Source organism: Scyliorhinus canicula, chromosome 3, assembly GCF_902713615.1.
Source record: "Scyliorhinus canicula chromosome 3, sScyCan1.1, whole genome shotgun sequence".
In the NCBI taxonomy this organism is placed as follows: Eukaryota; Metazoa; Chordata; class Chondrichthyes; order Carcharhiniformes; family Scyliorhinidae; genus Scyliorhinus; species Scyliorhinus canicula.
In genome coordinates, this window is record NC_052148.1 from 195,695,383 (window position 1) to 195,827,854 (window position 132,472).

At 48.4% G+C, this 132,472-nt stretch overlaps 1 protein-coding gene across 2 annotated transcripts; it reads left to right on the forward strand.

Moving 5' to 3' along the window:
• Positions 1–36,249: 36,249 nt before the first annotated feature.
• Positions 36,250–107,276, forward strand: ednraa (endothelin receptor type Aa). 2 transcript variants are annotated; one of them, XM_038791956.1, is made up of 7 exons: positions 36,252–37,145; positions 38,415–38,527; positions 60,328–60,526; positions 81,804–81,956; positions 96,988–97,127; positions 103,763–103,871; positions 106,123–107,276. In XM_038791956.1, exons 1-7 carry the CDS (start codon positions 36,639–36,641, stop codon positions 106,267–106,269), a joined length of 1,368 nt encoding a protein of 455 aa, XP_038647884.1. In that variant the 5' UTR covers positions 36,252–36,638; the 3' UTR covers positions 106,270–107,276. The 2 variants fall into 2 exon arrangements, with proteins under 2 accessions (XP_038647885.1, XP_038647884.1); XM_038791957.1 differs by lacking the exon at positions 81,804–81,956 and having other exon boundaries at positions 36,250–37,145.
• Positions 107,277–132,472: the final 25,196 nt, after the last annotated feature.

Here is a 132,472-nt window from a genome sequence, read left to right on the forward strand (position 1 = left end):
GTTTATGAGCACCAATCAGTGCATCTTCACTCATTGTTGTGCAAGGAAGTGGCCTCAGCCTGTTGGGTCTCGATTGGCTGCACTAGCTGCAGTTGGGGTGGCAGCATATCCTCCAAGTGCAGTCTGATGGTTTTTGCACGGTACTAAGCAAATTCCCGGAGGTTTTCCACCTTGGTTTAAGTACCATTACAGGGCTTTGCATCACGTATTCACCAAAGAGAAGCCTTTCAATCAGTATTGACCAAAAAGAAGGAATTGGTGGATGTTGAGTCTGGAGAAGGGTGTGTAGATAGCCTGGGTCACATTGAGATCCAAAAAGACGAGGTGTTGGGCGTCTTGAAAAATATTTAGGTAGATACGTCCCCAGGGCCTGATGGGATCTACCCCAGAATACTGAAGGAGGCCAGAGAGGAAATTGCGGAGGCCTTGACAGAAATCTTTGGATCCTCACTGTCTTCAGATGATGTCCCGGAGGACTGGAGAATAGCCAATGTTGTTCCTTTGTTTAAGAAGGGTAGAAAGGATAATCCAGGAAACTACCGGCCGGTGAGCCTTATGTCAGTGGTAGGGAAATTACTGGAGAGAATTCTTCGAGACAGAATCTACTCCCATTTGGAAGCAAATGGATGTATTAGCAAGAGGCAGCACGGTTTTGTGAAGGGGCGGTCGTGTCTCACTAACTTGATAGAGTTTTTTGAGGAGTCACAAAGATGATTGATGCAGGTAGAGCAGTGGATGTTGTCTATATGGACTTCAGTAAGGCCTTTGACAAGGCCCCTCATGGCAGATTGGTACAAAAAGTGAAATCACACGGGATCAGGGGGATGAGCTGGCAAGATGGATACAGCATTGGCTAGGTCATAGAAGGCAGAGAGTAGAAATGGAAGGGTGCTTTTCTGATTGGAGGGCTGTGACGAGTGGTGTTCCACAAGGATCAGTGCTGGGACCTTTGCTGTTCGTAGTGTATATAAATGATTTGGAGGAAAATGCAACTGGTCTGATTAGTAAGTTTGCAGACGACACAAAGATTGGTGGAATTGCGGATAGCGATGAGGACTGTCAGAGGATACAGCAGGATTTAGATCGTCTGGAGACTTGGGCGGAGAGATGGCAGATGGAGTTTAATCCGGACAAATGTGAGGTAATGCAGTTTGGAAGGTCTAATGCAGGTCGGGAATATACAGTGAATGGTAGAACCTTCAAGAGTATTGACAGTCAGGGAGATCTAGGTGTACAGGTCCATAGGTTACTGAAAGGGGCAACACAGGTGGAGAAGGTAGTCAAGAAGGCATACGGCATGCTTGCCTTCATTGGGCGAGGAATTGAGTATAAAAATTGGCAAGTCATGTTGCAGCTGTATAGAACCTTAGTTAGGCCACACTTGGAGTATAGTGTTCAATTCTGGTCGCCACACTACCAGAAGGATGTGGAGGCTTTAGAGAGGGTGCAGAAGAGATTTACCAGGATGTTACCTGGTATGGAGGGCATTAGCTATGAGGAGCTGTTGAATAAACTCAGTTTATTCTCACGGGAACGAAGGAGGTTGAGGGGCGACCTGATAGAGATCTACAAAATTAAGAGGGGCATAGACAGAGTGGATAGTCAGAGGCTTTTTCCCAGGGTAGGGGGGTCAATTACTAGGGGGCATAGGTTTGAGGTGCGAAGGGCAAGGTTTAGAGGAGATGTACGAGGCAAGTTTTTTACACAGAGGGTAGTGGATGCCTGGAAGTCGCTGCCGGAGGAGGTGGTGGAACCAGGGACGATAGTGACATTTCAGGGGCATCTTGACAAATACATGAATAGGATGGGAATAGAAGGATACGGACCCAGGAAGTGTAGAAGATTTTAGTTTAGTCGGGCAGCATGGTCGGCACGGGCTTGGAGGGCCAAAGGGCCTGTTCCTGTGCTGCACTTTTCTTTGTTCTTTGTTCTTTGGCTGTGGCTAAAGTCCAGGTGGTCCCAGAGGCCCAGCCCCAGATATTTACATGCCCGCCCCACTCTCTATGCTATACTGGAGAAAGTTGAGACCAAACAGCGGCGTTTGGACAATTTGGGCATCATTTGACCTGTGCACTTGCTGATTGGGTGACGCCAGTGGTCCCCGTAATGAAGCCGGATAAGACAGTCCATCTCTGCTGAGACTATAAGTTGACAGTGAACACAGCTTTGAGGTTGGACTGTCACCCTTAACCTCACATCAAGGATTTAAATGCAACAGTGGCCGTTGGCTGCAAATTCACAAAATTAGGCTGAGCAACGTATAGCTACAACTGGCGCTCAATAAATCCTCATGACAGTACGTCACAATTAACACGGACAAGGGACTCTATGAGTGCATCCAGCTCCTGTTTGGAGTATGCTCAGCGCGCGCAGTCTTCCAGTGTGTCATGGAGAACATCCCCTGTGGATTGCTGCATGTTGTGTTTTACTGAGACAAGGTGTTAGTCACAGAGGCCTCAGAACAGGAACATTTGTAGAACCTTGAGACAGTGTTGAAATGGTTTTCAGAGTATGGGGTCCGCCTGCGCCGCGCAAAGTGCTTGTTTCACGCAAAGGAGGTGATATATTGGGGTATCGGGTGGACCGGGATGGCCTACACCCAGTCGACAAGAAGGTACGGGCAAACAAAATGACCCTCACTCCGCGGGACGCCACGGACCTTTACTCTTTCCTGGATTAGTGAATTATTATGGGTGCTTCATTCTAAATTTGGCTACTATCCTTGTCCCCCTCCAGTTGCTTTTGAAAAAGTGCCAGCCATGGGCTAGGGCACGGCCCAGGGTACGGTGTTTGACAAGGTGAAGCGGCGGTTGTCCTCTTCATAGGTGCTGACGCATTTTGACTCCTCCAAACCATTGTCATGTGCGATTCTTCGCCGTATGGCATTGCGGCAGTTTTGTCCCAGCAGATGGGCGATGGCTGTGACCGTCCGATTGCTTTTGCCTCCCGGACGCTGGCTGCAGCCAGGAGAAAATATGCCCAGATCGAAGATGAAGGTCTGGCGGTCATATGTGGTGTAAAGCGATTCTATCAATACGTCTACGTCACCATTTTTTCATCGTCACCGATCACACACACGTCTTCCACGGTCGAGGTCCCCATGAACCACGGACAAATTGCACTTCTCCCCGCACACTATTTTTGTATGCAAATGTGGGGATTAGAAGCCCTAAAAATGCACCTCTTTGGAGAGCACTGGGGAAGCCTGCTGAGGAATGAGTAACATTCAGAAAGGTAAGCATAAAGTATTTTGACATCTTCAAATGTCACTATTAAATGCTGTATTGTAATGTAGTGATTCGTCATAGGGATCTGCACCACAAAGGTAAGTTGACTACTACATTGACCAGTATTGTAATTATACATTACAGAATTACGTGCTTACAGGACTATTCCAATTGTCAAAGGTGCCCTAATTAATTATAAATGTGAACAAAGTGTCCAGTCGGTCTCTTCTGCCATACTTTGTACTGTGATTTAAAATGGCTGACAGCTCTGACTTTTGAGTAAGCGCTCCACGTGCTCCCTTCCATTAATTGACAGGCATTCTGCTTTGAAATTGATATGGGACACCATTTTGGTTTGGCAGTGTAACCGGAAGCTTTTGTTATGACAGTTCAGGCAATTATGAATGGTTGGCTGGGTTTCAAAAGCTAACAATGGTTTCAGCTCAGCAGGTGATCCAACAATGACTGAAACTTCTCAGAGCTTGTAATAGCAGAATGGGAGGTCTTGTGGCACAATGAGTAGTGTTGCGGCCTCTGAATCATAAGTGCTTGGTTCAAGTCACAGTCGGGGCCCTGATTGCCATGGGAGGTGCATTGATAACCCAGCCAAACAGGTTGATTATCAACCTGAAAATCCTTCCAATGTGTTTATGATAGCTGGCAAGAGCAGGAGAGTCTGCTGGTCAGCCCTGCTTGATTTGGAGTGGTGCCCCTCAAGCTATAGCTCTGGTGACAGATTAATGATCTGTTCCAGAAAAATCTAGCCGTGGAAATAGATGTGAGCTATGTTTTTTTTCACTTGGGTAACTTTTTTTACTTCAGCATCAATGACAGTGTGTTCAATTTCAAGATTTTATTTGGTTGTAATGGTATTTTTTTCCAGTAATACTAAAATATATCCCATTGCTATTGCATGACTCCTGAGGGCTGAAGATAATGCATACTGGGTAAGGGGCTATGTTGAATACATGGGGAGCATGGAGGTGAAGTGGGTGATCAGAGGTGGCATAGAAGTGGGTGGGGGATTAGAGGGCATGTAGTAGGCATGGATGAACTGAGGGGTCATGGGGTGGCATGGGAGAGGTGGGGGGTGAGCAGTGAGGTTTAGGGGGCCTTTAAATGATGTTGAGAGCGTGGCTGCTATGTTGCAGAACCGAAGCAGGCCTTCTAACCAACCCATCTCTACATCCACACTCCTCACCAACTCCACTGTGCTTCATAAAATGCACTACCAGCCCAGCCCTTGTGTGAAAAGACAAAATTCCCAGGTAAAGTCAGACATGCGTTGGGTATGCATTCGGATGTCGCAGATGTGCATAGATTGGGTTTTCTTCAGTCCTCCCGTTAATTGTCAATTGTGCCTTAAGTAGTGATTCTTGGTTTCTTGCCATGCTGTGGCAGGATCCTGATTTTGCCAATGAGGGTGGGTGGTTAGATCGCAAACAGATTGGCGCCTGGTGCAGATCTCGGTTTTGGCCTCGCCCACTATCTACTTGCCTTGTCGCACTCTCGCTTCAGCACAACTCAGCTATTAAACCATGATGGCGTCAAGGTCACCGCAGCCCTGAACCTCTACACCTCAGAATAATTCCAAGGCTCATGCAGGGACTCGTGTGGCATCTCACAACTGCAGCCCACAAGTGCATCTGTGAAGTTATATTTGTCACTCACCCTCTCCAATTCCTTACATATATTACAAGCAATGGATGATATCTTGGAACCCGCCCACGTGGTGCTGCTGGTGGCAGGTGGCCAGGTGGCCAGACGCCGGAGGAGGCAGTGAAGTCACTTTGACATGGACCAGGCCCAATAAGGCAGTGTTCTTCAAACTTTTTTTCCGGGGACCCATTTTTACCAACCGGCCAACCTTCAGGACCCAACCCAGCCGACCTTTGCGACCCACACTTGCCGACCTTCGCGACCCATGCCGGCCGACCTGGACGACCCACTATTTTCTCTTACCTTGTTTGCTGCTGCCAAGAATGGAGGAAATGGAGGTTTGCGAGCCTGGGAGGGCTGGAGGAGAAGTTTGAGCTCCCCCCGGGAAACATGTTCAGATATTTACAAGTGAAGGCATTTGCTAGGCGGCAGGTGGAGGGGTTTCCCCTGCTCCCCAGTAAGGGGGCGAGTGATAGGGTGCTCTCGGGGGTCTGGGTCGGAGGGGGGAAGATATCAGACATCTACAAAATAATGCAGGAGGCGGAAGCAGCATCGGGGGAGGAGCTGAAAGCCAAGTGGGAAGGGGAGCTGGGAGAGCAGATAGAAGACGGGACGTGGGCGGATGCACTGGAGAAGGTCAACTCTTCCTCCTCGTGTGCGAGACTGAGCCTCATTCAATTTAAGGTGCTGCATAGAGCTCACATGACGGGGACAAGGATGAGCCGGTTCTTTGGGGGTGAGGACAGGTGTGTCAGATGTCTGGGAAGCCCAGCGAACCATGTGCATATGTTCTGGGCATGTCCGGTGCTGGAAGGGTTCTGGAAGGGGGTGGCAAGGACGGTGTCGAAGGTGGTGGGGTCCAGGGTCAAACCAGGATGGGGGCTTGCGATCTTTGGGGTCGGGGTAGAACCGGGGGTACAGGAGGCTAGGGAGGCCGGAATACTGGCCTTTGCGTCCCTAGTGGCTCGACGAAGGATACTAATTCAATGGAAGGACGCGAGGCCTCCAAGCGTTGAAACTTGGATTAACGATATGGCTAGCTATATTCAGCTAGAAAGGATCAAATTTGCCCTGAGAGGGTCGGTACAGGGATTCGCCAGGCGGTGGCAACCTTTCCTTGACTTTTTAGATCAGAGATAGACGTTCGGGGTCGTGGCAGCAGCAACCCGGGGGGGGGGGAGGGGGGGAGGGAGGGGGGGAGGGAGGGGGGAGGGAGGGGGGGAGGGGGGGGAGGGAGGGGGGGAGGGGGGGGAGGGGAGGGGGGGAGGGGGAGGGGGGGGCAGCAAGGGTCGTGGGGGGACATGCACGACTGTAACGCGGGCAAGTCTGCTCGCTGCTCATGTCTGAAACTGTAGGCTGCCTTGGTTGTTAAGGTTGCCTGGGGGGGGGGGGGGGGGGGGGGAGGACTGGTGCGCGCGAGAGGGCGGGCGAGGGAGGGACATTTGCCTAGAGGGATTGTGTTGTAAATAATTTAAAAATTAGTAGGGGTAAATGTCTGTATGGAAAAACTCTTTCAATAAAAATTATTTAAAAAAAAACAAGAATGGAGGAAATGGTTTTGGGTCCCATTGGCCCTCGCACACGCTCCTCCAATGGAACCTGTTGGATGAAGGTGAAGCCTTCCGGTGTCGGAAAGTATGGAGTCTCCATCTGTCCAAAGTTCTGAATTTTTTTCCTGTAAAGTTTTATCAAAAAAACCGAACTTGTAAAAAAAATAAAAAATAAAATGAGTAAAATAAATGAAAAAATGAATAAATCCCCCCCCCCAACTTGTAAAAAAATAAAATGAATAAAAGAAATGAAAGAAATGAATAAACACTCCCCTGAACTTGTAAAACAAATAAAATGAATAAAATAAATGAAAAAAAATCAAATGAAAAAAATAAATGAATAAAAACCACTACAGAACTTGTGAAACAAAAAGCTGCAACCGTTTAAAAAAAATAGCGGCCGCACTGCGCATGCGTGCCCGATTATCGACGCGCATGCGCAATGCGGCCGAATTTCTTTTACATGTTCGTGGAATGAGCATGCGTGCCGATCTTCATGCGCGCATGCGCAATGCGGCCGATTTGTTTTTAACATGGTTGCTGAAAAGCCGGCTGCTGCGCGGGGATTTGCGCGATCGGGAGCGCCGCGGACAACGGCTCCGCAACCCTCCCGACACCCGCCCCCCACTTTGAAGAACACTGCAATAAGGTGCCCGGGCAACAGGATTCTCCGCCATTGACGGGATACCTCAGGTCCAAGGGGTAATAGATAGCATGCATGATGCCTTGAGCTCGCCGGGCCGTCTGGGAGTGCCTTACGTTAACAGGAAGGGGATCCACTCCATGAACATCCAGCTCATGTGCAACCACCACTTGAAGATCATTCACGTGTGTGCATGCTTTTCAGGGTGTGTGCATGACATTTACATCCTGGGGCAGTCGGACATGTGTGGCCTCTTCAAGGACCACCTGAGGATGGCTGGTTGGTTCTTGGGGGATAATGGGTACCCGCTGAGGACCTGGCTAATGACACCAGTACGGAGGCCAGTGACCGATGTAGAGTCCCGATCTAGCAACGACACACATGCGGCCACCCAAGTTGTCATTGAGCCAATCTACATGCAGATTAAAATCACCCATAATTACAGGTGTTCCTTTATTGCAAGTGCCTGTAATTTCCTGTTTAATGCCATTCCCAACATCACCACTACAATTTGGGGGTCGATGTACGATGTATGATGCCCACTAATATATTTTGTCCCTTGGTCTTTCTCAGCTCTACCCATACAGGTTCCACATTGTCAGAGCTAATATCCTTCCTCACTAATGTGGTAATTTCCTCTTTAACCAGCAATGTATCACACTGCCTTTTCCTTTTTGCCTGTCCTTCCTAAATACTGAATACCCCTGGACAAATGTTCCCATCTTTGGTCACCCTACAGCCATGTTTCCATAATCCCGATTATATCATACGTCTGTTTGCACGATTAGTTCATCCGCTTTATTACGAATGTTCCTCGCATTAAGGCACAAAGCCTTGAAGTTTGACTTTTTAATATTACTTGTCTTGCTCCCAATATTTTTCACTGTGGCCCTGTTTGAATCTGGCACTTAGCTCCTCTGCCTATCACTTTTCTTATTCCCCTTTCTGTGGTTTTGTTTTTGTCCTTGTTTCCTCCTCCTCTGACTCCTTGCATAGGTTCCCATTCCCCTGCCATTTTAGTTTAAACCCTCCCCAAACACTGGAGGAAAATCTCCCCCAGGACAGAGTTTTTCAAAGTCAGGGTCGTGGGCAGGTGTCGGGAGGGCAGGTGTCGGGAGGGCAGGTGTCGGGAGGGCAGGTGTCGGGAGGGCTGTGGAACGATCGGCTATTCCTGTTGTGGCCTCGATCACAGGAGGAGCATCCATCTTTTACGTTGAGAATGGCCGCCAAGGAGGAACACACCCCCAGAACAAGGAGAGAGGGCATCAGTGGAGGAGGGGGGGGCGAGGGAGGAGGTGGTTAGGAAGAGGCTTGGTGGGGGAGGGGGGGGGGGAGTAAGGAGGATTCTACGCCGAGTCAGACAGCGACAAATTGTAAATAGAGAAACCTAAGAAAAAAACTTTTGTACTGTGCAATAAATTAAAATGAACAACAATGTATTTAATATAGATGTCCGCGTGTCGGTTGGCGTCTGAGAGGTTTTGTGCCAGACCTCTTGGAGGGAGTGAGACCTGGCTATGAGGGGGAGGTGAGGCCGCTTCATCCCCACAATCAGGAGGAAGATGTGAGGATTTTGGTCCAATGACTGGTGCACCTGTGCCTGAGGCTCAGTATGCTGCCGCCCCCCCCCCCCCCCCCCCCCCCCACTCATCCACCGACCACGTTTTCTGCGTAAAGATCGATTCTCCGCCCGTGCACCAAACCCGATTTTGGGTGGGGTTGCGGAGAATCCGCCCGTGACGTCCCGCTGGTGGTTTCCTCGGAGCTCTCCTCCAGGGTGTCCTCTTGGGTGGCATGGGGGGGGGGGGGGACTTTGGATGGCCTGGCCTCATCCGATGGATGAGACAATGGACATGTGGTCAGTGAGAGGATCATTTTGTTTGATATGAACTATTCACTTGAGACAGGTCATCTGGATGACGGGGCAGTGGATCGTCACCTCTCTGGTGCAGGCCAACCTCGCTATTGATGACAGTGAGACAGCCGGTAATGTTGAGAATCTCGTGACGGCTCAATTTTGGCTAAGCACATTCTCGCCAAGCGGCCGTCGTCAAATAGTCCACCAAACCCGCCCAATACTGGACTCTGAAATGTTTCCGTTGAATCGCGCTGGTCAATTGCATTACCCTCATCTACATTCTCTGATATATTTTTAAAAACTCCATCAAATTATTTAAACGTGATTTCCCCTTCACAAATCCATGCTGGATTTCCTTAATTAATCCACATTTGTTCAGGTGACTGTTAATTTTGTCCAAGATTATCTTTTCCAAACTTTCCCACCATGGAGGTTAAACAAATTGGCCTGGGTTTGTCCATGTACCCTTTTCAGAACAGCATTGGAACTTTTGCTTATGTCATGCTTTCTATTTGTGAATTTATATTTGGGAGGGGGGTCGAATTCTTTAATCCCTGAATAAGATTCAAACAAATTTGTATCTCTAAAGCCACGTTTCAAGTTGTGTGCATTTAGTGAATTGCCTATTACTATGAGGTTTCTTAAAGTGGTCATGAAGCACAAATTGTTAATTTTCTGTGGTATTTACAAGATAATGAGCTATTGGCTATATCCACACTCGTGAGTATTTGAGAGCACATGAAGAATAATGGCACCAGCACTGATGCATTTTATTCAAATAGCTGTTATGTATGGCTTCTGTGTGGCTGGATGTTTTCCTGATCCACCAATTTATTATATAAGATATGGAAACCACAACTGCACGCAACATTGTTACAATCATCTCAGTGGTAAAGGATCAGAATTTGAAGGTCCAGCATCCTGAGAGCTTGCATAGTGTTTACATGCATTTTAAAATTAGTTTAATAGGAGCGTTGTATTACATGAAGTCCTATTTTTCAATGTGAGCTGTTGTCTGACCCCTCCGTAGGTCCGTTGGTGCATTAATATGTGTGGCTTTCTGGGCACACATGCCTTGTCGACTTACTGTTTCTATAAAACCTGTACATGGTCCTAATACTTTTAAATATGAAATTGGGAGCTGGAAATGATTTTCAACATTTTCACTGGTGGTTGGAGAGGGATGGTCTTTTCACAGGGCGAAAAAATGTTTCTGCAGAGTCCAATTTGTGCTTTTCAAAATTGTCAGAATTTATTGGGGGAAATACAGCCTTGTGTATTTGTATTTGTTTTTAAGTAGCTCCCAGAGGCTCATTAAGCACCATTGCCTGGTGCTTAATGAAGCCACATAAACCTGAAGGCTAAGTTTGCTGACCTCACTTGGAATAGCAGTAGAAGTTCTGCAATTATTCTTACTAGGTCAGGAAGGGGAATATCAGCCAGACACATTCCTGCTCATGAACAGAATGAGATTCCTGATGGAAAGTTCACATGCACAATTGGCTGATGGGGGTGGGGTTGGGCCTGCAGCAAATGAATATTCTACTGGTACTTACCAGCTAAACGTCAGCACAGAACATTTCAGGACAGAGATAAGTGAGGTAAAAACATTTCCATTGCATGTCTCCTCAGACATTGCCTGGCTCTATGGTAACGTTGTTCATCCTTAGGTAAACAGCATGGTTTGGGAAATCCACTCCCACTATGCTGGACCTGCTGGAATAGTTTAATCAGCTCTGTAGAGTTTGGGGGATTATCTGCTTATGTTACTGGTTGCCAAATATATAAATAACAATTGTGCATCAGGAAGCAGTGTAGTGTTTGTAATGAGTGGACTGAGCAAGGGATTTGACTGGTGTGTGAGAATTGCTAGGTACTCCAACTGAACTATGAGCTCATTCATGAGATGAAGACAAACCTATTATTCCCAAGCATTGGTAAAACTAGTACTCTGAGAAAGGGAATCCATTCATCTTCATTCATTTACATTTCAGAAGACCCATTGTGGATTTAAGGAGTTAAATGGGAATAAAGTTATTGTGTTGCATCTAGTTTTTGGCAAGTTTTAAATGGAACGTGCTATTAAACTTACCAGAAAGCATCAATCGAGTATCCATTTAATATCAACTATACGAGTAGGAGGCCAGATTGTAATAATAATAAACTTTATTAGTGTCACAAGTAATCTTAGACTAACACTACAATGAAGTTACTGTGAAAAGCCCCTGGTCGCCACATTCCGGCGCCTGTTCGGATACACAGAGGGAGAATTCAGAATGTCCAATTCACCGAACAAGCACGTCTTTCGGGGTTTGTGGGAGGAAACCGGAGGACCCGGAGGAAACCCATGCAGACACGGGGAGAACGTGCTGACTCCGCACAGACAGTGACCTAAGCCGGAAATTGAACCCAGGTCCCTGGAGCTGTGAAGCAACAGTGCTAACCACTGCGCTATTGTGCCGTCCTATGTGTTTATCCTGTAAAAGCAACTTGGAATATCAATTGGACCTGTAAATATGTTGCTCTTTTAATATTGGTCTCGTAGTTCTTGAAGTAGGGAGGGAGGGGGTTTTCTATTTCAAGAGAGCATTGCTTCGTACTCACAGGGCTTGATAGTGAAATCCTGATAATAATAAAGCATTGCTCATTACAAAAGGATTTTGTAGTAACAATTACTTTGTTATCATGCTCCCAGTTTCCATAGCCAAGGGGCAGGATTTTCCAGCCCTTCGCATTGGCGAGATCTTCTGGTCCCGTTGCTGCCAGTCCCCATGGCGAGTTCCTTGGCGTTGGGACGGGCGAGCCACACAAAACCCCGATAGCGGAAAGATGGGAAGATCCTGCTGACAGCCAATGGCGAGCGGCCCCCACTGCCCCAAAACAAGCCACAGAGGAAATCGAAAAATCCTGCCCCATGTGTCTGGATTTTTTAAGTAGACAAAATAACAAATGTGTTTATAATTTCCAAACTACACTCTTTGTCATAGTTTACCTTATGGATTGCTTAGTTTTTCCAATGAAGGGGCAATTTAGTGTGGCGAATTTACCTAACCTGCACATCTTTGGGTCATGGGGGTGAAACCCACGCAAGCACAGGGAGAATGTGCAAACTCCACACAGATGGTGACCTGGGGCCGAGATCGAACCCGGGTCCTTGGCGCCGTGAGGCAGCAGTGCTAACCACTGCACCACAGTGCCACCCCTTGCTTATTCTAATATTAGGGGAATACAAACTATTTCTGATCCAGTGCTACATAAACTTTGAAAGGTCCTCTGCGGCAAAAATGGCCATTTTAATCTTGATTTTAAGTTATCGGTTGCCTCTTTAAAATGTTATCGGTGCGCTCGGGAAACTTAACAATTTAACAGCCATGTAAGCCGAGCGTATGTATCTAGTTTATCACAATAGAATGTTCAGAGGGTTGTTCTCCCTCGTAACAGGTTTGACAGAAAACCTAAAATGTATTTGCGAAACATCATGATATGTTCAGTTTCAAATTGATGGAATCTTCCTTTTTTAATCTGAGAACCCCAAGGGGGTAATTTTCACTTTCACTGACCCAGGATGATTATCTGGCTGTGGATCCCACACAAGTTCCAAGCTATTGAAATTAACGGATGAAAGTCAGGCGGGGTTCTACAATAAGCAAATAGCTCTCTCCCTCCAGTCGGGCCAAATAGCGGGTGGGCAATTTAATGTCAAGGCCCAAATGTACAGCAAAGATGTATTTGCCGAGTTTGACACATAGCTCCAAAAACAAAAGTTATCTCTTAAAAATAATTTATTTCCTGCCGTAACATTTTTGTCACATTTTTGTATCAACGTTTTACATCATAAATTCCGATGATGGAAACTGCCGATGTGAACTGTTATTCCATCCTCCCACTAATAGTCACATTGTAGTTTCTCTGATTTTCATCTCCCAGCTCCTCAGCCTGTACTGCAGGGAAGCTTTAATGTTCCAACCAACTCCAGTTCCTTATTTTCACAAGTGTTACTGTTTAACCATAAAAAATATAAAATCGACTTCCAGCAATGGTGATGTGCTGAGCGGGCGCACATTCAGTGGCTCTCCTCTCAACCAGAACCAAAACAGATACTTTTGGAAGAATTTGACCTGAGAAATCAGCAGAAAACAACCCCAATGGAGGAAAAGAATCAACGGCGGAGAAGGTGCCGGCGAAGGTGGGAGCTCGAGAGGCCGACGAGAGGGCAGAAGTGGCGGAGAGGGCCATGAGCAACAGGCGGACGAGCCGGTGGACCCCCAAGGCGAGGGGGAGGCTCTGGCCGCCCAAGAGCAGGGGGAGACCGGCAACCCCAGCACCAGCCTCCCTCTCCCCACCAGGAGACGGATGGAGGACCTTCCTAACGAAGGAGCTGACCGCCATGAAGAAGGCGATTAGAATCGAGATCCAGGTGGCGGTGAAGGTGGTGGTGACGGAGTCGACGGTCTCCCCACAACATACAATTGACGGTCTGGGAAAGAAAGTGGAGGCGCAAGAGAAGACGATCCAGGACCTTAAGAGAGTCTCGACGGACCAGAGCTCTGGAGGCAGAGGTCAAAAGGTTGGTGGAGACCCAGGTGAGCTTAAAGGGAAAGGTCGAGGACCAGGAAAACAGGTCCCGACGGCAGAACATACGATTTGTGGGCCTGCCGATAGGCATCGAGGGCGGAGACCCGACAGACTGGGCGACCAAGTCAGGAGAGACAGCTTCCCCAATCCCCCAGAACCTGACAGGGCGCACAGGTCGCTCAGACCGAAGCCAAGGCAGGGGAGCAGCCTAGAGCGATCATAGCGAAGATGCACCGACACCAGGACCGTGAAAGGATCTTGTGGTGGGCCAGATAAACAAAAGCAAGCACATGGGAAGGACGTAGAATCCGAGTCCATCAGGACATTGGGACAGACCTGGCAATGAAAAGGGCCGAGTTTAATCAGGTAAAGTCGGCGATATACAAGAGTGGGGTGCAGTTTGGCATTTTATTCTCGGCCAGACTCTGGGCCATGTACCAGAGCAAAGAATATTATTTCAATACACCAGTCGAAGCAAACGATCTTGTACGGACCAACGGCTGGGTCAAAGAGCAGGTGCGGCAGCGATGAAGGCGTGTAGCAGGAAGTTCGCTGAAAGAGACAGAATCAGAGACTCATAGGGCGCGATTCTCCGCCCCCCAGGATGGGTCGGAGAATAGCGGGAGGGCCTTCCCGACATTTTTCCGGACCTCCCGCTATTCCCCCCCCCCCCCCCCACGGTCGCCCCACGACACGAATTGCTGCTCCCCGTTCTCGAGAACCATGGCACCGATTGGCACGGCCGTGCCAAGGGTGGCCTGGGCCCGTGATCGGGGCAGCGGGTCCGAACCCCGCGCACTCTTTGTTCCTCCGCCGCCCCGCTGGATCAGTCCGCGGGGCGGCTGAGGGGCATAACGGCCCGCGCATGCGTGGGTTTCACGCATATGCGTGATGACGTCATCCGCGCATGCGCAGGTTGGAGCCGTCCAATCCGCGCATGCGCGGCTGACGTCATCGTACGCGTCAGCCGCCGTTACCCTTGGCGCGCGGGCTTAGCGAAGTTCGCTAAGCCTGCGATGCCATGGTTCACGGGGCCCCGCTGCTAGCCCCGACCGGGGAGCAGAATCGGGTCCCGGGAGGGGGCGCGGAGGCTGCCGTGAAACACGGCCAGTTTCACGGCAGCCTTCACGACTCTCCGCATTTGCGGAGAATCGCGCCCATAGTCATGGTTTGTGTTTGCACGGGACTGTACTGCCTCGTTCTGACCAGAAAGACCGGGTACAGGAGAGAGCGAAAACAGAGAAAGCAGGTGAGGGGGTAGACAGGGAAAACAAGCAACTGGCGGGCATAGATCAGCCCTGGGAGGGGAGCCACCGTACTAGCAGGGAGGGCTTGCACGGGATGACAGGCAGTAAGGGGGGAACCCTCTCAGCAGAGAGGGAGCGCCTGACCAGGGTTGGGGGTAGGGGGAGGGTGGGGGGGGGACACAGGGCAGGGCAGGGAGGGGGTACACGGGAGGGGGACAGGGGGAGGGAGACGCGGGTAGGGGGGAACGGGGGAGCAGGGGCAGAACAAAGAATACATAGGGAATAGAACGGAGAAAAAGAGTTGGCAATCGATTGGCTCGGGCAGACAGGGAACAGGCCAAGGAAACAAGATGGGGCCGCAAGCAGCAACTTTGAAGGGTCTCTAAACAAAGGGAAACCCCAGAGTACAGAAATCAGCTAAATGGCGAAAAAAAGTTGGTGGCCATGTTGGATGCCCCCTGGATAAAGGGAAACCCCAGAGCGCAGGGCCCCGACCTCATTATGAGAAAGGTGCACCAACTCCGCCAGACACGGGGAACAATGAAAAGTACTGTGGTGATACGCATCACTGTAAATACACAAGGGGTTAATGTAAATACACGTAGACTAGATAGACACTAGAGGGAGCACCACAGATATGACACACATTCAACCAATAGGTCAGTAAGATAGGCTCGACCAATGGGCATTCACGATACACACAGAGGTGACACTACCACAGGGGGGCATCACACCAACCCATATAAAAGGACACAGCACACATGATCTTTCTCTTTTCAGTGGAGACACTCAGTGAGTACACAGGGTTGATTTGAAACACATCACACCTACCACATGGATTGTAGCAGACTGGCTCGTCAGTCTGAGTAGCTATAGCAGGTTTAACAGGAGAGTCGAATCCAAGTAGGAGAATTGCTAACAGTTTAAATAAATGTGTTAAAGCTATCTCCAAGTCTGAACCTTCCTTTGTCAGAGTGCACATCAAGGAAGCAGCTTATGCTACGTCAACAGGAACAGGCCCTTCTGCCTTCCAAGCCTGTGCCGACAATGCTGCCCGTCTAAACTAAAATCTTCTACACTTCCTGGGTCCGTATCCCTCTATTCCCATCCTGTTCATGTATTTGTCAAGATGCCCCTTAAATATCACTATCGTCCCTGCTTCCAACACCTCCCCCGGCAGCGTGTTCCAGGCACCCACTACCCTCTGTGTAAAAATCTTGCCTCGTACATCTCCTCTAAACCTTGCCCCTCGCACCTTAAACCTATGCCCCCTAGTAATTGACCATTCTATCCTGGGGAAAAGCCTTGACAATCCACTCTGTCTATGCCCCTCATACTTTTCGAGACCTCTATCAGGTCGCCCCTCAACCTCTGTCATTCCCGTGAGAACAAACTGAGTTTATTCAACCTCTCCTCATAGCTAATGCCCTCCATACCAGGCAGCATCCTGGTACATCTCTTCTGCACCCTCACTAAAGCCTCCACATCCTTCTGGTAGTGTGGCAACCAGAATTGGACATGATACTCCAAGTGTGGCCTAACTAAGGTTCCATACAGCTGCAAAATGACTTGCCAATTCTTATACTCAATGCCCCGGCCAATGAAGGCAAGCATGCCGTATGCCTTCTTGACTACCTTCTCCAACTGTATTGCCCCTTTCAGTGACCTGTGGACCTGTACACCTAGATCTCTCTGACTTTCAATACTCTTGAGAGTTCACCATTCACTGTATATTCCCTACTGCTTTAGACCTTCCAAAATGCATTACCTCACATTTGGCCGGATTAAACGCCATCTGCCATCTCTCCGCCAAAATCTCCAAACAATCTAAATCCTGCTGTATCCTCTGACAGTCCTCATCGCTATCCGCAATTCCACCAACCTTTGTGTCGTCTGCAAACTTACTAATCAGACCATAGAACATAGAACATAGAACACTACAGCGCAGTACGGGCCCTTCGGCCCTCGATGTTGCGCCGACCTGTGAAACCATCTGAAGCCTATCTGACCTACACTATTCCATATTCATCCATATGTCTATCCAGTGACCACTTAAATACCCTTAAAGTTGGCGAGTCTACTACTATTGCAGGCAGGGCGTTCCACACCCCTACTACTCTCTGAGTAAAGAAACTGCCTCTGACATCTGTCCTATATCTCTCACCCCTCAATTTAAAGCTATGTCCCCTCGTGTTGGTCATCACCATCCGAGGAAAAAGACTCTCACTGTCCACCCTATCTAACCCTCTGACTATCTTATATGTCTCTATTAAGTCACCTCTCAGCCTTCTCCTCTCTAACGAAAACAACCTCAATTCCCTGAGCCTTTCCTCGTAAGACCTTCCCTCCATACCAGGCAACATCCTAGTAAATCTCCTCTGAACCCTTTCCAAAGCTTCCACATCCTTCCTATAATGTGGTGACCAGAACTGCACGCAGTACTCCAGGTGTGGCCGCACCAGAGTTATGTACAGCTGCAGCATGACCTTGTGGTTCCGAAACTCAATCCCCCTGCTTATAAAGGCTAGCACACCATATGCCTTCTTAACAGCCCTATTAACCTGGGTGGCAACTTTCAGGGATTTATGTACCTGGATGCCGAGATCCCTCTGCTCATCTACACTACCAAGAATCTTGCCATTAGCCCAGTACTCTGCATTCCTGTTACTCCTTCCAAAGTGAACCACCTCACACTTTTCCGCATTAAACTCCATCTGCCACCTCTCAGCCCAGCTCTGCAGCTTATCTATGTCCCTCTGTATCCTATAACATCCTTCAGCACTATCCACAACTCCACCGACCTTCGTGTCATCTGCAAATTTACTAACCCATCCTTCTACACCCTCTTCCAGGTCATTTATAAAAATGACAAACAGCAGTGGCCCCAAAACAGATCCTTGCGGTACACCACTAGTAACTGAACTCCAGGATGAACATTTGCCATCAACCACCACCCTCTGTCTTCTTTCAGCTAGCCAATTACTGATCCAAACCGCTAAATCACCTTCAATTCCATACTTCCTTATTTTCTGCAATAGCCTACCATGGGGAACCTTATCAAACGCCTTACTAAAATCCATATACACCACATCAACAGCTTTACCCTGATCCACCTGTTTGGTCACCTTCTCAAAAAACTCAATAAGGTTTGTGAGACATGACCTACCCCTCACAAACCGTGTTGAGTATCGCTAATCAACTTGTTCTTTTCAAGATGATTATAAACCCTATCTCTTATAACCTTTTCCAACATTTTACCCACAACCGAAGTAAGGCTCACAGGTCTATAATTACCAGGGTTGTCTCTACTCCCCTTCTTGAACAAGGGGACAACATTTGCTATCCTCCAGTCTTCCGGCACTATTCCTGTCGACAAAGACGACATAAAGATCAAGGACAAAGGCTCAGCAATCTCCTCCCTGGCTTCCCAGAGAATCCTAGGATAAATCCCATCTGGCCCAGGGGACTTATCTATTTTGACATTTTCTAAAATTGCTAACACCTCCTCCTTTTGAACCTCAATTGCATCTAGCCTGGTCGACTGAACCTGAGTGTTCTCCTCGACAACATTGTCTTTCTCCAGTGTAAACACTGACGAAAAATATCCATTTAATGCTTCCCCTATATCCTCTGATTCCACACACAACTTTCCACTACTATCTTTGATTGGCCCTAATCTTACTCGAGTCATTCTTTTGTTCCTGATATACCTATAGAAAGCCTTAGGGTTTTCCTTGATCCTATCCGCCAACGACTTTTCGTGTCCTCTCCTCGCTCTTCTTAACTCTCCCTTTAGGTCCTTCCTGGCTAACTTGTAACTCTCAAGTGCCCTAACTGAGCCTTCATGTCTCATCCTAACATAAGCCTTCTTCTTCCTCTTGACAAGTGCTTCAACTTCCTTAGTAAACCACGGCTCCCTTGCTCGACAACTTCCTCCCTGCCTGACTGGTACATACTTATCAAGGACACGCAGTAGCTGTTCCTTGAAAAAGCTCCACATTTCGATTGTACCCATCCCCTGCAGTTTCCTTCCCCATCCTATACCTCCTAAATCTTGCCGAATAGCATCATAATTGCCTTTCCCCCAGCTATAATTCTTGCCTTGCGGTATATACCTATCCCTGCCCATTGCTAAAGTAAACATAACCGAGTTGTGATCACTATCACCAAAGTGCTCACCTACATCTAAATCTAACACCTGGCCGGGTTCATTACCCAGTACCAAATCCAATGTGGCCTCGCCCCTTGTTGGCCTGTCTACATACTGTGTCAGAAAACCCTCCTGCACACACTGCACAAAAACTGACCCATCTATAGTACTCGAACTATAGTATTTCCAGTCAATATTTGGAAAGTTAAAGTCCCCCATAACAACTACCCTGTTACTCTCGCTCCTGTCAAGAATCATCTTTGCAATCCTTTCCTCTACATCTCTGGGACTATTCGGAGGTCTATAGACAACTCCCAACAGGGTGACCTCTCCTCTACTGTTCCTAACCTCGGCCCATACTGCCTCAGTAGACGAGTCCTCAAGCGTCCTTTCTACCGCCGTAATACTTTCCTTGATTAACAATGCCACACCCCCCCCTCTTTTACCATCTTCTCTGTTCTTACAGAAACATCTAAATCCTGGAACCTGCAACAACCATTCCTGTCCCTGCTCTACCCATGTCTCCGAAATCGCCACAACATCGAGATCCCAGGTACCAACCCATGCTGCAAGCTCACCCACCTTATTCCGGATGCTCCTGGCGTTGAAGTAGACACACTTCAAACCAGCGTCCTGCTTGCCGGTGCCCTCTTTCGAACTTTTAACCCTATCCCTGACCTCACTACTCTCAACATCCTGTACACTGGGACTACAATTTAGGTTCCCATCCCCCTGCTGAATTAGTTTAAACCCCCCCGAAGAGCACTAGCAAATCTCCCTCCCAGGATATTGGTACCCCTCTGGTTCAGGTGAAGACCATCCTGTTTGTAGAGGTCCCACCTACCCCAGAATGAGCCCCAATTATCCAGGAAACCAAAACCCTCCCTCCTGCACCATCCCTGTAGCCACGTGTTCAACTCCTCTCTCTCCTTATTTCTTACTTCGCAAGCACGTGGCACGGGTAACAACCCAGAGATAACAACTCTGTTTGTTCTAGCTCTCAGCTTCCACCCTAGCTCCCTGAATTTCTGTCTCAAATCCCCATCTCTCTTCCTACCTATGTCGTTGGTACCTATGTGGACCACGACTTGGGGCTGCTCCCCCTCCCCCTTAAGGATCCCAAAAACACGATCAGAGACATCACGAACCCTGGCACCTGGGAGGCAACACACCAACCGTGAGTCTCTTTCGTTCCCACAGAACCTCCTGTCTGTTCCTCTAACTATGGAGTCCCCAATGACAAGTGCTCTGTTCCTCTTCTCCCTTCCCTTCTGAGCAACAGGGACAGACTCTGTGCCAGAGACCTGCGCCCTATTGCTCACCCCTGGTAAGTCGTCCCCCTCAACAGTATCCAAAACGGTATACTTGTTATAGAGGGGAACGACCACAGGGGATCCCTGCACTGCCTGCCGGTTCCCTCTGCCTCCCCTGACGGTAACCCATCTACTTTCTTCTTTTACCTGAGGTGTGACTACCTCCCTATAACTCCTCTCAATAACCTCCTCCGCCTCCCGAATGATCCGAAGTTCATCCAGCTCCAGCTCCAGGTCCCTAATGCGGCTCTCGAGGAGCTGGAGTTGGGTGCACTTCCCGCAGATGTAGTCAGAAGGGACACGAGAGGTGACCCTTTCCTCCCACATTCTGCAGGAGGAACATTCAACTGCCCTAGCCTCCATTCCCACTGAACTAACTTCCCAACTACTGAAAAATAAAAAAATAAAAAACTTATTAGTTTAGCAATCCAACGGACAGAGCTTTTTTTTTGGTTAGAGGAGGAGGATGGGTGGGAGACACTACATAAGTAGTGTTTCGGGTAAAGCTGTCACTCGAGAACAGCCCCTTCACAAACCACCTTCAACTTACGCTGACCGCACTGCACGTATGCAAATCTCCCCGGAACAGCCAATCAGAAGTTCTGCTCTGCTGCCCTCTGCTGGATGCTCACCTTCCGTCGAACTCCTCGGGTCACTGATGCAGGTGCACCTTCAACTTACGCTGACCACACTGCACGTATGCAAATCTCCCCGGAACAGCCAATCAGAAGTTCTGCTCTGCTGCCCTCTGCTGGATGCTCACCTTCCGTCGAACTCCTCGGGTCACTGATGCAGGTGCACCTTCAACTTACGCTGACCGCACTGCACGTATGCAAATCTCCCCGGAACAGCCAATCAGAAGTTCTGCTCTGCTGCCCTCTGCTGGATGCTCACCTTCCGTCGAACTCCTCGGGTCACTGATGCAGGTGCACCTTCAACTTACGCTGACCGCACTGCACGTATGCAAATCTCCCCGGAACAGCCAATCAGAAGTTCTGCTCTGCTGCCCTCTGCTGGATGCTCACCTTCCGTCGAACTCCTCGGGTCACTGATGCAGGTGCACCTTCAACTTACGCTGACCGCACTGCACGTATGCAAATCTCCCCGGAACAGCCAATCAGAAGTTCTGCTCTGCTGCCCTCTGCTGGATGCTCACCTTCCGTCGAACTCCTCGGGTCACTGATGCAGGTGCACCTTCAACTTACGCTGACCGCACTGCACGTATGCAAATCTCCCCGGAACAGCCAATCAGAAGTTCTGCTCTGCTGCCCTCTGCTGGACCAGTTGCATTTTCCTCCAAATCATTGATACACACTACGAACTGCAAAGGTCCCAGCACTGATCCCTATGGAACACCACTAGTCACAGCCCTCCAATCAGAAAAGCACGCTTCCATTGCTACTCTCTGCCTTCTGTGACCTAGCCAGTTCAGTATCCATCTTGCCAGCTGACCCCTGATCCTGTGTGACTTCACCTTTTGTACCAGTCTACCATGAGGGACCTTGTCAAAGGCCTTACTGAAGTCCATATAGACAACATCCACTGCCCTACCTGCATCAACCATCTTTGTGACCTCTTCGAAAAACTCTATCAAGTTAGTGAGACACGACCTCCCCTTCACAAAACCACGCTGCCTCTCGCTAATATGTCCATTTGCTTCCAAATGAGAGTAGATCCTGTCTCGAAGAATTCTCTCCAGTAATTTCCCTACCACTGACGTAAGGCTCACTGGCCTGTAGTTCCCTGGATTATCCTTGCTACCCTTCTTAAACAAAGGAACAACATTGGCTATTCTCCAGTCCTCCGGGTCATCACCTGAAGACAGCGAGGATCCAAAAATGTTTGTCAAGGCCTCAGGAATTTCCTCTCTAGCCTCCTTCAGTATTCTGGGATAGATCCCATCAGGCCCTGGGGACTTATCTACCTTAATATTTTTCAAAACGCCCAACACCTCGTCTTTTTGGATCTCAATGTGACCTCGGCCATCTACATACCCTTCTCCAGATTCAACATCCACCAATTCCTTCTCTTTGGTGAATACTGATGCAAAGTATTCATTTAGTAGCTCTCCCATTTCCTCTGGTTCCACACATAGATTCCCTTGCCTGTCCTTCAGTGGGCTCACCCTTTTCCTGGCTACCCTCTTGCTTTTTATGTATATGTAGAAAGCCTTGGGATTTTCCTTAACCCTATTTGCTAATGACTTTTCGTGACCCTCCTTTAGCCCTCCTGACTCCTTGCTTAAGTTCCTTTCTACTTTCCTTATATTCCACACAGGCTTTGTCTGTTCCCAGCCTTCTAGCCCTGACAAATGCCTCCTTTTTCTTTTTGACGAGGCCTACAATATCTCTTGTTATCCAAGGTTCCTGAAATTTGCCGTATTTATCCTTCTTCCTCACAGGAACATGCCGATCCTGAATTCCTTTCAACTGACATTTGAAAGCCTCCGACTTGTCAGATGTCGATTTACCCTCAAACATCCGCCCCCAAACTAAGTTCTTCAGTTCCCATCTAATGGTAATGTAATGGCAACAACATCATAGTTCCAAGTACTAATCCAAGCTCTAAGTTCATCTGCTTTACCCGTAATACTTCTTGTATTAAAACATATGCACTTCAGGCCACCAGACCCGCTGTTTTCAGCAACATCTCCCCGTCTGCTCTTCCTGAGAGCCATACTGGCCCTATTCCCTAGTTCTCCCTCAATGCTTTCACCTTCTGACCTATTGCTCCGGTACCCACCCCCCTGCCATACTAGTTTAAACCCTGCCATGTGACACTAGCAAACCTCGCGGCCAGGATATTTATGCCTCTCCAGTTTAGGTGCAACCCGTCCTCCTTATCCAGGTCACACCTGCCCCAGAAGAGCTCCCAGTTGTCCAGATAACGGAAACCCTCCCTCCTACACCAGTTGTTTAGCCATGTGTTTAGCTGCCCTATCTTCCTATTGCTAGCCTCACTGGCACGTGGCACAGGGAGTAATCCCGAGATTACAACCCTAGAGGTCCTGTCTTTTAACTTTCTGCCTAGCTCGCTGAACTCCTGCTGCAGGACCTCATGCCCCTTCCTGCCTTTGTCGTTAGTACCAATATGTACAATGACCTCTACCTCTTTGCCCTCCCCCTTCAGGATGCCCGCTACCCGTTCTGAGACATCCTGGACCCTGGCACCAGCCAGGCATAATACCATCCTGGAGTCTCATTCACGTCCACAGAAGCGCTTATTAGTGCCCCTGACTATAGAGTCCCCTATGACTATTGCTCTTCTGCGCTTTGACCCTCCCTGCTGAACATCACAGCCAGCCGTGGTGCCACTGCTCTGGCTGCTGCTGTTTTCCCCTGATAGGCCATCCCCCTGACAGTATCCAAAGGGGTATGCCTGTTCGAGAGGAGGACAACTAACAGGGGATTCCTGCACTGACTGCCTGCCCTTTCTGGTGGTCACCCATTTCTCTGCCTGCAGTAGATATATAAGTATATATATATATATATAACTGCAATACCGACGCTTTCCGCCACCTGTATGCTCCTAAGTGCATCCAACTGCTGCTTCAACTGAACCATGCGGTCTGTGAGGAGCTCTAGTTGGGTGCACTTTCTGCAGATTAAGCCAACCTGGATGCTGGAAGCCTCCCGGACCTGCCACATCTCACAGTCAGAGCACTGCACCCCTCTAATTGACATTGCGTTAATGAATTAATAAATTTAATTTTTTTTTTTAATGTTTTTAAACGTTACTGTTTCCTAGCACTAGATTTCTACTATAAATGTGAAAGCTAAATACAGTACTCTCCGATCTCTGGCTTAGATACCCCACTAAATTATAGTTAAGTAAGAAGTCTTACAACACCAGGTTAAAGGCCAACATGTTTGTTTCAAACACTAGCTTTCGGAGCAGTGCTCCGAAAGCTAGTGTTTGAAACAAACATGTTGGACTTTAACCTGGTGTTGTAAGACTTCTTACTGTGCTCACCCCAGTCCAATGCCGGCATCTCCACATTATAATTAAGTAATTCTGTTTAATTAGTTTAACTATGTTTAATTTTTAAATTTAGTGTAGATTCCCAATCAGCCAATCAGGTCACAGCTTTACTCTGATGTCACTTCAGTTTCCCCCCAACACAATTTGAAAAGATATTAAAAATAAAAATAAAAATCTCTTACCTTCCCAGGTTCTCTCCCAGGTGCTCTCTGGTTTTCTCCCTGCAGATTAAAAGTTACAGGCCTGAAGAAAGAGAACAAAACGGTAGGGGAAAAGCACCTTCTCCCATTTGGCACCAAATTACCTCACTGCACCAAATTACCAAGTTTCAATTCCCACTCTGGATGTGTCTCATTCCGGCTGTGTCTCCTTCACCTGCGCAAAGCTTACTGAGTGCGCTTTTGGTCTGTCTTTTATACAGACCTCAGCTAACCAGGGTGACTCACAATACTTAAGTTTTAAAGAGAAGAATACAATGTGCACCCTTGTGCCACTAAACAGGCCTCAGGTGACTGACAGATAACTGCCTCTCAGCAGTTAGGGTGGGGGCAGCTTCAGCCAATCAGACACTAAGCTACACACTGCACTTTTAACTGAAACCCCCCCCCCTTACCGGAGAGAGAACACCAGAAGCGATCGTCTCCCTGGACGCAGAAAGGCCTTTGACAGGGTTGAATGGAAATACCTCCTCGAGGTACTGGAATGGTTTGGACTAGGAGCAGGATTCACCGCCTGGGTGAGGCTCCTGTACAATGCTCCCAAAGCGAGTGTCCGAACTAACATCACCAGCTCTGAATACTTCCAGCTGCACAGAGGCACTCGGCAGGGATGCCTATTATCCCCATCCTGTTTCCCCTCGCAAGTGAACTCCTGGCGATCACACTGCAAGATGCAGAAAGCTAGAAGGGCATCCAAAGGGGAGGCAGAGAGCACAGAGTCTCACTCTGTGTGGATGACCTGCTCCTCTACATCTCGGAACCACAGGAAGGCTGGAGAGAAATCATGCAGCTTCTGATTGAGTTTGGAACCTTCTCGGGTTATAAACTTTTTAAAAATAAATTTAGAGTACCCAATTCATTTTTTCCAATTAAGGGGCAATTTAGTGTAGCCAATCCACCTACCCTGCACATCTTTGGGTTGTGGAGGTAAAACCCACGCAAACACGGGGAGAATGTGCAAACTCCAAATGGACAGTGACCCAGAGCCCGGATCGAACCTGGGTCCTCAGTGCCATGAGGCAGCAGTGCTAATGCACTGTGCCACTGTGCTGCCTATCACGTTATAAACTTAACCTGGGAAAGAGCAAGGCATTTCTGGTAAACCCAAACAGGGGAGGGACACAGCTGGGCAGACTCCCATTCAAATTCGTCCAAAACAAATTCCAGTACCTGGGGATCCAAATAGCCCGGGACTGGACACAGATCCACAAGTGGAACCTGAGCAACCTGGTAAAGGAAGTTAAAAAGGACGTACAGAAACGGGACACACTCCCGCTATCCCTGGCAGGGAGGTGCAGACGATCAAAATGAACATGCTGCCGAGGTTCCTCTCCCTGTTCAGATTTATACCCATCTTCATCCCCAAGGCCTTCTTCCACAACATAGACGAAATGATTATGCCCTTTGTGTGGATGAGTAAGAATCCAAGAAACCCCAAATCAGCACTGCAGAAAAATCATGGGTGGCCTGGCACTACCAAATTTACAATATTACCACTGGGCAGCAATGGCAGAGAGAGTGAGGGGATGTATACACAAACTGACCACTGAATGAGAGACTTCCTGCAAGGGAACGACCCTTCGGGCCCTCGCCACGGCAACACTCCCATCTCACCCAATAAAAACACATCCTGCGCAGTGGTGGGAGCTACACTAAGGACATGGAACCAGATGAGGCAACATTTTGGATTGACTGAGATGTCCCCCATGGCCCCTATCTGCGGAAACCATAAATTCCCCCAGCCATGCTCAACATCACTTTCAAAAAATGGAGACAGGACGGGGAGAACAGGGACTGTTCAGGACTTTTACATGGGAGGCAGACTAGCGACACTGGGCGAACTGACGGAGGACCTAGAATGACCGACAGGACAGGGCCTTAGCACCTTCAGGTAAAGCACTTTCTCCGCAAGGAGAGGTAGGATACCCCAGGGCCCCGAGAACCACATTACTAAAGTACCTGATAAACATGGATAGTAAGGAAGGGGGAAATTGCGGTAAAATCTACGGGCAGCTACTGGACAGGGCAAGACTGCCACTGGACAAAGCCAGATGGAAATGGGGGGACGAACTGGGGACAGAAGTGGGTTGGGGATTCTGGAGCGAAGCAATGAGCAGGACCAACTCCACCTCCTCCTGCGCAAGGTTCAGCCTCATGCAGCTCAAAGTGGTGCACAGAGCACACCTGACCAGAACCCAAATGAGCAGGTTCTTCCCAGAGGTTGAGGATAAATGTGAGCTGTGCCAGAGGGGCCCGGCAAACCACACCCACATGTTCTGGGCTTGACCCAGACTTGTAGCGTTCTGGACAGCCTTCTCCGAGGCAATGTCCAAGGTTGTGGGGGTGAGGGTGGAGCAGTGCCCTAGAATGGCAATCTTCGGGATATCAGAACAACCAGAACCACACATGTGGAAGAGGGCCGACGCACTGGCAATCGCTTCCCTAATCGCCCATCGGGGAATCCTGCTCGGCTGGCGATCAGTGGTACCACGCACAGCTGCAGACTTGTTGGCAGACCTGGCGGAATTTCTCCATCTGGAGAAAATCAAGTACACCATCCGAGGGTCGGAAGAAGGCTTCTTCAAAGCATGTGGCCAGTTCATCGGCCTGTTCCAAGACCTGTTTGAGGCCAACAGGGCCTAGGGAGCGAGTGAGAGACGGGGAGAGCAGAGAGACACAACTCGAAGAGGTACAAAGGGAAGGGGGAGGAAATGAAAAAGAAACTCAGGGGAACCACAGGAAGAAGTGGGAGGGGAGGTGGGCAGGAAGCCCCTCCCCCGAACCCACAAGGCCGGCAACAGAAACCATGGCCGAAAAGGTGGGGGGGAAGGGGAGAACAGGAGCTCTGGGACAGAACACCCAGAACAAAAGAGGGGGATATCAAGGAGGGGTCAGGGAGGGTGGACAGGGAGAGGGGAAGGGGGGTGTGGGGTGGAAGAGGATATACCAAGAAAGATTGTATGTACATCAGAACTGGATAAACTGCAAATATCAGACGCAAAGTTGCAAAGTTTCATTATGCAAAATTGAAAATGCCAATAAATTTTAAAAAAAATATATATATATAAAATCAACCCAGATTAAAATAAAGACAGCATATATGATTTCAAAATAGGGACTGAATTATACCTGTAAACTCTGTTTCAACATTAACCATCATCTATCCTATTTCACAGAAGACTATACTTGGTCTTGACTGGTGTCTGGTGCCAAGGAAGATTGATTAGATCAGGACACAAATTCCACGGGGTAGATTTTCAACCTGCTGACCCAGTTGTAAAACTGACAATGTGGATTGTCCACTCACGATAAAAACTGCTCAATTACAATTTCACCAAAATGAACAGAAATAAAAATGGTGTGGTTTCTATAATTGCCAGCTGATTTGCAATGAATTGAAAATATATCTGGTTGTAACTATTTACTCGTTCTGTATAAACAATTATTCACATAAACTGCTATTAAGTAATGTGTGTGATGCCGAAACTCAGATCACTTCCTCTTCTTCTTTTACCACTCACATCCCCCTGACGTCTCCAAATCTACTGGTCTCACTATTCACTATTCACCCAGGAAAAAGCTCTCGTCCCTCACAAATTTACTGTCAGGCTTCCAGCTCACATTTTGCTGGTCCTTCCTCATTCCTACTTCTGTTAATGTGCCCATCTGCTCCCTCTTCTGATTTACACAGCCTCGTTTACACCAAACTATTCACCTTCCCTACCCTTATTGTTCCTCGAGCACATACCCAAACATCACTCCCTTAAATCTGAAAGCTGCAATCCTGAACACATCAGAAAGTTAGCCAGTCTAAGTCTGGCTCAAACATAATGAGCAAAACTCAGTCCCAACACGAAGGAAGATAGTAAAATGCGAAGTGCTAAGACTTTAATCAACTGTAATCTTATTAAGATAATAATAATCTTTATTATTGTCACAAGTAGGCTTACATTAACACTGCAATGAAATTACTGTGAAAAGCCCCTAGTCGCCACATTCCGACACCTGTTCAGGTACACAGAAGGAGAATTTAGAATGTCCAATTCATCTAACAGCCGTCTTTCGGGACTTGTGGGAGGAAACCGGAGCACCCGGAGGAAACCCACGCAGACACGGGGAGAATGTGCAGACACCACACAGACAGTGACAGTGACAGAAGTTTCAGTGCTAATCACTGCGCTACCGTACCGGGAACTGCTAACCAGTCAGGATATACAACCGACAGACACCCAAACACCCTGTGGAGGATGAAAAAGCCCCACGAGACTTCAAATGTGTCATAATTTCCTGAGATGAAACATCAAAGTTTGTACTTGCTGTACAAACAATGGCTACAGAGTAATCATAGATCACAGAACTTACAGAATTTACGGTGCACAAGGAGGCTATTCGGCCCATCGAGTCTGCAATGGCCCTTGAAAAGAGCACCCTACTTTTTATTTTTTATTATAAATTTAGAGTACCCAATTTATTTTTTCCAATTAAGGGACAATTTAGCGTGTCCACTCCACCTAGCTTGCACATTTTTGGGTTGTGTGGGCGAAGCCCATGCAAACACGAGGAGAATGTGCAAACTCCACACATTGACCCAGAGCAGGGATCGAACCTGGGACCTCGGCGGCATGAGGCCGCAGTGCTAACCCACTGCGCCACCGTGCTGCCCCTAAGAGCACCCTACTTAAGACCACACCTCAACCCTATCCCCGTAAACTGGCAACTCACCCAACCTTTTTGGACACTGAGGGCAATTTATCATGGCCAATCCACCTAACCTGCACATCTTTGGACTGTGGGAGGAAACCGGAGCACCCGGAGGAAACACACAGACATGGGAGGAACGTGCAGACACCACACAGACAGTGACCCAAGACGGGAATCGAACCTATGACCCTGGAGCGGTGAAGCAACAGTGCTAACCACTGTGCTACTGTGCCACCCATCAAATTCCTTTGGAATACACATCTACAGCACAGCGTAAAGCAGAAGCAGAGGAGTCTGGAGAAGTTGCAAATGGAGTAGTAAGGAAATCTCTCTCTCTTAAATCAAGTAAAGCCTTCAGTCTAAATATCCAGCACAAGAGCTGGTGAATGTCCATCGGAAAGAACCTCAGGAGAAACTCAGCGATTTAGGAAAGATAGTTTCTGGATTTTTTTAAAAGAAAGTTGCTCCAGCAAATGCAGTTACATGGACCTCAAATCATCACCGGGATTTTAAAGGAATCAACTAACTTAAATTGGTCACAACATTCAACATTCTCCGCCTCAAGGACAACGAAAGTACTTGACAGTATATTCTTTATAACTTTTATATGGACTCTTAACTTTTATTAATTCTGATTTCTGTGTGTGTGTGTTTGTGTGTATGAGTGTGTAACGTTCTATCTTCCATTATTTTGCCCTCAAGTTTAAACTTGCTATTTCTTTGATTCAAGAAAACCTCCTTTGACTGACTCCTTATTGCTTGCCAGCATTAATAGTAAAAAATACATTGTGGATTTGGAAAAAGCATCCACGGGGAATTTTTTTTTTCAAAAACCTTTGTTGTGACCATCCCAGGAGGCTGAATAGAGGGATGCCTGTCCATTCTTCCTTACCTGGTTGTAACAATTGTTAGCAATGCCCTGACCCTGTGCACTCACTACAGTCCACCAAACCCGTATCCTTGGCCAGCTCCTCTTTTGCATCTACATGTCAGCCCCAAATTACATTATCAGTTGGCATATACTAAGGTTCCCTTTACATGCTGAGGCATTCAATACTCCCCGCCCCCTTGCCACTGATTTGATTCCTCTTCCTGGACACAAAACCAACCTGTGCAAAGTTTTAGCATCCTATTCCACTCAAAATAAGCTTATTTATCCATTATTAAACCCACAAACTTAAACCAAGCAGGAAAAGATCCTCATATTGCACCCCCAAATCAGCAGAAAACCCTTATCGTTATTTTTGTGATTTCTAGGTTCAATTTGTCCAATATTGTCCAGTATCCTGGCCTCCCATCCGATATGAATTATAACTTGTCCAAAACTCAGACGCCCATTGTCATAATGTGCACTCATGTTCATAATGAGATACAGACAGGCAATGATGGATACACACAGGAACCAATCACCACACAGAATACAGAACAACCAATCACCAGGTAGGACACTACAGGGTACGTTACCAGTATAAAACACACGAGGCAGGAAGGCTCGGTCTCTTCGTACTGGTGATAGCTGTAGCAACAGTCAGGGTGCAATGTACAGTCAGCACCTACTACACATGGCAGAGCAAGTCTGGCCAGGCCAGACCAAGGTTAGCAAGCTTAGATTAATAGAGTGTTGACCCACAGCAAACTGTGTACATTACTCGGCAAGTTCAATAAAGCAGTGTTGAACCATCTACAGCGTTGGAAGCCAGTTTTCAAGGGATACTGCATCAAGTTGCAGTCCGTGTTAATCCAACATATAAAACACATCATGGTACCAGGAAACTATTAACTCTAACGGACCTACCTTGAGTAAATCAGAAAAGACCGGAAAGCAAGCAGCAAACAGTCAGCGGTATGGAAAAGATCCAGTCCCCTCCGCAGCTCCGGATCTCCGGCAACCTCAGCGCCAACTGGAGGGTCTACAGACAGAAGTTCCTCCTACACCTCATGATCTTGAGGAAGCATCAGATGCCAGGAAAATCGTGCTGCTCCTGCCGACGGCGTGGGATCACGCCATCCACATCTTTAACTCGCTCACGTTTGCCCAAGGAGAAGATAAAGCAAAGTTCCAGACCATTCTGCAAAAATTCGACAGCCACTGTGAAGTCGAGGTGAATGAGAGCTTTGAATGGTACATCTTCCAAAAGAGGCTTCAGGGTAAGGACGAACCTTTTCACTCCTTTTTGACCTATCTCCGTATCTTTTTTTCCTTTTTTTTTTAAAGTTAGAGTACCCAATTCATTTTTCTAATTAAGGGGCAATTTAGTGTGGCCAATCCACCTACCCTGCACATCTTTGGGTTGTGGGTGCAAAACCCACACAAACACGGGGAGAATGTGCAAACTCCACACGGACAGTGCCCGAGAGCTGGGATCGAACCTGGGACCTCGGCGGCGTGAGGCCACAGGGCTAACCCACTGCGTCACCGTGCTGCCCTGCCATCTCTGTATCTTAGCGCAATCATGTAACTATGACTCGCTGCTGATTCCATGATCTGGGATCAGATTGTTTTCGGAGTGCATTCCGATTCCCTGCAGGAGCAGCTCCTTAAAATCAAACGTATGACCGTCCCGATCACCATCGAAACGTGCGTTGTCCATGAACATGCCAGAAATCGCTACTCCCACATCAAGGCGGCAGAAACGGCAAAACTAGCCTCCCACAAGGCAGAAAGTGTACAGGCCATCGCTAGGCTGCAGGGCCTGAGCATTGAGGAGAGTGGCCTTTTCACGGGCTTTCCACAGGGCCCCGTGCAGGCGCACCGCAACTGGGAGGACAATGCGGCCGAAAACCCTACTGCGCATGTGCGAACGTCGGCCGACCGCACTGCACAGGCGCAAAGGCGCACGGAACGCATTGACGTCAGTGTCATGACATGCCAAAATTGTGGCTCCGCCCATTTAAAGCGGCAATGCCCAGCCAAAGGAAGGCGATGTCTACAATGTGGAAAGCCTGGGCATTATGCGGCCTTATGTAGGTCCGCTCCACCGGTCAAAAGCCAGCGATCCCAGCAGCAACGCAGACCTGTCCACAGCATACAGCAAGGCAAACAGGATTCCGATCCCAAAAGCCCAATGACCCAAATGATGACTGCCTCTATCTCCATATCGGGTGGGCATTATCACCACACGTAAGAATGTCTCCTCCACACATGCAAAGCGCCTCTCAATCCTAAGTGTGGATTCTGGTGATGAATGGCGCGCTTTGTTAAAGTGAACCAGTGCAGAATCCAATTCAAACTGAACACTGGTGCGTCTGCAAACCTCATATCCCGGGCAGACCTCGACAGCATCCGAGACCAACCCAAAATTCTTCCGCCAGCCTGCCAGCTCTTTGATTACATTGGCAATGCCATAGCTGCTAGTGGATCGTATCATCTAGTTGGATCCCACAAGGCAATCACGGCGACGTTAAGATTTGAGATTGTCAGGCCTGACAAGGCGTCCCTGCTCGGTGCCCGTGCATGTAAACTACTTAATCTGGTACAGCGAATCCATGCCATGTCCTCTGCACCTCCGACTACCTCATCTCATGTGAATCTACAGGCTGACATAGATGACATCCTCACGCAATATCCCAATGTGTTCGATGGGATGGGCACGCTCCCGTATCGCTACAAAATACTACTCAAACCGGATGCCACCCCATCCACGCACCACGCCGGGTGCCGGCTCCTCTAAAGGATCGCTTAAAAGCGCAGCTGCAAGAGCTCCAAACCCAGAGCATCATTTCAAGGGTCACGGAACCAACAGACTGGGTCAGCTCCATGGTCTGCCTGAAGAAGCCCTCAGGCGAAATACAAATCTCTATCGATCCCAAAGACCTCAATTGCAACATTATGAGGGAGCGTTACCCGATCCCGAAGCGGGAAGAATTAACCTCTCAGATGGCACACGCCAAGTTCTTTACCAAACTGGACGCCACAATTGGTTTCTGGCAGATACATCTGGGCGACTCCAGCAGGAAGCTCTGCACGTTTAACACTCCGTTCGGCAGGTACTGTTACAACCGCATGCCTTTCGGTATCATTTCAGCCTCCAAAGTCTTTCACCGCATAATGGAGCAAATGATGGAGGGCATCGAGGGTGTGCGAGTCTATGTGGATGACGTGATAATCTGGTCCACGCACCCCGAGGAGCACATAGATCGGCTCAAACAGTTCTTTAAAAGGGTCCACGAGAATGGCCTCAAGCTAAACAGGACCAAATGCTCATTTGGTCTGTCATCAATCAAATTTTTGGGCAACCAAATATCCCAGCAGGGTGTGCAACCTGATTCCGACAAAGTAACGGCAATCAATGCCATGAAGACCCCAGAGGACAAAAAGGCGGTACTACGCTTCCTGGGGATGGTGAATTTTCTGGGAAAATTCATTCCTAACATGACATCCCACACCACAGCCCTCCGGCATCTAGTAAAAAAGACCACAGTATTCCAGTGGACACCAACACATCAAGCGGAGTGGATGGAGCTCAAGGCAAAGCTCACCACAGCCCCAGTATTGGCATTCTTTGACCCGACCAAGGAAACAAAAATCTCCACGGACGCAAGCCAGGACGGCTTTGGTGCGGTGCTCCTCCAGAAAGATGATTCCTCGTCCTGGGCTCCAGTGGCATACGCATTCAGGGCCATGACTCCGACCGAGCAAAGGTACGCACAGATTGAAAAGGAGTGCCTGGGTCTCCTAACAGGAATCGTTAAATTCCACAATTACGTATACGGTCTGCCAAAATTCACGGTGGAAACAGACCACAGACCCTTAGTCCATATCATCCAGAAGGATTTAAATTACATGACGCCCTGGCTCCAGCGCATTCTTCTGCCACTCCGCCGATATGATTTCAACCTCGTCTACACACCGGGCAAGGAGCTGATAACCGCAGATGCCCTATCCAGATCCATCACCACGTCCTGCGAACATGTAGACTTCATTCGCCAAATTGAGGCACAGGTGCAGATGTACGCCAGCAACCTCCCGGCCACTGATGAACGTGTCGTCCAGATACGAGCCGAAATTGCCAAAGACCCTATGCTGCAAAGGGTAATGCACCACCTCGCAAATGGGTGGCGCAAGGGGCAATGCCCCCAGTTTTTTAATGTCAAGGATGATTTGACGGTTGTTGAAGGGATCATTCTGAAACTGGATCGAATTGTTAACCCCCACGTCATGCAGGCCATGGTGCTCAAGCAGATCCATGAGGGTCACCTTGGAGTCGAGAAATGCCGACACAGAGCTCAATAGGCAGTTTACTGGCCTGGGATCAGCCAGGACATCTCCAACATGGTCCTCAATTGGGCCACATGCCAGAGATTCCAACCATCTCAGCCCAAGGAGACCCTCCAACAACATGAGCCTGTGACCTCTCCGTGGTCCAAGGTGGGAATAGACCACTTTCACGCAAATGGGCGTGGCTATGTACTTCTGATCGATTACTTTTCAAACTACCCAGAAGTTGTGAAGCTGTCGAACCTCATGTCAAAATCAATCATCAAGGCCTGCAAGGAGACGTTTGCCAGGCACGGTCTATCACTTACACTGATGAGCGACAACGTGTACATTACTTGGCAAGTTCAATTGTAGGTTTACTCCTACAGGTCCCGGAAGACGTGCTTGTTAGCTGAATTGGACATTCTGAATTCTCCCTCAGTGTACCCGAACAGGCGCTGGAGTGTGGTGACTAGGGGATTTTCACGGTTACTTCTTTGCAGCATTAATGTAAGCCTATTTGTGACAATAATAAAGATTATTATTATTATACAAAGTTTTGTTCATTTAATGGCCCAACCACCCCCCCCCCCCCGATGCTCAATGACTGCTTGAAATCTTTGTCCAGCCCTCCATGAATTTGCCCTCACCCTACCTGCGCAGTGCCCTCTAGCATTGGGTAGGGTGCTCTTTCCAAGAGCCGGTGCAGACTCGATGGGCTGAATGGCCTCCTTCTGTACTGTAAATTCTATGAACATATACCCTGCTCACACATCTGACTCTCTGAGTCTGATCTTTTAGCCATTTTTACCCCATCATTTTGTTTTGTAAATTTAGAGTACCCAATTAAGGAGCAATTTAGAGTGGCGAATCCATCTAACCTGCGCATCTTTAGGTAGTGGGGGTGAAACCCACGGGGAGAATGTGCAAATCCACACGGACAGTGACCCAGGGCGGGGATTCAAAGCCGGGTCCTCAGCGCCGTAGTCCAAGTGCTAACCACTGTGCCACGTGCTGCCCTTCACCCCATCATTGGGAGATGGGCCTTCAGCCAATCTGGCGGCACCAGTCCTCGAACACCCTCCCTAACACCTCCACCCATCCTTCCCCCCCCCCCTCTTCATTCTCCACCTTTCCAACCCTCCTCTAAGGCTCAAAAGACATCTGTGTTTTTTGATGAACTTTCCTTGCCTGGTCCATTCACCCTCTTCCACTTCCACCTTTCCATGTTCTGTGAAGCACCTCAGCACTGTTTTATTTCACTGGTACCGAAACAGATGGAAAAACTCCACTTGATTGAGATTTCAAACAACTCAAAACAAAGAATTCAAACATTCTGCGGATATTTTGCTTTCCCACTGGCTACCGGAAAGTGGGATGGTGAATCCTAGAGATTCAATAAATGTTTACGGAACAGAGGAAAGCTTAACAAAAAGATTTTGTTTTAAAGTCATGGCTTCCGCTTCACCTCAGGGCATGTGTTCAGCTGCTTTTAATATAAACCCAATATGATACAAGGGGTCAGTCAGTGTGCACTGAGCGGTGGTTAATGGGAATCATTTTGTGCTGGACACTTTAAAATAATAACCAGTTTGCATGTATAGCACATGCAATTCCATAACACTCTGTTGATTCTTAAAGAAAGGAAGAAGCACATTTCGTTGCATTACTTTCCCCACATTAGTTGCTGCCCAGACTGATGGAACACAGTGCAGTGTTACTCAGTTGCTTGACTCAGCCCCTGACAGCTTCACCCCCCCCCCCCCCCCCCCGGGCCATCCATCCATCCCCCCACGTCCAACCCCTCATGGGTTGTGCTGAGCCTGGGGATGGGAAAAGTTTTTGGACATTCTGCTTGGATCTCTCTCTCTCTCTCTCTCTCTTTTTTCTCTCTCCGCCCCCCTCCTCCTCCGATTGTAAAAAGTGACGAGCTTCATTGGGAGCAGCGTCCAGCCTGAGCATTGAGGAAGCTGTGTTTGAGCCGCAGGGCTGCTGAACTCCAGCAGTCAGTGCTGAGCGCTCACAGGGGAAGCTGGCTGCATCTCCACCCAGCACCAAAGGGCGCCAAAGAGGCTTTCCACCAGACAAGCTGGAAGTGCTGAGAAAGTGAGGACACAAAAAAAAGAAGTCAACTCTCACTGGCTAGCCCAGCTTGCTGCCACACGGCCAGTGTCTGCCGAACGATTGAGAAGACATTGAGTTAGAGAATTGAAGTTGAAAGAATCTGATTTCAACGCTTGAAGGCTGGATGTTTGGTGAAGTTTATCCGCTGTGAGTTTGTCTTGTGTGTTTGTGTGTGTGTCCCCGGGCTTGTTGAGAATGGAGCTGGTGCAAGTTTGCACGACTCTGTGTTGGCTCTCTTTATGTCTCGGTTTTGGGATATCACAGATGACCACCGAAGAATATTTGCCAGCTGCGAATGAGACTGAAGAGGAGCTTCATTCACCTTCCCATCACCAGGATTTATTCCACCCGATCTGCTCCAAGAAGGATGGATTAGCCCAGTGTGGCCGCCCCGATGTGAGGGATTTTAACACAACCACTGGCAAAGTTAACGCAACCACTGGCAAAGTTAACACAAGCACTGGCAAGAAGCGCAACTCTACCACCTGCTACTTTCGCACCATCAACAGTCGCCCCTTCAAATACATTACTGCCTCGCTCTCCTGTACCATTTTCGTCATCGGGGTGATCGGCAACGCGACCCTGCTGAGGATTATCTACAAGAACAAGTGCATGAGGAATGGCCCCAATTTGTTGATCGGGAGCCTGGCCCTGGGAGACTTGCTCTACATCACCATTGACATCCCTATCCATGTCTTTAAGGTACATCTGGCTAGCACTGCTTCCTCGCAGCGCCTGGGATCCGGGTTTGATTGCAGCCTTGGGTCACTGTAGAGTTTGTATGTTCTCCCCGTGTCTGCGTGGGTTTCCTCCGGGTGCTCTGGTTTCCTCCCACAGTCCAAAGATGTGCAGGTTAGGTGGGGTTATGGGATTAAAGGGATAGGGGGGGTGGCTAGGAAGGGTGCTCTTTCAGAGGGTCCATGCAGACTGGATGGGCCAAATCACCTCCTTTCGCGAAGGGATTGGATGGATTCTTGTTCTTTGCCACTCCACTTTCCTTCCAGTCCTTCCATTCATATTTTTTGCTTCTGCGATCCTCCACACTCCTTCCCCTCCTCTCCTTTCATATCCTCTCATTTCATAACACTTATTTTATTCTGTTTCTTTTTCCCATGTTTTATTGTCTGGTCTTCCTCAGTCTATCCAGCTATTGGACAGCATGGCCGCACAGTGGGTAGCACTGTGGCTTCACAGCGCCAGCGTCCCAGGCTCGATTCCCGGTTTGGGTCACTGTCTGTGTGGAGTCTGCACGTTCTCCCTGTGTCTCTGTGGGTTTCCTCCGGATGCTCCGGTTTCCTCCCACAAGTCCCGAAAGACGTGCTATTCGGTGAATTGGACATTCTGAATTCTCCGTCAGTGTACCTGAACAGGCGCTGTAGTATGGCCACTTAGGGATTTTCACAGTAACTTCCTTGCGGTGTTAATGTAAGCCAACATGTGACACTAAAGATTATTATTATTATAAACTAACCTGAGAAATTATTTCTATTTCACCCTCAGGAAATTTTTCTTATCTCTTTTTATGGTGCATTTTTATCGTTTACATGTTAATGCCTAAAATTGAAAAAGGAATAAAAGATTCAGGGTAACATTCTGTATTTCAATTTATTCCTAATTATTTTAGTCATTCACAGTTTTTGCTATTGACCAATCCATTCTTCCAGACCACATTCCTTCTACCTTTATTCACCATGTCTCTCAATCTAAATTGGCTCTTCCTCCTCTTTGGAGCCTCCTGCGTCGTCTGCTCTTCAATAGTTTTCATTTTGATTTGGTCATAATTCTTTCATAGCTACTTCCATCTCCCAGTTTTTAATTTAGAACTTATATTTCTCCTTCGACTATTCTAACAGGACTCAAGGGTTGATTGTAGTCTTATTTTTATTTATTTTGCTTACTATGTTCATTGCTTTCCAATGTATTCGAGCAAATGTATTGACATTTTTCTCCTTTGCCTATCACCTCCTCCAGCTTCTGACTCCCGAGTGGCCTTTTGGAATTGTTGTTTGCAAGCTGCTACCTTTCTTGCAGAAAACCTCGGTGGGCATCACGGTTCTGAACCTGTGTGCACTCAGTGTGGACAGGTAGGCCTCACACTTATCCTCAGTACCATTTACAGTGTGCTGTTATTGCATATCGTATGACAATCTCCAATTCTGATTTACCCAGGTTTTTGTACTCCAGCATGTTAGGCAATGTTGTGACCAGGAATATGTTATTTTGACATTGCACAATATGTTCCTGGCACTCAACATCAAGAACAGAAAAAACCTCTAAAAGCAACTGAATCAGGTTCCGTGGGAATCTGATGTCTCATTCTCTCAGAAATAAAAAAGTTCCGCAAGGATTAATAAAAACATAAATTACACATATATATAGCTTTACTAGGGGCGGCACAGTGGCACTATGGTTAGCTCAGCTGCTTCACAATACTGAGTATCCGGGTTCGGTCCAGGCCCCAGGTCACTGTCCGTGTGGAGTTTGCACATTCTCCCCGAGTCTGCGTTGGTCTCACCCCCACAACCCAAAGAAATGCAGGGTAGGTGGATTGGCCACGCAAAACTGCCCCTTTATTGGAAAAAAAAATTGGGCACTCTAAATTAAAAGAAATATATACATATAGCTTTGCTAAAACAGATTCAACAATGATAGACTTTTATTGAAAAATATGCACATTTTGCTGTATTTTATAATGTAAGGTTAGGTATAAAATGTCTATCCTTTGTTATGGGTGAGGCGTTTTCAGAACGCCAAAATGTATCATTGAGTTCAACCAACCTCCCCCTTTAATGTATTGTTGCTTTTGAAGCACACGGCTTGTTCCCTAGGTGTGGTATTACAATTATGGACTCGTGGGTTTTTAAACACAAAACAATGTTTATTCCATGAACTCAACTTAACCTTTTAAATAAACATTGGATCACTTAACACCCCTTACTTCAAAGATAACCCTGAAAATAATACAACACTAAATAATCCTTCAGTTGTTCCTTTAAACATCCAAGAGATTTAACACCTTTAAACAGAAACACATCAGGTTAAAGACATTACTATTATGCGTTTAAATCACCCAAATGATTCACAGATAGTCTTTCATGGCAGAGATCACAGCAGATCCAGCTCACTGCAAACACAGACACACCCAAGCTCTTTTCCTCAAAACGGAAAACCTAAACACTGCAAAATGGCTGAGCTAAAAACCCAGCTCCACCTACACTCTGACATCACTGCATTTCTTAAAGGTACATTGCTTAAACATCCATTTCTTAAAGGCACTCTCACATGACACCTTCCAATATAGCTTCACATTGCTGTCAGCTATGGGAACGGATAAGTGTGTTCTGCTAATACATAGATACATAAAAGATAGGAGCAGGAGGAGGCCTTTTGGCCCTTCGAACCTGCCCCATCATTTATCACGATCATGGCCGATCATCCAACTCAATAGCCTATTCCTGCTTTCGCCCCGTAACCTTTGATCCCATTTGGCCCAAAATCTGCTTTAGGTATTTGCTTTACATATCCTTAAAGGATATTTGCTATCATTTGTTAAACCTTTGAAACCCACTGCAGTTTGTGGGCTCCCTCCTAGCCTTCATGTCATTCCGCAGGAAATCACAATTTTGTGTCCCTAACATACAGCATATTGCAAGCAAGATTGTTAGAAAGATAACAATTGACATTGTGCTGTAACTTATATTTTGCTTTTATTCAGGTTTGATTTGAATGAAAATAAAAGCAAATTACTGCGAATGCTGGAACCTGAAACAAAAGCAGAAAATTCTGGTCAATCTCAGCCGGTCTGACAGCATCTGTGGAGAGAGAGAAGGGTTTGTCAAAGAGTCATCCAGACTCGAAACGTTAGCTCCCTTCTCTCTCCACAGATGCTGCCAGACTTGCTGAGATTGTCCAATGCTTTCTGTTTCTGTTCTGGTTTTGATTTGGATGCAGTTCTTTGGTATCTATGTTACCACATTATTTCACTACTGGCACCTTCAAGTTTGTATCGGCAGCACAGTGGTGCAGTGATTAGCACTGCTGCCTCACAGCGTGAAGATCCCAGGTTCGATCCCGGCTCTGGGTCACTGTCCGTGTGGAGTTTGCACATTCTCCCCATGTTTACATGGGTTTCGCACCCCCCCCCTCCACAACCCAAAGATGTGCAGGGTAGGTGGATTGGCCACACTAAATTGCCCCTGAATTGGAAAAAATGAATTGGATACGCAAAATTTATTAAAAAATAAAGTTTGTATCCAGTCCAGACGGATGTTGGCAGGCATTCTTCTGAAGGAAATATATTTGAAAACCCTCAACCTAGCTCTAAGTGAACTTAGGTCCACAGAATTACCTACAAATTGACAATAATTGCAGTGAATTGACGGTTTCACTCAGGGTCGATTTTCGAGGTTGAGGTATAAGAATTTCACACTCATAAGACACGTCCTTATCATTAACATGTCTCACAGATTAATGGCAATGCGAGGGTACTTCTGTTTAACATAACTTATAAAATAAAATGTTATGTTTGCCAAACATAAGTTTAGGAGATATAACTTCACTGCTTACTTCGGTGTTCGACCTGTTTAACAGCTAAAGAATTAAGATTGGCAATTACTGTTAGCTATTTAAAAGATTGAGACAAAGTATTTCTTCCTGAATTGTGTCAGAAATAAGACTGCCATACATTGCCAGTTCAGTTGACATTGCTCAAAGGTTCAATTGTTCTGTGATTATTGCAGTGGTTAACTTTAAGTCGTTTTTCTGTCTTTCCTGCTGGATATATGTCATCACCTGGAGGGAGAGAAAAATCAGTCAGGAAGATTTCAGGCCATGACAGAACCCACTCAATTTTCCTTTCATTTAAATTAGTGGAAGGAAAATCAGTGCAATCGTCTCTGTTTGATATTCCACTCTGCATTTTACCCAGGAAATACTTAACACCCACTTTAATCTGTTCCAGAAAAGAATTTGCAACAAGTTGCTTCATTCAGAACATAAATTTATTTTCAGGAATTAATCTTAAATGATGATTAAATTGATGATCATATATAGCAATTGATTAGTTAGGATTAACTTTCACTGTTTTTACCATACAGTAACAAGGTGGTAATAGCATCATAATAGGCGCGATAGCCTTACTGCCTTTCTGCAGCAGGAAGCTGGAACCTACCTGACCTATTTCCCTTGATTTGATTTCAGGCCACTCCTGCCTGATGTCTCATTATGTGCAGATTCTGTCTATATGCTGCCCTTTATGCATAATTCCAGTATCTGAGCAAATGGCTCTGGGTGCCATAGAATAATAGAATCCCTACTGTGCAGAGGCTGGTCATTTGGCCCATTGAGTCTGCATCAACCCTCCGAAGGAGTACCTAATCCAGGACCACACCCCCACCCTATCCCTGTAACCTTACCTAACCTTTTGGACACTGAGGGACAATTTAGCATGGCCAATCCACTTAACCTACATATCTTTGGACTGTGGGAGGAAACCGGAGCAACCGGAGGAAACTCATGCAGACACAGGGAGAATGTGCAAACTCCACACAGACAGTCACCCAAGGCCGGAATTCCACCAGGGCCCCTGGCGCTGTGAGGCAGCAGTGCTAACCATAATGCCACCCTGCCGCCCATTGTGTAATCACGTTCTGGTGCTACATCATTATCACTCTTCTTCCTTTTGTAATTCCTGCTCCTGCACCAGTGCTTGACCAGGTGGCAGTTCAAGGATATCCATAAGGAAAGAGGCACAATTGTTAGGTTGTGATGAAGTAAAGAGGAAAGCAAGATATATGTGCTGACACCGTTTACAGCTTAGGAACCAGAAGAGATTGTGGGATGAGGGAAAAAGAGTTGTGAGAAGAATTAATAAGGAACACACCGTCATTTTTAATCCTTTCACACATTCTCCATGTGTCTGCGTGGGTTTCACCCCCACAACCCAAAGATGTGCAGGTTAGGTGGATTGACCACGCTAAATTGCCCCTTAATTGGAAAAATTAATTGGGTACTCTAAATTTATTTTTACATTTTTAAAAAATTCCTTTCAGCCTTGTCACTGGCCATGGCCTCAGTGATGCAGAGCTCCATCTCCTCCAATGGGATAATAGCATGTTGTGCATCATCAATTTGGTACCACTGCCTCTGGTTGTGTGTCACCTTGTCCTGCAAGAGAGAGGGAAGTTGGTCGGTCAGTGTGTGTGTGTGCTGTAATGTGTTTAGGTGATGTAGCTGTCATTACTGAAGAGCCGGATGTCTATGCATGTTGTGAGATGTTAATTTGAGGCTTGCTAGGCATGAGAGTGAGGTGAAGCTTCATGAGTTGTGATTAATGGAGATTATTGATCGGTGAGTGATCGAGTGCAGTGAGTATCCTGTGAGATTTGTGGTGCAGTTGGTAGGATGTGGCATTTGAAGATGCATTTACTTACCTTGACAATTTGTGTAGTCATTGAACTTCTTGCAGCACTGCATCCATTTTCCCAGGGCTCCCTGTTAGGAGTGACTTACATGGTTATCTGCTCTACTGCGTTTCAGACTTTGTCTTGAGGTTCATCTGGTCTCCTGTGGACAGAGGACTTTTCTCCTCTTGCATCAAGGCCTCCAGTGCTGTGTGGGATAGCCTTGGAGCCCTCTCTCTGCCATAGTGTTCTTCCTATATCTTTACCATTACATTGCTTTTGTAATGAATCTTTTCAAACTAAAATGCACCTCCCCTTTAGGAGGTGCAGGTTTTCTTTAGTAATGTAGTGCAGACTTGCTTGAACTGGTGCTAGCCTCACGAGATTTTGCACCCCCTGCTCAGATGTGCGGTCATTCAACAGCGTGCTCGGTATACTGGGTGCTGAAACATGCAGATGGATGGATAACACACAGTTTGCATGCTGCCTGCCTGCATCGCAGCAAAAAGTGCAGTTTAATCCCACACTGCGATTCTCTCAGCAACCATTTTCAGCCTTGTTCATTTATTCCCCATGTCTTTATTCAGCATCAGGTTTGAGTGATAACTGGCACCACTTTCCTGGTGTGACTAGTAACCGGACATTCTACAACTGTCAAATGCTGAAGCGTAGGACCTGAGTCTTTAAAATTAGGAAAATGCGTTGAAACTTGAAGGTCGAACGGACTTTGAAATAAAGTCACAACCTGATAGGGTAACATTAATGATTTAATTTGATTCTTATCTTCATTATTGCAATTTTAGAAGTTACATTTTTAAAACAATTAAAAATAGATTAATTGTATTATGTGGCAATTGTTTGTACTTATTTGACATATTCTTCATTCACGCCTTTTGGTTGATTTCGAGATGCTTTGAATACCATGGTATTAATCTATGGGAAGGTTTTGTCGTTGTTATCTTTGTATTATTGCTTGTGTATGGCACTAACCCTAGCCATCATCTGGAATAGTAATGCTTGGTGGTACAGGTCTGGAGGGCATAGGCTAAGTTCATAAACTAAGCCTAAGAGGGAAGATGTCACCCAAATGCTGCAGTATCTTCCTTGCAGGGTAGTTAAGCATGGACAGTACCACATATTTCCCGCACCTGAGCAAGGGTTGCTATTGGCAGTGACCTGACAGAGTCACCCACTTGAATTTTAGTGCCTGAATATTTTTGAAATTGGTCTCTACCTGTTGCACAAAATGGCTTTCCAGCAAATCGGTTGCCTGTTTTATTCCACACCACGTTTTCTGTTACATGGAAGTCTATTTAACCTCCTCTATGTCAGATTTAGAACTAGTGAATTTAGTTTTGAGAAAGGTTTTGAAATATCTCCTCCACCGCAGTTATTGAGGCAAGCGCCCACGTCCTGTATTTGACTTTTTAAAATAAATTCCTTCCCCTCCTTAACTGGGTGTACCGTTCCTTAGTTCAGCTCAGTCCATCTAACAACCAATGGGATCTTTCTTGCTGGATTTCATTGGAAGAAATGTTTGCTGGTTGGTCACGTTATGCGAGCCTGTGTGTATAATACATTCTTAGCATTGCTTTCTGTTCAAAATAATCTGAAAACAAAAATATCTGAAATTAAAAAAGGGCATATGTCAGGGTTAAGTGATTTATTAGTTGCAATGCTGACTCAATGGAGACATAAACCACTAGGTCTGAATAGTAAACCACTGGTATGCATCAAATACGCACTGTATCGCCAATATTAATGTGACAGAGTCAGGAAGAAAGAAAGCTGCAGTCTATTTTTCACAGTCTGCTTATTAACCCCTGTTGCTGGATTTTTAAGGGCAGTAATAGTCTCCTTGCTCTCCAATAAAACCTCCATTGTTAACTCTGCAGGTCATTGCCAGTGAAGCGCTTTCATTTTTTTAAAGTGCTGCAGGGCAGTTTCAGTAAAATACAAGGAAGTGCTTCAAAGTGACCCAAAAAGAACTCCTTGGGCCCTGTCGAGCATACTGGCTGAAAATACTTGAGAAAGTTACAGACTGCAAAGAGCACTTAAAAAAAAATCATGCCTTTGAGAATCCTCAGGAGAACCACTTATCAAAACAAAAAATACGACTAATTTCTTCAGTTTGTTTTCTTTCAAGGTTATGTCTACAATAAACCTCTGGTTTGACTATTATAAAAATGAAACTGTAATACCACTTATTATGCCGCAGTACGCATCAACATTTAAAAAAATTGTTGTATTTTTGCAAGGCTTTGATGAAGTAAAAACAGAAAATGCTGGAAAAACTCAGCTTTGAAATCTGATGACTTAAATCGTAACTGAGAATCAGCAATTAGCTGGAAATGTTCGGTTTGAATTCCAGGCTCTGATAAAAAGAAAATTGATGAAGCGGCTGGCATAAAAAAAAAGACTGGTACAGAGGGGGGAAAAAAAATCATTTGCTGCTTTGACCTTGTCATAAACCCAAACAATAGGGGCTGGCAACGCTCCATGAGGGGCACAACAGGGGTGGTCTGCCCTGCAGAAGGAGCGTCATGATCTTTGTGCTCCGAGAGTGGACGTAGATCAGTCTGAAAATAAAGTGGAGCCAATTTCTGAATTCTGGCATTCCATAGCTGAGGGCTGCAGCATCCACTGTTAGATAATAAATAGTGCCAAAGTTACAACAGTAGGGTGAGGAAAGCCCCAAGGAAACTCACCCCTCGCCACCTATCCCTCCACACTTGCCGAGGTTCTACTGGACCTGTAAGGGGAGCGTCTGGCAGCAATCCAAGAGTAACCCAAGATGCACCTAGATATGGGCGAACACTGCTGCTTTTACATAAGCGGGATGGAGCATAAGTACCGAAATCTCCTCTGTTGCAATGTTCTCTGATATTAATTAGAAGAAAATCCATCTCTTCTGGATTCTGATTCAAATTGTAGCTCCAGCAATGTACCTGCCTTATAAATACATCCATAAAGAAGTGGAATTTCAGTCCCATAGTCTTTACTTAAACTTCGGTTCAATAAAGACTGGTTATCCTAGGAAACCGCAGAATGTGTGTTTGCCTCTATTCAACTACTGTAATCTCAGTTACCAGAATTATAGTGTTTGCATTTATTTCTTTGTAACACATGGTTCAGTAGTTGTGAAGTCAGTTGTATTTCTTTTTGTGCTTACAACACTTGAAGCATTCTGTGCATGGCACACAAGGTATTGTAATTTATTGTTAGATAGAAATAGATTTCAATGAACAACCTTTAACCTTTTCAAGCAGGGCCGCGTGAACCTTTCAAGTCACATTTCTTTGAGGGGAATGAGGGCAGAGAAGCTGTCAAATATTAATTGAAGGCACATGTGCCATATGTTGGAAAATGGAGCTTCTGACATGATATTAATTGATGTTCATCATTATGTACCAGTATTATTGACAGTTATATCGTGAAGTCACAATACAGCAAGTTAGGGATTATATTATACAACAAGAATTCCCTTCTGTCTGATACATCAATTTGCCAATCAGATGTTAAATAGATTAGTGACATAAAATTAGTGTGCTACAGATTTATCGACTGAAGTTCATGAATGGATAACCTGGAACATTGGGCGGGATTCTCCGAAATGGAGGCAGAGTGTCCATGTCGTCGCAACGCCACCGCATTTAACGACGGCATGAACAGGCCGCTCCCATGTCGAATTCTGGCCCCTACAGGGGGCCAGCACGGCGCTGGAATGGTTTGTGACACTCCAGCCGCAGATCCCAGCGCGAACTGGGCGCCGCGGGATCCGCGCATGCGCAGTTGCGCCGCGCCAACGATGACATGCGCAGTAGCGCCGGTGCCAACCGACTCATGTGCGGTAACCTCGCTGAGCTCTCTGGCCCCTCACCAACATGGCGCCGGGGTTCTGGGGCCGGTCGCGCAAGGAAGTAGGCCCAGGGGGGGAGAGGCCGGCCCGCCGATCGGTGAGCCCCGATCGTGGGCCAGACCCCATCGGAGCCCCCCCCGGGAATGGCACCCCCCCCCCCCCCCACAGGCCGCACCCCCCAAGCCTTCGTGACGAGTACCCGCCGGCAGCGACCAGGTGTGGATGGCGCTGGCGGGACTCGGCCATTTACGCGCGGCCGCTTGGCCCATCCGGTCCGGAGAATGACCGCTCGCCGTTTGTGGCGATTCTCTGAGCGGCCCGGCGCGATTCGCGTGGTGTTAGTTTTGGGGGGGTGGGAGAATCATGTGCGGGGGTCGGGGCGGTGTGGCGCGATTCGCGTGGTGCCCCGGCAATTCTCCCACCCAGCCGGGGGGGGGGGGGGGGGGGGGGGGGAGAGAGAATCCCGCCCATTGTTCATGAATTGTCTTCATTTCAAACCTGTGGTTTTTAAGGATAGGAAGGCTCCTTAATTATAGAATCATAGAGTTCCTACAGTGCAGAATGAGGTCATTCGGCCCTGGGAAAGGGCACCCTCCTTAAACCTATACCTCCACCTTATCCATGTAGCCCAGTAACCCCACCTAACCTTTTGGACACTGAGGGGCAATTTAGCATGGCCAAACCACCTAACCTGCAGATCTTTGGACTGTTGGAGGAAACCAGAGCACCCGGAGGAAACCCAGATACGGGGAGAAAGTGGAAACTCCACACAGACAGTCGCCCGAGGCCGGAATTGAACCCGGGTCCCTGGTGCTGTGAGCAACAGTGCTAACCACTGTGCCACCATGCCGCCCCATAAATGTTCAATTTGTATCTGATCACAGGTACTAATTGCGTAGATCAGTGATTGTTATCTAAAAAGTGGCCACAATGCCGATAGTGTGCGGAAATACATGAGGGCTGCGTTAGTTGTTGGAGAAGAAGCACTCAGTGAATAAATCTTGGGAGAACAGGGATATTTTCTGCAACCAAGGCTGCTGTGTCCATTGGGACCATTACTAATGTTGTCTGGAAATTATCAGGCACTTCGACCACATTATTATTATAACGTTTACCCAGGTGCCCTTACTTACAAAGTGAACAAAGGACAGAAACAGGTTTGTGGTTGAACCCAAATTTATTCACAAATTCAATAATAGCAACACAGTTACTATCCCCAAATTATCTTAACCTTGTTTGCCCAAGGTTCTAATACTACCAGTGCCGATGACCTTGATCAAGCCACAGGTCCAAGTCTGAGCCCTGCCATCTCAGGATCCTCGTCTTCAAAGGTGATTCTCATACGCCCTCTTCCATCCACCTCTGGGTTGCAGCTGGGTCTTGTCGCAGTCTCCTTGCTGTGGGTCACGCCAAGTCTTCACTGGGGCTGGCCTTCAGGCACCCCTTCTTATCGCCCCTCATTGCATCCTTCCAGAAGATTCTCTGGTCTTCAGCCAATGAGGTCACTGGCCGAAGTCAGAACACCCAATGGAGTTGTTGGTTCCAAATCAGTAGGACGCCAAGAACCCCCCAGGGTCCATTTTCAGGTGCATGGTCCATACATAACCCTATTTTATATATGGTAAAGGCGGGAATCCGAGGCGTCAGAGAGACTGGCCAAATATGGAGAATGCACAATAATTGTTCTTATTTGGATAGGGCCGATTATCTCCAATCCCACTTGCAGGACAAGCCCAGGCTTGCCCTGGCTTTCCTGTCTCTGACTCGTGTATTCAAACTTGGCCTGTCCAAATTCCCATCAGGCCTGGCTGTGGGCTGTTGACTGTGGTTTAATTTAGAATGTCCAATTCAGTGTTGGACCTACGTTTCGGGCCATTGGCTGCCTGCCCATACTAGGAACAGAAGAGCCAAGATTTTGATCCAGCGACACAGTAAAGTTCAAAGTCAAGATGGTGTGTGGCTTGGAGGGGAACTTGCAGGTGGTGTTCCCATGTGTCTGCTGCCCTTGTCCTCCTATGATACAGAAATGCCGGCGTCGGACTGGGGTGGACACAATAAGAAGTCTGACAACACCAGGTTAAAGTCCAACAGGATTATATGGAATCTCGAGTTTTCGGAGCCTGGCTCCTTCATCAGGTGACTGACTCTTCCCTCACCTGATTGAAGGAGCTGCGCTCCGAAAGCTTGTGATTCCAAATAAACCTGTTGGACTTTAACCTGGTGTAAGACTTATCCTGCCATGAGTTTGGACAGTGCTGCTGAAGATGGTTCTCACAAATTCCAACCATAAATTCAGCAGGAGGCTAACAGAACCTTTGGAGAAATAGCAAAAACTGCCACAAGTAGCAGTATCTGCAATTTTTCTGAGACTTTTTCTGCCAGTTTGCTACTAAAGTTTTATGGGAGATCTGGAGAACTCTAATTGAATAGCCAAGTCACTGCGTTGAAATGGGAAAAAGTCTGTTGCGTGTCTACTAGCACAGAGAGATGGCTTGAGAATTATGTAAAGCTTGGCCAAAACCCAGAACGGGGAGGAAAATAACTTTACGGTAATATTATCATGATGAACAAAACATTTGGCAAACACATATTATAATCTAAGAATGAGATGGACCAGAAAAATACGGGTCATGTTCAACATGCTGACACATACTGAAGCAATTTCAATCCTCAAGTAGTTCATGGAAATTCTAAATGAGTTAACACTTCCTAATAAGCCCAGAAAACGTTTCAATCAAACATATTGGGAATTTGTTCAAGATGAATAATTTAAAAAACATTTTTGAGACAAATTTCCAATTACAGAGGCAATTGTAGGGTGGCCAATCCACCTATCCTGCAATCTTTGGGGGCGAAATCCACGCAGGCATGAGGAGAATGTGCAAACTCCGCATGGACAGTGACCCGGGGCCGGAATGGAACCCGGGCCCTCGGCGTAGTGAGGCTGTAGGGCTAATCACTGCGCCACCGTGCCACCTCAAGGCAAATAAATAATGGTTTGCTCGAGAGTATTTCATGAAGACATTGATCATTATATTGTAAGGTTTATGATGATTATGGAAAAAGACAATGAACAATCCAGAGTCAGATAATTAACTGGGGGAAAGCCAATTTCAATGGGGTAAGAACGGTGCTAAGCCAGAGCTTGTCAGGAAAAACAGTAGCTGAACAATGGGTTACGTTCAAAGAAGAGATGCTACAGGCACAATCATGGCATAGTCCCTTGAAAGGGAAAGGTGGGGGAAACTAATCCAGAGTTCTCTAGGTGAAAACGGAATTAGAAATTAAGATAAAGAAGAAATAGTATGCTTATGACATGTGTCAGGTAGAAAATACAATTGAGAGCTAAGTTGAAGACAAAAGCCAGAGAGTGGAGATGAAAAAGCAAATAAAAAACATAAAGAGGGAATGTGAAAATAGATTGGCAGATGACATAAAAGGGAATCACAAAGTCTATCGGCATATAAACATTGAAAGGGTCATAAAAGGAGAAGTAAGGCTGATTCAGGACAAAAAGGGGTTTGCACACGGAAGCATGAGGCACGGCTGTGGTATTAAATGAACACATTGCATGTGTCTTCACCAAGTAAGAAAATGCTGCCCATTCCATGGTTAATCAGGAGGAAATTAAGTCATGAGAAGAGTTTAAAATTGATAAGGATGAGGTAACAGATAGGCTGTCTGTACTTAAAGTGAGTAAGTTACCAGGACCAAATGAAATGCATCCAAAGATACTGAGGGAAGTGAGATTGGAAATTGTAGAGGCACTGACCATAATTTTTCAGTCTTCCTTAGACTCAGGGGTGGTGCCAGCGGATTGGAGAATCACTTATTCAAGTAAGAGGGTGGAATTCTCTGATAATGGGACTATGTATCCACGCCCGCGAGAAAACGGGCAAGAGTCACTCTGGACTTTCCTGGAGAATGTCCAGAGTGATTCTCCTACCTCAGGGGGGCTAGAAGGGCCTCGGAGTGCTCCTCACAGCTCCGGCTGCATGCACGGATGGGAGGGGTCTTTGATTATGCTGCCCGCTTTCCTCAGGCAGCGGGAGGTGTAGATGGAGTCAATGGATGGGAGGCAGGATCGTGTGAGGGACTGGGCGGTGTTCACGACTCTGAAGTTTCTTGCGGTTTTAGGCCGAGCAGTTGCCATACCAGGCTGCGATGGAGCTGGATAGGATGCTTTCTATGGTGCATCTGTAAAAGTTGGTAAGAGTTAATGTGGACATGCCTTGTAGCATTGTGGATAGCACAATCACTTCACAGCTCCAGGGTCCCAGGTTCGATTCCGCTTGGGTCACTGTCTGTGCGGAGTCTGCACATCCTCCCCGTGTGTGCGTGGGTTTCCTCCGGGTGCTCCGGTTTCCTCCCACAGTCCAAAGATGTGCAGGTTAGGTGGATTGGCCATGATAAATTGCCCTTAGAGTCCAAAATTGCCCTTAGTGTTGGGTGGGGTTACTGGGTTATGGGGTTATGGGGATAGGGTGGAGTTGTTGACCTTGGGTAGGGTGCTCTTTCCAAGGGCCGGTGCAGACTCGATGGGCTGAATGGCCTCCTTCTGCACTGTAAATTCTATGATTCTATGCCGAATTTCCTTAGTTTCCTGAGGAAGTATAGGTGCTGTTGTGCTTTCTTGGTGGTAGCACAAGGTGAGTGAACCAGGAAAGATTTTTGGCACACTGATGGTAGTTTATACACCCAGGGGACAGGGAGTTCTTGTTCTTTTCCCACGTATATAAAGTCTACTCCAGGATTGACTTCTTTTAAATGGGTGAGTCCCTCCTTAGGTGAGGAGAGCAGAATACTCAGCAATTGCTATCTCGAACCACACTTCATTGACTTACCCTTGGAAATGGACAAGTCAGTGCCCACTATGTGGACTTGAGGTAGCACTGCTGGTGGACTGAAGGTTTTGTGAGCACATGACCAAAGCCGTTGAAGAGTACATCAGGTTAAATAGGAAGGACTCTGTCTTTCCCTCCACATTGTGGGAAGCCCTTAAACCAGTTATAAGGGGGGAGGTAATCTCCTTCAAAGCTCATTTAAATAGGACGGTGAGGGTGCAGCGGCAGCAACTGGTGGATGCACTCCTTGAGATGGATCGCCAAAATTCGTCTGACCCCACCCCGGAGTTGCTTGCGAATAGGAAGAAGCTCCAAACCCAGTTTGATTTACTGTCTATTGGGGAGGCGGTGAGTCAACTCTGTCCCTCAAGGTATGAGGAAAAGGCCAGCCGTTTTCTAGTTCACCAGTTGAGAAGGCAGGCTGCTCGTCTCGAGGGATTATATGAATCAAAACTTGGATGGCAGTCTGGGTCGGAGGATATGTCGGTCATGTTGCCGTTTGTGGATGCGTTGTCCTTTCCGACGGTGGAGAGAGAGAGAGGCAGGAGGAGTTGGGCGCTCCGTTGAGACCGGAGGAAGTTCTGAAGGGCATTAGATCGATGTAATGGGGTAAGGCCCCTGGTCCTAATGGGTTCCCCATCGAATTTTACAACAGGTTTGCGAGCCAGTTAACATCATTGATAGTGGACATGGTTAATGATCCCTTGTCGTGAGGGTCATTGCCACCTACCCTCCCCCAGGCTTCCATATCTCTCATTTTAAAAAAAGACAAAAAAAACCCCAGAGCATGGTTTTTACTGACCCATATCTCTCCTGAATCTGGACAGCTAAGGTGTTGGCGCTATGTTTGGAGCCATATGTTCCAGAGGTGATAGTGGATGACCAGACAGGTTTCATTAAAGGCCGGCTGTTATTGGCGAATGTGCAGCGACTACTGAATGTTGTCCTTTCCCCCTCTCTGGCTTCTGAACCATAAGGGATTGTGCCTCTGGACGTGGTGGTGTTCAACAGGGTGGCAAGGGAATACCCCTTCGGGGCCTTGGGGAGCTATGGTTTTGGACAAAAGTTAATTTCATGGATTTGGCTACGATATACTGCCCCTATGGCCAGTATCCACACCAATGCCTTGAGCTCAGGATATTTCTCACTAATTGGGGGTACTAGGCATGGTTGTCCCTTGTCACCATTCCTGTTTGCCCCAGCGATTGAGCCATTAGCAATAGCGCTAAGACCCTCTTAGTCAACAATGGAGGTGGATGGATAGAATGGGGCAGGGGAGAGAGCATAAGTTGTCCCTATATGCCGATGACCTGCTTCAGTATATTACGGACCCAGTCACCCAGTCTCCTCTGTGGATGAAATAATGAAGTTACTCAGGAGCTTTGGCTCCTTTTCGGGATACAAACTGAAGAATGAATATTTTCTGGTTAACCCCCCAGGGAGGGAAACTGATCTGGGGATATTACCTTTTCGTCATGCCAGAGGTATGTTTTGGTATCTGGATAGCCTGCAACTGGCCATAGTCTGATAGTAGGCCACTACTCTGATGAGCAGGGTGAGGTCCGACTTGCAAAAGTGGGATAACCTCCCTCTGTCCTTGGCGGGCAGGATCCAGACTATAAAAATGACCATTCTCCCGAGGTTTTTAGTTATTTTTCAGTGTCTTCTGATCTTCCTCCCTAAATCCTTTTCTTCCAACGTAATAAGTTTGTGGCCTCTTTTATTTGGGCTGATAAGTCCCCAAGAGTCTGTAGGGCTTTCCTTCAGAGGGACCGGCATTCGGAGGTCTGACGTGGGAGGCCAACATCGAGAAGGTATTGGGATGGTTTGGGGAGCCGGGCCCTATATGAGGACAGATGGAGACAACTTCCTGTTGGGGCTCTGATCTAAGGGCTTTGTCAATGGCCCCACTTTCCTTCCCTCCGATGATGTTCTCCTAGAATCTGGTGGTAGTGTCCACTATAAAAAAATATGATGGTAATTTAGGCAGCATTACAGATTGGGATCCATGGTATTGCTGGCCCCTATCTGTGGCAACCACATATTTGCTCTGTCAGGCTTACCAGCAACATTTGGGCCATGGGAGAGGAGGGGTCTTGGGATTTTTAGGGATCTTTTTGTGGAGGGACGGATTGCTAGTTTGGGGGTCTTATGAGCAAGGTTTCAACTCCCAGGGACAAACTTGTTCTGTTGCCTCTGGGTGCATGATTTTTGTTCGGAAGGCTTTTCCCACATTCCCCTTGGCTCCAGAGACTCTTTGCTGAGTACGATCTTATCATTTGCAGGTGTGGGGGAAGCATTTCCAGCATCTAGCAAATTCTATCAATGGGTGGCCCTACTAGACGAGGTGCGGGCAAAATGGGAGAGAGCACGGGGTTCTATTATAGATGAAGACGTGCGGTGTGAGGCCATTCATAGGGTGAACTCCACATCCTCCTGTGCACGACATAGAGCTCACCTTACTAAAGCTATGATGTGGAGATGCCGGCATTGGACTGGGGTGAGCACAGTAAGAAGTCTTACAACACCAGGTTAAAATCCAACAGGTTTGTTTCAAACACGAGCTTTCGGAGCGTAACTAAAGCTAGGTTGAGCAGTTTCTTTGTGCGAGTGGAAGACAGGAGTGAGTGATGAACTTTGGGACCTGCTAATCACACCCATATGTTCTGGTCATTTTCCAGGATGGAAAGGTTTTGGGTCTCCTTCTTTTAACACCATGTCAGCGATTTTTAACATTGATCAGGAGCCTTGTCCTTTGGTGACCATTTTCAGGATATTGGACTTGCTGGTGTTGCGGATCGGGGTGAAGGCGGATGTTCTCGCCTTTGCCTCGCTGATAGCCTGGAGGCGAGTTCTGCTGGGATGGAGATCTGCTGCTCCACCTCATGCCTCGGACTAGTTGGGTGACTTAATGGAATTTCTACATCTTGAGGAGGTTAAATACACCATCAGGAGTTCAGTTGAAGAATTATACCTGAGGAGGCGGCCATTCATTTCCTACTTTAAAGAGTTAATCACCATCAACTGTTAGGAGGGGAGGGGTCGGGGGAAGGGGATTCTTTCCTCGGTGGGTTTTGTATAGTTGTTTTTTTCTAATATAATATTGTACTTTCTGTAATGTTCATTTTTCCATCTTATTGTTGTGTATTTTGTATTTTTGATATAAATGAAAACTCTTTCCCCTGAACAGGCGCCAGAATGTACTTCATTTGAAGCCTACTTGGGACAATGAGCGATTTTCATTTCATAAATGAAAACTCTTCCATAAAAATATTTTATAAAAAATTTTTTTTAGATGAACTTCCTGCTGAATTATCCATTGGTGCCTAACATAGTGGGTTAGAAAACCTGCCGGAGGCTGGCGTGAAACTAATTTGCGTCCCACCAGGGGCAAAACACGCTGGCGCACCTTGGAATCAGGTGCAAAACAACCTGGTTGCTTAATTAATGAGGTTGGGGTCGGAAGATTTGACGCATTTTCCTTCTGGCCTCCACAAGGGTAGCGATTCCTGTTGGACTTTAACCTGGTGTTGTAAGACTTCTTACTGTGCTCACCCCAGTCCAACGCCGGCATCTCCACATCAGGAGACTTAAGAGAAGGATTAAAAAATCATGAAGAGTCTGCTAGGGTAGATAGGGAAAACCTGTTCCCACTCATGAAAAGATACGGGGCACAAATTTGAAGTAATTGGCAAAGAAGCAAACGTGATGTGAGAAAAAACTTTTCCACACAGCAAGTGATCAGAGTCTGGAGCGCAATGCCTGGAAATGTGATAGAGACAGGTTCAATCAAGACGGAATTAGATGATTATTTTTTGAAAAGAAACAGTCTGGAGGATTACAGGGAAAATGACAGGAGAATGGCACAAAGTCATAATGCTCATTCGGTGAGCCGGTGCTGGTATAATGGGCCAAATGACTTCCGTCTGCACTGTAAAAATTCTGTGATGCTGTAAAAGATTTAAACAATAAAAGTAAGGTAAAATATTCATAATTGTGTTTGAATTATAATCTGAAGTCATTTTGACCCCAATCCTATAAAGATATCGCACTTCACAGGACACTGGCATCAGCAGCTTTGCAATTCAGAATCAAGTCTACATCCTGATCCCCGCCTCCAGCAGAAATATGCTCGCCTTATTAACAACACTCGCACCCCAGGAATTAATAAAAAAGTCCCACCAACACCTAGAAAAATGGCAATTTTATGCCTGAAAATCTATTACTTTTTGATCCCAGCATAAATGATAGGATCAATTTGCGAGAACCTCCTGTACGGATGCTATTGGAGTATACGTGTTAGCGAATTAAACATTTTTAGCAGGTACCACAATAGATCAGTCATGTGACTGCTCGCCGATTGGCCGAGAGGCCAGTAGCCCCTCCTACGAGGCGGGGTATAAGAACCCGTAGCAGCCGGCAGTCGGCCTTTCTCTGTAAGTCGACTGCCGGGCACCTATTTTCAGTTGCTTACAAATGTGGTAGGGTGTTGATTAAAAATGAATGCTGGAAAGTTGCTCTTCGGTACACTCACAGCCCCATGATCTTAAAGTGACCCCTTTCTAAAAGCTCACATCCTCCTCTGTGCTAACTTGGGGATTAGGTTGGGCCTCAAGTCTGGATTCATCGTTGGACTCAACGTCTTCTGGCCTGGAGACCTCTTTTCACCTCCTAATGGATGGCAGATCAGCGTTTAATAATCCTATGCCCCTGACCACACCATTTCTGATGTACACCGTGTAGCCAGAGAAACATCTCCAAGCAAAACTCCAAAGAATTTAGAAGCTGAGATTCAATGTATTTGTCCTCTGATTGTATTAGCCCAAGGATTTTCAGGACACCTGTAAATTTATACAAGTCTATTTCTGCAATTCCTTGCTTTCAGAGGGAAACTTTCACTCGAAGTGTCTGATTTGGAATTTTTTTTTTCTCCCGATGTTTGTGGTAACGATGTATGTGATGCACCATCAATTGGACTCGAGTCGTGAAGAAGTTTCAAATAACAGGCTTTAATGAACTAGTTGTGTGCCCGGCAGTCGACTTACAGAGAAAGGCCGACTGCCGGCTGCTACTGGTTCTTATACCCCACCTCGTAGGAGGGGCTACTGGCCTCTCGGCCAATCAGCGAACAGTCACATGACTGACCTCAGCCAATTGGCAGAGACACATGACCTGCGTGAGCCAATGGGCAGCGAGTCCTCTGCACCAATGGCAGCACTACTCTGAGGTACCGTAAACCTCCTAGTCATACCACCACAGTATGCAATCTGTGTCATCCTGCATGGTATGTCATTGTACTGAGCTGAGCAGTAACAGTGTCCCTCAGAGTTGTACCATGCCGTACCAGTCATTGTTCCATTGTTGTTGTTTTTGTCGTGCTTATTGTCGACGTTGTTGCCTTTGGTACGCTTCTTGTTATCGTCTTTGATGTGGTTTTCATAGGTTATGTTGTTGTATTGGAGGTTCTGTTGTTGTGTTTGCTGTGCTCAAGGGCCACACTCTGTGGATAATACGAGTCCTTCACACAGTTACTCGTGTCAGCGTGCTTTGTGGCATCTGCTGTTTCCTTGAACATGCCGTCACTGAGTACGTGGCGCTCCCCGTCTGGAGTCATGTCCGGCTTACTTGATTCAGATTTGGCTTGTCGATTCTCCCCATCTGGAGTCCGGTCTGTTTCACGTGAGTCAGTTTTGGCTTCTTGCCGCTCCCCGTCCGGAGTCAAAACGTTCAGGAATGCATTTCTTTGTGGAGAGATTCGAGCGAATGAGGTTTGAAGGAACGTGGTGTCACCGAAGTCACCAGTAGTTTCACTGTGATTGTTGAGTTCCTCTGTCCACACTAGCTGAGGTTTGTCACATTGCACATCTTGTATGGGAAGTGGGATGCCGTCGTCACTTGTCGCACACACAGTGGATAGAGCCTCAGTGTCTTCTTGACGTTCACTTGAGCTGGGTAGACTGTCAGAGTCTTCTTCTTGTTCACTGGAGCCTGGTTGACTCATAGTCTTCTTGCTGTGCACTTGAGCATGGTAGACTGTCATAGTCTTTCTGTTGTTCACTTGAGCGTGGCAGACTTGCATTGTCTGCTGCTGGTTGCTCAGAGGAGGTTGCTAGACCCTCATGGTCTTGTTCACGCAAGGACTGTGCTTTGGAGTCTTGCCTTGCTTCTATCGTGGAGGCTGTCCACAAGCTCGCTGTGGAGGCTTGTGTCACTCCCTCTGTGGAGTCTTGCAGCGCTCCCTGTTTGGAATCGTGCATTGGACTCGCTGTGGCGTCTTTCATCGTTTTCTGTGTGGAGGTTGGAACCCTTCGTAGTGCGTGAACCACTCTCTGTGTGGAGTCGGGGACTCTTCGTGGTGCATGGACCACTCTGTGTGGAGTCGGGGACTCTTCGTGGTGCATGGACCACTCTCTGTGTGGTAGCAGGCCGCTCTCTGTGGGCTTGTACCGCTCTCTGTCTCTTGGTGTCAGGCCGCAGCATCATCCTGCACTCACAAGTCGGGATGTCGCATATGCTGGGCTGAAGATTTCCCAATCCGAAAAACATGTCATCGGGATCTTCAATGTACAACACGTCTAGTTGCGGTTCAGATTTGGTACTGGGGTAGCCACCTCCCAAGATGAAATCTTCGTCTGAATCGTTGCCTTCCATGACCGTATCATCACGTTTTGTGTCGGACCTGGCACTAGGCTCACAATGTCCAAAGAAGAATTCAGGGTCTGAGACATAGTCTTCAAGGACTGTATCATCTCTTTGAGCGGTGCTAACTGCTTGTTGCAGGGTTCTGCGGGGGTTACTTTCAGCTACTGGTCGAATTTAAGGCATTATGCTGTAGTTCCAGGTGAAAGAATCGGGTTTTACGGCTTTAATTTTTTTTCCCCATGTTTTGGGACATTTCCCCTTTAAGTGGGTGTGGTACAGGGCCTCTGACGTCATGAAGCGTGTGACGTAGTGCGTAGGAAGCGATTGCGCATGCGCATATCGCAGTTCCTTTACTTGGGGCCTTTTACGCAATTGCGCATGAGCGGCTTCTCGCGCATGCGCAAACGGACCTTACTGTTCTGTGCGCTCTTCATGCAACTGCGCATATGCGGCACCTTTTCCAAGATGGCCGCCAATCAAACCTGCAGATTTCTTCAATGGAAAGCCGACCTTCACCTCGTGGTGAGCTTTGGCACCTCTTTTACTGTTTTTTCTTGTATGTTCCTCACAGAATTCTTGGAATTTGTCCAGGACTGCCTGGAAGTCGCTCTTGTTTTGCCCCTTTGAGTATTTGAAGGTCTGGAAGATTTCAGCTGCTTCTGGACCCGCGATGATAAGCAGAAGCTTTATTTTCTCTGCATCCGCCACGCTATCTAGGTCGGACGCTACCAGGTAGATCTCGAATCTCTGCCTGAACCAAAGGCAGTTTTCACTGAGATTGCCTTGGTACCTGAGCTGCTGCGGAACTGGAATCTTGAACATCATCTTGCCTGGGTGCTGTTGCTGGTTGTTGCTGTTCGCTGAGTTGTAACTATATGGATTTAACAGTCACTCCTGGGTACCATGTTTTGTTATGCTCTTGACGTTGCATAAGCTGCTTCCTTGATGTGCACTCTGACAAAGGGAGGTTCAAACTTGGAGATGGCTTTTCCACATTTATTAAACTGTTAACAATTCTCCTACTTGGATTCGACTCTCCTGTTAATCCTGCTATAGCTACTCAGACTGACGAACCAGTCTGCTACAATCCAGGTGGTGGGTGTGATGTGTTTCAAATCAACCCTGTGTGCTCACTGAGTGTCTCCACTGGAAAGAGGAAGATCATATGTGCTGTGTCCTTTTATATGGGTTGGTGTAATGCCCTCCTGTCGTCGTGTCACCTCTGTGTGTGTCGTGAATGCCCATTGGTCGTGTCCTATCTTACTGGCCTATTTGATGAATGTCTGTGTGTCATATCTCTGGTGCTCCCTCTAGTGTCTATCTAATCTATGTGTATTTACATTAACCCCTTGTGTATTTACAGTGATGCATATCACCACACTAAGTTGGTAGGATTGCAATCGGGATCGTGCTGCTCCATCCAGCAGGAATCGCACCTCATTTCCCATCAGCTACCATACTTAGGGGAAAGTATTTGGGGAGAATTCCACCCATTAGTGCATTTATGTGGAGACTGGAAATAGTACATCGGCGGGATTCTCCGTCAGCGGGTTGCTACATTTTGCCAGCAGCCCGGGGGTTTCCCGACGGCGTGGGGGCTGCCCCACAATGGGAAACTCCATTGACCAGCTGGCGTAATGGAGCATCCCGACAACGGGGTGAGGCAGAAATATGGCACGGCAGGGCGGACAATCCTGCCCCATGAGAGAGAAAGGAATTGAGGGATAAATTGATAGGGCTAAATTAAGAAAATAAAGTGGGAGGAGACTCTCGCAAAGCATAAGTACCAACAAATACCAATTGGGTGATATGACCTGTTTCTGTATTGTAATGTTTCTATAGTGTAACCATTAACAGGCAAAGTCAGACAATATTTCTGGACAGTAATAGATTTGGAGGTATTGTTAATGATGTAGTTAAACTTCACTTCTGATCATATTTGCAACCCTTAAATACATTTAAATATTGTAGCACACTCATATGTGTGTGCATGCTATATATATTGTAAAAACATATATAATGTATATGTTGTATATTTGCCACTTAGATGCTTTGTACAGACTGTGGAAGATAAAAGTAAATATGAGGAGTCATTCTGCTGAATTAAATCTAACAAGACTTCTGTTGTTATGAAACAGGTATCGGGCTGTCGTCTCCTGGAGCCGGGTTCAGGGGATCGGAGTCCCACTATTGACAGCCTTAGAGATCATTAGTATCTGGATTCTGTCTGTCATCTTGGCTATTCCTGAAGCAATCGCCTTTGATATCGAAAAGCTACAGTATGGTGAACAGAATTTTAGTGTATGTGTCGTTCTTCCAAGAACAGAATTTAATAAGGTAAGACGTCTTCTGAAGATTAGTAAATGTATCTGCTTTATCCCAATATATGTAAGAGACATGAGTTATAAATATCAAAATTCACTGGTTTAATTTTCTATTTTAGGCCTTGGTCCATTTCAAATAAAGCTTTTGCATTTAAGGGGCTGGATTTCCCCCTCCCCCTCCCCACGGCATGTTTTTGGCAGCAGAGGTAGCTCACCATTGTAGCCACCAGCGGGATCGTCCAGACCCACCAATTGCCACGGCATTTTGCATGGGTTGCACCTGCCACCACCAGGGGATCCACCACGGAGAGGGCCGAAAAATCCCAACCTATTAGTTTACTAGTTTGCTGGCTTAACAAGGAAAAGTGCAAGATTGGTATCAGCACTGATACAGATATAGGTAGCTATAAGCGGAAATAGTCCCACCAACAAGATTCAGGCCATGTGGAATTTTACAGTCGGGCCTAATATCCTCATAAATTGCCCTTGCACACTTTAACCTGAATTCCCAGTTGAAAATCCTCAGGGAATCGATCATTGACTATGATAGAATAAGATTGTTTGGGGTGTAAACTCCTGTGGGCTTCTCGCTGGGGTTTAAATTTAATATTTAAATATAATCTTCATTTATGTAAATTCTATCACTCATGATTCCACCTTGTCTAACAAGGAGGGTGGGTTGGTGTTTCCCACCTGGGGTTGGATAAGGAAACACTCCGGTCACAAAGAAGATCCTGACAGACTGGTTGAGTTGTCATTTCAAAAATCTGTTCAATGCTGCTGTCCCATAATAGTTTTTGATATGATTTTTCTGTGTGGTTTATGTTCTCCTCTTGTTTTTTTGTGTTTTTTTGCATAAGAAAATATCTATTTTGGCATGAGGATATGTTGGGAATATTAATTTGGGATCAATAACAGTCTAATGTATTCAAAACGGGCAAGAACACAGTGCAGTAGACAGATTCACAAAAGTTCATCTGAGCAGGGAATGACATACCACAAATGATGGGTCTGTGCCACATATCTCTCAGGTTCAGAGTCTCCACTATCTCTTGTCAGCAGACCCAAATCTCCACGATACCATTTCTGTCGAGTATCCTAGATAGTGGCCTGAATGTTGTGGTAAAAATAATGGTGAGACTGATAGTGTTCACGTTAATAAAAAAGTGAATTGGGTAGCGACAGTCGATGACTGTGCATGTGCAGTCATCTGCAGGAAGCTGGAAGGTGCCGGGCGATTGTCTGCCCCGTTTTCGGTGGATGGATAGCCATTGGGTGAAATCTTCTGGCTGCTCACACCACGGCATCTTCCGGTCCTGCCGTGCTGGTTTAGCTCACTCAGCTAAATCGCTGGCTTTTAAAGCAGACCAAGGCAGGCCGGCAGCACGGTTCGATTCCCGTACCAGCCTCCCCGGACAGGCGCCTGAATGTGGCGACTAGGGGCTTTTCACAGTAACTTCATTGAAGCCTGCTCGTGACAATAAGCGATTTTCATTTTTCATGTCGCATCCCAGCCACGAGTTTCCCAGCAGGATGGGGTGGATTCAATGGGAAATCCCATTCAAAGGCGGGACCAGAAGATCCCGCCGTGGAAGGGAGAGGAGGGATGGATCATCTTTCCCCTAGCACTACTGTGTCCATGAGGGGTGGGGGTTCTGTGTCTGTGCGAGATTGGGGGGTGGGGTTCCCGTGTCTGTAAGAGGGTACCCCCATGTCCGTGGGGTGTTGCGACAGGGCCAAGGTAGCTGCTGGGACTTATTCAGAGGCCACCCCGCCAGTGTGATGTTCGTGGGATCCGCCTCCAGGGTTTTGTTTTGACCATAAGTCAAAGATATGGCAGGAAAAGCTGGCAGTGCAGCCAGCAGGCTATACACCACTTTTCCCACCTGAATTGACACAGTAGTATTCTAATCATAGCAGATTCCAGTAGTAAGGTCCATCGAACATCTGTGAACAAGTATATGTCTAATAAATGATGGGTATTCACCACTGACCTGATAATTCAGCTGTATCTCACATCACTCGGGTCCATAACAATGGAAGTTCTCAATGGGCAGCATGGTAGCATAGTGGATAGCGCAGTTGCTTCACAGCTCCAGGGTCCCAGGTTCGATTCCCGGCTTGGGTCACTGTCTGTGCAGAGTCTGCACGATCTCCCCGTGTGTGCGTGGGTTTCCTCCGGGTGCTCCGGTTTCCTCCCGCAGTCCAAAGATGTGCAGGTTAGGTGGATTGGACTTGCTAAATTGCTTGGGTAGGGTGCTCTTACCAAGCGCCGGTGCAGATTCGATGGGCTGAATGGCCTCCTTCTGCACTGTAAATTCTATGATTGTGCATATTGCGTCCTGTAATCTCACAGATGTCCTTGTCCATTTTTCCCACAAGGCCAAAGGTAAACCGCAATTATTTGAACTATGATATAAGAGTGGACAGAATGCAGATCTCATTGTATTCTAATCTACTCCATAAAATTCCTTTTAACTTAAAAAAGTTACACATGTCACTTGAGTGCTCCTTGTTGAAAGGAACCTGGCATCAGAAAGGAAGGGCCACTGAAAGCCACCCCTGCCCTTACTGGCAACACCCTCAACCTCCTTCCCACAATTATCTTCCCATCATCGCTCATCTGTTCCTGGTTCCTTCCTCACTCTGAGGCCTCGGGTGGCTGTAGTGTTGGCACCACTACCCTGACAGCGCTGCTGGATACAGATGAATTGCTGGCCTCCTATTGGCTCGCATCGCTACCACTCCTTGGGTCCTCAAACCCGGGGAAGGCCTGCCGCTCACCTGTCAAGTGCTTGAGTAGCACAAGATACTCCTGGCCATCTCAATAAGCAGTAATGCGGAGCTCACACCTGTTCTCGAAGAATCCCCAGCTCCTCCACAAGACTCTATACCCTGTGTCCCAGCTAGAAAGATGCCTAAGACTTGAACATTGACACTACTCCAGCTCTCATGCCACGTACTTGTTAAATCTTCTGCCGATCAAACTGGCTAGGTGCACACTCATTTCAGTTATCCCGACTCTTCACAAATGTATGAGTTATTTCAGCATATTCACTGTGAATGTCACTAGAATGTCTTAACAAACACCATTGTCTCAAACTGAGGTTATGGGGAGAAGGCTGGAGAATGGGGATGAGAAAATATCAGCCATGATTGAATGGCGGAGCAGACTCGATGGGCCGAATGGCCTAATTCTGCTCCTATGTCTTATGGTCTTATGGATTTGATTCGGTGGTGGTAAGGAATCTACAGTCACCACATAACCAGACGTCTCATACTTTGTGTTCGCAAAGGATTGCCCATTTTATTTTGAACAGGCCAACAGAGACTAACTTAGTGATTCATCTCGCCACACTTTAAATACCTGATTTTATTGTCCTTGGTTTTTGATTCCGCCACTCTGGATAGATCAATTAGTTGGCACATTAAGAATTTTGCCTGTGGGCTAGGTGGTATCTGGTCTCCCACCCGTGCGATAGTTCACCGTCACTCTCTGGGCTATAAAATCATTGGCAGATCTGTCGTTGTTGAGACTTTTATTTCTTAATTAAATAACCTTCAAATAGATGGCCTATTTCCAAATATGTTGGGCATGATTTAATAGGACAGAAACAGAGTCCCGTTTCGGGCATGTTTAGCGGGGTATTTCTCGGCGCCTACAGCTATTTAGTGGCACTTTGCCGGTGTTTTTTGGCCTCAGTGAGGAATGCCCCAATGAGGCCGCACTTGCATCATTTCCTGCACTGACGAGCTCAGATTAGCGCCCGACCTTTCGACCCCACCTCAGCCACCGCACCGCGGCCTCTGGATCCCACCAGCGCACCCAACCTACCTCTTATGAGGTCTTCGAGCCCCCCCCTCACCCCACCAAAGGGCAATTCACCCCCAGCCTAATCCTTGGCATGACCAACCTGGCTGGCACTGCCAGACTGCTGGGTTGGCACTACCAAGGTGCCAGTTGGCAGTGCCAAGGTGGCCGGGTATCAGTGGGAGTGCCAAGGTGCCACCTTACCCTGAGCCCGACCACCCAGGAGTCTCTAATGGCTGAGAGAGCCCCCAGGTATGAACCAGTACTAACCCGTGCCCTGGCGCGCTATCCCAGGCGAGGTCATCAGTTCCTGGGCCCCGGGGGAATATGGTGCAGACATATTTAAATGAGCCTAATGGCTCATTTGAATATGTTAATATGGATCTCGCCTCTTGCAAGATTCAACAATCTTGTCGCGTCAACAAGTCTGGTGTGACGAGACTGGCAAATCCGCCTGTTACCTCTTAAATGATAAAGATCTTTTAGTTCATTATATTTTCATTTTGCGGGGCAGCATACTGGTGCAGTGCATACTGCTTCCCTCACAGCGCCGAGGACCCAGGTTCGATCATCACCCCGGGTCACTGTCCATGTGGAGTTTGCACATTCTTTTTTATTGATTTTTTAAAAATAAATTAAGAGTACCCAATTAATTTTCACCAATTAAGGGGCAATTTAGCATGGCCAATCCATCTACCCTTGCACATCTTTGGGTTGTTCGGGCAGCACGGTAGCATGGTGGTTAGCATAAATGCTTCACAGCTCAGGGTCCCAGGTTCGATTCCCGGCTGGGTCACTGTCTGTGCGGAGTCTGCACATCCTCCCCGTGTGTGCGTGGGTTTCCTCCGGCTGCTCCGGTTTCCTCCCAGTCCAAAGATGTGCGGGTTAGGTGGATTGGCTATGCTAAATTGCCCTTAGTGTCCTATAAAATATAAGGTTAATGGGGGTGGGGTTGTTGGGTTACTGGTATAGGGTGGATACGTTGACTTGAGTAGGGTGATCATTGCTCGGCACAACATCGAGGGCCGAAGGGCCTGTTCTGTGCTGTACTGTTCTATCTATCTATCTGAAACCCGCGCAGATACGGGGAGAACGTGCAAACACCACGTGGACAGTGACCCAGAGCTGGGATCGAACCTGGGACTTTGGCGCTGTCAGGCAGCAGTGCTATACACTGCGCCACGGTGCTGCCCTGAGTTTGACAATTCTCCCTGTGTCTGCTCCACAAGACAAAAAGATGTGCAGGGCAGGAGGATTGACCATGTAATTGGAAAAAAAAGAATTGGGTACTCTAAAATAAAAAATATATATATATATATATATATATACTTTCATTTTGCAATCCAAGATTCTATAATTTTTTTTTGTAATTGTCTCTCCATAATAAGTACATTTTTCCTTAATTCCTTAAACATTTGCTCATATCTGGAATGGCTCCCATCTTAATCCTCTCACATTCAAAGGGTGGAGTCTTAAGTGCATCTGTTGCACAAATAGTTTGATTATCATCACTGGATCTCATGGGCCACATCAAACGCCTTTGGTGCTCCGTCTGCTCTGCCAAAACCTCCCACTATGCTAGGATCATCCTCGAGAGCAAGGATAATCCCCAGTTTCCTTTCTCCACTGCCAACCATTTCTTTGAACTCATCTCCCTAAGGAGTCACATTAGAAGACACAACTTACAGACCAGAAATAGAGGATAACCTTGGGGCTGAAAAATGTGAGGGACTTGATGTCAGTAAAGAAATAGTACTGTAAATATCAAAGACTAAAATTCGACAAATCCCCAGGACCAACCGATATGGCCTACATCTTGGTATTCTAAAAGAGACAGCTGTGGAGATAGTGGGTGTACCGACTATGATTTTCTCAAATTCCCCTAATTCTAGAAAAGTTCCAGCAGATTGGAAGATAGTAGTTATAAAGCTGCTATTCAAGAGAAAATAGGGAACTACAGGCCAGTCAACCTGACATTGGTCATCAGGAAAGTGCTGGACACGGTGCCACGTGGCACAATGGTTAGCATTGCTGCCTGTGGCACTGAGGACCCGGGTTCAAATCCGGCTCTGGATCACTGTCCGCGTGGCGTTTGCTCATTCTCCCCATGTCTGTGTGGGTTTCACCCCCACAACCCAAAGATGTGCAGGATAGGTGGATTGGCCACATTAAATTGCCCCTTAAATTGGAAAAACAAATAATTGGGTACTCTAAATTTTTTTAAAAGGTAAGTGCTGGACTGTATTATAAGGATGATGTGGAGATGCCGGCATTGGACTGGGGTGGGTACAGTAAGAAGTCTTACAATATTAGGTTAAAGTGCAAGAGGTTTCAAGCACTAGCTTTCGGAGCACTGCTCCTTCCTCAGGTGAACAAAGAAGTATGTTCCAGAAACATATATAGACAAAGTCAAAGATACTTGGAATGCGAGTATTTGCAGGTAATTAAGTCTTCACAGATCCAGAGATAGGGCTAACTCAAGGTTAAAGAGGTGTGAATTGTCTCAAGCCAGGACAATTGATTGGATTTCACAAGCCCAGGCCAGATGGTGGGGGGTGAATGTAATGCGACATGAATCCCAGGTCCCGGTTGTGGCCGTACTCATGTGTGCGGAACTTGGCTATAAGTTTCTGCTCGGTGATTCTGTGTTGTCGCGCGTCCTGAAGGCCGCCTTGGAGAACGCTTACCCGGAGATCAGAGGCTGAATGTCCTCGACTGCTGAAGTGTTCCCCGACTGGAAGGGAACATTCCTGCCTGGTGATTGTCGCGCAATGTCCGTTCATCTGTTATCGCAGGGTCTGCATGGTCTCGCCAATGTACCACGCTTCGGGACATCCTTTCCTGCAGTGTATGAGGTAGACAACGTTGGCCGAGTTGCACGAGTATGTACCACGTACCTGGTGGGTGTTGTTCTCACGTGTAATGGTGGTATCCATGTTGATGATCTGGCACGTCTTGCAGAGATTGCCATGGCAGGGTTGTGTGGTGTCATGGTCGCTGTTCTGAAGGCTGGGTAGTTTGCTGCAAACAATGGTTTTTTTGAGGTTGCGCGGTTGTTTGAAGGCAAGTGGTGGAGGTGTGGCGTCTGGAGATTGGCAGTTGTTGATGTTGAGTACTGAGGCTGTTGCAGCAATGCCGTCATCATGGGGGATGCTGGTGTAGAGTGCTGAGACGTCCATTGTGACTAGGAATGTTCCTGGTTCAACAAGGATGACCTTGGCAAGATGTTCATCTTCATCGATGACGTGTTGAAGGCTGCGAAGAAGATGTCGCACTTTCTCCGCTCCGGGGAAGTACTGGACGACGAAGGGTACTCTGTCGGTTGTGTCCAGTGTTTGTCTTCTGAGGAGGTCAGTGCGGTTTTTTGCTGTGGCACGTTGGAACTGTCGATCGATGAGTCGAGTGCCATATCCCATTCATACGAGGGCATCTTTCAGTGTCAGTAGATGTCTGTTACACCCCTCCTTGTCTGAGCAGATCCTGTGTATACGGAGGGCTTGTCCATAGGGGATGGCTTCTTTAATGTGTTTAGGGTGAAAGCTGGAGAAGTGGAACATCATGAGGTTATCCGTGGGCTTGCGGTAAAGTGCTGAGGCGACCGTCCTTGATGGAAATGAGTGTGTCCAAGAATGCAACCGGTTTTGGAGAGTAGTCCATGGTGAGTCTGATGGTGGGGTGGAACTTATTGATGTCATCGTATAGTCGTTTCAGTGATTCTTCGCCATGGGTCCAAAGGAAAAAAATGTCATCGATGTATCTGGTGTATAACATCAGTTGAAGGTCCTGTGCAGTGAGGAGGTCTTGTTCAAACTTGTGCATGAAGATTGGCATATTGAGGTGTGAATTTGGTCCCCATGGCTGTTCCATGCGTCTGGAAGGTGAAGATGTTGTGATCCAGAATGAAGCAGATTAGTTGCAGATTTGCGTCTGGAGATTGGCAGTTGTTGATGTTGAGTACTGAGGCTGTTGCAGCAATGCCGTCGTCATGGGGGATGCTGGTGTAGAGTGCTGAGACGTCCATTGTGACTAGGAATGTTCCTGGTTCAACTGGTCCATGGGTGCTGAATTTCTGTAGGAAGTCCGTCGTGTCGCAACAGAAGCTGGGTGTTCCTTGTACGATGGGTTTCAAGATGCCCTCGATGTAGCCAGAGAGGTTCTCACACAGGGTCCCATTGCCTGAAACAATAGGACGGCCTGGTGTGTTGGCCTTGTGTATTTTTGGGAGGCAGTAGAGATCTCCAACACAGGGAGTATGTGGGATGAGAGCACGTAGGGTGCTCTGAAGGTCTGGATCCAATGTCTTGATCAGTCTGTTGAGTTGGCGGGTGTGTTCCTCGGTCGGATCTGTGGGTAACTGTCTGTAGTGTTCATGGTTGTTGAGTTGTCGGTACACTTCTTTGCAGTAGTCCATTCTGTTCAGTATGACGGTGGCCCGTCCTTTGTCTGCTGATTTGATGACGATGTTGCGGTTGGTCTTGAGAGCGCGGATGGCGTTGCGTTGTGCTTGGGTGATGTTCGGGGCTGTCTTGTGAATGCGACTGATGAATCTGGCAATCACGACACCCCACAACCCTGCCATGGCAATCTCTGCAAGACGTGCCAGATTATCGACATGGGTACCACCATTACACGTGAGAACACCACCCACCAGGTACGCGGTACATACTTGTGCGACTTTGCCAACGTTGTCTATCTCAAACGCTGCAGGAAAGGATGTCCCGAAGCGTGGTACATTGGCGAGACCATGCAGACACTGTGACAACGATGAACGGGCATCACACGACAATCGCCAGGCAGGAATGTTCCCTTCCAGTCGGGGAACACTTCAGCGGTCAAGGGCATTCAGCCTCTGATCTCCGGGTAAGCGTTCTCCAAGGCGGCCTTCAAGACGCGCGACAACGCAGAATTGCCAAGCAGAAACTTATAGCCAAGTTCCGCACACGTGAATATGGCCTCAACCGGGACCTGGGATTCATGTTGCATTACATTCATCCCCCACCATCTGGCCTCGGCTTGCAAAATCCTATCAACTGTCCTGGCTTGAGACAATTCACACCTCTTTAACCTTGGGTTAGCCCTATCTATGAATTTGTAAAGATTTAATTACCTGCAAATGCTTGCATTTTAAGCATTGCCTGGCATCTTTGAATTTGTCTATATATATGTTTCTGGAACATACCTCTTCATTCACCTGAGGAAGGAGCAGTGCTCCGAAAGCTAGTGTTTGAAACAAACCTGTTGGACTTTAACCTGGTGTTGTAAGACTTCTTACTGTATTAGAAGGAAGTCTTAGAAAATTAGAGCATAACCAGACAAAGTCAACAGAGAAGGGAAATTGTGCTTGACAAATATTTTGAGGAAGTATTCAGGATGATGAAGGGGCATTAGTAGATGTAGTATACTTGAATTTCCAAAAAGACGTTCAATAAGATGCAAACTAAAAGATTAACCCAGAAAATAAAGGCTCGTGGAGTTGGGTGTAATAAATTAGCATGGATGGAGAATTGGTTGGCAGACAGAAAACATAGAGTAGGGATAAATGGGACATTTTTAAATTGACAGGCTGTGAATAGTAGAGTTCCCTAAGGATCATTGCTGGGGGCTCAACTATTTACAATCTATATGAATAAATTAGAAAAAGAGACTGAGAGTATTGTATCTATGTTTGCTAATAATATAACATTGATGGGAATGCAAGCTGTGAGGAGAACACAAAGAGGTTACTAAGGACTATAGAAAAGTTAAGTGAGTGGGCAACCAGGTGACAGATAGAGTACAATATGGGGAAGTGTGAGGTTATTCACTTAGGTTATGAGACTAGAAATGCAGAATATTTTTTAAAAGGCATGAAACTTCTAAATGTCGATGACTTAAGAGGTGTACTGTACAAGCACACTGAAAGTTATCTTGCAGGTACAGCAAGCGATTAGTAAAGCGAATGACATGTTGACCATTAACGCAAGTGGATTGGAATGCCAAAATAAATGAGTCTTACTACAGTTGTATAGGGTTTTGGTGACTCTATACCTGGAATACTAAGTGCAATTTGGTCTCCCAGGCTTAGAGGTTGTGTAAATTGGATCAATCTTCACTGGAGTTCTCTGGAAACAAACAAGATTTTGAAGTAGCATTACAGGGTAGACACCAAGCGGTCATTTTCTGTTGTGATATGTGGTACATATACCATTAAGTGGGTGTATCGTAAGCTACTGTCACCTACTGCCACCTCAGCAGGTTGTGGTGTATTAGTCCCATGACATTGTGTTCAGTCTGTAGCCAGCAGCAGTATTTGTACATTGTCTTATCTTCAAATAAAGAACCCACATCATTGATTCACCAATCCATGTTCAATCATTGGTATGGTTAAGTCAAAGAGAAGAATGCTTGTTCCTCCTAGCTATGGAACCTAGAACAGTCTCAGGATAAAGGGTCGAACATTTAGATAGAGGAATTGCTTCACCCTAAAGGGCTGTAAAAGTTGGAATTTTCTGTCCTAGAAGGTTGTGAGTGTTCCATCATTGAACATATTAAGTTTGAAAGAGACAGATTTTGGGTCTCTCGGCAAAACAAGGAATATGGATAGTGGGCAGGAAAGCACATCAGCAGAGTGGTGCTCACCAGATTGTGCCCCAGAAGTCTGACCACTAATATGTCCCACTGAGGTGTGTGTATCTGCGCTGATGGTGGGTAGGGATGACGGCTGTGAAGTGACTATTACGGTGGCATCCCCGGAGCTCGCCTCCGAGGTGTTCTCCTCGGCTACAGAGGATGTCGCCTGGGATGGGCCAGCGCCGGTAGCTGGAGGTCCTGCGGGAGAATGGACATGTGGTCAGTGACAGGGATGGGACAGTCAGTAAGGCAATAACTCATGTTTGACAGATCCTGCAGGTGGAGCCCAGTGGTTCCTCACCTCTGCAGTGTCCGCCAACCTCCGCGTTGGTGACCACTCGACCACACCGATCACCTCCAGCGCACGCTCCTTGCAGGCGGTGAGGATTCTTAAGTCCAACACCCGTCCACTAGTCTGTCCCTCTCCCGACAGTTGTGGGAGAGCTTTCCCTGAGAAGACACAGAGAGGGCATTGTTAGCCATGCGCGTGGTAATAGCTGTGGGAAGGGACGGTGTGAAGGAAGGGTTGGGGGTTGAAGGGGGAGGGGGGGGGTAGACGCTCCCATGGGCTGGGGAAAGATATCGGGGAGGTGGGGGTGGGATGGCGGGCTATGGTGTCTACTCATTCATGCTGCCCATTTAGGTCATTGACCCTCTTCCTGCACTGGAGGCCAGTCCTCCTGGTCACACTCCCAGCACTCACAGCTGCCATCTCATTCCAGGCAGCACTGGCTGCCCCATGGCTAACCCTCCTGGACCCATGGGGGAACAGGACATCCCGCCTGGCCTCCACTGCGTCTAGCAGCCTCCTCAGGTCAACGTTCCCGAATCTTGGGGCCGATCTCCTCGGCACCATTATTGCGAGCTGCCTGGGGTTGGCTGAGCAAATGCTGTTGAAGTGCTGTTCGACTTTGTTAGCGGGAGGCCGACGAGCCTTCTTTTGTGGCGAGAAGTCCGTGCGGCCTCGTTAAGTGGACCAATTAACATTGAATAGCGTTGCCGGCCTCGCTGGGCCGAACGCCAGAAAGCTTGCGGCAATTCCCGCTTGCTACCACACTTTGAAATCTTTCCAAAGAATTGCGCCCGTCATGTTCTTCTTTGTCAATAAAGTTATCTTGGTTTACCCTCTTCCCTTTATCCATCAAGTCAAACTTCCTCTCAGACTTCCCTAGTTTAGTCTTGAATCTGCACTTCTTTTTAGTTCCATCCCCATCTTCCCTCATGACCAATCTGAGCTCATCACATCCATGAGACCTCCTCCTGCTCCCTTGACCACATTCCCACTAAACTGTTGACTACCCAATGTTTCTTTGTGCCCCCCCATACCACCCGCCTCTACCAGCAGACATTGTGAACGGTTCCTTCTTCTTAGAGACGACCCCTTACCTTTCAAAACAACCATCACCACCCATCTAAGAAAAGCATACTTTGACCCTCTTGCATGCGAATCCAATTTAATCTCCCTTTCTTTGATTGCCTCAAATGTGTTTTGCCTCCAATATCCAGGCCAATCCTTCCCATCGCTTGGTTTACAATGGCCAGATTCCTGTTCCTGCCACAGTATTGCGCTCCATTATACTTCCTTGATCATTCTGCATGAATATATTCAAGGTTGAGATGGACATTTTTTGGTACCTCAGGGATTCAAGGGATACTTTTTTTTTCTTTATTCTTTCATGGGCTGTGGGCACCGCAGGCAAGGCCGGCATTTGTTGCCCATCCCTAATTGCCCTGAAACTGAGTGCCATTTTAAGACTCAACCACATATGGGGGGACGGGGGCAGGAAAATGAATTTGAAGCTGAAGATCAGTTATCAGTGGGAAAGAAGGAAAACAAAACTTAAGAATTACAGGTACTAGCCTTGAATTTGGAGGGGGCTTCAGTCTCACTTCCCTCTGTGACCAACATGCGTTTATAGACCTCCTATATAAAGCTTTTAACATAAAAGGTTTAGTAATTTGAGGAAGCCAGCGGTAGAGAACCGAGATTTATTTAACCAGATACAATATTCTGCTCACGGCAGTAACTCTCTTCCACTCCAGTCCTTGCTGGGAGAACTAACTACACCAGGCTCTGATTGGGCCACCTCTTTTATGTAGAGCATGTAGCGAGCTCCAACTGGATGGCCTCCACCCCTATCTGGGAAGCTTCTATGGACAGATCAACAACGCTTTAGCTGTGATCGTGTGGAGGTTATAACACCCCTCCTCCATAAAGTCTGAAAGTTCCCCTTTAGCCGCCAACAATGGGGGATTTCTGCTCTACTTTACCCGCGGTTGTGCTTCCGCTGGTGGTGGCTGTGGGTCGGGTGATGTGTATCGTTGGTCAACTGTGATTTTTTTTTGGCCGACCTCCGAAGTGTTATTGCTGTGACCTTGGTCCCAGATGTGACATCGTCAGTGGGCATGGACACACCGTTGTCCATTTCCATGCCAGAGTCATCATTCTCCTGCTGGAGTGGGTGTTGGGATCCAGACAGTTGGGTCCCCTGGTTGGGTGGGAGGGGGGGGGGGCGTGGGGGGTGGGGGGGCTAGCACAGAGGAGATGTCAATGCTGTCGATTGGGTGTCATGAAGTTCAGGCTCCCCCTTCTTCAGGTGGTCCAAATGCATCCTCTGAACTCTCCCTGCATCCGAACGTCGCAGTGGACTGGTCCCGTTCTCTCCAGCACGACACCTGGGAGCCATCGTGCCGCAAATCCAAAGTTGCGGGCATAGACCATGTGCCTTGACTGCCACCCTGGCGTCCTCATGTCATGGTACCGCTTCAGCGCCTCCTGCTGCACCTCCACTTTCCTGCCGAGGTTTGGAAATGTGAGACTCAACTGGGTTCTGAACCGTGGGCCCAACAACAGGTCTGCCTGGGCAATTCTTGCCGTCACATGTGGCATTGTGCGGCGTTTATAAAGGAACCGTGTCAGTTGCGTGACCTTGGAACCGTGGTTTGTTTCTTTTATCCTCTTTTGAAATTCTGGACCGCTCTTTCCGCCAGGCCGTTGGACGAGGGATGAGACGGGCGGTCGGATGCCATTCCGCTTTGTAAAAGCAGCAAACTCTTCATTACTCTTCCCCGTGTCTGCGTTGGTTTCCCCTGGGTGCTCCGGTTTCCTTCCACAGCCCAAAAATGTGCAGGTTAGGTGGATTGGCCACACTAAATTACCCTTTGTGTCAAAAACGGTTAGGTAGGGTTACTGGGTTATGGGGATAAGGTGGAGGTGTGGGGTGTTCTTGCCAAGGGTTGGTGCAGACTCAATGGGCCAAATGACCTCCTTCTGCACTGTAAATTCTATGTCAATGTCTATGTCTACTAGTAAAGGGCATCCCATTATCCGTTACCAGGGCCTCAGGGATTCCATGGGTACTAAACGAGCACCATATCTTTTCCACCATGGTCCTGGATGTTGTCCATGATGACAAGGAATATAGACCCCATGAAAGGCCCTTCAAATTCCGCATGTAGTCACACCTTTGGGCATCCTGGCCATTACCATGGACGAAGGGAGTTTGCCGACAGGAGTTCTGGTGCTCCTGGCACAGTGGACAGCTGCGCACGACCCTCTCAATGTCACCATCGATGCCGGGCCATCAAACATAACTATGGGACATCATCTTCGAGGCGCCTGGGTGCTCACATACTAGGCCCTTCAGCGGGAACTCTTGACCCTGCGGTGGGATTACCACAGGAGCTCCCCACAATATGACACTGTCCTCCACGCTGAGTTCTGAGAATTTCTGGGTAAAAGGCCGGAGGGCCACAGGAAGGGCTCCCTGTATTCTGCTGCTGAAAAGCATGAAGCAAAGTATCGCCAGTCTCAGATCCCGCTGCATCTATGCGCGCATCTGAGTAGCCGTCACTGGCAAGGTATCCATAATGTGGAGATGCCGGCGTTGGACTGGGATGAGCACAGCAAGAAGTCTTACAACACCAGGTTAAAGTCCAACAGGTTTGTTTCAAACACTAGCTCCGAAAGCTCGTGTTTGAAACAAACCTGTTGGACTTTAAACTGGTGTTGTAAGACTTCTTACAAGGTATCCATAAAGTTGAGAATTGCAACCACTTCATCCGCCACTGGTGGGATGGGGCACTTGTAGCCAACGGAATACGACCGAGAGCGTCAGCGTGGGTGATCTGCGTACCCGGGCAGTGTCAAAACAAATATTCATACTGATGTGACCATCAATTCACTAGAGACACGATTGGAAGTAAACTGTGGTTTTAATAGTCTTACAACTGAGCCTGCCTGCGACCAGAGGAACTGAGAGCAGGCTTACGGCTGCAGGAGGTGTGGGCCTTGGGCCTATTGAAGGCCTTGTGCAGCCTATTATTTTGCACTTCAGGGCTTCATCCTGCCACCACTGGAATATTGTCCACGGCGTAGGGATGGCAATGTGAGGTGGGGTGCCCAACAGCTTTAATTTTGTGAACTGGTATTTAGCAGGGTGTGGGACCTCCTATGCAAGCCCCCTATGCTCATTAGGGGCACTTGCCCAGAGGTCATTCCCCCCTTTGGCCCCCAACCTCTGGCCTTGTGAACCTAGCCACTCCCCCAACTGCGACCTCTGTCAACTCCCTTGTCAAGACCCCTGACCCGTGTTAGTATGGGCTACTCAACATTGCAAAGTACTCAACATTGCAAAGTGCCAGAAGTGGCCACCGCTCTTGGCTGGTATTACGAGGACGACAGAAATGTCGGCCTACCCAATAGGCCAGCAGCTCCCTAAAGTTGGACTTCCTCCCGATAAAGGCAGAGATGTCTCACTTTAAAGAAATTAACATTGCTTCCTGCATTAAATTGCTGCGGGCTGCCCCATCTGGTTCGTGGGTGGGCTCCCCCTCCCAATGTTGCAGCCGGCAGGCTATGGAACCATCACTCCCCACAAATTCCAGCGATAATAATTCCCTTTACTCTCCCTCTCCAAACAGCCACCATTATTTAAAAGATTGGTGCTTTTTCTTGAGTCTGTTAAGCATTAAAATATGTTCTTTCTGTTCTGCCTCATTCCAGTTGTCTTCTATTGATCTCGTAAATTGAAATATGATGTTTGTGCCTCACAAGGACTAAATTATTTGTGGAATGTATCCAGAAGGCATTTGTCATGAAAAATAATTTGCTGTGGCGTGGGATCTTTGTGCTGATCCTGCTATTAATTTCTCCCTGGTAAATTTGGTTGGGAGTTACACAACAAACATCATGCAAGAACAATACTTCAATCCTCCGAGATGGTGCAAAAATTATAATAAAAGTAAATGTCCACAAATCACTGAGCAGTCAGTCTGGTTTGATTTACTTCAAACCTGATTGTTTACCTTTAAAGCCCTGTAGTAGCTATTTGGCTGTTGGAGTTGGTCTGTAATTACCTACTTTCAGTGAGCTGATTTTTCCAATGCACTGAAAGTACCGACTAAGTCCATTATGACAGTCACTAGGATTCAAATATCCTTCATTAGTTAGTGTCAGAGGCCTTCCTGTTTATTTCCTTTCATTTTATTTAATTATTTTTGATCCGTGGACCCATAATCAGAATGTGCCTTTAATTAGAGGACTCAAGTTGAAGCAACCTGCTTGTCAGGACATTGTGGGTGCGATTCTCCGCTCCCGGGAAATATCGGGAGGGCCGTCGTGAACTCGGCCAAGTTTCACGACGGCCTCGGAGGCCGCTCCTCGCCCCCTATTCTCCCCTCCCGGCGGGGCTAGGAGTGGCGCTCCGTAACGCCCGGCCGCAGGGGCATCACGCAGAGAATGTCGCGGCCGGCACGCCTATAGGCGTCAGCCGCGCATGCGCAGGTTGGCCAGTTCCAACCCGCGCATGCGCGGATGACGTCATCACGCAGAAGGCACAAACCCGTGCATGCGCGGTGGCCGTCTTTCCCCTCAGCCGCACGGCGTGGCGGCTTGGTCTTGCCGGGCGGCGGAGGGGAAATAGTGCGTCCGTTTTGGATGCTGGCCCGATGATCAGTGGGCACCGATCGCGGGCTTGTCCCCTTCCGAGCACAGTTGTGGTGCTCTATCGGCCCCCTAGAAGCCCCAAACGGGCATCCGGTGCCCGTTTCACGACTGCAGCGACCAGGTGTGGTTGCCGCCGTCGTGGAACGGTCGTGAACGGCCGGCCGCTCGGCCCATCGGGGTCGGAGAATTGCCGGTCCCCGTGAAAAATGGCAAGCGGCGATTCTTCCGAGCGGGGGCAGGGGGCGCCAGGGGAGCGTGAAAATTATCGGGGGGCCCTCCCACGATTCTCCCACACTGCATGGGGAGCGGAGAATCGCGCCCTGTGTTCCAGGTGTTGTATTTTTGAGAGGAGAAATCAGAGGCTTTGGTGCCAAGTGGATCTCAGGAACCAGCTTTGGAGGCAGTCGGTTTGATTGATCGGTTGGCAACTTGTGTGAAGGCCAGGGGTGGTGTTCTATCTGACAACAGTCAGTGATTGGTTCCTGCATGATGCTTTCTCAGAGAGCAGGACAGAACACCTTGAATAAGACATTGGAAGGAGAAGGAGCAGTCTCTGTCTTGCTGAACGAACTGCTTTATTCTTCAACCAGTGAGTGTCTGGCACATCTTTGCTGTAAACCTATGATCCTGAGTTCACAGAAAAAGTAGGAAACCTTGCCAAACCCTCTAAACCCTCGAAGGAAGAAGAGCTGGGTTTTCTCCCTCTCTCTGCTGCTGGTACCTGCTGTCTCTCTGAGTCTGCAATGCAGATCATTACAAGCTCAAAGAAGAGTGCTCAACTGAAGGCCTAACCTTCAGAAAGACATTAACTAGAAGTAATCCTAGTTTATTAAAGATCATTTGTCCTTTTATTTTATTAAGATTTTCTTTGGGCGAGATTCTCCCGCAACAGGCCGGATGGCCCGATGCCAAGAGCGGCGCGAGCCACTCCGGCGTCGGGCTGCCCGGAAGTTGCGGAATCCTCCATATTTCCAGGGGCTAGGCCAAATGGCCGCTGTGGGCCGGCGCGAGTTGCCACATGCACAGAACCACCAGTGTGTTCTGGCGCATGCGCAGAACCTCCGGCGTGTTTCCTGCACATGCGCAGGGGGTTTCTTCTCCACACCGGCCATGGCGGAGCATTACAGAGGCCGGTGCGGAGGGAAAGAGTGCCCCCACGGCACAGACACGCCCGCAGATCGGTGGGCCCGATCGCGGGTCAGGCCACCGTGGTGGGTCCTCCTCCGGGCCGGATCCCCCCCCCCCGCGCCCCCCCCCCCCCCCCCCCCCCCCCCCGCCCCCCCCCCCCCCCCCCCGAGGACTCTGCTAGCCGCCCTCCAAGTCAGGTCGCGAGAGGGTGGACCATATCTATTTCACGCCGGCGAGACTGGCCGAAAACGGGTGGCGGCTCGGCCCATTGGCGCCCAGAGAATTGCCGGGGGGGGGCGGTGCCAATGGCCCCCGACCGGCACGGCACGATCCCCACTCCCGCCCAAAAACCGGTGCCGGAGAATTCGGCAGCCGGCGTCGGAGCAGCGAAAAAAGCCCTAGTCGCCACATTCCGGCGCCTGTCAGGGTACACTGAGGGAGAATTCAGAATGTCCAAATTACCTCACAGCGCGTCTTTCGGGACTTGTGGGGGGAAATCGGAGCACCCAGAGGAAACCCACGCAGGCACGGGGAGAACGTGCAGACTCTGCACAGACAGTCACCCAAGCGGAAATCGAACCTGGGACCAACAACTTGGATTTCTAAGGTGTCTGATGATTCTAAGATGCTTTGGTATGAAGCAAAATTTAACAGTAAGGCCGGCAAAGGGATATTAGGACAGATGATCAAGAGCTTGGATGAAGAGGTAGGTTTTAAGGAGCGTCTTAACGGAGGAGCAAGCGGGAGGTGGTGGAATTTAGGGAAGGAATCCCAGTATTTAGGGGGAGGCAGCTGACAGCACGGCTGTCAATGGTGGAGTGATTAAACTCAGGGAAACTCACGAGACCATGATTGGAGCAGCACAGAGATCTCAGAAAGCTGTAGATCTCCAGGAACTTACAGAGATAGGATGAGGCAAAGGCAGTGGAGGAATATGAAAACAAGATGAGAATTTTAAAATTGAGGTTTTGGCTGACCAGGAGGTCATCTAGGTCAACAAGCATAAGAATAATGAACAAGACTTGCTGCATGTTGGGATGTAGGCAGCATAGATTTCTGGGAGCAGACCAGGAAGCCATTGGAATAGTCAAGTCTAGAAGTAACAAAGGCACAGATGAGTCTTTTAGCAGTAGATGAGCTGATGCAGGGTGGAGTTGGCCGTGTTACAGAAGTGGAAATAGGCAGCCGTTGTGATGAAGTGGGCATGTGGTTTAATGCTCATCTCAATGTCAAATATGACAGCAAGGTTGAGAAAGGTCTGGTTCAACTTCAGACAGATGTCAGGAAGAGGGATGGAGTCAATGGCTAGGAACCAGAGGGCACGATCCACCGGCCGTGTTGCACCCAAAAAGCAGCGCGGAACGGCCGGTAGATGCTGGGAGATCCCTCTTCTGGGATCTACCCAGATCTCGCGAAACGTCATGATCTGAATCCTGCCCATATTGTGGGTGGGATCACTATTATGCAAATCTGCATCTGAGAGTGAAACAGTTAGGGCGGGATTCTCCGAATCCCCGCCAGGTCGGAGAATCGCCGAGGGGGCAGCGTGAAACGCGTCCCTGCCGGCTGCCGTATTCTCTGGCGCTGGGGTTTTGGCGGGGGCAGGAATCACGCTGCGCCGGTCAGCGGCTGCTGGTAGCGGCCACCCCGGCGATTCTCCGGCCCACGATGGGCCGGGTGGCCGCCCGTTTTAGGTGGGTCCCGCTGGCGTAAATCACAACAGGTCCTTACCGGCGGGACCTGGCTCCACCGGCGGCCTGCAGAGTTCTCAGGGGGCACGGGGGGATCTGGCCCCGGGGTGCCTCCACAGTGGATCCACGGGCCAATCCACGGGCGGGCCTGTGCTGTGCAGGCACTCTTTCCCTCCACACCTGCGCATGCGCTGTGGTGACGCCAGCACATGCTGGTGCTCCCACGCATGCGCCGGCCAGCGGAGGCCCTTCGGCAACGGTTGGCGTGGCGCCAAACACTCCGCCGCCAGCCTAGCGCCTGAAGGTGCTGAGGATTCCGCACCTTTGGGGCGGCCTGACGGCGGGGTGGTTCACGCCAGTCCACGGCACCGGAGTGGCCCGCCCCACCCGTTCGCGGAGAATACCGCCCTTAGTCTCACTCTGATATGCTTCAATTTGATTTTAATTTATTGTCACCTATACGGAGGTAGAGTGAAAAGTATTGTTCAGGCAGATTGTTCCATTCTTGAAAAACATAGGACAAACAATAAATACACAATGTAAATACATAGACATAGACAGACATCGGGTGAGCATATGGAGTGTAGTGCTAAAACGTAAAAGAGAAAGGTTAGAGATAATGTTAGTGTTAGAATTAAGTTTTAAAAGGTTAGTACGGTTATAAGAGATGTAGGAAGAGGATCTGTGGGAGAGAGCTCGCAGAAAGTTGCATGCTCCGGTGCCATTAAATGTTTTCCCATGACCTACCCGAGGTGCTGGGTTCTAACCAGCGCTGGTCTCCACAACAGCCTGTGGTGGGCCTCCCAGGGGATTTGAGGCTCTCAGGTGCTAGCCCTCCGGACAGGGTGCCACCGTGGCACTGCTGGAGCCACCTGGGTGCCAGCCTGGCATTGCCAAGGTGCCCAGGTGGCACTGTCAGCTGGCAGGCATTTTCCCCGCAAAGGGGATCAGGCCTGGGGGTGCAGTCGGGTCGGGGGGGCCGAGAACCCCCTTATGGGTGAGCTCCTCCTGCAATTAGCGCCGGGAAACACCCGGCTAAACGTGTTCGTTACAGCACTCTGTTCCCATTCGATTAGATCGCACCCAGAGTTTAAAGGGGGGATCAAAAATAGTGGCTTTGATCTTCCCAATATTTGGAAAAAGGAATTTGTGTTCATCCAGTAATGGATATCTGACAAACAATGGGACAAATAGAAAATAGTGGGATTTGAGGGCTGGTGATCAAGTTGATCCGTGAATTGTCAGTGTATTGTCTTTCTCTTTCTACCTATAATGATATGTAACCATAGAGTATCAGGGCAGCGTACAGCGGGGAGTAAACCATGACAGACCTCACACATATCCTTGATTGTAGCTGGGTACAGAACAGGAGGGAAAGCTTCACTGTCATATCAATCCACAGACAATATGCACCAGAGAGAAATTCAGAACTGCGGGGAAAATAACTTCTGATACTGAAGAAATGTTTAAATTAAGCATTAGGTGTATCTTATAAATAAGATGTAATTTGCAGCTATAACCACTGTTTTCTAAAAAGAACAACTGAAATGTAAGGTGTCTGAAATCTGAATAAAATCTCTAAAAAGTGTAAACCATAATTCAGTCAGAATCTGAAGTAGAAAATGTTGCTGAATACTGCAGGAATTGAGTCTCTGTTGCTTGTTGGAAAATAAAAGTGTGCTACATAGAACAATTACTAGGAATGCACACTAGTTGGAAAGCTAAATGGCATGTCATTAGTAAAGCTGGGTTTCTCACACTTGTTATGCAAGGTACTAAGAACACCACGTATACTAAGAGCTTGTGGGGGGATTTAAAAATAAAAGGGTGACCAAGTCCACCAAATTTGCTCAAAGATCTCTGCTCTCAGGAATCTGGCCAGGGTTCAAGCGAGGAGGCCCTTGTCTTGGTAGAGCTATTCTGCCATTGCAATCAACTGGAAATATAGGCCATAACTCTTTTCGACCATTGTGGTGCCCTGTAGTATGGGCCTTATCTTTTCAATATGTAAAGAAAATGGCACTGTGTAGATATTTGAAGATGTTCTTCCTGTGAATGCTCTTTTAGGTTTCGGTCTCACGGAATGCTCTTTGTTTTCTTTCAGTTCTACATCAGAGTGAAGGACTGGTGGTTGTTTGGGTTTTATTTCTGCATGCCCCTGGTCTGCACGGCTTTCTTCTACACTCGAATGACCTGTGAGATGTTGAACAAGAGGAATAAGAGTTTCAGGGTCGCCTTGAGTGAGCACTTGAAACGGGTAAAATCTTATGACTATCAATTAACGTCAAAAAGGAGCTGTGCCCAAGTCTAAACATATCCCAGATTCCTTGGTCGAAAGTGTCCCAGTACTTGACTGAATCGGCCTTGTCTCACCAGTTAATGAATAATTTACATACCTTTCACATCCTTTCCAGTCATACGCAGTGGGACACGATAGCACAGTGGTTAGCACAGTTACTTCACAGCACCAGGGTCCCAGGTTCGATTCCCAGCTTAGGTCACTGTCTGTGCGGAGTCTGCACATTCCACCCGTATCTGCGTGGGTTTCCTCCAGGTGCTCAGGTTTCCTCCCACAGTCCAAAGATTAGGTGGATTGGCCGTGCTAAATTGCGCTTAGTGTCCTAAAAGGTAAGGTGGGGTTATTGGGTTACGGCGATAGGGTGGAGGTGTGAGCTTAGGTAGGGTGCTCTTTCCAAGGGCCAGTGCAGACTCGATGGGCCGAATGGCCTCCTTCTGCACTGTAAATTCTATGATTCTTTGACAACTTTTGTGAACAACTTAATAAAACACATTGCACCATTAATAATTCCTAATAAAAGTATCACAAAGTTGATTCACCAACCCAGTGCTTCCCATGAGAAGCCAGGCTCAAGGCGAGTAGATCCGAAACTATTTAAAGGTACTCTCAGTGTGATACCAATTCTCCAGCAGCATCCTCAGCTCACATAAGTAAATTTGCTCTTAATTCCTTCTTGGTCATTTTAACTTCCACTGGTGGAGAACTGACTAATCCTTTTCTGAAACGTTATCAGATCTTCACAAGCAATAGTAGATTTTTCAAAACACAATATGTTAATCTCACCTCCCCACCCCTCTCCATTTTCAACCTGTTTGAACCTCTATTTCTGCTGTAATTGTCTTTAAAATAGAGAAAACAGTTCCTTTCTTTACCATTCTCGCGATATATCGTCACCATGTTGGCCTTTTGCTCCCTCAATTTTCCTCATTATCCTAAATAGCTAATTTCCTGATCTTAGAATCCATAGGATCCCTACAGTGCAGAAGGAGGCCATTTGGCCCATAGAGTTTGCACGGCCCTTTGAAGGAGCACACTACCTAGGCCCACTCCCCTGCGCTATACCCATAACCCTACCTAACCTGTACATCTTTGGACACTGTTGTAACCTGCACATATCCTACTGGGTGGGGAAAATTGGCTATCCCATGGATTCTTCTTCAATACGGGGTAGGGCAATCCTTAACCTTTTCTGTTGTATAAATTGAGCTGGCCTGTTGGTACCGGCTAGAGAGAAGACCAGTAGCAAAGTACTGGTGCTGTGTAAATATTAGTGTAAATAAAGTTAAGATTTGTTTGTCTTAGCAGGGTGGTGCAGTGGTTAGCACGGCGCCGAGGACCTGGGTTCGATCCTGGGCCCTAGTCAGTCTGGAGTTTGCACATTCTCCCAGTGTCTGCGTGGTTCGCACCCCCATAACCCAAAAAGATATTCAAGGTAGGTGAAATGGCCATGCTAAATTGCCCCTTAATTGGAAAAAAAGAATTGGGTACTCTAAACTTATATTTAAAATAATATGTTTTGTTTGACTCACAAACTCATGTTGGACTCTTCGTGACCCTCAAAAAAGACACTAAGAGGATACTTAGCGTGGCCAATCCACAGAACCTGCACATCTTTGGCTTTGGCTACATCTTCCGCTCGACATTATTCTTTTCTACAGCGAATAAGGTTCATGCCCACTTTTTAACAAGGTGGTCGAAAGACTGAAAGAGTGTTGCTTTGGAAGGAATCAGGTTTTTTTTCTATTTATTTGCTGTGATAAAGTATAATTTCAGTACACTGTTAATTTACCGTCTCCAAAATCCTCATACGTGTTCTACTTCTTAATTCAGCACCTCATGAATCTGGTTGTCAAACCTGCGTGCCAGATTCAGTCATGTAGAACACATGGATAAAATCCCAATGATTGGCGTGTAAAACTAGCTGCCAATTCCCGTATGTTTTGTGTCGTAGCCCTAGATCAATTTGAGCCTCAGTAAGCCCATACCAAATTTGTATTTCTTTAGCTCAGTAGTTCTACTTTATTTCAAATGAAAATGAAAATCGCTTTATTGTCATCAGTAGGCCTCAATGAAGTTACTATGAAAAGCCCCTAGTTGCCACATTCCGGCGCCTGTCCGGGGAGGCTGGTACGGGAATCGAACCGTGCTGCTGGCCTGCTTTAAAAGCCAGTGATTTAGCCCAGTGAGCTAAACCAGCCCCTGGTTCATTATTGTAGATATCAGAATATAGGAAAACATGGAGGGCTCCGGACCAATTGACCTTTTGATGGACACTCTTTCCTTGATTGTCCCTGCTTGTTAACCATTATAACTTTTGTACATAGTTTTGGGATAGTGTGTTCAGGAACTTAAGTGGCGAGGGCAGTGGCTCCACAGATCATGTGACCAGTTTGAGGCCAATTGCACAGGAACACACAAACGCAGCCAATTGGGGAGTTTGCGTGGGGCCCTGGGAGCAGGACGATGGGCAGTGTGGACCAGGGAGCTGAAGTGTAAAAACCTGTTGTATAGTGTTCTGTGCTTGTTATCTCACTGCCTTTGCCTCTCATCACTAATCCCTTTTGTTTGTTACTGGGAGCCTCTAGTGTAGGTCTCGAGCCACCACACTAATCTTCAAATAATTGTATGCTTTTTATGCCAATTTTACACCATCTTCAACTTCTTTAATTAGCCATAGATGACACAGCCTCCTCCTCCTACAGTCTTCCTGGCTGGAATGTATTTTTTCTGAGTGTCATGAAATATCTCAACTGTCAGCTACTGCATTTCTACTGTCTTATCCTTTAACCACTTTCCCAGTTCACTTTTACCAGTTCAGGCTTCATACCCTTGTAATTGCCTTTATTTGAGTTTAAAACACCAGTCTTAGATCCACTCTTCTCTCTTTCAAACTGAACGTGAAATTAAATCCTGTATGATCACTGCCGACTGGAGGCCCCATAGCTATTGGGTCATTAAATAACCCTCTCTCATTGCACATCACCAGGTCAAGGACAGCCTGCTCTGCGGTTGGCTCTCGAATATGCTGCCCTAACAAATTGTCCAAAACACATTGGGTGGCATTCTCCCATCTGAAGGCAGAGTGTTGACGACATCGTTAAAACTGGAGACTCTCCTCCCCCACTTTAGTTGTGTGACTTGCAAGAACACTGGTCCCAGCAGTCAGGTGAAGACCATCCCAATGATACAGCTTCTACTTTCCCCAGTATTCCCCAGTATTTGCACTAGTGCCTTATAAATCGAAACTCATTTCTCCCACACCAAGCTTTGAGTAACGCATTAATCCCTTTTTATATACTTATGGTTGTGGTCCTTCTTTATAATTTAGCCCCTAGCTGCTCTATTCCTGAAGCAAAACCACTTTCCTATTCCCATCTATATCATTTTTGTTTTAATAAACATTTTATTGAGGTATTTTTGGTATAGTAACAACAACAAAATAAACAATACAAATGAGACCATAAACATAGTGCAATTTGCAAAATGATTTTTTCCATCCTCTCTACTGGATCCCAAACGTACAGAAGCAGATCATCCGCATAGAGTGAAACCCTGTGCTCCACCCCCCCCACCCCCCCCGGACCAGTCCCATGCAGCCCCTTGAGGCTGTCAGAGCAATTGCCAACGGCTCTATAGCCAGCGCAAAGGTGGGGAGAGGGGGCATCCCTCTCTCATCTCCTGGTGCAGTCTAAAATAGTCCGAAGTTGTCCTATTCATCCGTACACTTGCCACAGGAGCCTGATACAGTAACCTGACCCAGTCAATAAAGCCCCGCCCGAATCTGAACTGTCCCAGTACATCCCACAGATAATCCCATTCTACCCGATCAAAAGCCTTTTCTGCATCTATTGCTGTCACGACCTCCACGTCCCTACCTCCCGGGGGCATCATGATCACGTTTAACAACCTTCTTACATTGGCCAACAACTGCCTGCCCTTATCAAACCCCGTCTGGTCCGCCCCAATAACGTCCGGAACACAATTCTCAATCCTGGAGGACAACATTTTGCCCAGCATCTTGGCATCTACATTCAACAGGGATATTGGCCTGTAGGACCCACACAGCTCTGGGTTCTTGTCCCGCTTCAGAGTCAGCAAAATCGTGGCCTGTGACATCATCGTGGGCAGCACCCCTCTTTCCCTTGCCTCATTGAACATCCTCAACACTCTCCCCAATATCCCAGAGAATTTTTTATAAAACTTTACTGGGTACCCATCCGGACCCGGGGCCTTACCTGCCTGCACAGCCTTCAAGCCCTCCACTATCTCTTTCAGCCCAATTGGGGCCCTCAGCCCTTCTACCCGCTCCCAGTCCACCTTTGGGAAATTCAGCCCCTCTAAGAAGTGCCTCATCCCCTCCGGCCCCGTAGGGGGTTCCGACCTATACAGCCTACTGTAGAAATCCCGAAACGCCTTATTCACCCCTGCTGAATCTCCAACCAGATTCCCCTCTCCGTCCTTTACTTTCCCTATCGCCCGAGCTGCCTCCCTCTTCCTAAGCTGCTGTGCAAGCATTCTGCTGGCCTTCTCTCCATGTTCATAAATCGTGCCCCCTCGCCTTTCCCAGCTGCTCCACCGCCCTCCCTGTGATCCGCAAGCTAAAAAGTCCCGTTCCCTTAAAATCCCTGCCTCCGGGGTCTCTGCATACCTCCTATCGATCTGTAATATCGCCTTTACCAGTCAGTCCGTCTCTGCCCTGTCCACCTTCTCCCTATGGGCCCGTATCGAGATCAGCTCCCCTCTGACCACCGCCTTCAATACTTCCCAGACCATCGCTGCTGAAATTTCCCCATGTCGTTGACCTGCAGGTCGCTTTGAATGCATGTCCTCAACCGCTCGCACACCCATTCATCCGCCAAAAGTCCCACATCCAACCTCCAATGCGGGTGCTGGTTACTGTCTTTACTAACCTGCAGGTCAACCCAGTGCGGAGCATGGTCTGTGATTGTAATCACCGAGTACCCCATGTCCACTACCCCATCCAGAAAGGCCCTGCTCAAAATAAAGAAATCAATCTGGGAATACACTTTTTGCACGTGTGAGTAGAAGGAGAACTCCTTCACCCTCAGCTGCCCAAATCTCCATGGATCCAAACCCCCCCCCCAATCAGCTCCATGAACCCTCTTAGTTCCTTTGCCATTGCTGGCACCCTGCCCGTTTTTGAGCTTGACCGGTCCAAGCCAGGGTCCATAACTGTGTTGAAATCCCTTCCCATGACCAACCTGTGCAAGTCCAGGTCTGGTATCTTTCCCAGCATCCTCCTAATAAACTCCACATCATCCCAATTTGGCGCATATACATTAACTCATACCACCTGCACCCCCTCTAGCTTCCCACTGACCATAATGTACCAACCTCCCACGTCTGAGACTATTCTACACACCTCAAACACCACTCGCTTATTGATCAGGATCACGACCCCTCTTGTCTTTGAATCTAGTCCTGAGTGAAGCACCTGGCTGACCCAGCCTTTCCTCAGTCTAACCTGGTCCATTACTCCAAGATGCATCTCCTGCAACATTACCACGTCCGCCTTCAATCCCCTAAAATGCACGAACACACGTGCCCTTTTGACCGGTCCATTTAACCCTCGAACATTCCAGGTGATCAGCCTAGTTAGGGGGCTCATTGCCACCCCCCCCTCCACCGATCAGCCATCCCCTTTTTTAGGCCTGCCTCCAGCCCGTGCCCCGCACCTCCACCGATCCATCCCGAGGCAGCCCCCAACCTCCTCTCTGTCCCTCAGCCCAAGTCCCTCCCTCGTCAGCAGAATATTCACTCCCCCCCCCCCCAGCAACAACACCCTGTCACCCAACCCCTTTCCTAAAGCAAACATATGCACCTCCCCCACTGCGCTTCCGAGAGCTAGCTCACCCAGCTAGCTTGGTGGCCCCCATCCCTGGCGCCAGATAGTCTCCCACCTATTGTTCCCCCCCCAACTCATACAAACTCCAACATCAAACAATCCCCACACAATTGCCCAACAGAAAACACAAAGATCAAAACAAGCATACCTCCATCCCCCAAAAGTGCAAATTAAAACCTCAACTCACTCAGCTCTACTGCTGATTCCAAATCAATGCAAACGGCATCACAAGCATCTTCCATAAAACGCAAAACGAGAAACTTTTTTACAAAAACAGAGAAACAAAAAGAAAAAACAAAAACATGAACGTTGAAGCCAAGCTTAAAAGTTCTCAGTCCACCACCAGCCCTTTCTTTTTCGCAAAGTCCAACGCAACCTCAGGCGACTCGAAATAGAAGTGCTGATCCTCATGCGTGACCCAGAGATGGGCTGGGTATAATAGTCCAAACTTCACCTTTTTCTTGAAAAGGATCACCCTGATCTGGTTGAAGCCTGCTCTCCTCCTGGCCACCTCCACACTCAGGTCTTGGTAAACCCGCAGGATGCTATTGTCCCACATACAGCTCCATGTCTGCTTGGCCCACTGTAGAATACGCTTCTTATCCAAGAACCTGTGGAATCTCAACACCATTGCCCTCGGGGGATCTCCCATTCGTGGCTTCCTTGCGAGTGCTCTGTGAGCCCTGTCCACCTCCAAGGGCCGGGCGAATGCTCCATCCCCCAGCAGCTTCTGAAACATGTCTGCGATGAATGCCCCAGCGTCCGTTCCTTCGGACCCCTCCGGGAGCCCGGCGATTCTTAGGTTCTGTCGGCTGGACCTATTCTCTAGGTCCTCCACCTTCTCCAGGAGCTTCTTCTGCTGGTCTCTCAGTATCCCCACCTCCAGCTCCACCGCAGTCTGATGTTCCTCCTGCTCAGACAGAGCCTTCTCCGCCTTCTGGATCGCCTGATCCTTGGTGTCCAATCTGAGCTCCAGCTGCTCAATTGGCTCTTTTATCGGGTCCAAGCAGTCCCATTTCTGCGTAGCAAAGCCTTCCTGGATGACTCGCATCAGCTGCTCCATAGACTGCTGGGTCGACAAGCCAGAGGTACGACCCTCCGCCATTCTGTTTTCTGTTGCAACTACAGCCCAAGTCTTCTCTATCTTTTTGTTTCTGCCCTTACGAACACTTCTAGTCCTTTTCTCCTTGCACCGAAGTGGGAATTCAGTCGAGAATTGCCACTAACATCCGTTTTACAATGTAAGTCCGCTAGAAAATCGTGGGAAAAGGTCCAAAAGTCCGACCAGAGCGGGAGCCACCAAATGTGCAACTTACTCCTTCATAGCTGCCACCGGAAGTCCCATCTATATCATTTAACCACAACAATGAATCCTGCCCTTCCCATTGCAAGTTCTTTCCCAGCCCCAAGATGTTCCATATCTGAGCACCAGCCAGACAACACAGCCTGCTGGACTTACGCTCTTAGTTACTATACAATCCATCTCTACCACTATATTCCTATTTACTTTCTGCATATGAATGGCTTCCTGTATCACGGTGCCATGGTCAGTCTGTCCATCCACCATGCAGCACCACCCACCTCACCATCCATGCAAGCTACAAGGTCCTCAAATCTGTTCGGTAATTTCAAGGTTTGAGGTTGCTCCACTTTTCACCTTCTCAAGTCTCCATATCTTCCTCACTTGCAGTCGCACCCCCCTGTCGCTGACGAGATCAGAAAACCCTATCCTTTTTTTAAAAAATATTTCTATTGAGGTATTTGAAAATTTTTATTAACCATAAAATAACAATCCCCCCCCCCCACCGCCCTTCCTGGAATACTGCATCTGCTGACATTTTAATTTTCCCCGAGAAAGTAGCCCAACGGCTGCCACCTCCGGGTGAACCCTAACATTGACCCTCTTAAGGCAAACTTTATTTTCTTGAGACTGAGAACCCCAGCCATGTCACTAACCCAGGTCTCCACACTTGGGGGCTTCGAGTCCCTCCACATTAATAAGATCTATCTCCGGGCTACCAGGGAGGCAAAGGCCAAGATGTCAGCCTCTTTCACCCCCTGGACTCCCGGCTCTTGCGACACTCCAAAGATTGCTACCTCCGGACTCGGCACCACCCATGTTTTTAGCACCGTGGACATTGCCTCAGAAAACCTTCAAAGCTTCGGGTATGCCCAAAATATGTGAACATGGGCTTCCCGTGCTCCTCACACACCTATCCTCTACCCCATAAAACTTGCTCATCCTCGCCGCTGTCATGTTTGCCCGGTGGTCTATCTTAAATTGTATCAGGCTGAGCCTGGCACATGATGAGGAGGTATTAACCCTGCTTAGGGCATCCGCCCATAGACCCGCCTCTATCTCTCCTCCTAGCCCGTCCTCCCACTTGCCCTTAAGCTCATCCACCGGAGTTTCCTCCGCCTCCGAAAGCTCCTGGTAAATATCCGATACCTTCCCCTCTCCCACTCAGGTACTGGAGACTACTCTGTCCTGTATTCCCCGTGGTGGCAGCAGCAGAAAGGCTTTCTCAGGAAGTCTCACACCTGCAAATACCTAAACCCATTCCCTGCTGGCAATTCAAATTTATCCTCCAAGGCTTTCAAGCTGGGAAAGCTCCCATCTATAAATAGATCCCCCATCCTCCTAATTCCTGCCCTTTGCCATCTCCGGAACCCACCATCCAGCCTACCCGGCACAAACCAATGATTATTATAAATCGGGGTCCAAACCGATGCTCCCTCCACTCTCTTATATCTCCTCCACTGCCCCCAGATTCTCAGAGCCACCACCATCACTGGACGTGTGGAGTATTGGGCTGGTGAGAACGGAAGAGGCACCGTTATCAGTACTCCTAAACTGGTGTCTTTGCACGATGCCGCCTCCATCTGCTCCCATGCCGACCCCTCCCCCACTACCCACTTCAACCACAACCGCACCCAGTCAATAAAGCCCTCACCAAACCCAAACCTTCCCAGCGCCTCCCACAGGTAATTCCACTCCATCTGATCAAAAGCCTTCTCTGCATCCATCGCTACCACCACCTCCACTTCCTCTCCCTCTGAGGGCACCATAATAACATTCAAAAGCCTTCGATCATTGGCCTTGAGTTGCCTGCCCTTTACAAATCCCGTCTGGTCTTCCCCTATCACCCTGGGACGCAGTCCTTTATCCTTGTGGCCGGTATCTTAGCCAGCAGTTTGACGTCCACATTCAGTAGAGAAATTAGCCTATACGACCCGCATTGCTCCGGATCCTTCTCCCGTTTCAGGATCAATGAAATCGTGGTCTGCGACATTGTTGGGGGGAGAACTCCCTTCTCTCTTGCTTCATTAAATATCCTCACCAGCAGTGGGCTCAATATCTCTGAAAAACGGGGCAGCACGTGGCACAATGATTAGCATTGCTACCTACGGCGCTGAGGACCCGGCTTAGAATCCCAGCCCTGGGTCACTTGTCCGTGTGGAGTTTGCACATTCTCCCCGTGTCTGCGTGGGTTTCACCCCCACAACCCAAAGATGTGCAAGGTAGGTGGGTTGGCCATGTTAAATTGCCCCTTAATTGGAAAAAAAATAATTGGGTACTCTAAATTAAAAAAATATATATCTCTGAAAACCTCTTATAGAATTTGACTGGGTAGCCGGCAGGCCATGACCAGAAAACCCTATCCTAAGGCGTATGACTGCCTTCTGGAAATAAAGGTCCAGTTAACTTGCTCCCTCCTTGATGCTGAGCAATATCTGGAGCTCTTTGATTTTGAGCCGAAGCTCCTCCAGCGGTCACCATATACTGCAGACATGTTTGCCAAGGATCATACTGGTGTCCAAGAGCGCTCACAAATTGCAGCTGCAACACATCTTTATTGTGTTTTAATTGACTAATTAATTAATAATTTTCTTAATGCCTCTCCTCATCACCACTTACACTAATTTAAACCTTGGTAATAAAATAAACCTTGCCACTCAAAGCAAACAGTAGTCTCGCTAGCTTTTTTCTTTCTGCTTGTGTTTCCTAATTAATTATAAGCTACTTAAGAGATTTATTGGGCGGGACAGCGGCGCAGTGGTTAGCACTGCTGCATAAGGGGCAGCACGGTGGCGCAGTAGGTTAGCCCTGCAGCCTCACGGCGCCGAGGTCCCAGGTTCGATCCCGGCTCTGGGGCACTGTCCGTGTGGAGTTTGCACATTCTCCCCGTGTCTGCGTGGGTTTCGCCCCCGCAACCCAAAGATGTGCAGAGTAGGTGGATTGGCCATGCTAAATTGTCCCTTAATTGGAAAAATGAATTGGGTACTCTAAATTTAAAAACAAAAAGCACTGCTGCCTACGGTGCTGAGGACCTAGGTTCAATCCCGGCCCTGGGTCACTATCTGTGTGGAGTTTGCACATTCTCCGCATGTCTGCATGGGTTTCACCCCTGATGCACCTTCAATTACCACAAGACGAGAATGATGGAACAATTGAGGCTTTATTGAACAAGATGTTGTGCCTCCTGTGGCTGCAGCACCGGAGAGCACACACTTTTATACGTCGCCTGCTGGGCGGAGCCAGCAGGCAGGGATTTACCATTGTACCTCTAATATGCGGGCAGTGCCATAATATATAATATACCACTAGTGGTGACTACCACAACCCAAAGATGTGGAGGTTAGGTGGATTGGCCACACTAAATTGGCCCTGAATTGGAAAAAAAAATAATTGGGTACTCTAAATATATTTTTTAAAGTTTTATTTATGATTTTCTAATCGTCGGCTATTCACACACACCCTAAAAGCAGCATAGAACCATAGAAACGTGATGGGCAGAAAGAGGCCATTCAGCCCATCATGTCTGCACCGGCCAAAAAAAATAACTAGCTGCTCATTTTAATCCTGCTTTCCAACAACTGGTCCATAGCCTCGCAGGTTACAGCATTTCAGGTGCAGATCCAGGAGGTGAGTATTTTAGCCTCAAAACCAACTTGGATAGCGAATTCCAGATCCTCACCACCCTCTTGGGTGAAACGTTTTTTCTTATGCCTCCTCTAATCCTTCTACCAATCACCTTAAATCCATACTCCCTGGTAATTTACCCCTCAGCTATGGGAAACAGATTTTTCCTGTCTCGCCTCCTCATAATTTTGTATACTTCAATTAGGTCACCCTTCAGCCTCCTCTGGTCTCAGGAAAACCATCCTAGCCTTTCCAATCTCCCCCCATAGCTGTAATTTTCAAGGCCTGGCAACGTGCTTGAAACTTTTTCACAGTAACTTCATTGCAGTGTTAATGTCAGCCTACTTGTGACAGTAATAAAGATTATTATTATTAAATCTCCTCTACACCCTCTCCAGAGAAATTATGCCCTTCCTGTAATGTGGTGACCAGAATTGTACACACAATTCCAACTCTGGCCGAACCAACTTTTTATACATTTCCAGCATTAAATCCCTGTTTTTGTATTCAGTACCTCTCCCCATAAAGGAAAGTATTCCATATGCTATCTCGATCACCTTGCTGCCTGCTGCTCTCCTGCTGCCTTCAAGGACCTGTGAACATGTACCCCAAGGTCTCCCACTTCCTCAACTCCTAAATATCTTCCCATTTGCTGAGTATTCCCTTATTGTGCTTGTCCTCCCCAAATGCATTACCTCATATTTTCCGGAATAAATTCCATTTGCCACTTCTCTGCCCTCTCAACCAAACCATTGATATAGTTCTGAAGTTAACAGCTATCCTCTTCACTATCAACTACAGACACTCTTTAACAGCAGTTACACAACCAGTCAGCTTACGGCTTTCCTGTGATGTGATGCTCAAACTCAGTCAGTGGGCACTGATTCCTGAAGGTCTCCAGGGTACCGCTTTGTAACTCTCCATAACAACTCTCTCTTTTGTCTCGCTGTTCTCTCTCTCTATGATTCCGCTCTATAACTCTCTGTGGTCTTGCTGTGCTCTCACTCCATGAGTCCTCTCTCTAACTCTCTCTTTGGTCTTGCTGTGCTCTCGCTCTCTGGTTCCTCTCAGTAACACCCTATTTGGTCTCGCTGGTTCCTCACTATAATTCTATCTTTGGTCTTGCTGTGCTCTTTCTGTGGTTCCTCTCTTTAACTCTTTCTCTGTGGTCTGCTGTGCTCTCTCTCCATGTTTCCTCTCTATAACTCTCTCTGGTCTTGCTGTTCTCTCTCTCCGTGTGAGGTTCCTGTCTATAACTCTCTCTGATCTTGTTGTACTTTCTCCCTGTGATTCCTCTGTATAACTCTCTCTCTCTGGTCTTGCTGCTCTCTCTCGCTCTCTCTGAGATTCCTCTCTATAATCCTCTCTCTCGTCTTACTGGGCTCTCTCTTCATGATTCCTCTCTCTAATTCTCCCTTTGGTCTTGCTTTGCTCTATCTCGCTGTTCTTCTCTATAATTCTCTCTTTGGTCTTGTGCTCTCTCTCTGTGATTCCCCTCTATAATTCTTTCTCTGGTCTTGCTGTGCTCTTTCTATGCGATTCTTTTCGATAACTCTAGATGACAGGCAGCTTCCTTGGAGATTGTTCAGGTGAAGGATATAGGAGGTGGGCTGGTGGCTGTGCCCGAGAAGGTGAAGGCAATCGGAAAAAAAGCAGGCGGGTAAGGTGCTGGGACCGGATGGGTCCCTGGTGGAATTTTATAAAAGGTTTGCTGACCAGCTTGTACCATTGTTAATGGAGGCATTTGAGGACTCACTGTCTCGGGGGTCGCTCCAGAGACGATAATGTAGGCATCTATCTCGCTCCTTCTGAAGGAGAAGGACCCGGTGGTCGCTCCGGAGACGATAATGTAGGCATCTATCTCGCTCCTTCTGAAGAAGAAGGACCTGGTGGTCGCTCCAGAGACGATAATGTAGGCATCTATCTTGCTCCTTCTGAAGGAGAAGGACCCGGTGGTCGCTCCGGAGACGATAATGTAGGCATCTATCTCGCTCCTTCTGAAGGAGAAGGACCCTGTGGAATGCGGTTGTATCAGCCGATTTTATTATTGAACACAGATGTAAAGATCCTGGCAAAGGTGCTGGCACTCAGACTGGAGGAGTGCGTCCCGAGCATTGTCGGAAGGATCAAGTGGAGTTTGTGCAGAGTAGGTCGTTATCCTTTAATGTCCAGTGCCTGTTAAAGGTGATCTTATCCTCGCTGGTGGGGGCGGGGAGAAGGAGGTCATTGTGGTGTTGTGGATGCGTAAAAGGTCTTCCACAGGGTAGAGTGCAAGTATCTGTGGTTTTGGAGCGGTTCAGGATTGGGCCCAAGTTTGTGTCGTGTGTGAGACTGTTATGCAGGGAACCTAAGGCTAGTGTTCGCATGAATACTATCAACTGTATGGGGGAACAAGGGCCCTATGTCCCCGCTCTTATTTGCGTTGGCGATAGAGCCTTTGGCCATTGTGTTGAGGAATTCGGGTGAGTGGCGGGGAATAGTTAGGGGGGAGGAATGGACATAGGAGGCAGGATTCACCGCAATCTGCGAACCAAGAACGGCGCAAACCACTCCAGCGTCGGGCCAACCGGAAGTTGTGGAATTCTCCGCACTTCCAGGGGGTAGGTCAGCCCCAGAGTGGTTGGTGCCACGCCAGCTGGCGCCAAAGGGACTGCGTGAGTTAGCGCATACGCAGAACCGCCGGCGTGGTTTAGCGCATGCGCAGACCGGCCAGCGTATTCTGGCGCATGCGCATCAGAGTGTCTTCTCCGCGCCGGCCATGGCGGAGCCCTACAGGGGCCGGCGCGGAAGGAAGGAGTGCCCCCACGGCACAGACCCGCCCGCAGATCTGGATAATCCCCCCCCCCCCCCGAGGACCGCACCAGCCAGGTCCCGCCGTGTGGGACCATGTCCTATCCACCCAAGTGGGACTGGCCAGAAACTGACGGCTGCTCGGCCCATCAGGGCCTGGAGAATTGCCAGGGGGGTCTCTGCCAACGGCCCCTGACCGGTGTGGCGTGATCCCTGCCCCACCTGAAAACTGGCGGCGAAGAATATGGCAGCCGGTGTTGGAGCGGCGGGGCGGGATTCGAGCTGCCCCCCCCCCCCCCCCCGGTGATTCTCCGACTGGGCAAGTACTCTGACGACTCGTTCCTGTACATTTCGGACCCGGTCCCGACAATGGGGAGTATAATGCACTGTTGAAGCGGTCTAGTGCGATCTCTGAACATAAGTTAAACCTGAAGAAGAGTGAGTGGTTTACAGATACCCCTCCATAGAAGGGAGCTAATTTAGGGGTGTTGCCGTTTTACTTGACAGGCCCTCATTTTAGGTATTTTAGGGTGCAAGTAGCACGGGATTGGGCCTGGCTTCATAAATTAAACTTTATGAGTCTGATTGGTAGGGTTAAGACGGACCCACAGAGGTGGGCTAGTCTCCCTCTGTCCTTGGCAGGCCGAGTCCAGGCACTGAAGATGAACATTCTGCCATTCCGTTTAATAAAAATATTTAATAAAATGTAAAAAAAATCCGAGTTCTCTCTTTTAATGTCTCTCTGATCACGTTGTGCTCTCTCTCTGCGGTTCCTCTCTATAATTCTCTCTCTGGCCTTGCTGTACTCTCTCTCTGAAGGCTATAACTTTTTTTTCCCAGGCTATTTTGTATAACTCCCTCTGCAGTCTCCATTCTAACTCCATTTTTATCCATAGAATGCCTACAATTCCCATCGAGTCTGTAGCAACCCTCCAAAAGGACGCCCTGCGTAGGCCCACTCCTCCATAACCCCATCTAACCTGCACATTTTTGGACTGTGCGAGGAAACCGGAGCACCCGGAGGAAACTCACGCAGACAGGGGGAGAAAGTGCAAACTCCACAGTCACCCAAGGCTGGAATCGAATGCGGGTCCTTGGCTCTGTGAGGCAGCAGTGCTAACCACTGTGCCACCTTGCCGCCCGTTTTTATTTAATTGCACATTTTTTACTATTATACAAAGTCAAAATCAGCTCCTTGTGACCTTTCACCAGCTTGTGCTGTGCATTATTTGATTAGATCTATTTGTTTGGTGAATACATCCAAAGGATTCCTGTCACACAATACATCCAAAGGATTCCTGTCAATTTAGAAACATTTGTGTGGAGAAGTATCAGTTTTGTTTGAGGCTCTGTATGAGTAGCTGGTACCCATTGAACTAAAGCCTGTTCTTAATGTGTTTATCTTTCAGCGTCGAGAGGTGGCCAAAACCGTTTTGTTTTTAGTTGTGATTTTTGCTCTCTGTTGGTTCCCTCTCCACCTTGGCAGGATTCTAAAGCTAACCAATTACAAGTACAAAGAAAATGACAGAAAAAGATGTGAATTCCTCAAGTAAGTGAGATTAACAGATGCTGTTCCCTCTACATAAACTTTGAATTCACTTTGTGGGATGCTGACAGGAATTATTAATAAGTTGACCTGAAACTCTGGGCACGATCCTCCGGGCACGCTGTGCCGGAAAAGCAGCTCGCCGCGGCGCAACATGGTCGTTGAAAGCTGGGAGGCTTCGCGAGATGCAACGCAACCTTGTGAGATGTTGTGCTGTGAATCCTGCCCACAATGGGCGGGATTACTTTTTAGCGAATCTGTCTCTTAGAGCGAGGCAGTAAGCTCACTCTCATATTCAGATTTCCGAGGTACCTGAGGCTTTCGGATTCAATCCCTTTGCCTCAGAGACCTTGGCCGAGTGCCATTTGGTACTGGTTCCCACAAACGGGGATGAGACGGAACGCCACTTGGAGGCCCCTGGGTGCATGCCCTTTGGGCAGGGTGGTTTTCTGGTACTGCTGATGCCACCCTGGTAGCTTAGCAGTGCCAGCCTGGCACCCTGGAAGTGCCACTTGGGTCCTAGCCTGGCACTGCCAAGGTGCCCAGGTGGCACTGCCAGCTGGCATGGGCACTGCCAGGGTGCCAGGTTGGCTCTACGAAGGGTGCCAAGCTGGCATTTTGTATACGCACGTGTGCGATCGGGCTGGGGATGCCCACCATGGGTGGTGGGGGGGTGCGGGTGCCGGGGACGCTACCATATTGTATTCGGGCTTGGGATAAGGTTGGGGATATTTTCGGGGGCCTCGGAGATCGTGATGCCATATCAAAGTGGCGTCCCGATCTCTCTCTAAAAGGAAGTGTTTCTCGCTAGGAAACAGACTAGCGACGCTGAATGAACTGATGGAGGAATGGGAACTACCGACAGCACAGGAAATGAGACACCTACAAATAAACCTTTCCTCTGCAAAGAGACAGGAGGATACCCCAGGGCGCCAAGACAACACTATTAGAGGACCTGATGAATACAGACAGGAAAGAAGGGGGACTATATGGAAAAATATATGGACAGTTACTGGACAGAGCTCCAACGCCACTAGAGGAGATCAGATGGAAATGAGGGGGCAAACCGGGACAGGTGGGTTTGGGCTCTGGAACGAACTGTGCAGGGCCAACTCCACCTCCTCCTGCGCAAGGCTAAGCCTAATGCAGCTCAAAGTGGTGCACAGAGCGCATCTGACCAGACCCCAAATGAATAGGTTCTTCCCGGAGGTGGAGGACAAATGTGAGCGATGCCAGAGGGGCCCGGCCAACCACACCCACATGTTTTGGGCTTGCCCCAAGCTTGCTGGGTTCTGGACAGCCTTCTCCAAGGCAATGTCCAAGGTTGTGGGGGTGAGGGTGAAGCCATGCCCAATAGTGGCAATCTTCGGGGTATCAGAGCAGCCAGAGCTACACATGGGGAAGGGGGCCGACGCTATTCAAGGGTCGGAGGAAGGCATGGGGCAACTTGTTGGCCTGTTCCAAAACCTGTTTGAGGCCAACAGCAAGTGGCAGAGAGGAAAACTGGAAAGTAAAAGAGAAATGTTAGGAACATTGTCCAAGGTTGTGGGGGGGGGGGGGGGGGGGGGGGGGGGAGGAAGGAGGAGAAGAGGGAGCCTGAGGGGGATGAAAGAAACAACACGAAGAAAGGGGGAGGGGGTAGAACCCCCCACCCCCCACCCACAAGACAGATGCGGCCGAAATTGGCAGGAAAAAAGGGGGTAAGGGGGAGAACCGGGCGGGGACACCCCCCCCCCCCCCCCCCCCCCCCGAAGGAGCAGGCAGGACATCAGGGGAAAGTGCTAGGGAAGGGGGGTTAGGAAAGGGGGGCTAGGGAGCACGGGAAGAAGGATAGCTCACCGAATTAGACGGTGACAAATTGTAAATAGACACAAGAAAATCTTTTGTACTGTACAGCAAACAAACACGAATTGCAATGGTATAAAACTGAAAATGCCAATAAAAATATATTTTTTTTAACGGGGCTGTGTGCAGCCTTGGCACATAAACATGTGCCGCGGAAACATGCGGCTAAATGCGTCGCTAGGGGACTTTGTTCCGCTTTGGGAGGATCGCACCTTCTTTCTCCCACTACCTTAACCTATATAATTATGAACCTGTATAAAAAATTATCAATTTAAATTAAGCAGTTAATATCTGGAATGCGAAGCAAGCATTTCATAAAAACCCACTAAACATTCACAGCATGCAGAGCTCTGTTATTTGGTGTCTGTCATGTCCTCAGAATGTCCGAAAGCATACATATTCACTGCAAAAGTATCCTACAATCACAGACTCTAGAAAACGTGGGATCATCTGGAGACTTGAGCACAAAATCTAAGCTGACACTCCAGCACGGCTACTGACGGAGTGCTGCAATGTTGGAAGGGCCATCTTTTGAATGAAATGTGAAATGAGGTCCCGCCTGTCCATCCTGTTGAATGTACTTCAAAGAAGAATGGGAGTCCTCCTGGCTCAATAATTATCACTCAGCCTACCTTTCATAACTCATTGGCCAGATTTTGTAGGCAGCTGTGAGCTATTTCACCATTTCTTCATTATTGCTGGTTAAAAGTCCTGGAACTCCCTCCCTAACAGCACCTACACCACATCACAGTAGTGGTTCAAGAAGACAGCTCACACCACCTCCTCAAAGGCCATTAGAGATGGGCAACAAATGTCGGCCCAGCCAACGATGGCCACATCTGGTGAAAGAATTTTTGAAAATTCTTTCGCATTGATGAAAGTTTACTGAGCCATGTCGGGCTGAATTTGAACCTAGTGACCTGTTCGCTGGAAGGCCCAGCAACACATTGGGAACTCTGAGGTTGCAGGATTAGCTTGTGGCTTCTTAACCCGGCCACTGACTTCAGGGTTTCCTGTCCAATTAGAGCGTGAACATGATGTCTATTTCATCCCAACTGTGCAAGATTTAAAGCATTGTAGAGATCTTTAGACAGAGCTAGAATCTGGAGCGGTGGAGTCACAACCTAACAGGGCAACACCACACATCAACTATGCCTCTCAGGTGACGACACTGCTGGGTGCTACAGACAGATTCTGTTCTCCGAGGACAGGAGGTAAAAACCTGCCTCAGAAAATAAGAAGTAATTGGACATCAGCAGCAGGAGTGTGGTGTCAAGCTCTTGGATGCAAGGCCTGAAGAGGTTTAATGGCCGCATCATGACAGGAATGGCGACTGATGTAGCCCCTTCACATATAAATTCTCGAACTCTGAAATACCCTGCACATCATTCCTAATTTTCACAAAGCAAGTCACTTGACTGACACATCATCCACCACCATTCACCCTCTCCACCAGTGTTGCACAATAGCAGCAGTGTGTACCATCTACGGGATGTACTGCAGCGACTCACCAAGGCTCCTTCAACAGCACCTTCTAAACACGCAACCTTAACCACAATAGAAGGACAAGGGCAGCAGATACATGAGAACGCCACCAGCTGGAAGTTCCACTGACATTCGCGCTCATCAGGACTGGTAGAAAAGGAAGGGGAAGGAATTGTGGGTGTATATTAATGACTAACAAATGCTGCATTGTTACGTTGCTGATCAATTTTTTTCTGAACCATAAAATGTATTTGGTTGCTCCTTGCGTGGCCTTTCATCCACCCTTGTTCCCAGGGTCAGCTGCATTATGAGCAATCTTTCTCCACTGATTTCTATTCTCTGCTGCCCTCTCTGCCTGTCCCGTAGAGATACCAGTCCACGTTCTGATATTATCCATCCATACCAACTTGGGTGTTCCATGCATATGTTTTAACAGGTGTTTTGCCTCGCATTATCTCGTTTTTCCAAACACTCCCCTACTGCTCACTTCATGTGTCCAAAATAAGTGACTGCTCCAATTTCTCATCATGCCCATTTGCTGCCATCTGCAAAATGGCCGTCTGTGTTGTGAACAGTGGTGAGACAAGAATTAAGGACGAGCAATGGTTAACGGTAAAAGGGGTGGATTGTTGATCGTGGGACAGCTTTGTGCCGAGCACTGGGAGAACCCAGCAGGTTCAGAATTTGTGTGCCGAATGGCTTCTTGCCTCACTTGAAGTGAACTTCGCTTTGGGATGTCCCAGGCAGCTGCTGGTATCTTTGCCGTTTCGCACTCCTCTCAAGTGGCAGAGCACTGTGGTGTTTGTGCCCTTTATGGGGCGATCTGCAGAGGTGGATGCTCGGCAGATCCCCCCTATTGGGCAGCACGGTAGCATTGTGGTTAGCTCAATTGCTTCACCGCTCCAGGGTCCCAGGTTCGATTCCCGGCTTGGGTCACTGTCTGTGCGGCGTCTGCACGATCTCCCCGTGTGTGCGTGGGTTTCCTCCAGGTGCTCCGGTTTCCTCCCACAATCCAAAGATGTGTGGGTTAGGTGGATTGGGCATGCTAAATTGCCCTTAGTGTCCAAAATTGCCCTTAGTGTTGGGTGGGGTTACAGGGTTATGGGGATAGGGTGGAGGTGTGGATCTTGGGTAGGGTGCTCTTTCCAAGAGCCGGTGTGGACTCGATGGGCCGAATAGCCTCCTTCTGCACTGTAAAATTCCATGATTATAAAGGGGAAAATCACCACAAATATTACATATACGAAGAAAATGCGTCAAATATGTTTTAACAGTAAGGAACTTCGACTGACGTGTCATGCAGAAGGTCTGTTCTGGTTGGGAAAATAATTTTTCGAATGTTTTTTTGGTTTTTTATAAAAATTCACAAATATAATAATAATCTTTATGAGTGTCACACTGCAATGAAGTTACTAGTCGCCACGTTCCGGCACCTGTTCGGGTACACAGAGGGAGAATTCAGAATGTCCAAATGACCTAACAAGCCCATATTTTGGGAGTTGTGAGAAGAAACCGAAGCACCCGGAGGACACCCACGTAGACACGGGGAGAAGTTCCAGACTCGGCACAGGCAGTGACCCAAGCCGTGAATTGAACCTGAGTCCCCAATGCTGTGAAGCAACAGTGCTAACCACTGTGCCACCGTGCCGCCCCGTGCACAAGATACAAGAGGATTGATCGAATCTCAAGAGTTTTTAAGTCTGCCTTTCCTGCACATTGATGGGTAAAAGCGAATGACAGACCACACTAAATGGCAAGCCTGCTTCTTCAGGCCTCAGCTTTTTGGCAAGTCTGCTTTCAAAGGGGGTGGGGATTTCTTATGTTAAATACCAGTTGCTGCAGTGAAATGGTCAATTAATGTATTTGGTCTTCAGTTGCAGGACAACTCAAAGCAAATAAATGTAGTTTCCAAGATAATTTAATATTACACCTGGAGAATTATGTTAAGTTTTGAACTCCTTATCTAAAAAGGATGTCTTTGCCATTGTGGGCGTGCAGAGAATGTTCACCAGACCGACTTTGGATGTCATATAAAGAGAGATTGGGTCAAATTTACCATTTTAACAATGGCGCCAAATAATTCCGTAATTATTTACTTTAAATTTGCTGAGCCCATCAATAAAGCGGTCAGTGCTGGCCTCTGTTCACACCGACGTTCTTATTTTAAAATGTCGACCCAGCTGGAAAGCATGATGGAGAAAAAGAAAATAAAGGCAAACAGCTGCATTGCCTTACAGGAAACGTGTGGGTTCACTTGAATTTGAGATTAGCCAAGGAAATGCTGTCGGTGCGGCGCCCATTACCGTGAGAACCACTCACTCCTGATCAGCCAGGTGTAATGAAAACAATTAGTTACACAAGCAGGAGGTAAAGTTAGAAAAATCCAATCCAGGTTTCCAACAGCTAATTAGCTGGACGCATCAGACTTCACTTGCATTGTATGGATCAAAAAAAAGTGATGTACTTTGTGTACTATAATATCCCACAGGGGACTTACGAGTGGGAATACTTATCTTGACGTAGGTTAGTGAAGTTGATGTAGTTTACATGGATTTCAGCAAAGCCTTTGACAAGATCCCACATGGGAGACTTGTAAAGAAGGCAAATTCACATGGGATACAGGGTAACTTGATAAAGTGGATTTAAAATTGGCGTATGGGTGATGGAGGGTGATGTCCAAAGATGTGCAGGTTAGGTGGATTGGCCATGTTAAATTGCCGTTAGTGTTCAAAAACGTTGGGTGGGGTTACTGGGTTACAGGGATAGGGTGGAGGTGTGGGCGTGGGTAGGGTGCTCTTTCCAAGGGCCGGAGCAGGCTCGATGGGCTGAATGTCCTCCTTCTGCACTGTAAATTCTATGAAAAAAAAATGGGCCAGTATTCACTGAAATTTAGAAATATGAGAGGGGATCTAATCGAAACGTGAAAAATTCTGACAAGTCTGGGCAGACTGGACGCAATAGATTGTTTCTACTGGTTGGTTGGTCTAGAACAAGGGGTCACAGTCTCAGGTGTAGGCCTTTTAGGGCTGAGATGAGGTGAACCTCCTCACTCAGAGGATGGTAAATCTGCGGAATTCTCTCCCACAAAAGGCAGTGAAGGCCAAGTCACTGAATATAATCAAAACAAAACAGATTTCTAAAAGTGTGAAGGGGTATGAGAAGAGCATGGGAGCATGGTGCCGAGAGAAACAAGCAGCCAAGATCATATTGCATGGCGGAGGCCGAACGGCCTACTCCTGCTGTTATTATCTATGTTTTCTCATGAGAGCACGCTGACAATTCTAACACTGGTTTGTTCTTTTCCTCAGCTTTATACTAGTCTTGGATTTTGTTGGTCTCAATCTCGCAATCCTGAACTCCTGTATAAACCCCATCGCCCTGTACTTTGTGAGCAAGAAATTTAAAAATTGCTTCCAGGTAGGAACTTTGTTCACAAAGATGTGGAATTAAAATATGTAATTCTTAGACTGTTGAATGAAAATGAATGAATCACACATATTTATCTGACTTCTTAATTGGGATTTTCATATAAAAAGACAAATTCCACAAAGTAGTATTCGCAGTATTGAACATGTTCAAAGGGAGCACAAGCTGAGAATCATTGCCTCCAAAAAGTATGACATTTCGCAGTTCAAGAAGAAGCCTACTACCCAACTTCTCATCTTTGCCAACTACACCTATATCTTCAGATCAAATTTAAAAATAAATATTCTAGTCCGATCTCTCATCTACAAATTAACCTGAAAGTCTATCACAGCCACTCACAGCCATACTTGGCCAAAATCAACTGAAGTGTTCTACATTATAGCACAAAAGGGTCTTTGATTGTCGACATCAGCGTTCCTACCTATGAGGGACGACAACAAGATTTTGTCATTTGGCAGATAGCATCAGGATAATGGCTGCCTGTTTCACTTCATGGGATATTCAGGCCCTACACAACAGGAAGGTTACCAGAAGCTCACTGCCCATAGCTTTTTCTCTGCTGGAATACACGCTTTGCACAAATCTTAGCTTGCTTCCTGCCGTCAACCTCGAGGTGACAGCTAAACGCATTGGCCCTGATTTTACCTTCTGGTTGGTTTTAGGTAGTTGGGAAGCTAGATGTGTTGGAAACCTGATATGATAATAATAATAATCTTTATTGTCACAATTGGGCTTACATTAACACTGCAATGAAGTTACTGTGAAAAGCCCCGAGTCACCACACTCCGGCGCCTGTTCGGGTACACAGAGGGAGAATTCAGAATGTCAAAATTACTTAACAGCATGTCTTTCAGGTCTTGTGGGAGGAAACCGGAGCACCCGGAGGAAACCCACGCAGACACTGGCAGAACGTGCAGACTCTGCACAGACAGTGACCCAAGCCGGGAATCGAACCTGGGACCCTGGCGCTGTGTAGCCATAGTGCTAACCACTGTGCTACCATGCTGCCCATGAGGCTCTTTTCAACAACTGGGTCTCATTTATGTTTGTCCAGCTGACTTCCATCCTGCATGAAGTCAGTGGGGAGGTTCTGGGGGAAAGAATTGCATAATCCAGAGGTTGACAGAAGGTGGTAGCAGGATCACCTTGCAGACTGTCTCTCTGGAGTCTCGTGTTTGGGAAGGGGGAATTTTTTTAAAATTCATTTACAGGATGTGGGTGTTGCTGGCTAGGCCAGCAATTATTGCCCATCCCTGACTGCCCTCCATTTCAGAGGACATTTGAGAGTCAACCACATTGATGTGGGATCTGGAGTCACGTAGGTCAGACCAGGTAAGATTTCCTCCCCTAAAGGACAGTAGTGAGCCAGATGGGGTTTTATGACAATCGACAATCGCTTCATGGTCATCATTAGACTTTTAATTCCACATTTCTTATTGAATTAAAATGTCACTATCTGCCATGTTGGGATTTGAACCCAGGTCCTCAGATCTTGCACTGGCCTCTGGATTACTATCCAGTGACAATACCACTATGCCACTACCTCCCTCTACTGGAAAAGCGAACCTCAAACTTTCGCTGTGGAGTCCAGTGGAGTATTGAGCGAAGCTTGATTTTATTGTCCATTTCCCCTTCCCAGTAGGACCTAAATGGCTTCACCTGGTGGGAAAGCAGCAGTGCCCACTCAGGCTTTAGTTAAAATGACATTCTTGTTCCTATTGCTTTATTGGTGCCTAACATACTTATGTAAGGGCGGACTCTGAGGAACTTTGGTGTCCTTCCCTGCCTGGAATAAATTTTAGAAGGACTAGTTGGAGGGACGAGGAGCTGGCTTCACAGGGAATACTTGAGCCCCTGCTACCAGGAACTTCACTCTCCCTCCCAACCAGCATTGGCTATGAAATTCCGTTCCAAACTGTTCCCAATGATCCCTGGCGGCATCCGGCCCACACCCAATTCTTGCTCCCCTCCACTGACCTTGACGTCCTTCCAGCCAACTTCAGGTGTGCAATATTAAAATCAGGCCCGGTAGTTAATATCATCCAGGCCTCGATTCTCTTCCACCATCCACATACCATTTATGCATCGGATTAGAATCAATGCCTATGTTTTGGTTCGTGCTTAGAAATATACACAATAATAAGGCATTGTTCCATGCCCTTTATCTCTGCCATTTATCACAGCTGTATATGTTGGCAAGGAAGTAGAAAGCTAATATGCTAATTGTTTGTGTGCCTTTCAGTCCTGTTTGTGCTGCTGTTGCCAGAGCCAGGCTCTCATGACCGTGATGCCCATGAATGATACCTCCAAACATGTGAGCATTCATTGGAAAAACCATGAACACAATAACCCTGGTGACCGGAGCAGCCGGAAGGGTAGCATGAACTGAAAAGGAGAGAGTTGCAGTCGGCATTGGGAAATGCTGCATGAGTAGAGCCCACACGCTCCTCTGTGTCTTAAACTGTATCTCTGCCACCCTCTGCGGTGGAACTAAAGACAGGATGGATTGTGACTTGAACTCATCAATTTTTGCCTCATTTTGGACTCCCAAAGAACCGTGATTACCTGTTCCAAAGAGTTAGTCATGCATCAGCGTTGAATTGTTTTTGTTGTGAACATCAAGGGACAATATTTGAAAATAGGCATTGTCGCCAAGTTGAATATCCGCATGGATTATTACCTTCTTGAAAGGTCTTTAGGGCCCACTATAGATTTTATTCACCTTTGGCATGCTGTTTAAATTGAAACCACTGGGTAAGTCTATTGTGATATTTCACTGTATGTGTCACTAAGCTGTTCGATGCTAGAATCCAGGAAGAAAAATGTGTTTCACATATCTCTTCAGCATATAAACCTGTGTTTTTTGTATCATCGGAGCTATAATGATAGTTTCACATGAATGTGATAAGTACTGCAGTGAGACAGATTCAGCAATTCAATTCAACTCAATTCAATTGCTGACTGACAAAACGTAATGCAAACCAACACTTTTTAATAGAGTTGTTTAAATACTGCAGTCAATGTGAAAAGAAATAAACATCCACCCTCAACACTCCTGCAAAACTATAGATGTTTTTAAGTAATTAGTTTTAGGGGATATATATCCTTTCCCTTTTGCGTATAACCAATTGTGATTATTCTATATTGTTTAAATGAACATAATTATTGTCAGTTTCGAGAAATGTTCCACAGATGTACATTAAAATATCAAGGTCTCAATGGCACTATCATCAAAAGAACATAAATCCCACATCAAAGTTTTTGTAATTCTGTAAACGACAGGGTCTATTCCAGTGACGCACGTCTCAGACAAGCTCTGACTTATTTGTATTTGTAATGAATCCTCTACCTCCCCCAAAATGCAATAAAAACAAGAATGATTCTTCATTGCTGTAATTTTGGTTAATTGCTGTTATTTAATGCAATGTGGCACAACACATAAAACTGCTTCAACATGGTTTATACACCATCTGTAATTAATTCATTCATACATTTGTTTCACAGATGTTGGGTGTGATTGAATGGCCTCATCGCGCCTGACTAGGTAATGCGACAAGAGCATTTAATCTCGCAAACGACACTTGGAACTCTTCGCAAGATCTAACAAGATCTCGCAAAATGTCACATTAGCGAGATCCAGATTAACATATTTATGTGAGACATTATACTCATTTAAATATGTCGCCGCCCGATTCTCCTGAGGCCCGAGAATTAAATAACCACACCTACAAGACCTCGCCATTTAACTCTAGTCCACACAAACGTGGACCAGGCATAATGGCACCTGGAAGGGTCCTCCTGGCCATCGGAGGACCCAGGCCTTAAGGCTCTGAGCAGGATAGTACCCTGATACTCCCACTGCCACTGGGCACCTTGGCATTGGCACCTTGACACTGCCACCCACACATCCTGGTGCATCTCCAGGGTGCTCAGGTGACACTACAAGCCTGGCAGTAGCACTGCTAGGCTGGCAGTGTCAAGGTGCCCGTGTGCCAGGCTGCCCATGTCAGGGACCGGGCCCAGGGATGCCCTGCCCTTAAAAGATGGGGTGACGATGATTGAGGACCCTTCTAAGAGGTAAGTTGGGACTTGGGGGGGGGGGGGGGGGGGGGGTCTGGAGGATGAGGTGAGGAGTCAGAGGAGGTCGAGAGATTGGGTGGCATTTAGGTAGGTAGATTGGCCATGCTAAATTGTCCCTTAATTGGAAAAAGAAGAATTGGATACTCTAAATTTATTTTTTTAAAAGAAAAAAAAATCTCACGCATATGTACAACTGAACTACTGTTCAATTCACCATCGACCCCTTCACTCACAACCATTATCAACCATGACTCATATCTCACATTCATAGTTTCACTTAATGGCTGGTCACTATCACTTCCTCAAGGGCAATGAGGAAAGAGCAAGATGCAGGAATTGCCAGGAATGCTCATATCCCCACAAAGAAATTTTATGAAAACAACTTGCACTGCTGCAAACCTCGCACCAAACTCTCACAAGTGTGCCAGCTATTCAACAATGACAGGCATATTGCCCACACATATTGCAGGAAGAGGTGCTGCAAAAAGAAAATGTGTTGCTGTTTGGCGGAGGACGACACAAAGGTAGGTGGAATTGCGGATAGCGATGAGGACTGTCAGAGGATACAGCAGGATTTAGATCATTTGGAGACTTGGGCAGAGAGATGGCAAATGGAGTTTAATCCAGACAAATGTGAGGTAATGCATTTTGGAAGGTCTAATGCAGGTAGGGAATATACAGGGAATGGCAGAACCCTCAAGAGTATTGAAAGTCAGAGAGATCTAGGTGTACAGGTCCACAGGTCATTGAAAGGGGCAACACAGGTGGAGAAGGTAGTCAAGAAGGCATACGGCATGCTTGCCTTCACTGGCTGGGGCATTGAGTATAAGAATTGGCAAGTCATGTTGCAGCTGTATAGAACCTTAGTTAAGCCACACTTGGAGTACAGTGTTCAATTCTGGTCGCCACACTACCAGAAGGATGTGGAGGCTTTAGAGAGAGTACAGAAGAGATTTACCAGGATGTTGCCTGGTATGGAGGGCATTAGCTATGAGGAGCGGTTGAATAAAATTGGTTTGTTCTCACTGGAACGACGGAGGTTGAGGGGCGACCTGATAGAGGTCTGCAAAATTATGAGGGGCATAGACAGAGTGGATAGTCAGAGGCTTTTCCCCAGGGTAGAGGGGTCAATTACTAGAGTGTATAGGTTTAAGGTGCAAGGGGCAAGGTTTAGAGGAAATGTACGAGGCAAGGTTTTTACACAGAGGGTAGTGAGTGCCTGGAACTCGCTGTCGGAGGAGGTGGTGGAAGCAGGGACGATAATGACGTTTAAGGGGCATCTTGAAAAATACATGAATAGGATGGGAATAGAGGGGTACGGACCCAGGAAGTGTAGAAGACTTTAGCTTAGACAGGCAGCATGGTCAGCACGGGCTTGGAGGGCCAAAGGGCCTGTTCCTGTGCTGTAACTTTCTTTGTTCTTTGTTCTTTGACAGGCACAACTGCATAGCTCACCTCCACGGAGGATACAGTGCTTGGAGTGAGCATGACTGAGGCTGGGTGGTGGGGTTGAAAATGGTAGTGGTCCTTACAATCCAGATGGAATTCTCCCTCCCAGGGTGCCTGGATCAGACCCCCACTCTGCACAGCACAGACTTTGAGGGGGGGGGGGGCCTCAAAGAAAAGTGATCTGGAAACTAGAGAGCAGTCCAGGCTGGGACAATTGGGTGCAAGTGCATTCCAAGCACTAAATGCATTCCAACCACTCAAGCATGCAATTTCACTGCACTTATCTCTCTTTGATGTGGTTAATGTTTGCAAATATTGGATTTTCACCATTTAGGCCACTGAATTGTGAAGGGATCAAAGATATAGATGGTTTGTAGAAGCTGTCAGTTAATAAAACATAGAACATAGAACATAGAACGATACAGCGCAGTACAGGCCCTTCGGCCCTCGATGTTGCACCGACATGGAAAAAAAAACTAAAGGCCATCTAACCTACACTATGCCCTTATCATCCATATGCTTATCCAATAAACTTTTAAATGCCCTCAATGTTGGCGAGTTCACTACTGTTGCAGGTAGGGCATTCCACGGCCTCACCACTCTCTGCGTAAAAAACCCACCTCTGACGGGAGAAGGCTCTCGCTGTCCACCCTATCTAACCCTCTGATCATTTTGTATGCCTCTATTAAGTCACCTCTTAACCTTCTTCTCTCTAACGAAAACAACCTCAAGTCCATCAGCCTTTCCTCATAAGATTTTCCCTCCATACCAGGCAACATCCTGGTAAATCTCCTCTGCACCTGTTCCAAAGCTTCCACGTCCTTCCTATAATGAGGTGACCAGAACTGTACGCAATACTCCAAATGCGGCCGTACTAGAGTTTTGTACAACTGCAACATGACCTCATGGCTCCGGAACTCAATCCCTCTACCAATAAAGGCCAACACACCATAGGCCTTCTTCACAACCCTATCAACCTGGGTGGCAACTTTCAGGGATCTATGTACATGGACACCGAGATCCCTCTGCTCATCCACACTACCAAGAATTTTACCATTAGCCAAATATTCCGCATTCCTGTTATTCTTTCCAAAGTGAATCACATTTGCCACCTCTCAGCCCAGCTCTGCAGCTTATCTATGTCCCTCTGTAACCTGCAACATCCTTCCGCACTGTCTACAACTCCACCGACTTTTGTGTCGTCTGCAAATTTACTCACCCATCCTTCTGCGTCCTCCTCTAGGTCATTTATAAAAATGACAAACAGCAACGGCCCCAGAACAGATCCTTGTGGTACGCCACTCGTAACTGAACTCCATTCTGAACATTTCCCATCAACTACCACTCTCTGTCTTCTTTCAACTAGCCAATTTCTGATCCACATCTCTAAATCACCCTCAATCCCCAGCCTCCGTATTTTCTGCAATAGCCGACCGTGGGGAACCTTATCAAACGCTTTACTGAAATCCATATACACCACATCAACTGCTCTACCCTCGTCTACCTGTTCAGTCACCTTCTCAAAGAACTCGATAAGGTTTGTGAGGCATGACCTACCCTTCACAAAACCATGCTGACTATCCCTAATCATATTATTCCTATCTAGATGATTATAAATCGTATCTTTTATAATCCTCTCCAAGACCTTACCCACCACAGACGTTAGGCTTACCGGCCTATAGTTACCGGGGTTATCTCTAATCCCCTTCTTGAACAAAGGGACCACATTTGCTATCCTCCAGTCCTCTGGCACTATTCCTGTAGCCAATGATGACCTAAAATCAAAGCCAAAGGCTCAGCAATCTCTTCCCTGGCTTCCCAGAGAATCCTAGGATAAATCCCATCCGGCCCCGGGGACTTATCTATTTTCACCTTGTCCAGAATTGCCAACACTTCTTCCCTACGCACCTCAATGCCATCTATTCTAATAGCCTGGGTCTCAGCATTCTCCTCCACAATATAATCTTTTTCTTGAGTGAATACTGACGAAAAGTATTCATTTAGTATCTCGCTTATCTCCTCAGCCTCCACACACAACTTCCCACCACTGTCCTTGACTGGCCCTACTCTTACCCTAGTCATTCTTTTTATTCCTGACATACCTATAGAAAGCTTTTGGGTTTTCCTTGATCCTACCTGCCAAAGACTTCTCATGTCCCCTCCTTGCTCGTCTCAGCTCTCTCTTTAGATCCTTCCTCGCTTCCTTGTAACTATCAAGCGCCCCAACTGAAACTTCATGCCTCATCTTCACATAGGCCTCCTTCTTCCTCTTAACAAGAGATTCCACTTATTTGGTAAACCACGGTTCCCTCGCTCGACCCCTTCCTCCCTGCCTGACTGGTACGTACTTATCAAGAACATGCAATAGCTGTTCCTTGAACAAGCTCCACATATCCAGTGGTCCCAACCCTTGCAGCCTACTTCTCCAACCAACACATCCTAAGTCATGTCTAGTGGCATCATAATTGCCCTTCCCCCAGCTATAACTCTTGCCCTGCGGGGTATACTTATCCCTTTCCATCACTAACGTAAAGGTCACCGAATTGTGGTCACTGTTTCCAAAGTGCTCACCTACCTCCAGATCTAACACCTGGCCTGGTTCATTACCCAAAACCAAATCCAATGTGGCCTCGCCTCTTGTTGGCCTGTCAACATATTGTGTCAGGAAACCCTCCTGCACACATTGTACAAAGAACGACCCATCTAATGTACTCGAACTATATCTTTTCCAGTCAATATTTGGAAAGTTAAAGTCTCCCATAACAACTACCTTGTTACTTTCGCTCTTTTCCAGAATCATCTTCGCCATCCTTTCCTCTACATCCCTAGAACTATTAGGTGGCCTATAGAAAACTCCCAACAGGGTGACCTCTCCTTTCCTGTTTCTAACCTCAGCCCATACTACCTCAGAAGAAGAGTCCCCATCTAGCATCCTTTCCCCCACCGTAATACTGTCCTTGACTAGCAGCGCCACACCTCCCCCTCTTTTGCCCCCTTCTCTGAGCTTACTAAAACACCTAAACCCCGGAACCTGCAACAACCATTCCTGTCCCTGCTCTATCCATGTCTCTGAAATGGCCACAACGTCGAAGTCCCAGGTACCCACCCATGCTGCCAGTTCCCCTACCTTATTTCGTATACTCCTGACATTGAAGTAGACACACTTCAAACCACCTACCTGAACACTGGCACCCTCCTGCGAAGTCAAATCTGTACTCCTGACCTCTATACTCTCAATCTCCCGTACCCCAAAACTACAATCCAGGTTCCCATGCCCCTGCTGAATTAGTTTAAACCCCCCCAAAGAGCACTAACAAATCTCCCCCCCAGGATATTGGTGCCCCTCAGGTTCAGATGTAGACCATCCTATCTATAGAGGTCCCACCTTCCCCAGAAAGAGCCCCAGTTATCCAGAAATCTGAATCCCTCCCGCCTGCACCATCCCTGTAGCCACGTGTTTAATTGCTCTCTCTCCCTATTCCTCATCTCACTATCACGTGGCACGGGCAACAACCCAGAGATAACAACTCTGTTTGTTCTCACTCTGAGCTTCCATCCTAGCTCCCTAAAGGCCTGCCTGACATCCTTGTCCCCTTTCCTACCTATGTCGTTAGTGCCAATGTGGACTACGACTTGGGGCTGCTCCCCCTCCCCCTTAAGGACCCGGAAAACACGATCCGAGACATCACTTACCCTTGCACCTGGCAGGCAACATACCAAACGTGAGTCTCTCTCGCTCCCACAAAACCTCCTATCTGTGCCCCTGACTATTGAGTCCCCAATTACTAATGTTCTACTCCTTTGCCCCCTTCCCTTCTGATCAACAGGGACAGATTCCGTGCCAGAGGCCCGTACCCCATGGCTTACCCCTGGTAAGTCGTCCCCCCCACAAGTATCCAAAACGGTATACTTGTTACTCAGGGGAACGACCGCAGGGGGTCCCCGCACTGACTGCTTCTTCCCAGTCCCTCTTACAGTTACCCATCTATCTCCAGTCTTTGGTGTAACTACTTCCCTGAAGCTCCTATCTATGACCCCCTCTGCCTCCCGAATGATCCGAAGTTCATCCAGCTCAAGCTCCAGGTCCCTAACACGGTTTTTGAGGAGCTGGAGTTGGGTGCACTTCCCACAGATGAAATCAGCAGGGACACTGACGGCGTCCCTCACCTCAAACATTCTGCAGGAGGAGCATTGTACTGCCTTCCCTGACATCACCTCTAGATTAAAAAAAAAAAACAAGAAAAAGAAAAAGAAAGGAAGAGCTTACCTGATATTACCTCAAACCCTGCTCCCGCTGAAAGTTAAGCAAATTTAAAGGCACTCACTCACCTTCACGACAGGCCCCTGCTCCCGCTTCCCAACCACCGTGGGGTGGGGGGGTTGGTTAGAGGAGGAGGTAGGGTGGGAAACACTCACAAAGTGTTTCGGGTTTAACTGTCACTTGCCAACAGCCCTTCCACAAACCACCTTCAACTTTGGCTGACCGCACTGCACGTATGCAAATTCCCCCGGAACAGCTGATCAGTAGCTTTGCTCTGCTGCCCTCTGCTGGATGCTTGCTTTCACTCAAACTCCTTGGGTCTCCTTCGCCGGTTCACCTTCAACTTAGGCTGACCGCACTGCACGTATGCAAATTCCCCCGGAACAGCTGATCAGTAGCTTTGCTCTGCTGCCCTCTGCTGGATGCTTGCTTTCACTCAAACTCCTTGGGTCTCCTTCGCCGGTTCACCTTCAACTTAGGCTGACCGCACTGCACGTATGCAAATTCCCCCGGAACAGCTGATCAGTAGCTTTGCTCTGCTGCCCTCTGCTGGATGCTTGCTTTCACTCAAACTCCTTGGGTCTCCTTCGCCGGTTCACCTTCAACTTAGGCTGACCGCACTGCACGTATGCAAATTCCCCCGGAACAGCTGATCAGTAGCTTTGCTCTGCTGCCCTCTGCTGGATGCTTGCTTTCACTCAAACTCCTTGGGTCTCCTTCGCCGATTCACCTTCAACTTAGGCTGACCGCACTGCACGTATGCAAATTCCCCCGGAACAGCTGATCAGTAGCTTTGCTCTGCTGCCCTCTGCTGGATGCTTGCTTTCACTCAAACTCCTTGGGTCTCCTTCGCCGGTTCACCTTCAACTTAGGCTGACCGCACTGCACGTATGCAAATTCCCCCGGAACAGCTGATCAGTAGCTTTGCTCTGCTGCCCTCTGCTGGATGCTTGCTTTCACTCAAACTCCTTGGGTCTCCTTCGCCGGTTCACCTTCAACTTAGGCTGACCGCACTGCACGTATGCAAATTCCCCCGGAACAGCTGATCAGTAGCTTTGCTCTGCTGCCCTCTGCTGGATGCTTGCTTTCACTCAAACTCCTTGGGTCTCCTTCGCCGGTTCACCTTCAACTTAGGCTGACCGCACTGCACGGATGCAAATTCCCCCGGAACAGCTGATCAGTAGCTTTGCTCTGCTGCCCTCTGCTGGATGCTTGCTTTCACTCAAACTCCTTGGGTCTCCTTCGCCGGTTCACCTTCAACTTAGGCTGACCGCACTGCACGTATGCAAATTCCCCCGGAACAGCTGATCAGTAGCTTTGCTCTGCTGCCACTAAGTTAAGGACCACTACTTGAAAGCTATGAATGACTTGCAGCTAATGGGTCTGTGGGAACCTGACACAAGCACAGCTGCTCTCCTTCCAGGAATGGACACATGGAGCTGCAAGGTAAGCATTACAGCTATAATGCTGGAGTCAAAAGCGACGCAAGCGACTCCAGCATTGAGGCCATCAAAGTGCGCATATTCTGCGCCACAAAATGGGCCAGCGCGAGCGTCACGGGAAGCACATCAGCGACCCGGAACAGCGCCACAGATGCCGCGCTGCATGGCTGTTGAATGGACGGCACCAGCAGAGACACAGGCCTCCGCGGAAAGATGGCCGCCCGCCGGGCCGAGGTTCCAGGACCGGGATATACAGGCGCTCCTGGATGCCGTGGAGCAGAGGAGGGAGGCCCTGTACCCCGGACGTGGCCGTAGGGGTCGCAGCCAACACCAGACGGTGCCTGTAGAGGAAGGTGAGAGAAGCTGTCAGCGCCGTGGGCATAACCCCCAGGACAGGCAGCCAGCCCCACAAGCAGGTCAATGACCTCATCAGGGCAACCAAGGTGAGTACCCCCCCACTGTGCCCATGGCACCAACCCCCAACACATGTGGCAAGGCCCCCTCCGCATGATGGGCGGTACAACTCTAACTGAGACCCAGATTGCTGCACCCACCCATGTAAGCTGCATTGGCAGGATGGCCTGTGGACCTATGCCAACATACACCAAACGAATGAGCTGCAAGTATATAATCCGCCTAACAATTATCTTTTTCTCTTCCCTCCCCCCTCCCCTGCCCCCCACCCCCAGGAGAAGTGCGCCTATAACAACTGGGAGCGTGACAGGACTGGATGGGGTCCACCTGAATTGCGCCCCTTCAACCGTTCATGAAGAGAGGGCCCTGGACCTTGCAGGTGGACCCGAGGACCGGGAGGTTGCGGATGCAGAGATCGGGGGCGCACCACCAAGTCAGAATCCCTCTGCCTGCCCCCCCCCCACTGCTGCCCCCCCTCCTCCCATCCCCCTTCACCCCCCCACCTCCCATCCCCCTTTCCCCCTCCTCCCAACCCCCCTCCCCTTCCTCCCACCACCACCTCAGCCCCATCTGCGTATCTAACCATGCATGCTGTATTGTGTATTGCAGGGCCACACGGCGATCCACCCGTCCCTGCGGATGCCGACCCCCCCCCCCCCCCCCCCCCCCCCCCCCCCCCCCCCCCCGGCCGTGTCAGGGCGACCACAAGCCACGGCCCCACCCGGGCCGTCAGCTGGAGGCCGCCCCCAAACCAGTACCAGGGCAACCACAAGCCATGGATCGATCCGGGCCATCAGGCGTACACCCCCATCCAGTGCCTGTGCGGCCACGACGTAGGGACTCATCCAGCAACGGGGAGGGCAGCCACACCAACAGGCCTCCTTCCCAGTCGGCTCAAGACACCATGACACAGGGGACCCACACCAATGACACTGACACACAGGACACACAAACCCAGGACACCCAAACACAGGGGGCGAACGGACAGGACACCCAGGCACAGGACACACAAACCCAGGACACCCAGGCACAGGGGGCGGACGGACAGCACACCCAGACACAGGGGGCGAACGGACAGGACACCCAGGCACAGGACACACAAACCCAGGACACCCAGGCACAGGGGGCGAACGGACAGGACACCCAGGCACAGGACACACAAACCCAGGACACCCAGGCACAGGGGGCGGACGGACAGCACACCCAGGCACAGGGGGCGGACGGACAGCACACCCAGACACAGGGGGCGGACGGACAGGACACCCAGATGCAGGGGGCGGACGGACAGCACACCCAGGCACAGGGGGCGGACGGACAGGACACCCAGACACAGGGGGCGGACGGACAGGACACCCAGGCACAGGGGGCGGACGGACAGGACACCCAGGCACAGGGGGCGGACGGACAGGACACCCAGGCACAGGGGGCGGACGGACAGGACCCCCAGACACAGGGGGCGGACGGACAGGACACCCAGACACAGGGGAAGGACAGACAGGACACCCAGGCACAGGGGGCAGACGGACAGGACACCCAGGCACAGGGGAAGGACAGACAGGACACCCAGACACAGGGGAAGGACAGACAGGACTCCCAGGCACTGGACATACAAACCCAGGACACCCAGGGACAGGACACATAAACCCAGGACACCCAGGCACAGGACACACAAACCCAGGACACCCAGGCACAGGACACACAAACCCAGGACACCCAGGCTCAGGGGGCGGACGGACAGGACACCCAGGCACAGGGTGCGGGCGGACAGGACACCCAGACACAGGGGGCGGATGGACAGGACACCCAGGCACAGGGGGCGGACCGACAGGAGACCCAGGCACAGGGGGCGGACGGACAGGACACCCAGGCACAGGGGGCGGACGGACAGGACCCCCAGACACAGGGGGCGGACGGACAGGACACCCAGGCACAGGGGACGGACGGACAGGACACCCAGACACAGGGGGCAGACGGACAGGAGACCCAGACACAGGGGGCAGACGGACAGGAGACCCAGGCACAGGGGGCAGACGGACAGGAGACCCAGGCACAGGACACACAAACCCAGGACACCCAGGGACAGGACACATAAACCCAGGACACCCAGACACAGGACACACAAACCCAGGACACCCAGGGACAGGACACACAAACCCAGGACACCCAGGCACAGGACACACAAACCCAGGACACCCAGGCTCAGGGGGCGGACGGACAGGACACCCAGACACAGGGGGCAGACGGACAGGACACCCAGGCACAGGACACACAAACCCAGGACACCCAGGGACAGGACACACAAACCCAGGACACCCAGGCACAGGACACACAAACCCAGGACACCCAGACACAGGGGATGGACGGACAGGACACCCAGACACAGGGGGCGGATGGACAGGACCCCAGACACAGGGGGCAGACGGACAGGACACCCAGGCTCAGGGGGCGGACAGACAGGACACCCAGACACAGGGGGCGTACGGACAGGAACCACCAACCCAAGGGATCCTGGACTTCGGGTCTGATAAGGACCTCCACGGACGCCACAGCTGTCCCCTACACTCTCTACCATCACAGAGACTCTCACCTCGGTTGAGCAATTTAGTGATGAGGCATCTGGGCCACTCACCGGGTGAACATAACACAGCTGTCCCGGTACAGCAGGTGGAGGTAGGAGCGGCCGAGGGGCCGGACGGTTGGAGGGCAGCCCGGCCCCAGGAACCAGCTGCTGCCCTGACAGGTCCCGGGTTTCTGGAGGTCCCTCACGCTGCCATAGACCCGATGCAGTCAGGGACCCAGGGATAAGTGGAGGGGGTGACGGCCGGCTTGCAGACGCAGGTGAAGGAGTCTACCCGCATGCTGGAGCAGGAAGTGGTACCGGTAATGCGTGCCACCAAGGACAAAATTGCACGGGTTGCGTCCGCAGTGGAGGCAATGAGTGCGATGGTATCGGACATGGGTGGCAGTATGCAAGGCCTGGGGCTTTCCGTGCAGGCGGTGTCCATGGCCCAGGACGTGGCTGCTACCTCACAGGAAGCCATGAGCCAGAACCAACAGCAGATCACAGAGGCGCTCAACGCCGTGGCCCAGTCCCAGCTGGCCATGGCTGAGAGTATCGGCGCCTTTGGCCAGGTGCTGGCCGGTGTCGCCAGACACAGACAGGGATGGCCAACTCCCTGAGCTCCATGGCTGCAAACTTGCAGACCCTGTTGATACCAGGGTGGGCCTCCAGGACAGGCAGCGCTTTCCTGAAAGTGAACCCTCGGAAAGCGACGGGTCCAGACGGGATCCCTGGTCGTGCACTCAAAGCCTGCGCGGACCAGCTAGCGGGTGTCTTCACGGATATCTTTAACCTGTCCCTACTCCGCTCCGAGGTCCCCACCTGCTTCAAGAAGACCACCATTATACCGATGCCAAAGAACCAGGCAACGTGCCTCAATGACTACCGTCCAGTGGCCCTGACTCCAGTCGTAATGAAGTGCTTCGAGAGGTTGGTCATGAAGCATCACCTCCATACTCCTAGAACCACTTGATCCACTGCAATTCGCATCCCAGCGCAACCGGTCCACATCAGACACCATTTACCTGGCCCTACACGCATCCCTAGAGCATCTCGACAACAAGGACTCCTACATCAGACTCCTATTTATTGACTACAGCTCCGCCTTCAACACCATAATCCCAGCCAAGCTCATATCAAAGCTCCAAAACCTAGGACTTGGCTCCTCACTCTGCAACTTGATCCTCGACTTTCTGACCCACAAACACAATCAGTAAGAATAAACAATAACTCCTCCACAATAGTCCTCAATACCGGGGCCCCGCAGGGCTGTGTACTTAGCCCCCTACTCTACTCCCTGTACACACACGACTGCGTGGCAAAATTTGGTTCCAACTCCATCTACATGTTTGCTGACGATACGACCATAGTGGGCCGGATCTCGAATGACGACGAGTCAGAATACAGGAGGGAGCTAGAGAACCTAGTGGAGTGGTGCAGTGAGAACAATCTATCTCTTAATGTCAGCAAAACTTAAGAGCTGTGTGGTGAATGTGTAACCACTATAATTCACACTGTACATTACTGTGTCCCTGCGGGCTCCGTCTGTGAGCCGTTGCACGGCTCTGCCCACAGGGGGAGATGAGGAGCATTACAGGGCTCCGCCCTCGGCTCTACCCCCTTCAGGACGTATGAGTGCTGCAGTTCAGCGTTGTCGCAGGCAGACTCAAGTGTAAGTCGATTAAAGCTACAGTTTACTCCAACTCGTGTCTCTGGTTGAATTGATGGTCGCATCAATTTAATCGGCTTAAAGAACTACTATGGAATCAGCCCTCAAAGCTGACCGACTGGAACTCGATCCACAGGCTGCAGAAGCAAAAGAAATTTTTCTGCATTGGCTTTGGTGCTTCAAGGACTACCTGGCTCCGTCGACGACCTCCTCTGTTACAGACGAACAGAAACAGTCTCCTCCATGCACGTGTGAGCCATCGTATTTCTACTCAACTTAATGAAGCTGACTCTTATACTGAGGCCCTCGCGATGCTCGACCGCCTGTACGTGCGGCCCGTGAACGAAGTCTACGCGCGACACATCTTTATGACCCATCGCCAGCTCCCTGGGGAGTCACTAGAGGACTATCTATGCGACCTCAAAGCCCTAGCATGCGACTGTAACTTCCAGGCCGTGACAGCCTCTCAGCACATGGAACTCGCCGTCCGAGATGTGTACGTTGCGGGGGTCCGATCGAATTATGTGTGGCAGCGACTTCTTGAGAAAGGGGCCCAAGACCTGGAGGACCTAACTGCGTTCCCGGCCAATCACGCGACCCCATTGTGGACCCCCGACCAAAGACTGCCCCAGGCCTGCGCCGCGCGGCCACCCACCCACCACGGAGGACTATCGTGCCATTTTTGCGGCCAGCCCCAACACCCCTGACAGCAATGCCCAGCCCACAACGCGACCTGCAGCAGCTGCGGGCGAAAAGGGCACTTCGCTAAGGTCTGCCTGGCCAAATCTAAAAACTCGAACCCCAACTCGAAAACTCGCTCCTCCGATTCTCAGGCTTGCAGACCCCGTAACGTGGCAGCGTGTCTGCCGACTCCACCTCCGCACAACATGTGCGACTCATGGGGGCCGCCATCTTGGCCATCCTCCCCCACGTGGCTGGCCACGTGCGATCCATGGGGTGGCCATCTTGGATGCCGCTCCAACACCGCCGATCACGCCGCCATCTACCCTCAACTCAACGCCGTCACCTTGGACCAGTCGTGGCACAAGCACCTCAACAGCTCCATGATGGCCATCAGGATCAACGGCCACAAGACACCGTGCCTCTTCGACTCCGGGAGCACCGAGAGCTTCGTTCACCCGGACCTGTTCGCTCCCGGTATTCCCAACGCGGCAAACAATCTCTCTCGCCTCGGGGTCGCACTCAGTCCAAATACAAGGGCGCACCTCAGCGACTCTAACGATACAAGGCGCCAATTACACGAATTTCAAATTGTACGTGCTCCCAGACCTCTGTGCCTCGCTTCTCCTAGGACTGAATTTCCAGTGTAACCTCAGGAGCCTCACACTCAGCTTCGGCGGGCCCCTGCCCCCACTCACTATATGCAGCTTAGCAACCCTGAAAGTCGACCCCCCCCTCACTTCGCTAACCTCACGCCGACTGCAAGCCAGTGGCCACTCGTAGCAGCAGGAATAGTCTGCAGGACAGGGTGTTCATCAGAGCTGAAGTCTGGCGCCTATTGCGTGAAGGAGTCATAGAGGCCAGTAACAGCCCATGGAGAGCTCAGGTAGTGGTCGTCAAATCCGGAGAAAAGCTCCGGATGGTGGTTAATTACAGCCAGACCATTAACCGATTCATGCACCTTGATGCATACCCCCTCCCCCGGATTGCGGACATGGTAAACCAGATTGCACAATACCGCGTGTTCTCCACGGTGGATCTGATGTCCGCATACCATCAGCTCCCAATCCTCCCGGAGGACCGCCACTACTCGGCGTTCGAGGCAGACGGCCGCCTCTTCCATTTCCTCCGGGTCCCATTTGGCGTCACAAACGGGGTTTCGGTGTTCCAAAGAGCAATGGACCGAATGGTGGACCAGTACGGGCTGCGGACCACTTTCCCGTACTTGGATAACGTCACCATCTGTGGCCATAATCAGCAGGACAACGACGCCAACATCCAACAATTTCTCCAGACCGCCCAAAAGCTGAACCTCACCTATAATAAGGAGAAATGCGTTTTCCACACCACCAGGCTAGCCATCCTTGGCTACACGTGGAAAACGGAGTCCTGGGCCCCGACCCTGACCGTATGCCCCCCCTCTTACAACTCCCTCTCCCTCACTGTCCAAAGGCCCTCAAGAGGTGCCTCGGATTTTTTTCGTACTCTGCCCAGTGGGTCTGCCAGATTGCGGACAAAGCCCGCCCACTAATCCTCTTCCCACTTTCAGCCGAGGCTCGCCAGGCCTTCGACTGCATCAAGGCGGGCATCGCTAAGGCCGCCATGAGTGCAATAACGAGTCTGTCCCGTTCCAGGTGGAGAGCAACGCCTCAGAGGTCGCTCTCGCTGCCACTCTGAACCAGGCAGGCAGGCCAGTAGCGTTCTTCTCCCGAACCCTCTCCTCTTCCGAACTTCGACACTCCACAGTCGAAAAAGAAGCCCAAGCCATTGTGGAAGCCGTGTGGCACTGGAAGCACTACCTCGCAGGTAGGAGGTTTACCCTCATCACCGACCGAAGATCAGTTGCCTTCAAGTTTGACAATTCGCAGCGGGGCAAGATCAAAAATGACAAGATCTTGAGGTGGATGATCGAACTCTCCACCTACAATTACGATATCCTATATCGTCCTGGGAAGCTCAATGAGCCCCCAGATGCCCTGTCACGCGGCACATGCGCCACCGCGCAAGATGACCGTCTTCAGGCGATCCACAATGACCTCTGCCATTCGGAGAGTCACCCGGCTCGCCCATTACATCAAGTTCCGCAACCTGCCCTTCTCCATGGAAGAGGTTAAAGCCGTCACCAGGAATTGCTCGATCTGCGCGGAGTGTAAACCACACTTCTATAGACCAGACAAGGCCCTCCTGGTAAAGGCATCCCGGCCCTTTGAACGACTGAGTATCGATTTCAAAGGGCCTCTCCCATCAACTAATTGCAACATTTATTTCCTCAACGTTATAGATGAATTCTCCCGTTTCCCATTTGCCATCCCATGTCCCGATATGACCTCCCATACAGTCATCAGAGCCCTGCACAGTGTCTTCACCCTGTTCGGTTTCCCTAACTATGTCCACAGCGACAGGGGTTCATCCTTCATGAGTGATGAGCTGCGTCAGTACCTGCTCAGTAAGGGCATTGCCTCGAGCAGGACTACCAGCTATAACCCCACGGGGAACGGGCAGATGGAAAGGGAGAACACGACGGTCTGGAAAACCGTCCTACTGACCCTACGGTCCAGGAATCCCCCGACCTCCCACAGGCAGGAGGTCCTCCCCGATGCGCTCCATGCTATTAGGTCCCTCCTTTGTACGGCCTGAATCAGGCTCCTCATGATTGCCTATTTGCCTTCACTAGAGGAACTGCTACGGGGGTCTCGCTTCCACCCTGGTTGACGACACTGGGCCCTGTCCTCCTCCGAAAACACGTTCGGACACATAAGACCGACCCCCTGGTAGAGAGGGTCCAACTCCTGCACTCGAACCCCCGCTACGCGTTCGTTGAACACCCCGATGGCCGACAGGACACCGTTTCCCTCCGGGACCTGGCACCCGCAGGCTCTACTACCACTACCGCCAATGTACCTCCCACACTACACCCCACCCGACTTCCCATGCCCTGCGCCCCTGCGCCTATTTGTTTCCGCGCTCCCTTCCACGCGACACACCGGTTTGCAGGAACGAAGCTCAGGAAGAACCATCCCTGGAGTCCACCCCCGGACCCCCACCGAATATCCTTCCACAGCCATCCGAAACGGCTGCAACACGGGTACTTCGTCGGTCGCTACGCACGTTTCGGGCGCCGGACCGACTGAACTTGTAGACCCATCACCCCTGCCGGACTTGATATTTTTAACAGGGGGTGAATGTGGTGAATGTGTAACCACTATAATTCACACTGTACATTACTGTGTCCCTTGTGGGCTCTGTATGTGAGCCGTTGCACGGCTCTGCCCACAGGGGGAGATGAGGAGCATGTACAGGGCTCCGCCCTCGGCACCACCCCGTTCAGGAAGTATAAGTGCTGCGGTCCTGCGAGTCCGCCTTCAGTTCAGCATAGTCGCAGGCAGGCTCAGTTGTAAGTCGATTAAAGCCACAGTTTACTCCAACTCATGTCTCTGGTTGAATTGATGGTCGCATCTAGCTGGTCATTGACTTCAGGAAGCAAAGTACTGTACACACCCCTGTCAGCATCAACGGGGCCGAGGTGGAGATGGTTAGCAGTTTCAAATTCCTAGGGGTGCATATCTCCAAAAATCAGTCCTGGTCCACCCACTTCAACGCTACCACCAAGAAAGCACAACAGTGCCTTAACTTCCTCAGGAAACTAAGGAAATTCGGCATGTCCACATTACCTCTTACCAACGTTTAAGATGCACCATAGAAAGCATCCTCTCCGGCTGCATCACAGCCTGGTGATGCTCGGCCCAAGACCACAACAAACTTCAGAGAGTCGTGAATACCGCCCAGTCCATCACACGAAGCTGCCTCCCATCCATTGACTCCATCTACACCTCCCGCTGCCTGGGGAAAGTTCCGGGTTCCGAGTATGGCGGCGAGTGGGGGCGGGAAGGGTGGGTGATATGTTCCTGGAAGGGAGCTTTGCGAGTTTGAGGAGCTTGGAGGAGAATTTTGGGTTGGTAAGGTGAAATGATTTTAGATGCCTACAGTTGTGGGACTTTGTTCGTAGACAGGTCCCATCTTTCCCACGCCTCCCGCCAATGGGGATCCTCGACAGAATAGTCTCTAGGAGGGAAGAAGGGGAGGGCAGAGTCTTGGGTATATATAAGGTGCTCATGAGGGAGGAAGGGTCCCAGACAGAGGAACTGAAACTTAAATGGGAGGAGGAGCTAGGCGGGGAAATGGAGGATGGGCTGTGGGCAGAGGCCCTGAGTAGAGTAAATTCGACCGCGACATGTGCTAGGCTCGGGCTGATCCAATTTAAGGTCGTTCACCGGGCCCATATGACGGTGGCTCGGATGAGCAAATTTTTCGGGATAGAGGACAAATGCGCTAGGTGCGTGGGAGGACCAGCGAACCATGTTCACATGTTTTGGGCATGCCCTAAGCTGAGGGGGTACTGGGAGGGATTTGCGGGGGTCATGTCCCAGGTGCTAAAAACAAGGGTGGTGATGAGTCCAGGGGTGGCAATTTTTGGGGTTTCGGAAGACCCGGGCGTCCAGGGGGAGAAAGAGGCCGATGTTTTGGCCTTTGCTTCCCTGATAGCCCGGCGACGAATATTATTGGCGTGGAGGGACTCAAAGCCCCCGAAGACTGAGTGGTGGCTTGCGGACATGTCGAGTTTCCTGGGGATGGAAAAAATTAAGTTCGCCTTGAGGGGATCTGTGCAGGGGTTCGCCCGGAGGTGGCAACCATTTATTGACTTCTTTGCGGGAGAGTGAGCGTCAGCAGGGGGGGGGTAGAGTAGAGTAGGAGGGAAAATATGGCGGGTAGTACCGGTGGGAGGGGAGCGGGCTTGTGCAATATGTTACGATGGAAGTATTGAAAGTACGTGGATGTTTGCACATTTTTGCCTTTTTTGCTTTCTTTCTGATGATGTCTGTAACTGTTTATAAAGCCAAAAACTACCTCAATAAAATTGTTTATTAAAAAAAAAAGTCTCATGCTGACCATGAATCCATTGTTGATAGTTGTGAAAACCCTTCTGGTTCACCTATGTCCTTGGGAGATATATGTGCCGTCCTGGCCTGGCCTACATGTGTCTGTGTGCTACACAGCAGTGACTCTTAATATATCCTCTGAGCCGGGGCATGATGGGGAAATGGTTAGCACTACTGCCTCATGGCGCCAAGGATCCTGGTTCGATCTCGGCCCCAGGTCACTGTCCATGTAGAATTTGTACATTCTCCCATGTCTGCGTGAGTCTTACCCCCACAACCCAAAGATATGCAGGGTAGGTGTATTAGCCACACTAAATTGGCCCTCTGAGCCAGAGGCGGAATGGGTTCAGCTGGAGGAGACCTCCTGTACGGGGACATCTCGCCAGGTATTGGCCACCACCTCACTCCTATTCCCCTCAGCCAATCACTAAAGAAGCCAAGTGATAGCAGCCACATTGCGGACCTGGATTTGGAAGGTGCTGTCTAAGGAACCTTGGTGAGTTACTGCAGTGCATCTTGTAAATGGTACACATGGCTGCCACTGTTCATCGGTTTTAGAGGGATTGAATGTTTGTGGCAGGGGTAGCAATCAAGCGGGCTGCTTTGTCCTGGATGATGTTGAGCTTCCTGAGTGTTGTTGGAGCTGCACTCGTCCAGGCAAGTGGAGAGTATTCCATTACACTCCTGGAGTGCTGGACAGGCTTTGGGGGGGTCAGGAGGTGAGTTACTTGCCATAGGGTTCCTAGCCTTTGACCTGCCTGGTAGCCACAGTATTAATATGGCTATGCCATTTCAGTTTCTGATCAATGGTAAGCCCCAGGGTGTTGATTGTGGGGGATTCAGTGATGGTAATGCCATTTAATGTCAAGGGGCAATGATTAGATCCTCATTGGAGGAGATGGTAATTGCCTGACACTTGTGTGTTGCGAATGTAACTTGCCACTTGTCAGCCTAAGCCTTGATATTGTCCAGAACTTGTTGCATTTGGACATGGACTGCTTCATGATCTGAGGAGGCGCGAATGGTGCTGAACATTGCGCAGTCATCCGCAAACATCCCCACTTCTGACCTTATGATGGAAGGGAGGTTATTGATGAAGCAGCTGAAGATGGTTGGGCCCAGAACACTATCCTGGGGAAATCCTGTGGTGATGTCTGGGAGCTGAGATGATTGACTTCCAACCACCACAACCATCTTCCTTTGTGCCAGGTATGACTCCAACCAGCAGAGAGTTTTCCTCTGATTCCCATTGACTCCAGTTTAGCTAGGGCTCCTTGATGCCATACTCAGTCAAAAGCTGCCTTGATGTCAAGGGCAGTCACTCTCACCTCACCTCTGGCATTCAACCCTTTCTCCATGTTTGAACCAAGGCTGCAATGAGGTCAGGAACTGAGTGACCCGGCAGAACCCAAACTGAGTGTCCATGAGCAGGTTATTGCCGAGTAAGTGCCGCTTGATAGCACTGTTGATGACTCCTTCCATCACTTTGCTGATGATGGAGAGTAGGCTGATAGGGCAGTAATTGGCTGGGTTGCATTTGTCCTGTTTCTTGTGTACAGGACACACCTGGGCAATTTTCTATATTGCCGGGTAGATGCCAGTCTTGTAGCTGTCCTGGATTGTCAAAATGATTTTAATTAAGACTGTTGTATTTGTTTTCCCAGAAGTGAGTCAATTGGAGGAATTGTAACTTACCAGAATGAGTGGGTTTCTGTGCGGGCAGCAGTGTGAACGTCTATAAATTGGCAGCATGTCAGAAAGCCAGCAGGAATCCACTCACTTCCGCTATAACCCACGCACGTTTATCAGCGCACGGGAAACTCCTGTGGGACAGGCGAGTCTCACATTTGGGAATGTTAAATGGACATTAGCTGCAAATTTAAACCAAGATTTCTATTTTTAACTCTGACTGCATGGGTTCCTGAAACTCATCGGGATGAACAAGCAAGAGGGTAACGGGAATTAATGAGATTGAGGGGTGGAATTTGTCAACAGCATTCTATTCCTGACAACGTAACCAGGAATGTATGCCACTTTTGCTCTCGCTTTTTTGCAGTTTCCCTTTGGGATGCAGAGGAAAGTTTTGTATTGTGAAACCCGTCATCAGCTGGTAATGCTGCAGCTATGGGCATACGATAAACGAACCTCCTGGTTAAATAGAAGTGGTTCTGCATCATGGTCAAAGCTTCCCACCCAACGTTATTGTGATTAACATAAGATTAACACCCAGGCTTTGTCCTCTTCCATTAGGCAGAAGGTTCAGAAGTCTGAAGACCCGCGCCCCAGACATAGGAACAGTTTCTTCCCCACAGCTACTAGACTCCTTAACGACTCTCCCTCGGACTGATCTGTTCCCTGTAAGAACACTATTCACGACTCCTTCTGCTGCTCTTGCTCACGTATTTGTTTGTTTGGCCCTTGTTCCGCACTGCAACCAATCACTGTTTGTCGATGTACTTTGTTGATTATTCTTTTTGTCTACTGTGTACGTACTGTGTACATTCCCTTAGCCGCAGAAAAATACTTTTCACTGTACTTCAGTACACGTGACAATAAATCAATCGATCAATCAATGAATCAATTTGAGAACACAAAGGTGGTGCAGGTGTTTTCTAGATTTTAATTTCACTTGTAAATAATTCACATTACATTGGTTTCACTTAATTCACATGTACATCATTATTCGTTGAGATTAGCCTAATCAGAAAGCTAAATATACTGCCACACCTCAGTATTGGAACGCATTGATGATTACATGTTCATGTTGGTGTCCAGTGTTGTACTCGCCACTCTGGGACACAGCTGAACTTGCAGGCTCAACTGGCCGTCCCTTCTATACATTGTAATGGACATTGTCCATGTGCATTCTCAGTGGGGATATTTGAAATGTTGTAGCCGAAGGGGTAACACCTCCCCTTTCACCACTGACTCACCCTTGTTGATCCCAAGCCTCTGTGCAAGTTGCCATCCTTCATATACAACTGCACAATGCTGACTGGTGAGCACCACCATTGAATCAACATATCGGGTGCCATGAGGTTCTCCTGTGCCACTATGTCGGAGGTCGGACATAATTTTTTTAAGTTCTACGCTAATGAGCATTTCATGGCAAATGTATTCCAGGTATGAACCTGACACAGGCCAGCATAAGGCGCAAACTGCTATAAACACACCGCTGACTTTATCTCTGCATCTCAACTTGTCATTGGGAATTGGAAATTTCACATCCTGCCTAATTAATTCATCCCACACGCTATGTTCCCCATTCTTTCGAGCTCCTTAAAATCTCCCCTTGAGATGCTGATAGTCTAGAAAGTCTTTAACACTGCAATATGACAGCTGCTTCTTTGCCGAAATGAAAGGTTTGCATTCATAGGACTGGCTGTAACAATGTGTACTTTACTGATCAAGGTGCGATTTCCAAGACTTTGGAGATCCTTTCTGCAAACGGTGTTTTCTGCATCTCTACCATGAATCTCTGATGAGGACCAAAAGGAACCACACCAAGAGCAGCAGCAGCCCTCTCCTCAACTACCTACCGCTCCTCGGAGCAGAAGGATGAGCACAGAGCTCCAACCTCAGGAGGCAAAACCCCATCACAAGGTGCACAGGCAGAGGACTAGGTTTCTAGACATGACTGAGCATCAAAACCTCAGAGGGTCAAACTTTCCCATCAAGGATTTGTTGATGCTAAGAGCCTCCTGGAATAATTTCTATCAAGTGGGCGAGGTGGGTACTCATCACCAGTGGAGGTCAAGGTTATCATAGACCTTAATTCCTTCAATTCTATCCCCTTCTAGTAAACTCTTGGTGACATTTATCAAATGTTATAATCTGCTGCCCACAAGTGCATTTCCCAGGTGACGGAGACTATGTTTGCCAAGGATGCCACTTTTGTGCCTTTGGGGACTGATGAGGCTAGTCAAAATGAGGGCCCTCAGATTTGCTGTTCTGGTGAGGTAACAACATTTAGCAATCAAGGCTTCATCATTGCTGTCATTACCAAATAGCACCAAAATAACCATTCGCATATGTCAGTTAATGGAAACAGGAATTTACATGTGACAAGGCTCTATGCCAATCACCATGGAGACAAAGGGGAGAATATTAACCGTCAAGGGACAGGTTCCAATGCAAGCAAGGGTTAAACATCTAAAATGGCAGCCTGGTGGGAAGCAAACATGATCCCGCTCACTTCCACCTTTAACCGGGTGCATTTGGAGGTGTGTGGGAAACACTTGTAGACGCTGCAAGGTTCATATTTACATACATTAATAGGCAATCAAATGAAGATCTAATCAGCATTCTGACTTTAACTTCCAGTGCACAGGTTTCCCGAGCTGTATGAAACTCACCAAGGTTAACAAGGCAGAGCACAGCAGGGATTATTGGCTGTGTGAAATCAGGCTGGAACACCTTCAAAGACTGAAACCGCACTGAGAATGTGCTTTCACTGCTTTACCGCTGATTTCCAACATTTTTAGTTTTTTCCAATTAAGGGGCAATTTAGTGTGGCCAATCCACCTACCCTGCGCATCTTTGGGTTGTGGGGGTGAAACCCACGCAGACATGGGGAGAATGTGCAAACTCCACATGGATTGTGACCCAGGGCCGGGATTCGAACCCGGGTCCTCAGCGCCGCAGTCCCAGTTCTAACCACTGCACCACATGCCGCCTGATTTCCAACATTTATGGAGTCATTTCTGCTTTCTTAGACGTTGCTCACATTGATGTGCACTTACCTGCTGTCAACCTTTACTGCATCCTGAGAGCAACTTCTGCAACTCTGCCTTGCATCTCTGACGAGGAATAAGAGGGGCAGCAGTAGTAATACCATCAGCACCAGGAGCAGCACAAATAAGCTACAGTCTTCCCATTGCCACCTGCTAAATCACAGGACAGATGAGATGGACAGGGCTCCAGTTCAAAGGAGACAATATCTCCATCACAGGGCCCACAGGCAGAGCATCCGTTTTCTCAACTCAATGGACCAAATGTGGATCATTGGACACAGGCCTTCATCGCAGCTAATTGCTGATAACTGCAGCATCCTGGAATAAGACTTCCTTCCACATCCGCCAGCTGTCGTCATAGTCACCACTATGAATTTCTTCACCTCCAGCTCCTTCTTGGGATCAGCTGGTGACTTTTGCAGCTGCACACATGTGCATCCCCCAGCTGAATGATGCCATGTTTACCAAGGTTGTCACTTACATCCACTTTGGTGCTGATGAGGCCAGCCAGACACAGAGTGTAATCATACTTGCTGCTGTGGCTGGGTTCCCGCTAGTATAAGTCATCATAGGCTGCGCACACATGACAATCAGGATGCGCTCAGATCAACCAGCAGTCATTGACAATCAAAAGGGATTCCATTCCATTGATATTCAGCTGGTTGTTAACTGTGGGATGATTTTCATGCATGTGTATGCAAGATATCCAGAGAGCTTCTGTACTTCCTTCACAATGTGCTTGTCACATTTTCCACAGGTCTTCACACCTGAAAGTAGAGTCAGCGGACGGTTCCTTGGAGACAAGATATAGCCTCTAATGACGCGGTTGATGACATTTGGGGGGTCTATCACTGATGCAGAGGGAAGGTACAACTGGAACCACATGAGCAGACAAAAATGTGATTCAGGTGTCTGGATATACCTTTAGCATATACCAAGGGTGTCTAGAGTGGTCATGGTCAGCTGTATCTTGGAAGCAGGAGGAGGGACCTGGTGCGGCCAGGGTGTCGGCAACACTCACCTAGCTACCACAGTAGCCATGATGGATTCATCTAGGTGCAATTCAGAGAACCTGAGTACGTGAAGTCTTATGAAGCAGTAATGCTGAGACCACTGCTCCCTCCTATCCCCATGCTACCACCTCCAACCCTAATTACTCCCACAACCAATAATTCCTCCATCTCATGTGCACACTTTGCTTGTCTCTTACTTTGGATAGATTAGTCTCCTCAAGGAAATTTGCCATTTTGAAGTAGGAGGTGGCAGAACATTGGTAACTTGGAATAAAGTTGATGAGTCCTTAACATTTTTAAATACATTGACAAAATGACATTTTTATAAACACCCAAGTAAATCCCCTTGTGGAATTAAAATGTCTCCCTCTTATGCTTCTTATTATTTCTACAATAGTTCTAATCCTGTTGGTTTCAGCAGAGTTGAGACATACTGCTCATTCCTCTGCTCTGACAATTGAGATACGGGAGACATTCTACCTGTGAGAACCCTGATTAAAGATAGCCACACCTGCACCTGTGCTGGGAAGGTTTGACATCAAAGGCACACAACACATGCACATCTTTCATGAGCACAAAGTCATTCTGCAGAGTGAGCAACCCTACTTTGAAGATTCCTTGGCTTGCTCCTGCACCAGGTCCTGTGTCTCACTTGAAGTATCTGTGGGGGACGAATGACATGAATTAAAATTGATATAGAAATGGGTTCATGTTGTGTGCATGCTCAGATTTCCGTTATCAATGACAGTGAACCTACATGAGTGATTGCTGAAGTGTAATTCTGTTACCCGATATTTGGGGACTCACTTCTCTCCATCGCCAATGACCATGCACTTCTCCAAATAGGCCATCTCCATGGCCTATCCTTCTCCACTCCTCCACAGCAGTGAGGGTGGTTATTACTGGAGGCCATCCTGCACTAGTTCCCTGTCCCTCCCTGGAATTATATACCCTTTTCTCCTGTGATGGAACCATCAATTCACCAGACACGTGTTTCCGATGTGAATCTAGGCTTTAATCGACTTACTTCAGAGCCAACCTGTCAATGAACTCGTAGTGACCCAGGCTGACTCTGGACATGGGTACTTATACAGCTGCACTAGGGGGAGGAGTGTGGGCGGAACCAAGGGTGGAGCCCAGTACAAGTCCCTAGGTGCTCCCAGCGCTACTCCCCCAGTGGTAGAACAGCGCTACTGCGCTTACAACAACAGTGTGAATTAACATATATATTAACATATATTACATTCACCACATCCTGCAAGGAGAGAAAGCAGAAAACTATGAATGTGAGAAATGGAAGAGGATTGAATGACCAAACTCTGTGAAAAGTAACAGAGCAATGGGTATGAGATG

Excerpts from the sequence above, each read along its gene's own strand:
- ednraa (XM_038791956.1), top strand. The coding sequence starts at position 36,639 with ATGGAGCTGGTGCAAGTTTGCACGACTCTGTGTTGGCTCTCTTTATGT. Across the intron at positions 60,527-81,803 it reads CAAGAACAGAATTTAATAAG|TTCTACATCAGAGTGAAGGA; the intron begins GTAAGACGTCTT and ends GTTTTCTTTCAG. Across the intron at positions 103,872-106,122 it reads AATTTAAAAATTGCTTCCAG|TCCTGTTTGTGCTGCTGTTG; the intron begins GTAGGAACTTTG and ends TGTGCCTTTCAG.